Source organism: Poecile atricapillus, chromosome 6, assembly GCF_030490865.1.
Source record: "Poecile atricapillus isolate bPoeAtr1 chromosome 6, bPoeAtr1.hap1, whole genome shotgun sequence".
Classification (NCBI taxonomy): Eukaryota; Metazoa; Chordata; class Aves; order Passeriformes; family Paridae; genus Poecile; species Poecile atricapillus.
The window spans coordinates 30,087,096-30,208,991 of record NC_081254.1 but is presented as its reverse complement, the minus strand read 5'-3'; the positions used below and the strand labels follow the sequence as shown (position 1 = coordinate 30,208,991).

The following is a 121,896-nucleotide window of genomic DNA, read 5'->3' as shown; positions in this document are numbered from 1 at the left end:
TTTTAAAAAATGAAAATGCATCTGTTTATATACTGATATTAGTTACTTTGAAAGGCCTTAAGTGTTTCCAGGACTTTGTGCCACTGCTCTTCAGATTAGAGACTCTATTTTTGGAACACCAGTTGCTGACAGTACATTGTGCCAGTACATTGTCAGCATTCAGTAAAAGTAGCAATAATAAGTTAAGCAGAACTGCATATCTCAATAGAGATGAATAGGAGGCTCTCTAAGCATACCCAGAAGGTTTAGACAGAAATTATTTTGATGGAATTGTTTGCAATTTATAGAAAAGGGAAGTGCTCAGCAGTATCCCAGGACTGCTGCAGGTAGTGGGGCAGATGCATGGATGGCTAAGTAGACTTTTACTCAGATTGAGATGACTCTTAGCTGTGTCCCAGGGTTATGGAGCCCTGCAGCTGGAAGTATTATGATTTGGTGAGATGTAAATCTTAAATCCTGACCATTTGTAGCTGGTAGAATTTAATAGCTTCTTTTGTTCAGAGCAGACTTCACAACCCTAATAGCTTGCTTGAATCCTAATATCAGACATTCCTTATCATTTTTTGGTGAAGGAATTTTTATATTCTGATCTATTCCAGTCTGCTCTTGGTGAACACTGTTAAATAGCTGCTTTGTTCATTCAATTCAAAAGTAAATGGTTCTTTTCTGAAGTTTTTTCTGTAGGAGATAGAAGTTTGGATTCGTACCCATCATGTTTAGAACTCTTTGAGATAAGAGGCTCTGCCTCTTTCACAGTGCATCCTCCTACACCTGGAGATGGAGTGACAGGTGGATGAAAGAAGGAGATATGAGAAAAGAGTGTGCTCTGCTCTGCTGATGTAATATACAAGGTGAAACTGAGCTGGCATGGAGAAAAAAAAATTAATGACTTTTTCTGGCAGTGAATTTCTACATCCACCCAAGGGCCAGGAAGTTTCATACCCATCTCTGGCCTGTTTCTCTGGTGGTACCTCCTTCTGCTATGAGGCTGCTCCTAAATACACAATACTCCCCCGTGAGGTCACTTGTTTATCAGGGTGAGGAGAAACTAATGGTAAATTACTGCTGCTGTATGTACTTTTCATCCTGGGCTTAGGACAGCAAAACTGAAATACAAAATGATCAGGCTCTAACATTCACATGGATGTGATTTGTTTCTGTGAGTTCATTCTTCTATTTAGAGAAAGATATTGCTACCCTCCCTTCTGCACTGACACAGTTGCCAAAATAACCGCTCTTACTAACTGGCAGCTTTAAAAGCCAGCCTGCAGCTGACTTTGAAACAGAAGGTCAGCAAAGGGAGCAACAGACTTCAATTCAGAGCTTTAATGGGAGCCATTGACCACAGCAAAAGGCCTTGACTGGAGTGTCTAGAGTGTGCTTTGCACAGGCCAAAAAGTCACTTTCATATTCTTTGAACCTTTTGTATAAACCTATATATTTTTCACTCTGTGGATTTCAAGATGAATGTGCAGCCGTGTGCTAGATGTGGCTATGGGGTTTACCCTGCTGAGAAGATTAACTGTATAGATCAGGTCAGTTCTCTTTCTTTATCATTTTGGACTATAATAAATGTACAGATTGGCACTTTTAACACTGTGCAAATCTCTCAGTTCCAAAAGTTCTTTGCTCGTAACTGGGTTCAGAACTGAAATGAATTAATCACATGTATATATTTGAAGAAAAAAATAGTCAAATTCCTTAAATGGATGGTAAGAATCAATAGTGAGATTTTAAACTTAGCAGAATAATAATAATGAAATACAAATCATGTCTGTTTGGTTTCTGTTTTGTGGCATTTCCAGACATGGCATAAAGCCTGTTTTCACTGTGAAGTATGCAAGATGATGTTAACAGTAAACAACTTTGTTAGCCATGAGAAAAAGCCTTACTGTCAAGCGTAAGTGTATTTCCTTTTTTCCTTCTTTTATTTATTTTTTTTTTTTTAATTTTTTTAAGCAAAGGTTTACTTTGCCTAGTCTTTTTAACATAATGGAAGATCACTGTTTGAACTCAGTCTGTCCCATGTGTGATGTGAAATTAGGTATTGTCGGTGCCTTAATGCATATCTTTGGATTTACATGAATCACAAGTAATGGGAAACTCTTTTTACCATGCATAAATCTTCTTCATTTGGCCAGTGTGCTAAAATATACCAAATTAAGTTCCATTTTAGTATTGTGGGAAGGAAATAAAGACAAACACAAATTTTAGTGTTTTCCAAATCAGTGGTTAAGAGTTAACAAGGTTGAGCTAATCATAAGGAAAATGTATAAAATGCAGATTTTGGAGCTGGTTTGTTCTAGGAAGTTTTTATTATAATGATCAATTCCTGTCAAATTTGTCAGCAGAAAAAGGAGAGATGACAGTTGTTTTTTATTCTATTATTCTCTTTTGTTATTAGAAACACAGCATTGATATGATGATCATTAAAATTAATTTTGCTCTAGGCACCTACTCCCTACAATAATAACTTGAGTGTAATCTAAGATCTTTGTGTGAGTGGGGGAAAAGTTGTGTATAGAGGGGCGGAGGCTGATATTGTGTTTTTGAGTGCTTGAAGAGAACCTTTCTGGTGGGCTGTTTGGTACATCCCTAATATCCTTTTACACTTTCCATTTTCTAGGCACAATCCAAAAAACAATGCATTCGCGAGTGTATTTGAAACACCGCTAAATATGAATGCAAAAAAACTGTCGGAAGTGGTAAGTGAGGTAAGAAGCTTGAGGGTTAAATGTGTTTGTTCCACATTTTGACAACATACTTATGGCTCTTGTTTTGTAAGTATAAATATGTGTTTTTTACTTACCTTCTTGAGTTCTTTTAGATCAGTAAGATCTCAGCTGCATTTGAATCATAATTTTTTTCAATATTATTAATCATGTGAAGGAAATCTTAGATCTGGATTTGCTTTTGCTCTCAGAAGGAAAAAGTGATTGGAGCTCCTCACCTGTATATCTGATAATCTATACAGAAGCACAGTTCGCCTAAACTGCACAGAGCTGTGTAAACTTAGTGACTAAGCAGGGTTGCACAGCCTCTGGAAGCAATAACAACTCGCTTTGTGATCTCATCAGAACCCGCTGCCAAACAACAGATAAATTATAACTAGGTGGGACGCAGGCAGAATTTCCCTTTTTACCTTGTGGAGTGTTCCCGCCGGACCCGAGGCGGGGGAGCGCCGGTTCGGGGGAGATTTGCAGGGTTTTGAGGGAGCTTTTTTGGGGATGGAGGCGCCTCCACCCTGCGGGCGCTGCGCTTCCGAGTGCGGCCGCCAGGGGCGCTGGGGGGCCGCCGTCACGGCCAGCGCCGCCCCGGGATGTCCCGCAGCGCTTCCCTGCGGACACAGCACCTTCAAACCCGCACTTCCAAAAACCTGGGGAAATAAAAAATACAAGGAACGACCAATAATCGACGGCTATCTCACTTCTCTGCGTAATGCTGTGTTTTTGAACGTCGCGTCTTTCTACGCTCTAAAATAACATTACTCATTGTGAATTATTTCACAGGCGAAGCAGTGTGTTCTGGTGTGATTAGCCATCACTAAAATTAACAAAGGCGGTTGTATTTAATAGATTATGGCATGCTAAATTCATTCTGATGTCCTGTATTAGCTGCAAAAGCTTGATGCACATGAATATCCTTTGTCAGACACTGTATCATTTATCATTTTGTACAGCATTCTTATGCCTCAGTTTTTGCAGTATCATGGGCTGTAACAATTTCAGCAATGACTGTCTCACTTATTTTAAACTGTGTGTGACGGATGTGCTCAGGAATGAGTTTGGTATTACTGCAGGTTCTATTTCTGGTTTAGGCAGTGATATGAGACTGATACTTCCAGTGCATGTGAGTACACAAACCAGAGAAATTTTAGCTCAAAGATCACTTTCCCTTATTTTATACACCTTAAACACCTTCTGCCCTTTTCAATCACATCATGAAGTTCTGTTCCAGAGAGAAAGTTGCTAAGGGTAGTAAAGAAGCTGATTCTGCAGTACCTGCTTAAAGGAAGTACTTCTGTAAGTTTTGAGAGCAGGAAAATCTTTCACTAGTAAACATATAAAATAACAATAACTCGGGAAAGTTTCACTTGCTGCTATGGAGGTCTGTTGTTTTTATATTTAAGTTTATTTCTGATGCAGAAAATAGAATGTTTCTTCAATCCCAACATGATATTCTCACATAAGTCTTACATTGAGACATCAGCTAGAATGCAGAGATAAAAATTAGGTCTCTCTATACAGAATTTCTGTATTAGCAGGCAAATCAATCAGCTCTCTGCACCTCTGTGCTTAATTTTTAAATGGGAATAATGGTACATGTGTTCAGTGACATTTCTGTCCAGTCAGGTTAAACTTCCTACTCTGAGTTTTTACATCTGAAGAGTGAGTTCTATAACAGAGCTGTGATTTCAGTTGGATTTCTACATGCTATCATGATAAAAGTGGCAGTAGGAACATAATGATCCAGGACTAAATATAGTAGTCATTTACATATGCACAGTTAGGATATGACACTGTGCAGGGAAATAGGAGAGTAGAATATTGTTCATTGGTAATAGTTTTTTCATCTAATGCATTGACACATCCTGCTTAAAATTTCTTAGGGATTTCAATGCTCATAGATTATTTTCCCCAAAGTATTATCTAAAGATCAAATTATTCTTTCAGAATGTCATTTCAGGTTTCAGGTGTAATATGCTTTACATATTTCCTTTATAGTTGTGCAGGTCCTGTTCTGTCAGAAATCTTAGGTAGAGCTGGGTGTGGACTAGAAAGCAGAGGTTTGGCCTTAGGGCTAAATGCAATCATCACCTTTTTTTGTCTCCCCTCTTATTCTTCTCCAAAGGGGGCGTGTGTCAGTAAGTACTAGCAAACTACTAAAATGAGTATTTTTTTATCTTTTTTTTCTTTTAGATAAAATATCGAGAAGAGAGTGAACAATTCAAATCAGTCTTTCAGTGGGATGCAAGGTCCAGAGAAATTGAAAGTGTCTATAAAGCCCAGCAACTGGCTACCCAGGTATGAAATATCCCTCGAGTCTCCAAGCCAGCAGCCTGCAGGACAGCAAGGACTGGCCCTGGCTGTCCTGATTGTTAGGGGTTTAATCACCACAATTCAATGATAAAAAAACCCCTTTGCTTCTTATTTGGCTAAACTTTTCAAGGTGAAATAGCTCAATTATAGCTTAAGAGAGAGGAATCAGAAGGTGAGGAAGGAAGAGTGTGTCTAGAGTCAGCTGTTGGGGCTGCTGCATGTACAGCCATACTCTATGTGTCTTCTCTCTACTGGCACTGGAGCTTCACAGCAGGTGATCTGATTCCCAGGGGGTGTTGTTTGAGTTTCACTCCAGGATCCTAGATCCTGTCGTCTTGATGTCAGTTCTTGCTATACAAGTTCTGCCTTGGCACTCTGAAGGGATGTGGAATGTAGGCCTTGTGCTGTACAATTTCACTTCCACAGCACTGTATGTTTCTTTCTTTTTTTTTTTTCCTGTCAGATCAGCTGTTTGAGTGTTAAAACCAGGGTGAAGATAGGTAGTTATTTAGTTCTTGTTTTGTAGAATGCTTACTATGCTGCCTATGAGGAAGGAAAATCATGGTACCCAGGAACAATCCCAGATCCTGAGATGGTCAAGATAACACAGGCACAGAAGGCTCTGAGTGATGTAAGTGGAGTGATATTTGGCTTTATTTTCATGGTCTATCATATTCTGAAGACTTACAAATGCATCAAAGTCAGTCCTTGGTAAAATGTCACCTCCAGCTTTTGCAGGAGGAATTTCTGGAGGGTCTGCCTACACTCTTATCCTTGTTAAGATTTTGCCAAAGCAGAGACTGACATGTTTATTTCTGTCAACAACAATACTTAGCCATGTAAGTGATTAAAGTAACTTAAGAGTTCTATTGCCATCATACATTTATGTATTTATGTAGCTCAGAATCACTTCAAGTGCTGACCAAACTGAGGTGATCTGATCCAGCAGGAAGTGCTCTTTCTCTCAGTAGAGCAGAACTCACGATGGAAAATATGTCATATTTTCCACATACCAGACATTTCATTGGCTGAATTTCCATGACTGATGAAAATCACCTCTGAACTATGGCTGTATCCATGCAATGGGTTAGTGACCGAATCAATATAGGCAATTAACTGTGGATAATTGAGAGGAATGAGAAATGTTTTCTGTTGTATGTAGGAAATAGTTGTAACCAGCAAACTTATAAAGTGTAAGTCCTTTAATTTGTTTATTTTTAAATAAAATGATAAATACCTTTAAGAATCACATTAAACTACGGTGGATTCTTCTCTAATGAGCAAATCCATCTTCTAGTTTCAATATACAGAAGACTATGAGCCACGAAGAGGCAAAGGCAGCTTCCCTGCTATGATCACTCCAGGTTATCAGGTTGCTAAGAGAGCCACACAACTAAGCAGTAATGTAAGTCACACAGGGTTTTTACTTATATTTTACGCCTCTGAATTTGTAGAATCCTGGGTTCAGGCCATTCACTTGAGATGTTAGATTCTATGGTGAATATTTGTTTTTCTCACTGTTACAAAGTGAGAAAATGTTAACATGATGCAGAAAACAGGGTTAATAAACTACTTGGCCTGGGAAGACAATTATATAGAATACATTACAATGTAGATATTTCCTGGAAAATGTAGCAACTTTTGCCATAATTTATCACAGCCTGAAAAAGATTGTGACTTGCTCTGAAGTGTTCTTTAATTCATTACCTTTGCTTTCACATTATGGCTCTATTAATCTAATTATTTACATTTGACATTTTTCACTTTAGTATTTGAAATCAAATAGCTGTAATATTGAAATTAATTCATATGCAAGCTACTTTAAATTTATGCACAGAAAATTGATTATTTATTAAAGGAACAATTTACATGAAAAAGATAAGTAAAAATAAATCCCATAAAAATTATTTTAAAGTATTGCATTGCCTTCTGCAGATACTATCTACATTGTCACTGCAGTGTGATCTTGGGACATTAATGACTATTCTCATGGTATTTTAATCAAATGGCTCCCATAAATCAATTGAAAATTTGAATATCTGGGTCCATTTCTGTCTGTTTCTGTATTCACTTTAAGAAAATTGGGCCTTGAATGTATGGTAGCTTGACTGTGGAGAGTGGAGAGTGTCATGACTGCTGTTGCTCTTTCTCCCTTCAAGCCTTCTGATAAGAAATATACTTTTGCTGCTTATTGTTTGTAATATGGATATATATGTTTTCCTCTTCAGGTGGAATATAAGCGTGGACATGAAGAGAGAGTTTCAAAGTTCACCTCTGTTGTAGACACTCCAGAGATACTTCATGCAAAGGCTGGAGCACATCTTGCAAGTGATGTAAGTAAACAGAACAGATTGATCTGTTTTTGGCTCTGCAAGTGGTTCCTAGGGTATTTATAAATTACTTGAAGATATGAACACAAAGAAAAACAACAAAAAAAAATATTTTAAAGGCAGACTCCTTTTACCATTGAGCATTTAATTCTCTCAGTTACAAAGATCACATTTGATTTGAGGCCATTTTAAGCTATCAGAACAGAAGCTGAGGAACCAATCTGTTCCATACCCAGGAAGTGGCTGCTATGCAAAGTAAGGTATGAAACTGCCTGACTAATGTAAATAGAGCAGGCATCTTGCAGACACCTTAAGTACTTTCTTTAAACAACCCTTTTCATCCTACACCCTGAACAAAACAAAGGGGCCATGCAGAAGATGTGTGATTGTGTAGTTAAAGACCAAATTGCAAAGATTCAGACTCTGTGGTTCATCTTCCTTTCGGCAGATGACAGCCATCGAACGCCTGACTTTGCAACTTTAAAGATTGATTTTGTGTGCAATCAAGATACATTTGCTCTAATTGCTCCTGAACTGTCTTGAATTTTTACAGTTGAAATACACAGAAGACTTTGAAGAACGGAAGGGAAAAGGCAGCTTTCCTGCTATGATCACTCCAGCTTATCAAATAGCCAAGAGAGCAAATGAATTAGCCAGTGATGTAAGTGTCTAAAGCAAAGTCTCTTTTGGGGAAGAAAATATTAAACTATCACACAAATTTTGAATGAAAACATACTGGCAGAAATTCCATGAGCATGGCATACTGATTTTTACTGGCTTTCTTTTCCTTTCTAAACATAACAAAATCACAACACCCCTGTACTCTTTAATAAACACCATAAAAGGACATCAGTATTCTTTCAAAGTGTACAGTTAATTGTGCTTTTTTATTGGAAACTGAAAGAAAAGCTCTTTTTGTTGGAGAAGATAACATATGGAAGAACATATAACTCAAAGGAACTGAATTTAAAACATTGTTAAGAGTCAATGAGGAAAATTAGAGATCTGTAATTTTGAAGGTAAAAGCAACTGACTCTAAAACAATTACATGTCTTTGTTTGCCTTTGATCTGTGGAAAACCCTTCACTTTTGTCAGCAAACACACATGGTGATTAAAGGGCAGCATCAGGTTACAGGCATTGTTTTGACTTAAGTAAATGTAGTGCAAATCTTGGTCTAAACTTGAAGGTTGATTGCCTAAAATTCCCTTTATCACTGAAGATAAAGCATCTTTCAGAAACAAACCCATTTATTGATGGGGTTCAGATGACCCTGTGGTAAAAGTGTGCTCTGTGGTAACTGTGAATTTGAATTACAATCAGTCCTACTTTTTTAAACTGCTGGAGCACTGGGTATTAGCCACTGTCAAGCAGGTGGTGCTGAACACACTGAACCAAGGGTCTGGGTTGAAATGGCAAGTCCCATGTTCCTAGTGCATTATTAAAAATACACCACTAGCTCTGTTTTTATATTGTCAAGCAGGCATATTTGACTTGTGCAGGTTGGTGGCAGTGGGAATTTTGACAATCCTTTATTGACAACATGTGCATGTCATTGGTTGTTATTTATTGTGCAGCATCTGTGTACCAGACTAAACTCACCCGGATTATTCGTTTCCTTTTTCCTGTTAGGTAAAGTATCATCAAAGATATGAAAAGGAGATCAAGGGAAAAGCCAGCCATACAGCTGGAACAGATGTTGCTTTTGCAAGAGAAAATGTAGATCAATATGGACAGGTATGCAACATCCAAGAGATAGCCATGCTGATGTTGATCATTACTGCAGCTGATTGCTCAAGGCTTTAGAAACTGGTGACACCTATTTTCACTTTGTTTTCCTGTGTGAAAAAACAAGGTCTCAAGGGAAAGGATGGTGTGCAAACAGCACTGTGCTCCTAAAGTGTCATGTATCTGTCACTGGCACCTAAAGATGCGACTACAGGGTGGCTGCACTGTCACTGCATGATCCTTATGGTGGGGCCATTCCTAAAGACTGACCTTGGCAAATTTTATCTGTGTGCATGTATGCACTCTACATTTCTATTGTGGTGTTATGTGTCACACTGAAATGTGCTTACTCAAGGAAATATTCCCATTCCATGAATAAGGAAATTCAGTCAGAAGAAATATGAAAGGGCTGTGAAGTGGTAGAAAGTTGGCAGATAGCTAGGTGCCTTTTTATGGTGGGTATTTTAACAAATCTTAGGAGCTTTGCAGCTCTAAATATGTGTTAGCAGCACTGAATCTCTCAGATACACAATCTCTTGGATTTCACCTCTTCTACAAAAGGGGTATTATAAGCCTGACAAGCTGTAGTTCTGTGTTTGTGGAACCAAATAGGCTTTAGTTCTGTTTGGTCAGTGGCATTAATTTTGCTTATGTTTAATTTTTTAGGGAATACAATTGATTTTGTGGTCACCCAAAATGCACCCAAAGTTATAGTCTGTTTAGGTTAGGGAGATAGCACAGATAAATACAACTGAATGCATCTAAATGGAATTTGAAAGGAATTGAACAGTGTTGCTGCATAAAGAAAACTCTATGGTTAATCTCAGGGGTACTGCTCCTAAGTAGCTCCATATCCTTTGGAGAAATGAAGGAACAGGAGCTGTATTTTCCTAAAACCTTTGGTATTTTACTTTTCTTCACTTCTTCTGTCCAAATCTACATTTAGTATTCTGTGGAAAGCAAACCATCCTTGAAGAATATGAGTTTAGAATTGTAGCAATGAAGCCTTCAATTAGTTCTGTCTTTTGAACTACTACAAGTTTTAATAGGAATAAACAAATAAAATGAATTTGAAAAAGTGCTAATTACATTTTCAAGCATTAGAATGCTTCTGTTTTAGAATTAATTTAAGTTTTCTTTCTTTGAAAGTACCTTTGAAACTTCAGTCATGGACTTCAAATTCAATTTAAGTTTTAATCTTTATAGATTGGATACTGATATTAGTAGTCAAATAACACAGAGTCACTGAAATTAATGGATCTTTCTGAGTAAATTGTGACTTAACATGGGTAAAGGGATTAGATTTCTAACTGTTGAGATCATCAACAATGAATTGAGTGTGCATCAGACAGATATATTTAGATATAGATATAGATATATATATGCACATTTATATATATAACATGAGAAAATTTACAGAATCTTACTGTAAAATTCCTGTGGTGAACATCTGTTTTGTTCATGTTTAAAAACCTTAAGAGTGGCTAAAATAGTTTTCCAAAACTTTGAATATATGCAAAATATTAGAAATTATATTAAAATGTATTTAAGAGGGAAGCAAAAAACAAGCTAGTCTGGAGAATTCAAACCCTTTAATGACATTTTAAGAAAATAACTAAGCTGATTAATCAACTATATTTTTTCTTTTCTATGCCTATTTATAGAACAATTTAATGCCATTGTAACTATGGCATCACATTGTTCACAGACTTGTGGCATGACCTATTTTAAAACATGACATTGACAATGTACAAAATGGCCTACAGTGGATGGTTTTGCATTGAGAACACACAAAAGAGATATCCCAGATATTTGTAGACCTATCTGTACTCTCCATGGCATTCTTGACATGCATTCTATTCATGGCACATTCTATTTTCACTCAAACTGCCTCTTTACTACAAAAGATTTACAAAATATTGCAGAGAAGACGCATTACACTTTATCTCACTTGTTTGTGTTCTTGTTTGTACTCCATTTCCCCCTGAGTTTTTGTCATAGAAGGCTTTGGGAGGATTATTGTCCATTACAATTAAAAAAAAAAAACTCCAGTACTTTGCTGTTAAACAATCTAAATGGCTTTCAAATTGTCAAATATTTACACATGACCTTATCTGTAGATGGATTTAAGTGTGTTACTTCCACAACAATTTGTTTTTGGTTTTTAATCAGACAGATGGAATTTTGTGATTTTTTTCACTAAGGAGTTTGGTATTTTGGTATCTAGGTGTCTCTGCTAGATTTATTAATCCCTCTTCAAAATATATCACTGCACTGGAGAACAATTATTTTTGGTCAGTTATGATGTGAAAAATTACCATGGAAAGATCAAACAGTTTCTGTAACACCACAAAGTTAACGTTAAACTTATTAACTTTAAGCAAGTCTCCTGGCTAACCAAACCATTAGCTATTTTTATAATATTCCAGGGGAACATGTATTGACAAACACAGAGGAAGCAGTTATCATCTCTGTAAGAGATGAGGTGTGATCAGAAGGGTATATGTCATTGTACACTTGAATGTCATCTTGACCACAGCTAACAGCTACCTAAATTTCTCTTGGAATGCAGGTAGCTTCAGAGGCGTAGGTAATTTAACAGGTCAATTTATTCTTACATTTCAGTCATTTTTTTCATTTTTAAAAAAATAAATTATTGAATTCATGAAACTCCCTATCAACAACGATTGTCAGGCTTTGTAAAATAACCCATGGCCCTACCTGCTCATGTGTGATGAGTAAACACTCTGAATTTTCTTCAGGGATATATGGATGAGTTTGAGGAACGCAGAGGGAAAGGAAGCTTTCCTGCTATGATCACTCCAGCTTATCAAAATGCCAAGAAAGCAAATGAATTGGCAAGTGATGTAAGTACGAAATCTGAATCAATACAATTCATAAACAATTAAAACCAGCAGTTTGTCAGAGCAGTGCCTGAGAGGAGAATGCTAAAACTGCACTTGAGAAGTAAACAAAAGTGACATTTCTCTGCATTACTGGGAACTGGATGGCTCAGGGGATTAATAATATCCATTAATAGAAGGGGGCACAGCTTCAACTTGCATGAGGGAGGAGATGGATGTAGCAACTAATGGGGATCCCTACTGTTAGGTTAACCCTCCTGGCAAATCTGCACCTGTATTATTAATGAAACCTTCAACTGCCTTAATCATCCTGTGGACTACTGTGGTATTCCCAGTAGTGAATAAATGGAGGATGAATGAACTGTACTGGTTTTGATATTTTGATGTATCACGCCTCTAGCACAAAGCAAGTCATATGGAGGAAGTGAAGCATAAAGTATGACACTGTCACTTCACAGAAGTGAGCTTATTTCTGGGATGTGATTTTTGGTGTTGGGTGGTAAACGAAAGAACTGGCAAAGAGGTGGTGATGTGTGATTCCTGCATCCAGCCCATCCATTAGAGGGCCTCATCCCTGCTTGGGGAGACCATTTCTGGCAGTGACAAAAAATGGGTCAGTCTGTAAGTCAGTACCCTGTGGCTGCTCCGAAGGGTTCCTGTGAGTGACAACTTTTGTAGTGTGGACACCTGTCCCCGATGGGGCTGTCTGAGCTGATGAGCTCAGTCTGTCTTCTGGAGAGCTAACAGATGGTTGAGTCTTTCAGCTTGTATTAGTCTGGACTAGACATGAGCAATAAACTGGAGTGAAAGGATCAGTCATGTTCTGTTACCTGAGCTTATCATTGAGAGAATATAAAACACCTCGAATCCTCTGTGACCAATCCCAGTTTGATGACAAACTCAGTGGTCCCCTGTTTAAACATGAAATATTTAACCTTTCCAGATAAAGATCACAGTTTCATAGGTTTTGAAAATGTTAATGGTCAGTGGTTTCTTCATTAATTTATAATACATAGAGTGAAGAGGAGGATTGGTTCATGGCGGTAACATTTGCACACTGCAAAAAGATATTATCCTGACTCATGGAGCCAGTCTAAATAGTAAGGATGAAAAGGTGCACATCTATTTTATAATTCTCCCTACTTCTTTTCAGATAAAATACAAGAAAGATCTTTCCAAGATGAAAGGTGCAGCTCACTTTCACTCCCTAACAGCTGAAGACAACTTGGTCCTTAAACAAGCCCAAAGTGTTAACAAGCTTGTCAGTGAGGTAAGGGCTTGAATCAATCTCTTAACAAGTTTGGGAGCAGCTCATACAAACATTTGTGTTTGATGAGTAAGGACTGCAAGTTAAAAAAAAGCTGTTGTTCTTACTGCATTGTACATAAAAAAAATCATCTGTGTGTAGCACAGCAACTGGAGAGAAAAGCTCAAGAGCAGATCTTCAGGTGCTGCATTCTGGCCCTTCCAATCATCTGTATGAAAGTGTGGGAAATTAACCCCAGGAGAGTGATTCTAGTTCTGACCACATGGAGAATTGAATCCTGGAAAAAACCTACCCCAAACCTGAATTGTACTTTTAGTATGATATTACGGTATAATGCTTTAGGATGAATTGGAGACCTTACAGTGTCTCAAAGGGTATTCTAATAATCAAAAAATAAGAACAGAGACAAAATTTATACCTGGTTCTACATAAACCATAAAATACATGGCTGGTTATACAGATTTCTGTTTTCTTCCACTATGTTAAAGACTACGAGTCACTGATAATTGATTCTTTTTCTGCTTGGTAAGGGAAGATTGCAAGAGAATTCTCAGTAGATTCTGAATTATTAATTTATTTATAGTGTCATATCAGCTATAAAACTATTAATAAATGTGAGTTTCTACAACTTCCCCATGGCAGTTTCAAAACTTATACTCTTGAGATGTCAAAGTATAAAACCTTCAATAATGAAAAACCCCTGGAAGTAGGGCTGGAAGGGGCCTCCTGGGCCAACGATTCCTGGCTCCTGCTGGTTTGACACAGCATCGTATAATCCTCCTATTCCAATTTCTAGCCTACATTTATTCCTGTCCACTTTATTACCACTGTGTTGTGTGCTAGTGTTGCCCTTTAGTTTAAAAAGTTCTTCTCCCTGCATGGTTACTTTTCAAGAGGTTTACAAATACATCATTTTTCTTTCTCTCTGCCTTTGATTTCCTCGACTAAGCAAGCTGAGTTCCTCTCATCTCTCAGTCTTTCACTGCAGCTGTTACAGGCTGAGTACATGTTCCTTAAACAGGAATGACTGTAAGAGTGCAAAAGCTCTTGCTGAGGTCTTGCTGGAATCTGGTGCACCTTTGTACATGTTCATTTGCTCCACACCCACCTTAGGTGTCTTTCTGTACACCTTCTTTGTATATCATTGTTTTCTTAATAGTTTTTCTCCTGACACTGTCCTGCATACTTTGCAGAGGATGAAACTGTGTTTCTTTTTTCTATAAAATAAGAACTGAGTATATGAAAATTCTCTTCATATTAATTTTCATCATATGCCATCTGATGAAAACCAATTATCAGAATCTCTGAACAGTGGGTCTGCCTAGTAAAAAGTGTGTGAAGGAACTTAATAGACCACATTAAGGGTTTACCATAGCTTCCCATTGTGCATTTTTGTCACTAAGGTGGAGTACAAGAAGGATCTTGGGAACAACAAAGGCTACAGCATGAATTACTGTGACACTCCACAATTCAAGAATATGAGCAAGATCTCAAAATTCACCAGTGATGTAAGTTTTCAGTTCTTTGTGTGTAGCTGCTGGAATCACAGGTCACTGTGTGTATGCTTCAGATAAATGTGTGCTGGTAATGTGATAATAACTGATTTTAGCCTGTTTTTGTACAACATTTTTCCTAGTGTGTCCTGATGTATACCTCTGGGGCTCATTTTATTTAGGGTTACCAAAAGAACCATTAAGGTATTTGGAAGAGAGGTTACTTACCATGGACTGCTGATCTAGAGAAGTCAGTTATTGCTCTTGTTTGTCATGATTATTATTTATTTTATTGTGCATGTCCATTTCCTTACTAGTTAGGCAGAAGATACTTCACCAGAGTTCATGCTAGAGAGGAACATAGTTACAGTGCAAAAATAATTAGTGTTAATAACTTTACTTCTTGTTTCTCATGAAATAAAATTTTATTTCATACTGCCTCTTACCATTCTCTGAAATCCCAGAGGAGTAAATATTTTGCCATACAGTAGAGATGGTGGAATGATCAACTTTTCTTGTCAAATCCCCCACTCTGGGGTTGGTGCACCAAAGATGCACCAAAACAATCCAATTTTGTTAATTTTTGAATGCCCGAATATTGTCTCCCTGAGACTTTGTTCTAGTATTTATTTCTGATAAAATGCAGATGTATCTTCTTTTTGTGGCACTCAGATGATATGAAGAGCAAGTAAATGATATCTTATAGAGCAAGAAACTCATGGAGAGTTTTAGCTTTTATTTTTTAAAGTACCAAGGCTGACGTGGCCTAAGGAGTTCCTGTATTAGGGCAACACTAGTAGACCAGAGCTATAACAATTTGTGTCTCTGCTGTAAAACATGGAAACTCTGAAAAGCTGAAACTTTAGAAGAAAAGTTGAATATATTTTCTCAGAGTATTTTTGTTTGTTTGTTTGTTTTGTTTTTGTACAGCTTAAATACAAGGAAACCTACCAGAATGAGATGAAGGGTCACTATGTGGGTATTGGCATGGACAAGAGGATGCTCCATGCCATGAAAGTTGGCAGCTTGGCAAGCAATGTGAGTCCCTTTTAATCACACTTGTGTGGTTGTTGCCTCCTTGTCTTTCAGTTTTTCCAGAATTAAGTTGACAGAAATCTTTAGATCATACTGTATGGGGGATCTGATGGATAGATGTGTTGAGAAGAGGGGAAATTCTGGAAACCCTTTTGTAATGTTTTATGGCTCACAGTGTAAGCTGTTACATGGCTGTTTTATGGCCCACTGTGGAAGAAGTTAAAATAAGAAATTTCAGTGATCTGGCAACATACTGAGATCCTTCAGTTTTCTTTGACATCAGTAGGATGCTGAAGGTTGTTTGCCACCACCCCCAGGGTCAGACCTTTGCTGAAAAAAACAGTCCTTAATGAAGATTTCTGGATTCCAATTTAATTTACTGGGTTAGTCAAGAAGCTATTTCATTACATACCATTCCTTCAAGTACATTATTTACAAATCTGTAAGAAGCTTGAGAACTAAGCAGAAAGATAAAAGAGATGTGTCATAGGTGGAAGTTAAGTTAATGCTCCCACTGTTGGCATTGGATTAATTGAGAAGCTGAAAAAGAATCAATTAGTGGCTAAACTATGCAAATAATTTCATTTTCTTTGTCACTCATGACATTGAACTTACTTTGTTTCTTGTATTTAATATTAATATTATTGTTTCTCCTTTCCTCTTGACTGATAATTATTCAAACAAATGACAGCTGAAAAAAAAAAAAGAATGATTTTTTTTGTTCTCCTTGTGTTTCAGATAGCCTATAAGTCTGATTACAAACATGATGGTGTTGACTACAATTACCCAGCTACTCTCACTCCTTCATACCAGACAACAAGGAAGTTGGTCCCTTTGAAAGATGTAAATAATTTTATGTTTTTGTTTTTGTTTCTTTTCCCCTATGACTTGCATAGCTCATCATCTCTCTGTAGGAGAGATTGTGATAGATTGCATGTGTCAAATGATGATTTAATGGAAGGACCAACCAGCCATTGCTAACCAAGCTAAAGCAAAAAAGTGCAGTGTCAAGAGATCTCAGAGCAGTAAGAAGGGCTGCCACCTCCTGCTGCTGGCTTCAGTTCAGCACAGATTGTAGAGTGATGTGAAATCAGTGACTTCTGCCCTAGCCCAGCTCTGTGCTGCATAAGCCCCACCATCCTGGGGCAGCTTCAACAGCAGCAAAAGCACTGACAGACTGAAAGGACAGGGGGGCTAAAGCAGCCTTTGTGAATCCTTTGTGAAGTTCCTGAGGACACGGAATGTGAAGCTCCTTGGAGGGGAGCTGGTTGGTCACATAACCGTGCCAAGGAGGAGCCCCTGTGCCTGGGCTTGAGTTACTGCTGGAGCAGTGTGAGGAGCTTTGTGTACTGCTGTGGCTGTGTGTGTCCTTCAGAGAAACGAAGGATGGCAGCCTGTACAGCTCATGATGCTTTCATCTCTCACAGGCATTAAAAGCTTGACTGATCTCCTCTACCCTGTGACTCAGTTAGGAGCACAGTCACCAGGCATTGCTTGTAAAATCACCAGGAGGAGGGCAGCAGCCCTGCAGGGCATTTCTGACTTCCTAAAGTTTATACACCCTGTCTTTACGCTGAAATTGCAATAAACCAGCAGCAATATACATTAGAGAGATCATTAATATTATGTGAGATTTATCTGGGTTTAAACACCTCTTCCAAGACAAGAATGGCAGCATGAAGAGCTAGAATTGGGAACCCTGGTGTTTTTGAGGAAGTATTTGACACACTTCAGCTCTAAGATGAACTATTGCCTCTATAGCAGTAATTTCAGCTTTGCCTTTGTAAAAGCTGAAAACAGTATAATTCAGTGTTTGATTGCTTACTCATGCTCTTAAAGAGTTTAAGGTAAGCATAAATTCATGTCCAAAATGTAAAAAACATTTCAGCAATTCCAGTGGCTTTACAACTGATAGTCAGCATCAGGGTTTGAAACACATAATTCCACTGGCCACAGAGACTCTGTTGCACCAGTCCTGATCTAGGATTTTGAATTAGTCCCAGGACTGGTGTGCTCCCAAATAACCAACATGCCTACTCAGAACTCTTTTTGGAATACAACTCCCTCATATACTAAGAAATCACAAGTAGCAATAAATACACAGTTAAAAAGAAATGATCCCTTTCCATGGAATTAAAATTCTCTCTGTCTCTGAGGAAGCAAATGCACTGTTTTAAGTACTTTGATCACTTTGGACCTGTGAGATAATTCAGGCCTTTTTTCCTAGCTTTTATCATTCTGGCAAAATGAGGAAGTTTATATGAGGATATGGGAGATAAGAAGGTTTGCATTGAAATAGTTTCAGTAACTCAAAGTCTCTAGAAATATGCTCCACTTTACTGGAAAGAAGTGTTCTTAAGAAACTAGTTTTAAGCAATGTGATTCGCAATGCTTGCAAAGTGGTGATTAACTACAGTGAATATTAATGAGGGCCTACAGAGAATAATAATTGTGTTTTGTAGTATAGCAATGAGTACTTTTGCAGCAACAGGTTTGAAAGGAATCTTCATATTTTTTTTTTTTTATCATGCATGATTTGGGGCTTGAACATATTTATTTAATAACGTATTTTTTTTTTGCTACCATATTAATGTGTTAGTAATTTAGTAGGCTCCAGTCCTCTTCATGGATGACATTAAAATGACTTTTTTTTGGCACTATAAGTACGTATTTTTCTTTTTTTAACATCCTCACAAAACTCTGACCACACAGGGAAATTCTGTGGTTAATTTATTACATTAGAACTCAGTAAACACCAAGTATAAGAGAGTTCATTTGTGTCAGTGGTACACTGGACAAACCTCTTCATAGACAGTTACAATAATTCTTGTCTGATAAAGATAAAAATGGACAAAGTGATGGTTAAGAATATGAGTTTTATAGCAATGATTTGGGGGATTTTATAGCAATGATTTGGGGGATTTTATAGCAGTGATTTGCTTCTGTTGCTGCACCTTTGTAAGAATTTGTGGGTTTGACCGGAAAGGATAATAAGTGAAATAATTTTCAGAGTGGAATAAAAACTGTGACCTCAGACAGGGAAGTTTTCAGAGCACTAACTCAGATCTCATCCAAGAGATCCTGGAATTTTTCCTCAGCTCTATTTATTATGGTTTAAGTAATATTTTATCCAGATTATTAGTTATCAAAACTTCATCTATTCAATCTCTCATCTTCCAGTTTGACCATTTCTTCCTCTACTATTTTTTTTTCTTATTATTTTAAATTAGGTAAACTACAGGCAAAGCATAGACAAGCTGAAGTACAGCTCTGTTGCCAGCACACCACAAATTGCTCAAGCCAAAATAAATGCACAGCAGCTCAGTGATGTAAGTTCTGCCACTTTTATTTACTAGAGTGATGAGATAATTTTATTTCACAGCATTTGTAGCCTTATCTGTTTTATTCTTGATAGTTCTTCAGCAGATTCATAGCCAAACCAAGAATACATATTGAATGAAATCACTTTCAAAAATGTGGCGAGCATACCAGTAGATCTAATACTGTGTCCACTTTTAAGATTTGTATCAGTGTGCTTTTTTAAGAAATTATTTTCTGTGTATTTATTAAGGGAAGGTTTAAATTATATCTTTTGGGTTTAAAGATAATCAGTACCTCCTTTATTTATAGAATAAATTTCTACTTCCTAGTGTTTAAGTTAGCCTTATTGCCTTCATACTTGCATCACAAATTCTTATGTGTATTTATAATTTATGGCAACAATAACCTGAAATTTAACAGCAGTCAATTAGTCTAATGGTTATATTTTTACTAAATTAAAAATAACTGAATTTCTTGCTAACCTTTTCAACACATGCAGTTGAACTACCGAGCCCAGTATGAGAAGACAAAAACAAATTTCACTCTACCTCAGGATGTACCACTGTTAGTGAAAGCAAAAGCCAATGCTGAGTTATACAGCGAGGTAAGTCAAGCCTTGAGGAAATTCTGGCATTCATGATGCTGTTTTTAGACTGAAATTAATATAAAGATGATGGCACTCTTTCTGGAAGCATTTAGCATTTATCATTTGTCTTTGTACTAAACAACATGAATTATGATATCCAGAATAGGCAGGGATCCAATTTCAAGGACAGTGAAACCCTAGACATTTTTTTCCAAGATATTTTCACATGATCTGAATTTCTTTAAATCAGTAAATCAGTATTCACTCCACAAAACTAACTGCTTCTGAGGTGACATTTTAATGAAGCACCAACATTTGCACAGCTCTAGTAATTCAAAGTCCAGTGAAGTCATTTGGAAAGAAACAATGACTTCAGCCAACATGGATCAAGCCCACTGTTGCTCCATTCCTGGCAGGATTCCTGGCAATAAATAGTGATTTATTTCGAGTCTTGTGGGTTAAAACCAAGTGCTTGCAGGAAAAGTTGAATTTCTATGTAATTTTTAGAGTATTTTTCAGGCCTCCATTGTCATAGATAGTTTTGGAGGAAAAAGAACCCAAGACAAGGGCAAAATGAGGAAAATACTTCCAGATATTACTGGTGTGACTTTTATTTTTTAACCAGTTTCACGATTTTTCGTGGTGTTCAGTTGTCATTACTGCAAGTTTTTTGTGTCTTGTGTTCTTCCCCTAAGTTTTATTTAAGTTGCATTGGCAAAGTGTTGTGGAGGAACATTCTTTGTGACTACAACTTTGTAGATGTCAGGATGCATGCTCTTTGTTAGATATTGGTAAAATATAAACATGTAAAAAGCCAAATCCAGAAACTCGGGTTTCCTGAAAACCCCATGCAAGGTATGGATGAAGGCATAGCTGATCTTGCTTTAATGGAATTTCAAGTGGAATATTGAAAAACAGCTTAAAAAAAATATTACTTTAAGTTCCACTAACTTTCAGGAGTTAAATATGTGTTTCTCATGTGTTCCATCAGTGTTTGTGAGATAGTGAGTTCATGGGTGTGCTTTTGAAGACAATCTCCTGATCATAGGGGCTGCTTCACTGACCTCTGCTTCACACTGTGGGCTGGTCTCAGAGCACACCAGCTGGATTCCTTTTGAACGCTCTCCAGGAGCTCATGTAAAGAGCTGCAGCTTCAAATTCAGTGCATGGGACTTGACTGATATAATTTGGATGGAAAAGAAAAATCCTGAAATGAGTGGTGTGTTGTCTGGTTCTTAGCACTAACTGTTCTGCCTAAAGATCAGCTCCTATAGATCTGTATTATTTGCATAGGTAGACATAACCAGAGGCAATTTTGAAAAACCCTCCCTCCTGCATATCTGTCTGAAATTGAGAATTATTGATGGATGTTCTGGGACATTACGTGCTTGTGAACTCCAAGAATAAAATTTTGACTCAATGCTAGACAATTAATTAGCTGAAAAAGACAATGAACTATGACTTAAGAAGGTCCCAGTTTGTGGACTGAGCATATTTATGCTTCTGTTTTTCTCTGAGTCATTTCCATGTTTGTTTGAAAATCCTGTGTGTTTATGTGTTAGTGACATGTTGCTGTCTTTCCTTCCTCAGATTAAGTACAAAGAAGGCTGGGAGAAGAGTAAGGGCCGGGGCTTTGAAATAAAACTTGATTCTCTGCCTTTACTTGCTGCCAAAGCTTCAAGAGATCTTGCCAGTGATGTATGTTACATTTAGTTACCTGGGAATTACTCTTTGTATGAGTAGCTATAGCACAGGGAAATAAAGCATAGCTCACTTCATCTGGATTTTTAAATCCTGCATTTGGCTGTCCAACTTTCTCAGTGGCTAATGAAGAGTTGGAAACTTTCTCAGATTCTGCTGTGATATTTCACTCTCCAAAAATTATTTTTTTAAAAATCATGTGTACAGGGTGAAGCAAAATTTACACAATAAACCCATAGTGAAATTCAGTGTTTTAAATTGTTTATAGCCTCAAAAATAGTATTATCATCTACTACAAAGAGAATGCATATTTCTTTAGTCTGCTTCCTTAACATAAACACATGTATATAAAAAAAATTCCAAACAAAATCTTTATAAACAACTTATATCAAGATTTTTAACCTGTGGAGATGCAGAAAAAGGAGACACTTTTTCTGCAGCTGGAAAGTATTCAGCAGTGGTAGGGATTCTAAAATCCCACCTCATTAAAAAATTCAAGCCTTGAATTCCTTGCTTGGATTGATTTCTTATCTTTGCCTTTAACAGCCAGATAATTTAACTAATCAGAAGAATTAAAGTTTATAAGCATATTCACCTCAGAGGGCTGAGCCTTAAAGAATGAGGTTAAAGACCTCGTAAATGAGACTGACCTTGCATCTTTGTAATTTCTAAGAAAATCTGGGAAATTTGAAGTGACAATGAGAGAATCAGACTGAGCTCTTCTAAATTTTGACCATCCAAATCACCAGTGAAAAACATATTGCTTATCCCATAGGTAATTGAAAATAATCTTAGATTTACACTTTTTTTTCAACAGATTAAATATAAAGAAGAATATGAAAGAACAAAAGGAAAAACAACTGAAACCAAGGATTCAAGACTTTTGCACTCTCTGAAGGTGGCCAAGATGAGTAGTGAGGTAAATTATTTCTCTTATTCAAAAGGTGGTTTTCATAATTAGGAAACTTTCAGCAACATTATGTGATCTACCACTGTTACTGCTCTCACTGTAAGGAATTCTTGGAAGCATTTAACAAAATTAGCTTCCTTCACCATCTGTTAATCTGCAATGATTGCACAGCAGGGGATTTTGGGCAACGGTGTCCTTATTTTGGGTCAGGAAAATAACATCCTGTTAAAACCTCAATATGAATAAAAGATCATCATATTAAAACCTCAGTACAAACACTTCGACACAGAGCTTTCAAATCTGTAAGGGTATGTTTAAAAGTGAGGTGAACTGTAATAGGAAAATGTTTCTAGAATCTAGAAAATTTACCTTGCTATCTGTTTTGTCCCTTATAGGACCTGATTTCTACACGTGCTTGGGGGGTTTTTTGCCAAATCTGTATAAGGACCCAAACAAAAGGGGTGACTTAAGATAGCTTTGAAATATCTGACACAATCTTTTAAAATCCTCTTTCTAGATTGCCTACAAAAAAGGTTTTGAGGAGAGCAAGGCCAATTTCCACCTGCCCATGGATATGATAAATCTGAGGCATGCTAAGAAGGCTCAGGCACTTGCCAGTGACTTGGATTATAGAACCAGACTCCATGAGTACACAGTGCTCCCAGAAGATATGAAGACCAAGTGGGCAAAGAAGGCCTATGATCTCCAGAGTGATGTAAGATGATGTACACCCAGCTTAACCATTAAAAACAGTACAAGAGATTATAACTTTTTCTATTTAATGTTAATTCTTGTTTCATATGAACGCTGATTGTACTATGGCTTTTTAAAATGTCTTTGCAATGCCTTTGAAACTGGAAAGGGTGCACATGCTCACTTGCAAACATTATCCTTGTGTTCCCTGTGCCAATAAATGTAATTTTCCTCTTCAGCTCCAATATAGGGCAGACCTGACATGGATGAAAGGAGCTGGATGTATCACAGAAGGAAGTCTTAATATACAACAAGCCAAAAAAGTAGGAGATTTAGTCAGTGAGGTAAGCAAAGTTCTGGGGCTTCTGTCTCTTGTTTGTTCAAAGGTTCATTTACACTTATTCATTCCATTACATTGTGTGGAATAGGTAAGGGATTCATAACAAGGAATATCTGAGAAATGGAAAAACTGATGGGCATAATTTAGTTATTCTAGAGTTTAGAAGATCCTGGGTTAGAGATTAAAATTATGTTTTCACTTTGTATAATTATAAAAATAATCTATGAGGTAGAAATCTCTGTAGTTGTGCTTCCACCTCTTTTTGTTCTCCTGTCCATTTTGCAGATCAGCATTGAATTTCCATTTTCATGTGCTGCATGATGTACAAAGAGGCTTTAAGGAGCAGTATTTAAAAATTAGATATTTGTTAGCCATAGTTGAAAATTTCCTTGCTCCTTGGCAAGTAGGAGCTGTGACTTTACTGGCAGCTTCAGCTTTTCCTGCTTTTTATTGCTTTTGCTTTATTAATTCATGGCTTTGCACTGCCATTAACCTTATGGAAGTGAACTTTCTCAGCTTCTTAGCTATGGTTGAGCAGTCTCACTAGTGCTAGGAAAACTAGAGAACATAAAGAATAAATTGGGGGAAGTCTGACAAGAAGGATAAAATCCCACTTAGTTCTGGAAGGAGGAACAGAAGCCAGTTAGTTACTGGCGATCACACTCTCTGACACTTTGGGTCTCTGACACCCTCTCACTACTCTTACAAAGGGGAGAAAATACATCTCAGAAACAAAAGAAGAGCAGCTACCTCAGATCTGGTGTCTTGCTACAGGTGGAGTGACATCTGCTTGTGAGGTGTGCTGTAGCAATAATCACTTCCACAAATATTTAATCCATAATGATCTGCCTTTTCATTCCAGTGCTGTGCAAGGCCACGAGATGGCTGACAGTCACTTAAACTGGAGACTGGTGGATATTATTTTAGAGATCTCTGTTGCCATACAAAGCCTGGTGTTTTGTCATTTCTTTGCAGGATGTCACTACATTGTGTTCCATGCAATGTGACAAAACATGCTGTTTTTAATCTGCCTCCCTCCCTTCCAGGTTTCTAAAATAAAGCGATGAGCACCTCTTTGAAGTGCTGCGTGCTTTTTTAACTTCTATTTTGTGTTCCCCTAGCAGAGACACAGTGTAAACTGATCTGTTCACCCATCAGTTCAAACAGAAGAATTTCTCTCCTGAAATGCCAGATAATGGAAAAAATGCATTTCCACAATTTCTAGGTGGAATGCCCCACTTCATGACCGTACTGGTAGAATAAGAATTCAATTAAAGTGTACAAGAAGTGTTTGCTTGGTCTCCCCTGTCATACTGAGGTCCTGAAACAGAGTCCTGCATTCCTTGTACTATCTCAAAGAAAGAAAGAAAGGATGCTTAGCTTGCTCTCAAATGAGTGGTGCAATAGGCTGAGGCAAAGACAATAATTTAAAATAGGCCTGTCCTAAAGCCTTATTAAGTCAATTAAAGTTTTCCATTCACTTTGGTGTGTTTCAGATGTAAAACAAAATGTAAAATGGAATGAAACTATGGACAGTCTTATTTACCAAACTAAAAAATATTAGTCTCTATGCACATTTGTCCATTCAAATGGATTTTATGTAAGTACTGGCACCAGAGGATGAATGAAGAACAATACCTTTTCCCATATCTGAGACTTGAACCTTGTGGAGGCCTCTAATAACTGCTCATCCCAGAAAGGATTAACTGCAATGTCTATGCCTAGGTCTACTTTGAAAAGAGGAAGATTTTGAGAGGATGGGGAAGATTTTGAATTCAAGTTAATTTTCAGGACTCTGAAATTGCTTTCTCTAGTTTAATTATCATCTTAATAATTTAAAAATATCTCAGTAACATATGTTCAGTGATTTGAACCACCCATGAATGTGCTTGAGAAGTCTCTTGTAAGGAAATGAGATAATAACACATACTGTGTGGCTTATCAGCTCTCTTGGGTCCTAACCTAAGTCACACCCAGGTTGTGAACACCACTTGCTGCTTGGTGTGCAACCTAGGTCCTGTAAGATATGTAGACAGCACATCTGGCACCAAAGATATCCATGCCTGCAATATCAGCAACAATGCATTTGGCACACAGCTGTGCACTGCCCTCACCTCAAAATATCGGCAGTGGGCAGTACTTGGAAGCTAATCTTGTTGATACCTGTGTTAAAACTGTCTTGGGAATTTACAGGGCTCTTTTGGCTCTATCACTCATGTATTTTTTAAAAGTAATACATTTTTGGGGGAGGGCAAGTACTGTAGAAAATTTTGTGTAACTTGCTTTAATTTGCTGTAGAAAAAGTACAGGCAGAAGGCTGATGCTCTGAAGTTCACCAGTGTGGCTGACAGTTCTCAGATCAAGCATGCCAAGAAAAGCCAGGAACTTCAAAGTGATGTGAGTCCTTGACTGAATTTGTCTCTTTGCAAACAGCTTAGGCATAATGTGGTCATTCCTGACATATGTACACCAGTGTGATGGTAAAAGAGCCCACAGTCATGAAGACTTTCTATACATGAAGTTTCTTCAAATTCATTCTAACAGGTTTTATTTGTTTATTTGATTAATTTTCTCCCTGAATTCTTTGAACTAGAATAACAGCAACAAAAATCAAACACCATTGGGAATGGGCTCCTGACTCTTGTTAGTTGTCTGTTGTGTGCTGGACAAACTGCCTTTCTGTGTGTGCTGAAATCAGAACAGTAACCATAGATTTAGAGCTTTATAGTAGGGACTTCTTTTTCTGTGGGATGTAAGAAATGTAACACTTTGTGAAATGAGGCATATTTTCATAGTTTTTGAACAGCTCCTCCAAGAACTTCATGGGCTAAAACAGAGCAGTTAATTTCTCTGCTGTCGTAGCCCTGGGATATAAAATGGGGATGATTTCTACTTGGATCATAAAAGGTCCTTGATGTTTTCATTCAAAGTTGTAATGTTAGTCCTCACTGGAGTATTGTGTCAGCAATTACATTTAGGTCACAAATGTTCTCTGAAGATTCACTTGCTTAGTGTTCTTCATTTCATGCCTACAATTCTCTATGTCCTATTAAAGACTTTCATTCTACCCAAGAAGTAGATGCCGTTTAACATTGGGTGAAATATATTCTTGCATGCATTTTGTATAGAGTATGAATTGTTGCCAGCTTTATAGCTAGGTAAGTAGCTAATTTTGGGAAATAAAATCAAAGTATCCTGATATATGTGCTGTTTCACTGCTTCCTTGAAATTTAACCATGAGCAGTTTCATCAACCTCCCTCTATAAGCCAGTTTTTACCTCCCTATTTAACACAAAAGTTCAGGATGCTAAAGAATAATTTTCCCAAATAAGTTAACCCTTACTAATCCTTGAATATTTGGGGTGTTTTAACCAGTATTCCTTCAACATTAAATATGGACTACTGCTTGTTGACCCTGCTTTGCTTTCTGTGGACAGGTTGCCTACAGGTCAGGGAAAGAGCAGTTTCTTCATCAGTACACCATCAGCAAAGATGACCCTGTCTTCATGCTGGCCAAAGCAAATGCTGCCAATATCAGTGAGGTACTGTGTCATTCCCTCACTTCTGTGAATAGTTACAGCTGCTGTGAAATACTTTTTCTGTAGGTAAAGGTTATGTTCCTTCTCAGAGAATGTCCTCATGTTTTAGATATAAATACTTGAAATTTAATTCCATGCTCTTAATAAATCGTAGTCACATCTGCTGTTCTGAAGACTTGCCACTTCTAGAGTTTGAAGCTGTGCATTTTTCACATGCTTCCAGGTGAGTGGCACACTGACAATTTCACTGGAACCAGTGAGATATTGGGGTTTCAGTAACCACAGTGTCCACAGTTAAAGGGTGTAAAGGAAGAAACCAGGAGCTGATCTGTAGCCATGTGGCTTCTGGGCATGGAATGTAGAAGGGACTCATTAATTGAGAGCTTTCACTGTGACTATAGAACAAATAGAATGGATTGATAGTAATAAAGAAACGGTGCTGTTGTCTTCTCTTTAGAAACTCTACAGGAGTAGCTGGGAGAAGCAGAAGGAAAAAGGATTTGTGCTTCGTTTGGATGCTTTGTCATTCCTGACAGCTAAGGCAAAGAGGGATCTGGCAAGTGATGTGAGTATGGACTCCATCAGCCTTCTTTTTCTTAGGACAGCTGACAGCCCAGGTTGCTGCTAGTGTTGGGGATGTGTCACATATGTTTCAGTGCCCTGAGCCATCCTCACTCGATTCATGCTAAGGAGCAATGGAGGAGTTGTCTGGGTGATTGGCATTCTGTAATTAGACAGAGGGTTTGCTCTGAGCAACTCAGAACTTTTCCCCACATGCTGACTGTGTTTTCCTATTCTCACTTTGACCTGAGGGTGAATTTTAGAACTCAAAATGAAATGGAAATCTCCTGTGAAACATTGTAACTTAATACATCTATGCCTGGCCAGAAAATTCCTGAAAGAACCTTCTGACCTCCATGCCTGAAGAATGTTGTTTTTGCTAGAGAGAACCAAAAAGAAAATATTTCTTGCAGGTTTTTGTAAACATATTATTATCAAGAAAGGACTTATTCTTTATAGACACTAATTTCTAAGGCATTCCAGTTCTCTTTTGCAAACGATCTTCTTACTTGCTTGTACTGAGGACCCAGCATGCCACACCACTGACAGACCATTGCTTTACTCCCAGTAGAGTTTTCAGTTTGGCAGCTTAAATCTTTTACTCTTGGTCTGTTTTCTTCTTCACAGGTTAAATATAAGGAAGGTTATGAGAAGATGAAGGGTAAGCTCATTGGAGTAAAAGCTGTGGAGGAAGATTCGCAGATGGCTCATTCCCTGCAGATGTCAAAGTTGCAGAGTGATGTGGAGTACAAGAAAGCCTTTGAGGGCACAAAGAGTCAGTTCCAGATCCCCATGGACATGGTTAACCTTGTTCATGCCAAAAAGGCTCAGAATCTGGCCACAGATATAGGATACAAGACATCTCTCCATCAGTACACAGCCCTGCCTACTGACAGGAGGGTGGCATGGGCCAAGTGGGCCTACGGATTGCAAAGTGATGTAAGTCCAGAGCTTCAATTATTTCAATACCCTCACATCCAGCCCTTTTCCAGCCCCACTTAGGGCTGACTTTCTTCAGACATTTATGCTTGTAATGCCATGACATCTTTATGCACCTAATTTTTCAGCTATTAAACAGTGAATATTACCAGTAAATATTAACCACTTATTTCCTCAAGAGATATATTTAAGTTGTGCAGTGTTTTTGAGGAGGGTTATAACTCCTCATACAGGCATGGCTTCTTCAAAGCCTACTTCAAATGCTAATAAAACACTAGGATTCCTATATGATGTACATTTATTTTTGCTTCCTAATGTGCAGGGAGGTTAAATAATGTACAGTGCTAAAATTGGTGATAAAATTCCATATGGAGACCACATGTTCAGCTGTAACCATCAGATGAACAGTCTGATACTGTAAACAGTTAAGTTAGACTTTCCATTCTGAGACTGTAAGTCTGAACTTTTCAAGGAAACTGAGATAGAAATGTGTGCAGGCCCTGTTGAAGTATGGCTGCTGAAACTTTTGTGACATCTCTGAGAAACCTGAGTTACAGCCAAGCATTTGAAATTCAGTACTCTTGCTAGGACAGATTTTGTGAGGAAAGCAAGAAGTGCTCCTGTACTCTTCTTCCTTAAAGACAAATGGAAAACCAAACAAAACAAAACACTTTCTCTCCAGTAAAACAAAAGGGTATGGCTTGGGAAATGCTAAGTATCATTTTCTTTTTATTGCAAGTCATGGATGATCTTTTAAGGAGTGTTCTGTATACAATAAAACTGAAGTTATAGTAAAAATTGCAAATATCAGTAAGGTGTAGACCACTTTTTAAAATTACCTTGCAAGGCATATTGCACAAGTGCTGGTGAATCCTTATACTTCTATTTCATTCTGTATTTTTTTAGTTTTCCTTGCAACTATGCAATAGTGAATAAAACAAAAGCAGGCGCTAATTTGACTTCATTGTTGTTCCAGAGATGTCTGAATCCTTTAATGACATTTTAAGTGTATGAACACCAACAATAGGACATTTTCTTTCCTTTGTCAGAACCGATACAGAGCAGATTTGAACTGGATGAAAGGAGCTGGATGGATAGCCACTGGGTCATTAAATGTGGAACAGGCTAAGAAGGCAGGAGAACTCATTAGTGAGGTGAGATTTCATGACAGCATGTAACAGAATTTGCTGCATAATGCGTGCAAAATGTCTGTATAAAATTAAAATAATTTCCACTCAAAGGGGAAAGAAAAAGGCATACCACATGAAAGCCCTCAAAACCAGGGATAGGACTGGTAATTAGAGGGAAACCAGATACCAAACACATACCAGTAGGAGTCCATATAGCCTTTGCAAAAACAAAGTAGGTGACAAATGATATTATGAATAATAATGGCAATCAAACAGTGCTCAATTGCTACCCACTAGCCTACCTTTTTAATGAAGCAAAACAGGAGAGATGATGAAAAGATGGAGCCATTGGACCCAGAACTTTCTTTTGTAACAGATACACGTTTCCTTCTTGCTCATTTTTCATATATATTCATGCTAGTTATTGACATTCATATAGATATCTGTCTGTAGCTATCTATCAGCCCAAGCAGTTTTCATCCTTATTTCTCCCTATAACCAGTATCACTTAGAGGAGAAGGCAGACTCTAGAATACTTTGTGCCTGTCCCATGAGGCCTTCAAACGAAGTTCTGGTGGAAATGGTTAAAAGGTGCACAGTATTCTGTTTCTGTTATTTCAGAGGTAGTCCTGCTGGCCAAATCTGTTGTAAGAGATTGAATCCTGTGATTTTTCAATGAGTATGATGCAGGAATCATGTGTCCATTCAGTCTGCGGTGTCTCAGAGAAGTACAGTCATCCTTGCACAACTGACTGCTAACAGTTTCTTTCCCCATGTAATCATCCATTGTGAAGAAGGATGATTTTTGAGACACAATAAATGAGATCCTCAGCTAGTGTCAAGCAAGGTAGCTTTATAAAAACTGGTACAGTAATGCCATCTGGAATACTAACTGTGAATCTGTATAGGTATTCCATTTGGATGTTAAAGTAGTGAGAATAGCTGAGTAGAAATTTGACCCCCTAGATTGTTCATCTCAACCTTTTTGTGAGTACTAAGTAATGCTGGGTTTCTATGAGCCTTGTCCTTTCTTCCATATAGTGACTAGTCCTTCTAATACTGCTGCAAAACAATTGCCAGCATACAATCTCTAGCTGTTGTATGCAGAGGTGTTCTGGTCAACTCTGCTTTGTCTCCAAATCTGATTAAGACAAGGCATAAACCACTTTTGTTCCCTGTTAAACTCAGTAAGATTGCTCATTTTTAAGATATTATTTTTGGAAACCAAAACATTACTTATAAGCTTATAATGCTTTAAAGTGCTTATGTTTTATATTGGTATTTTTAGTCTTTGAAGGGTCAAGATGTTGCTTCAGATAAAATTCTGTGGGTTGCAGCTCAGTTTAAAGGAAAATGACATGACATGAGTTTTTCTCAGGCATTTGGAAAATTTAGTATGTGGTATTTGGAGAAGTGGTAAGGATATTGATGGATTTAAGACAACTCTTGCAGGAATGGAAGCTTTTAGTAACCTGGCCAAATGGAAAAAGTGTAATTTTTCCATTGAAATGGCTACACTTTAATTATGTATATATAACAAGACCAAGAAGATTTCAGAAGCTACTATGAGTCCTTAACAGCAAGAAAAATTAGTATAATTTTCTAGAAGATATGCCATAAAAATTAGGTACAGTTTCAAGGACTGCACAGATTTGCTGCAGGTTTAAGGAGGTAACCTAAACCCCTAAACAATAAGTTAAATAGTTGCCATTTTTAACACACAATTGTCTATTATTTCTTGCTTAAAGGAACTATAAATTAAAAATAGAATCAGTCATACTCTATTTGAAGTAATGTAGAAATGATTTTAAAATCCTGAGTTCTGGAGTATTTAGGTAAGCAGAACCTGATTTTGAAATATTTTTCCTATATTTAAAGATTAATATTAATTGGCAAAAGGTTATTGTTAAATTGAAACAAATATTAATCTGAAAGTACCTAGGACATAAAGATGAGGAAAGAGGAATAATAATTATGTTCACAAATTCACTCTAATCTCCAGCAACCTATGATTTTTCTCTTTCAAATAGCATGAAAGAGCAGCACAAAATTCACAGCTTTGATCTTTTTCTGCTCAACAGAAGAAGTACCGTCAGCATCCATATGCTTTGAAGTTTACCAGTATTAAAGACACTCCTGAGATGATCCAGGCTAGAATTAGTTATAACCAGGCTGTGGATGTAAGTTATAATGTATATACATTATGATTATAAGAGTGGTATCCTCTTTGAACGACCTGATTGAAGCACTGGCTTTCTCTCTCTTTCTTTCTCTGAGATTATCCTTGGAAACTGTGAAACTTCTGTATTCTGGTGTGGTGCATCCCACAAAGAGAATGTTTCTAACTTAGACTGGGAAGACATCCCACAGAAGTGAATGGGATTTTCGTACAGAAAGAATTCTGTCCCATTTATTTTCAGAAGGAAAATTTAGGACTAAGACTGACCTTTGACCTTTAAAGAATTTTGGCCTTTTGATATTCATTAAGGAAGAACATGTTTGGGGTTCTTTCCTCTTTTCAAACAGATCTTTCAAATTTCAGTTTCTGCATATTCTTTGGAAACAAAATATAAGGCAGAATGACAAGGAAGGAAAAATAAATTATTTCAAGCTGTCATCCTGCTGAGAGAGAAATCCAGGAGGGGAAACCTTAAAGGGAAGAATTGAGTCTGTTTGGTGTTTAAACATGTTTATTTTTAATAGAAGAGCGATTTAAAAATATTGTAGACTTAACTGGGATAATACAGAAGTGAATAATAAGCAAAAGTCACTCAAAAAAGACAAGTTTCAAACATGAGAGGATGTTTTATTGTGAAAATAGATATTTTTAAAGTGAAGGAGAAGATGAAAGACTTTGTGTAAAACACATGCTATTGTAATACTTTTGGTGTCTGTGCCTTTGGTTTAATTAATAAGATCCAAAAGGCTTACATCTCAGGCAGGATAAATATAAGTCATTTTGTTTCACTGAGCCACAGTCAAAATCAGTCTGGTGCTCTACTTCTTCACACATGGAGTTCTCATTAATTTTCCTCTTAGAGAGCTGCAATACAAGTGGGCCCAGCTGCTAAAGAAGTGTCAGACAGGTGAAATGGAGGGGTCCATTCTAATCTAGAGGGTCTTGGACTCTCCTGAAGAAATAATAGCCTGGGAAAGGCAAGTCAGGTGCTCCAGACATGGGTCATCTCTAAGGCCAAAAACAAGTGTGTGTCTGTTCCCATCTAAAGTTATGGTGTCCATGTAAGAAAAAAACCAGGCTAGCAAAGAAAAATAATATGGAAAGGAGAACTCTGCATGGCCATTACAGAGGAAGTTCCAGTTCCAGTTAATTGCACAGAACTCCTCTTACCTCTCTGCAGACATCTGAAAGTTATCTGGTCCTGGGCCAGCTCTGTGTTCTTCCTCCAAGGGTTGTTGTGAGTGGCACACACAGGCACCTCTTCTGTGATGGGATAAATCACCTTCTGAGGTGTTTAAATCTCTTCCCATTGACAATTGAGAACCCCTTTGCGTCTAACTCTGGACATAAATTTGGAGTAATTGCAAAGATAATTACCATCCCATTTATCTGCTAAAATTGAACACCTTTGGAGGAGTGTTTGGGGATCTTCAGCTCCCTGTATTTTTCAAAGTGGATTTTCAAAGTGTTAGTGGGCTAACATTACTACTGTCACCACTAATGAGTAGTGGGCTACTCATCGCTGCACACCCTCAATCACTACTGTTTATTTTTCTTCTCCCTGCTCACATATGTTAGAAGCTTTATCAAATTAATATTCAAATATCTGAATTTTCATATACATTGATTTACACACTCAAAACTTCAAGGAGCTCTTCTCTAGCATACTCTAGATGATAAGTGTATCAGACTCCCAAAGGCTTTTGAATCCATTTTGACTGATACAATTACCTGTATTTATTAATGCCTCTGCTGCTTTTCTGTAGTGTTTGCTTTCCATAAACTTAATTGTTAATGTTTTTGTTTGAACTAATGATTGAACATTTAGAGAGTACTTGTTACTGAAATTTGTCTCTGTTTGCAGAGGCTGTACAAGGAGCATGGAGAGAGTATAAAGCATCAGTATACACCAACGACAGATCTTCCTGAAATCCTTCAGGCCAAATTAAATGCTATGAATATCAGTGAGGTATAAACCTGACCTTTAATATTTTAAAGGAAAGTGGAAATGTTGATAGTGCTTCGCTATTTGTTCTAAACAGGAAATCATACTGTCTTTTCTTTCCCCAGTATATCATCATTCTATGGTCTAAATATTTCTGAAGTAATGTGGGAAACCAAACTTCTTATCCAACATTAGAATGTTCTCACCTACATTAGAAAATGAACAAGCAAATAGTCTTTTATAATGGACATTTGTCTTGCAGTAATTCCTGTTGTGCATTGCCAGTTTCATTTGTGTTTGCCCTCTGCCTCAGAACAGAATGAAACTCATGTGGAAACATTTCTAGGGTCTCAATAATGCTGTGATGTCAACCCTCTGAACAGCAACTCTTCTTTATTTCTGTCCCATATTTCCTAGGCTCGTTACAAGGAGTCCTGGAGAAGGATGAAGGATGGTGGCTATCAGCTGAAACTGGATGCCATCCCCTTCCAAGCAGCAAAGGCTTCGGGTGCAATCATAAGTGATGTACGTGAACGTACTGCTGATATTGTCCGGTGGGGCATGTCAGTCACTCCAGGCTGTATCTGCCCTGCTGAGTGGCTCTTGATGGAAACAGCATGTCCAGCCAGCTCTGCATCTGGGACACATCTGGCCTCGGACTAGCTAGTGGTGCTTTTGGAGGTGCAGCCACAGTGAGGGGTTATTGGCAAATAAACAAAAACAGGTTTGTGAATGCAAAGATGAGCAGTTTACCTGCTGCAGTGACTGGACAGTCACAGGGATTGCAGTCGGGTGAGGTCTTCCTAGAACCCACTAAAGCTTCATTCAGATTTATTTTCACACAGAATATTGTCAGAATTTACTGTATTATGAAAACACTCTCATTCAGATTTTAACAACTGGACTAATAATTCTCTTTACTCCTATTCACATTTCTTTTCCTACTTCCTTTTTAGCACAAATATAAGGAGGCTTTTCAGAAAATGAAAGGGCAGATGGCTGGCTCGTGTGGCCTGGATGGTGACATTCGTATTGCTCATTCAGTCCATGCAACATCTCTGCAGAGTGATGTAAGTACAACAAGGAAAAAGATGGCATTCTTGAATTGATTTCCTAATGGAGCAGTTCATCAAGGAAGATGCATTTAGCTGTGGACTAGCTGTGGAATAGCCTACTTATTTAAAACTTAGGGCTTTCTGTCCCACTTTCCAGATATTTTAATATAAACGTGATATCCTTGCCATTCGTCTACGTTATTTACAGTAACATTAATTTGACTGTAAAAGAAGCCTGTGTTCTAGCACACTCCCCTGCTTCATACCACTGCTGCCTATCACAGAATATTTTACTCTGTGAAAGCACCACTCAGAGGCAGGTATAATTGAGGATTAGCACTGGTCTTTGTACAGAAGTAAATTAAATTAGTTATTCAGTGTTTATTTTCAATTTATTGTTTTTCTGAAAGACCAAAGGATGAATGAGTTTATGGAATTTCAAGTTGGACTTTTTTGGCTGGGAAAAGACCAGGTTCCCACCTGGTCTTGACATGTGCTAAGAATCACATCATTTGTTATTTCCTTATAAGAATTGTAATTTTTCCGTGCATTTTGAAGACTGTGGTTTGATCCAGAAAGAAGTGAAATATAAAAGAGTGTGTTCATGGTTCTCAGAAGTGCTGGTCTTGTAGTGATGGCAGGCTCAGACAAATAGGTAATAGAAAGTGTCTGAAGAATTCATACACCTGTCAGGTTACTCTAAGTCATTTGATGACCACCAATAACTGTGGATGTTCATTATCCCAATGAACAGCCTCAACATATCAAATTTGTATAATCTGATTGAGAAATGTGAAAACTGAAAAAGATTTCTGCACCTTTCTTCTCCTGGATAGAGACAAGAAGTGGAAAAAAAACAACCCAGCACTAAATATTAGTCTAAAATTATGAAACTAAACTGGCCAAATCAACAAATACTTTGACTCGAGAGTTTGTTCTAATTCTAATATAAATAAGGCTGCTTGCATGTTTTACTCAGGCAGCAGCTGCTTCTTTGTGTGGCACTTTCTAAAAATGAAGCGAATTAGGACTTCTCTTGCCAGTTTGTTGAATTTTATAGATTCAATGTATCAAGTTTTAAGAAGAAACTAACTAATCTCATCTTAATTCAACATAATATAGATGGCTACTTTTTGATGATGAACACGCTGCCACATATTCTAATTATAATTATTGATCTTTCACAGTATGGTTAAACAAGTTAGGGAACTTGTTTTAAAAAGAATAATTTATACTGCAAAATGGAAGAAATACGAGGAACGTCTCTTCTGATCAAAACCTGAATTTTAATTATTTTGCTGTGATATCTATGTGATCTGTTTCTCATTTGATAGGTGAAATACAAGCAAGGTTTTGAGGACACAAAGTCTCACTTCCACCTGCCACTGGATATGATACAGTTGGTCCATGCCAGGAAAGCCCAGTCGCTGGTGAGTGAGCAGGAATACAGGCAGCTGCTCCACCAGTACACGGCTTTGACTGACGATGTGAGGCTGCGCTGCGCCAAGAACGCCCACAAACTGCAGAGTGAGGTAATTGCAAATTGGAATTGGTAATTGCAAAATGTCCAGGGATATTTCTCTGCTGGCTCTGGTGCAAGACAGCTCTGCTCCAGCTCGTGGCAGCTGGCAGCATGTGATTGAGCAGCAGCTGAGGAATAAACAATGGCTGTTCCCCCTTGACTGCATGGAATGAGACATTTATCTTACTGGGCAGTGGAGCAATGTGTTGACCATGCTACACCAGAGATAAAGTCTAGTAGTCTTTGATGATTGGGTAGGGAAGCGTTTGCAAGTGAGGATGATTGGTAAAAATACTCTTTTTAAGGTCTTTCTGAAATGAAAACCCTTTACCAACTGGTATTTACAACTTGGTTTGGATCTGGGTGAAATTTCATGTGTACTCTCACAAGAGAGATTTGATTTGTAAGACACTTATAAACTCCAGCCCAAGATGTAGCCACTTAAATTCTAAGGATAAGCTTAACTCCCTACCTGGTCTTGAGTAAAATTAACTAAATAATGCTTTACAAATCTGTAGGCAGAGCCTTGAGCAAAGGGCTTTTCGTAGATCACACTGCCCCTGCAGAGCTCAGGAGGGGCTGTATCTTAAAAACATACCTGGCCACAAAATGCTACTGTATATCACCTTAACACTTTCAGCCAACTGACTCAGAGGCGACAGACTGTGCCCAAACTAGTGCAACATCAGATGCCAGTTGTGTTGCCTTAATTTGGGTGAAACACACATAATCAGAGATTCTAAGGCAGGTTTCCATCCATTCTACTCCTCATCCTTCTCATTATCAAATGAAATAATATTGTTATAATCTGTTCATCAGGAACCTATTGGTAATTTTTGAAAAATTAATATTTTCAGGGAGTCACTGCTAGGTGTGGTGGTCTGGAAAATGTTTTAATGAAGTATATGCAGTGGTTCAGTGCTACTTTTTGTTAGTGTTCTTTGCTTATATTATGACCATTCAGAACTGTTAAAAATCAAGGCTAATTTGTTTGCAGTTTATCTTACTTAAAAGAGAAAGGATGTTCTTAAATACTGGTCTTATTTAATGTATATTTATAAATCAATAAGATCTACCTGTGGTTTATGTATTATATATGAAGAAAATTCATGTACCTAGAAAAGGTTTTCCTGAGGTTACAAATGAAGATGGAAGGTGAAGCAGGATTTGGTGTTCATGAGCCTTGGCAGTCCTCAGAATCCTGCATCAGTGCTCTAGATCTGTTAGGGCTGTATTCACACAGACACATCTCTAAACACAAGATCTTAGGGCAATGTGTACAAACTCTCTGTGGTAGATACTAATTTTAATGGATTTATTGTATATTTTTGGGTGAATAAATATAGGGCATCTCAAATGCAAACTTGTAATTACTTCTGCTTGGTTTTCCTTAGAATTTATATCGGTCTGACATGAACTTTATGCGAGGCGTTGGATGTATTACCCCAGGGGCCCTGGAGATTGAAGGAAAGAAGAAAGCTTCTGAACTCATCAGCGAGGTAACAAAAGAGGGTTTTGATTTCTCCACTATGAACAAGAGTTTGCCAGATGTCTTTCTATTAGACTGGGCTGGCAAAGTGACTCACTGGATAATGCCAGACTCCCTCCCCTTGCGTTTGATCATTCCACTCGTGTCCTAACTGCAGATGGGTGAACCTGATGGACTTTTAGGCTTTGCAAACTTTGTTAACTTATTTTTCAAATCTTTTCTCCAGTGTTCCAGACCCAGGAGGTGGTTATTTTATGTTATTTATTTAGGAATTTGAATGGGCTTTTTCAAATAAAAATAAAGCTGTGCCTATCTGTAATAAGTACCTTGTACTATTTCTCCAAATATAGAATGAGCTGTGCAGTGCCCAGAATATTACAGGGTCCTCATCTCTACTACTTTACAGTCAGTCTGTTTTTCTTCTGCTGTTTTTGTGTGCTATTGTTTTTTTGTTCTCTCTGTAACTGGACTTTCATTTCATCTGTCATGTTCTCTTTGTACAGTCTCTCCTAGTTTCAAATCTTGCATCTTTTGCCCATATTCACATAGATGTGAAATAAGGAAAAGTAGGAGTTGTGTTCTAGGGAACAAATCCCTGCTTGCAGTGTTCTCATAGTTATTTTATTAACAATTCAGACATGAGGACACAGGCCAGGTGAAATCTTTTTTTTCCTCACGAAAAAAATCCAGTGGGTTTGTGCAGCTCCTTCTCTCTCTGGACTGCATTGCCTTTGCTGTAATTCCACTACCCTGGGTTAATGACACCAAGGGATGAAATAACCTCATTACTGTTTTCAGCATATTCAGCACAGCAGCGTCTTTCACGTCTTATTCCTTATTTACTTTTCATTTCCCCTGTGAGACTAGAATGCACCTAACTCAGAATAGCAAAAGGTAAATTAGTCTAAGGATTCATAGACAAACTAGAGTTTTAAGCACAAGAAGCAGTACTAGACCAGTGGAACTGGAAAAAATCCCTTATTTGACAAGGCAATTTACTTATTCTGCTCATTTTTCTTTGTGTGTGAACTCAGAGTAAATATCGTCAGCAGCCACATTCCTTCAAGTACACATCGGTGACAGACTCTCCTGGCCTCCTTCATGCAAAATTCAGCAATATGATTGCTAATGAGGTAGGCTCTCCTAACGTGAATCAGAAAATACGCTTTTCAAAATGCAGCAAGCTGGGGATGGAGAGCTGGGAAAGAGACAACACCGTTCTGAAAGCAAAATGCATCAAAAAAAGTGAAAGCATCACTGATTTGTGCTTTTTCAAAGTTAGATATTTTTTTTTTCTGTTTCCAAACATTTAATACCATGTTAAATTCAATTTCTTTCAACAAGCTCACATAGTATCCATACAACATAGTTCCATTATAAAGTTTTTTGCATGAAAAGGACCCAAAATTCAGGACTGTGGGGTGTTCTAGAGGGAGCTCATTTGCATAGTATGGTTCACCTTTGAGGGCTTCCCAAAGAGCCTTTCTTTTTTTAGAAAAACACCCACTTTTCTAAGTTCTTAAAACAAGACACAACCTATAAAAATATTATCAAAATAATATATAACAACCTGAAGAAAATATTCAAGCTAGAAAATACACCCAGTCTACCAGAAATACTTGCCTTTTTATTTCACACACATTCATGATGCCCTTGACATTCTTAGGTCTACTTTTGCCCTACTGAGAATGTAGCAATGCAAGGCTGAGAATGTAGTGGTTTGGGCATCATCATATATTTATAAAAATTAGTGTAAATGTCCTTCATGCCCAGCAAAAGCCCCACATCTTTATGTCCAGAAAAAAACTTTGCAATTTCACTGATCTACTCAGCTGTTTTCAATGATGGCTGACTACAGTTGTCACAATCATTAACAACTTAAGTACTGCTGTTGTATAATGGAAACAAGAGAGAAAATGAATTTCAGTTGTCTCTTTGATCTCTTTCCTAGCGCCTGTATAAAGCAGCAGGAGAGGACAGTCGGCATCACTACACACCAACGCTGGGCCTGCCAGAGTTTACACGGGCAAGAATAAATGCAGCCAACCTCAGTGATGTAAGAATTTGCTCTGTATTTCTTGCAACATATTTCAGATGCAGGATGAATTGTGCAGTGGCAAGGAAGAAGGATAAGCAGAGGAAATTTGAAGTCTATTCTATTTATGCTTTCCCCTATTTGATTATAATGATATTTATCTCCATTAGCATACATACAGTTGTGAGTAAATTAAATCTACATAAAGAACGAGACATGTTTTGTCTGAGTTAGTAGGATTTCCCAAAGATAATTTAAAAAAAAAATCCTTTGATTATAAAGAATGAGACTGTAACACAGAATAACAAATGAAAGATGGTTCCTTTGTTTGTTCCTTTGTGCATTTAAAAGTAAAGCAGCAGTCTACATGTGCCTTTCCTACTTTAGGCAAAATACAGAGAATCTTGGCATAATCTACGTGCTCAAGGCTACAAGCTGACAATGGAAGCACTCCCGTTCCAGACTGCCAGGGCCTCCAGAGAAATTGCCAGTGATGTGAGTTGAATGATTCAACCTCCCTTCTTGCCTAATTTCTGTTAACTTCATGTAAAACAATGTCTAAAGCAGATTTTACTGAATTAAAGCAACTCCATAACCATGTGAGACAAGTGTGAGACAGAATATATTACTTATGAATGAGATTCTTTGTGTGAATTAGGAAAAAAAAAGAAGAGGAAGAATCGCTGCTAATCGGGAACCAAGCCAGGTTAAACATCTCCCAGTGGGAAATAGCAAATGAATTAAAGTATTTGCAAACAGAAAAAGCAGGGATTCTGCTCTTTTTCAGGCTTTTGGCTCCTCATATTACAAAGTGCCCACTAAGTCTGTCCACTCTGTTTTGGGCTGACTTTTGGAAGTGTTTAGTGTTTCCAAATTGAAATGAAGTTAGAAAAAGCTGAAGGTTCTTTGAATCTCCAAAAATCAGGAGTTAACTGATTAGGAACTCCTAATCTCCTAGTCGGGTTAGGAAGTGAAAATCAGTGCAAATTCCTGAAAATATGTATCCCCTGAACTTCTAAAATAGAGAAAACAAGTCATCTTATTCTTATAAATCTACCATCATTTGGATTGTTGTATATATGGTAACCATTTCTCAGAAAGCCTAAGTTCATCCCTCCTTCACAAGATTTTTAATAAATTCTAGGAAGGTGGAAAAAGTCTTCATTTTGTGTAGTATTTAGTTGCATACTTCATCTCTAATGTGATAAAATATGAATATATTTCACATGTGTTTGTTTAATGAAGCAACCATTTCTAGTTATAATTTATAATATATACTTAACCATATTTTGCAGAGTACTTTTGGTTACAGCTTCAGATCTTCTCTAGAGGGTACAAATCCATAATAGAATTACATCCACTTACAACAAATCTGAATTTGGCCCTTCATCTTGGAAGCACTTTATAAACATTAGATGCTGTAATTTAATCCCTGCAACTCTCTTGTGTGGTAGATAAGTGTTATTATCCCATTTCAACTACATTATGAACTCTTCAGGGCCCAGGCCTTCCCTTTAAAGTTCTAAGCACCCTGTTGATGCTGTATAAATAAGCATTATCCTCATCATCACTATTTTACAGAGAGGATAAATGCAAGATCACAGGGAGAGTCATAGTCCCAGCTAAGAGGAGAATGAGGAATTGCTGGTTCTTATTCTTTCCAGGAAAACTGAATTTACTCTTTAAAATAGCTGGGTGGCATTTGTAAATCTGAAGGCTACAGAGTGCACAGTGTTCTGCTTTTGTACAGATTTTTTTCTTCTGTCTTTTATTTGTTTCTCTCACATTCACATTCCTAGTGACGGGAATAAAATTCTCAGAGAGATAATAAAATACATTATTTGAGGCTGAACATGATCAATGTTTTAGGCATACTCAGAAAATGCAATGAGATGCACTTAACTTAAATGTTGCAGCTCCTGTGGTATTCAAATTTGACAGCAATGAGATATTCAAACAACTGTTTTCTAGTGCTGCATACCTTGACTGGTTTTACAGAAAACATAGATGTTTCAGTAATTTATCTTAAGTTAGTTATCTGGAGTAGCTGGTCTAAATTTGGCACATTTTCACTTTTACCCTTTTTCTAAAATTTTTAGTACCAATATAAACACAATTTTGTGATGGAGAGAGGAAAATGCATTGGTGCCAGAAGTGTTCTGGATGACGCCAGGTTGCTGCACTGCTTGCATGCTGCCAAATTACAGAGTGAACAAGAGTATAAGAAGGGATCCCAAGACGTGTGGTCTCAGTTTCATCTGCCCATGGACATGGTCAATCTTGTCCATGCCAGGAAAGCCCAGGCCTTAGCGAGTGACCAAGACTACAGAAAGAGACTCCATGAATTTACAGCACTCCCGGAAGACATGAAGATGAAGTGGGCCAAAAGAGCCCACATGCTACAGAGTGAGGTAAAATCTTTCTTTTGGAAGATTACCAGCATGTGCTCCTGAGCCTGCCTAGAGAGGGACGGGATAGGATGTGAGGGAGAACCTCAGTGCTTGGCTCTTGCCTTTAGAACCCCCAAGTCAGGAGTCCAGACAAATGGTGATGAAGGTTTTGCCTGATACTGCCTAGTAATGTACAGCACACGAGTTAGTTGGTTGTCACGTCCTTTTAACATAGAGGGGAGAACAAAAGTGAAAAATGGATGATTGGATTAAAGTCACACAGTGAGATACCATGACTCTGAAGTGAAGTCAGGATTGTTGGGATTGCAGGCACTTTTCTGACTTTCACTTTTTATTGGGTCTGCCTGATTTTCTTTAATAGATTAGGAAGCAAAAGCAAGCCTTTAATGTGAGTAAAGAAAGAGTAATGTGTCCTCCTAGAAATGGGGTTAACGAGGAACCATGAACCAGATAAAATAATTAGTATTCCTGACTTGAACTCACCTCATAAAATTATTTCAAAAGAGGTTTTTTTACGCCCAGTACAAACAGGTTATTACTTGCTGCTTTGAGTCATACTAATTCACTCGTGGGGCCTTCTCTTGTAACTTGCATATGATACATTATTTAATTCCTGGTGGAACGAACAAATGCAAACAGTTTGGCTTTACGATCTGATATGTGCATGGCAAATGAAAAACCTCAAAATGTGAATATGAACCAGGGAGTTTTTAAAAAAACCTTAATAGCTGTGGATACAAAACCGATAGTTAACAATTTAAATTTTTAACAGCATCGCTATAAATCAGACCTGAACTTCATGAAAGGAGTTGGGTGGATGGCTCTGAGATCTCCGCAGATAGAAAGTGTAAAGAAGGCTGGAGAGCTCATCAGTGAGGTAACTGATAAATCTTTCATGGGATAGCAAGTCTGTAGGAATTGTTTACCATCAAGGCTCCTCGTTACATGACACTTACGAATGTAGCTTATCATTTCCTTTTGATGTGGGAGCCTGTTTATACAAGGTGTAAGTTACCAAGAAGCAGTACAGGAGACGCAAGTCCACTGTGTGACACCTGCTGAATATTTTCCATTCCAAATGAAACACAAGAGTATAAGCAAAACATGTAGCAATAAATAAATGCAGGAAACTCCATTATGAAATTCTAAGCAGGTGGTTATGGAAGTTGTATAGAAAGATACAGCACTGACAACCACACTGAAGGGGCATTTGCCTGCTCAATATCATGCATTAATGGAGAAAAATTATGAGCTGTCAAAAGTGTAGTGTTCAAAAGCTTTTTGCATGTGAATTTTTAGTGGGAAGTCCTTTGCGCATACACACACATAGACACACACACACAAAAGTTTGGTGCCTGATACAAAGGCATCCCCAAGTCCCTAGCTGAAAGAGCAACTGAGACTAAAGCAGAACAGCGGCTTCAGGAAAAGTGTCTTTTATGTTTTACCCCAGTTATCACACTCTTGGAATTGTCATATATCATTAACAGAAACATCTTGTGGTTTTTTTTTTTCCTTTGTTTGTTTTTGCTGCCTCCTGCCCCTCTCAGATAAACTACCGTCAAAAGCCAGAAAGTCTGAAGTTCACTGCTGTGGTTGACTCTCCAAGTTTGATTCATGCCAAAAAGAGCTACCTCCAGTGCAATGATGTAAGTTTCATTCTAATGTATAACTGATCTTAACTTTTGCTGTACCATAATGCAGAAAAGAGTTGATCTTGACATTGCTTCCAGTATCATCTGCATTCAATGACTTTTGGCCCCACAGAGACTGTACAAGGCTGGAGTTTCTGAAGGCAGGCACAGGTACACCCTGCCTCCTGATCATCCTGATTTTATCCGAGCCCGCCAGAATGCGCTTTACATCAGTGATGTAAGTAAATCTTCTCCTTTGGGGAGCTGACTTGGTAAACTTGTTTGGGAATAAAAGTTTTCATGTATGTAGAAGCCAAGTTCTCTGAGCCTGACCAAAACTAAAAGAAGCCAGAGGAAGTGAACAGCCAACAGGTTGCTAAGTTTGGGCTGGAGGAATCGGGAAAAGTCTGATAATTTTCCTTTGGAGCATTCATTGAATTTTCTAGGGCAGTAAGCTATTATTAAGGATTTCAAACCTTCATTATAGATATGATTAGTTACAAATTAAAATCTTTTTGGTTTTGTTTGGGTGAGGGAGGAGGGAGAGTCCTGTTTCCTAGACTATATATTCTACCTTTCTGAAGCTGCAACACTGTGTTGAACTGATCCCTTAGGCATAGTTGTCATCAATCTCGATGTAACTGAATCAGTGAATGGAATTTGTTTAAAGAGAATTTGTTCCCACATTATCTCACATAGAGGAACTCAGTCTATTCCTAATGTCCTGTTTGCTGAATAAATAGCTGTTCTCTTTACCTGTAGGGTCAGAATGACTTTAGTTTGTAAGGAGCTTTGAGATAGGTGAAAGAAACAAGTAGAAATTATATTTTTGAAGTAATAGAGGAAAATGTAAAAAGGCAAATATTGTGTACGAGCGCTGCACACAAATGAAAGGTCAGCCTTGTTAGCAGAGTGTACAGTGATGCTTAGATTGCTTCTGCCCTGGCTGGCTTGCAGGATTTCTGGCATCTCAGTTTACTTTCAAATTTATCACCACCTAGCACTACATTCACCAGTGAAACAGAAGATTATCTTAAAATGTGGAGTGGATTTTGTGCTTCTTTTTGTATGGTCACAAACCCCAGAAGGGATGAATCAAAGACTTACAAAAAGCAAATGAATAAAATCAGAAAGGGACAGCCAAAAGGGTCGGCTAAGATACCATGTCTATGTAGTAGGACCTGCAGACTGGAAGCTATTTTAAGAAAGCTACTAATGGAGGAAGAACCAAATCTAGAGCAATTTCTCTTCAGGATGTAAATGTGATTCACATCCTCAAAGTCACATTAAATATGTTAGAACCGGCTGTTATTCCACATGAGTTAATGAAGCCACATGTGGCTGGGGATAGAGACGAGGATCATTTGAAAAGCTTGAAATAACTGGTATTGAAATTATGATGCCAGGAAACCCAAGACACTGTGAGTGGATGCATCAAAAGAGAGAATAAGGGCAATATCAATGCAATATTGATGTGACTGATGCATCACAGTTTCTAATAGAAATTAAATCACATCAAAAACAACCACATTCAAGTACAAAAGGAAACCCTGGTGGCACTTTTCAGATGAGGCATTTTATCATTATGGTGAATAGAAAAGAAGTTGAAGTGCTATAGAACTGGATCAAAACCTTGGAGATGGTACTGATGACTCTTGATACAAATAAGCCCAGTAGGATAAAACATTTATTATTGTAGTTATGGGACTGCGTTTAAGAAACTGCAGGGGGAAATGACTGTTTTGTTCTTTTCTTTTCAACACAGAAATTGTATAAAACATCTTGGGAACAGTCAAGGGCATCTGGCTATGATTTTAGGATTGACGCCATCCCATTCCAGACAGCAAAGGCTTCAAGAGAGATTGCTAGTGATGTAAGAATTGCTCTGTTTCAAACACTTCTCAACACTCTTCCCATGCCACCCCATCCTGTAAAAATGGGTGAAGTCTGACATGCGTGAACTTTGTTCTGGTGTGGAAAATCGGTGATCCAATGAAACAAAGTGCTGGTTAAGTGCAAAGATTTCCTACTAAAGGCTACCATTAATAATGTCCAATACCAGGCTGTTCTGTCTTATGTCCCAAGAGTTTTTCTTGGGAAGAAGACATATTATGATTTAATCAAATAAAATAGGCACTAGACTATGAATAGTTAAAGCATGGTCTAGGATAAAGTGGGTTATCTTTGAACAAAGAAGACCACAGCTGGCAAGAAAGCTAAAGATGGAGGAGCTTCATTGGTTGAGCTGTGTATTGTGTGTACCCAAGAGTGCAACAGTAGGGGGATCTCTGATTACTTTTGAGAGATGAGCATTTTGGGCCCCCTAAGTCTTTGCACTTCTTTAAAAATGAGCACAAAGGTAATTCTTCTAAAGTGTCTTGTTAGATTAGGAGATGTCGTTTGATATCAAACAAACCCTTGGTCTTTGTGCACTACAGGAAACATGATTGATAGCCAGGAGAGGATAAGTTATTTCATAACAGAATTTGAAGGTAATTTGAATGTGAAAATGAGATTTTCCTCTGCACTTCCTGCAGTACAAATACAGAGAAGCCTTCCTGAGAGACAGAGGCCAGCAGATTGGATTCCTCAGTGCAAATGATGATCCCAAAATCAGACATGTCCTCAGAGTGGGGAAACTCCAGAGCGACCTCCAGTACAGGAGTGATTATGCCCTAAACATGGCACAGTTCCAGAGTCACCTCAACCAGCCAGGATTCCTCCATGCCAAGAGAAGCCAGCAGCTTGCAAGCAATGTTAACTACAGGCAGCCCTTGCACCAATACACTTGTGACCCTGAGCAGCTAAATGTGAAACACGCAAAGCAGGCCTACGAGCTGCAGAGTGATGTAAGTGTGGCTGAGCATCACGGTCCTTCTCAGGCCTGGGGGCTATCTGTGCAATTTCCTTTGCAAACCTTACCTGCCAACAAAATTACCTTGAAAGAACCACAGTCTGCTTGCTAAAAATGAATAATTTGTTTATTATTGACTCTGCTGCTCCTTTATAGGTTCTCTCTTGAATATCCAGGTCATGTGAATTGGTTAGAGCTCAACAAAATAATACATCCTGGTGCATGTTTCATTCTCTCAGGTAAAATACAAATCTGACTTGAACTGGCTCAGAGGCATTGGCTGGACTCCCCCAGGTTCCCACAAAGTTGAAATGGCAAGAAGAGCTGCTGAGCTGGCATACCTTCGGGAAATGGGATTGCTGCGTGCTTCTGCTCAGTACAGACCTGTAAGTAGAGTAAACCATTCTTCTCACAAATCCCAACAGCTCTGCTCCTGACCTGCACACATCCTGTATAATACTTTTGAATGCTCCCTGGAGTCTACAGTTCTCCCTATTATCTGAACAGGATATGTGTGCTTCCTTCATGAAACTTTGTGCCTTAGTGTACATCTGAATTTGAAGGAACCATTGAAGGGTATTCACCAGCATCAGCAGTGTCATGTCAGGATGTGTTTTCCCCAACTTGTGGATGATGTCAGATCTCCAAGTGTCCCAGTACCTCTGAGGAAAGCAGAAGCAGAGGTAGAAGGGACTCCCCATGCAACTCCCATTCCCCTTTCCTAATTTCATCAGGATCCACGTGTTGCCATGTAATTCCATGTTGCCATGTAATCTCCACTGAGAGCCGTATTGACAGGCTGAGTGTAGGCTCCTAACAGCTCAGTATGTGCTGTGGAATGCTTTCTGCAAAGGGGAAATGCTCCAGCCTCCTCTGGCTCTGTCCAGCTCAAGGTTAAATATATTTCAAGCAGGGACTTTCCAGGCTTTCTTTCTGCCTGCCTCCACAGGAATGAGTCCCAGTCTACAGCCCCTCTGCACAAGAGAGCAAAAGTCCATGCAGGAATCTCATAGCCCTTACAGTTAAGAAGAATTCAGCCACATTAAAAGAGAAGCACTTCACTTCAAATACTTTGATCATTTAATTGTTAACTTTGGTAAGAAGTCAAGCAATAATCCAGACCAAGAGGAACAGTACATGTCCATGATTTACATTCCCATCTGAAGTTACTCAGGAAATAAGTGAAAACTATGGTTGAGTAAGGGAGGCAATGGGAACTATAGGTAATAACTTCTTCAGTAAAAGATGTGATAATGGTCCCAGGGAAACCTACAGGTGTGCAATCCATGTGCAATTCAGGTGTTTGCTGTTTGTTTTTTATTTAGGGTTCAAAATAGAAACTAGGATTTGAGCACATTTAGTCCTTTGGTATGTGAGGTATCTAACTTACATGAACAGGTCCATTTTTGCACTTCTCCACAGCAGAAATTCATTCAATGCAGAACAGTGCTCTAGATTTTCCTCATTATTTTTGCCAGCTGTGTAATTTTGAATATGAAAATGTTGTTATAGAATAATAGTTAAAACCCTCCCCATCCACTGGCTGGTTTCACAATCTTTTCGGGTATGATTTTACAGGACCAGTTGGAGACAGAAGGATCTCAGCAAGTCGGAGTCAACCCTGATGCTTCAGAAATTCTGCAAGTCAAGAGAAGGCAAATGCAGCTCTACCAGAAGTAAACAGAAACATGACATAGCATAAATAGATTTTCACCTTGTCCTGCAAATTCTGTAGCTTTTCCAGTTTTCTGGAAAACATAATAGATGGCATTTAAGAATTTTTGTTTTAACAAGCAACCAAAACATTGCAATTTATAACTGATCATTTTATTTTTGTGTGGATACTTTGTGATTTACCACTGAATATATTACAGATTCTGCTATTTATTTAAAGCTGTAAATGAAATTAGTACTAGACGACTGGCAGGCTCAGCTTTGTACTACAGATGGTAGAATATGAAATAATTTGTAATGAATAAATCAGGTGACTCTTATTCCATGTTTAAATTTTTGGAGATTTTTATGTTCCTGGAATATTGGCACCATTGACCTAAGAGAGTACAAAAGCACAATTCAGGTGGCTTAAGAGATGGACGAGTCAAAGGCTAGTGGGAGAAAAGTTATCACTGACTTGCCAAAGGCAGGTCTTCTAGCAGACATCAGGGAATCTTCTAGACTATCAGAACATTCTAGACTATTCCGGTCACAATTAGTTCTTCAGTTTTTTTCAAACCTTCCAAAGTGAAAAATCAGAATTGCTCTTTGCAATAGGGGGAACTATTGACAGATTAGGTAGCTGCTTAGAGAAGGTTGTAAACCCTGGAATTCAAGTGAGAGTGACATTGCTATTTTAAGAAATTGACTCTTCAAAAGCAAGTCTATTCTTTAGATCCTGATTTACTACCAATCCCTTGTTTTTCAAATTTCTGTGCAGAATCATTGGGCAAAGTTAACTCAATCTGACAGGTACATCTTATGAGAACTCAAATTATCCAATGGCTTTAGACAGATTTTTTTAGCAGCTTTTAGTCCTACTATGTATGTCTCACTGGTTAAGCACATATAAACCATTGTAGATCTGGAGCATAACATGTAATTATTCTCTAGTCAGGAATAAAGTGGATAATTCTAGTACTGAAGATTTGCTTGGTTTTTCAATCTGACATGCATCACTAATGAAATTTGTAGTTATTTATGCACAAAGGGGCTTTTAAAAATAATTATCCTGCCTGATCCTCCCTCCTCAGGAAATTCCAATTGCTGCACTCTTGTAAACTCAGCCACATGGTAATTCTTATGTGTGTGAAAAATGGTACTGGCTTTAAGAGCACAAATCAATAGCTTTGAGGTGTCAGGGTCCAATGAGTGCAGAAAAAACTCCTTAGACAGGAGTGTGAGGGGAAGAGGAAATGTCTGGCAGCAGCTGAGCTGGGAGAATTTTCATGGCTTGAAAAGGAGATCTAGAAACATGGTATCAGGGCCTTTGACTTGTTTGGGGAAGAAATGGAGTATCTTTGCTTTCTGATCTGTTTAGCTACAAAATGTGGGCTTATTTCAAAGCCCACATCAGAAAAACTCACTGACATTCTAGCTAACACTCTTAAGGCTATTTTCAAGATGGTGATGAAGGATGCCCCATGTAGGCCATAGGAAAATATCAGTAATATTTTTGGTCAGAGATGAGGCATTTAGAGTATTAATAAAAATAGTAAAACTCTCAGTCTTACCATTTGTCATTCCAAAGCTCTCTCCTAATGACGTGACCTTGATGAAGACTGAATTACATCTTTAATCCAACGGGCGAATTTTGTCACCTGGGTATAAACTCCTGGCTTGTTTTTTAACCCACATCCATCACCCCAGCTCACAAGGCCATATGTGTAGTAGGAGCCATTTTCTACACATGTCAGTGGGCCTCCAGAGTCTCCCTGATGAAGGAAAACACAAATGTTCAAAGTATGAATCAAAATAGCAACTAAGGTCAGAATGCTTCTCTCTCATTACAAGACTTTGAAGCTATAATGATGTTTTTCCCCTAACAGATGTACCATGAGATGCTGCTTAGCCCCTAAGTGGACTTACAGTTCTGTGACCAAATGATACCAAACTTTTTGGATGTAAGTTTTCTTTTTTTTTTCCAGTCTGTGACATAAATCTGACAAGGTCACATGAAATTTCTGAGTTCTGAAAGGAATTTAGAGTCTGAACTCAGAAAGATAAAGATGTGACCCCTGGCATAAATGAAAACTTAAGCTGTCTCTCACTCCTCAAAATAGTCTTATTCTGAGTTGCTTGGTCTCATTTTTTTTTGTTTTTTTTATGATATATTATTGAAAAATATGATTTACTGTGGTAATTTTCACCTTAGGAAGTGTTGTTCAAACTGTTTCCTTTCAACAGTATAAGTATAAACTTGTTTCACATTTTTGTTAGCTGTAATGAAAAGAAACATCAATACTGATTCCCTGCAAGTGTTAGGTCTGGTAGTGAAAATCAGATTTGAATTGTCACTCAAGGCAGAGGCCATGAAAAAACTGAGGAAAAAAAGAGCGAGTGTTCAGGTTACTATGACAAACTGCCTCAGAAGCCAAGCTTTCCAGGCTGGTCTCTTGATTCCACAGATCTGCCTGTGGGTGACAGTGGCAATATCAGCTCTAAGGATGTACTCAAAGTGTACTGCAGAAAGGCTGTTGAAATACACTGAAGTGAGAGCAGATACATATGCAGCACATTGCCAAAGCTCTGCACAGCCTGATTCTTTAAACATAAAAATTAGCGTTCAAATACAGAAAAGGTAACAGACAGACCTCACAAGAATCAATTCCGGGCTTCCGAAGTTTTCCTGCACAAAACATGCTATCATCCAGTGTGTTATCATGTAGTTTGGGTTCATTGCATTTCCTCTGCGAAATCAACTTGACATTGGCGTCTAACAGCTGATGGGACTGGTCATCTATGGGATGTGCACCAAAAAAATGGAGTCACTTTCTTCCCATCCCTGTTACATACTGTCTTCAAAATATGATCTTGCTTTGCAGACAGATGGGATGGGGGAAGAGCAGGGGGGATGCAAGTGCTAGCCTGGGAAGGAAAGAACTATCTGGCTGAAATGATAAGTTTCCAATGATTTGGATCTGAAGTTTCACTCAGGACAGAGTTGTTGCCCGAATAAAAGTGAAGTCACGTGTTCAGAATTTGGTTCCAATCAGCTCTCTCTGTGTAATCCTGCTTTTCCAAGGTGCTGGTTGTCTGCAGTTCCCAGAGGTCCCCATGGGACTTTGAGCTGCTCAGCACTTCCCAGACTGATACTATTAGATGCTTTAACATGCAAGCTAATGAAACAGATGAAAACTGAAAAATCATACAATATTTAAGGGCAATGATTAATTACAGTGAATCTAAAGACATAACTTGACATCTAAAGGCAATACCCTTAGTTTCAAAGTACTACATCTGTAGATAATTAAAGGTGGTTTATAAGTTTGGTTCTGCTTGAGTTTCAGGAAATATTCCATTTCTGCAGTGATTTCCTGAAATGCTAATAATAGTTCTGCTCAAAGGAGGAGCCATCGAGTTTGAACACGTAGAGGGTACTTGATATTCTTTGTTGGGAGGAAAAACCCATAAAATCCCCCTTAGCCTTTTTAAGGGAGACTTTTTATTTGGAAATTTCAAGAAAACGTCCATGAAATTCTGTTGGTGCATTCTGATCAAATGAACACACTTGTCTTATGGACTTCAGTGGGAGTTATAGCATAAGGGAGAATTCAGTCCCGTGCATCATATCAGGCTGTATCAGTCACAAAGCACCAGGACACCTACTGCAGCCTCAGTGACAGGTTTTCCTTCTGCTTTACAGCAACACATCAAACAGAACATGAGAAAATGCATTTTGCAGAAAATCGCCATTATCTTTTTTAAGCATAATAATTTCTCCCCTTAGGATTTACCATGGGCAAGAAAGGTTTTTGGATAGAGCTGGTTGAACTTGAAAAGCTTGGGATTTTTTTTTATTTTTCAGTACATCTGAAGGTCCAGATGCTGCTTCTGAAATGCTTTATCTGACCCAATGGGCTGGAAAATCATGTGAAAATTCCTGTCTTTCTTGGTCCTGTCTTGAAACACACAAGCTATACAATAGCCTCTCTTGATACTTCCTTGCTTCTGCAACTGGCTTCACATGAAACCATGACATGGAGGGTCAGATGGCTGGCAAAAAAAGGCATCAGACATCTTACCAGAACTCTGACAGGTTTGGTTGGTTTAGGAGCTAGAGATTTCTGCTAATGAGTAATTTGCATGGCTTGTTCTAGCTGACCTTATTTTTTAATTCCATGTCTTGGTTTCACTAGTGCCTAAGTCCTCATTTGGGTCTGGCAATGACTACTGAAAGTAGCAGCCCACCTTGCCACTGGAGTACCCACCAAAACCCAGTTAGCTCACAAATACCTGTCTCTGTCTGGCCCCATCCAGAAATGAAGCAGGAAGTCCCAGCAGGAAGGAAGAAGTCAGGGACACATGCTATTTTCACATACTTTGTTTCCACTGCACAGTAACCATCAACAGGCTGCAGTTTAAGTAGTGCTGGAGAGGAGATAAACAATAACAAAAAGTATTTGGAGCTAGTTTTGATCCCTAACCATTGTTAGCAGTATGTGTGCAACCCCATGCAAAGCTGCATAAAACCAACATTCCATTTTCCCCACCGTGCTGGATCTGTTCCCATTGTTTGACTCCTCCTGAGCAGTGATTTCTGCCCGTCCATCACAATTTACATCCCAAGATTCAAATGGGTCTAGATCACAATTTGGCTGGATTATTTCCAGAGCATAGTCTCAATGAGAATTTTACATTGACTTTAGTGGGGGAGAGGCACTTCAAACAACAAAGGTTAGAGGTGAGCCACGTGAGTATCAAATGAAGGATTTACCAATATCATTGTATAGGACACCACCCTTCTCTCTGTATTCACCATGTAAAATTATTTGCACTGCATCAAATATTTGCTCATGATGCTCTTTCTTCTTGAGGTTTTGCTTTCCAAGGGCTACTTGGATCTTAGTTTCTGGGTTTCTGGGAAAAAAAAAAAAAAAGACATTAATATACTGACATTTTTTTATCAGTGGTGGTGAAAACCTGCACTTTTAGTAACAAGAAGTCAAGATATTTCTTCCTGTCATAAAACTTGTCCAGAAGATTTCCTAAAATCATTATAGGAAGGCTTAGACAGGAATGCAGTGGTGCTGGAAAATACATGTGCTCTTAACTTGTAGCAATCATGAAATAAAGTGATTTAAAGCTGCATGTACATGATTTTCTTTGCATTTTAGGGCAGAGTAGCAGTGTGCACACAGTCTATTACTGTGGCAGTGATGATGAGTGGCAGCTCATGTAGCCATGGGAATAGAGCTGCTTGCCATTTTCTGAGAATATTTAAAATCATCTGTGTTGAAATTATTCCCAGTGTGTAATTTCCCTGTTTCCTAGGGTGGTGGTTTCCAACTGATTCAATCCAATTGTTGGAGGAAATGTAATATTCTAAGCTAGCTGACACAGAAAAAAACTAAAGCTAAGAGGATATTTTGACTGTTTTGAAGAACTTAATTCTGATGTAATATGTGATGTTGTTTATGGCATCCCAATATCCCCTGAGTTTTTCATAGAGTTCTTTTACATATTCCAAAATCTTGCTACTTTCCTCCTTTTTTCCTCTCACACAACTTCTTTAGCTCATTTTATTAGAGTGGAGCCTAAGTTTGTCATTTCAGCAAGCATCATTTTCAAGTATATAAACAGTTTTATGTATGTGTTCATTTCTTTTTCAGTCCACATATATATTTTCCTTTCAATTTGATTCCTGGCAGTCATTTTGATTGCAAATAATTTCGATACCAAGCTGCCTTTACTAACCATCCTGATTTTTATACATTTATCTACCCTAATGATAAGACATGCACCTACTCAAGGCAGTGTGCAGCAGTAAGAACCCAGCACGATTTAATTAGCACTCCACCACAGAAATGTTCATTTCCATTTGGAGTCTGTCTCTGTAGAGATGCCATCCAGGGATGTTTTCCAGCTGTAGCCTTGGATCCACCATAGATCTTCTTGACTGTCCTACGAACTTCAGGCTGTCCACATGTTTGGAATATTTCAGGGGGGTCTGTAGGGGGCTCTGTTGGGGTCTCTTCAGCTGCATTGGAAGAGACAGCAGATGTATAATGCAGAGTTAATATCAGACTGGAAGAGTTAAGAAACAGGGAGTCACCTGCTGCTCTAGACAGCCTACAGGCTGTCAAATCACTTGCTTCTAATTCTTTACCTGAGCAGGGTGAAACATCACAATATTCCCACTCTATTTCCTGATTTTTTCTGATGTAGCACCAGGGTCTTTCATCCTCATCAGGATTCCTGAGGGGAACAGTTGAGAGAATTAGCAAGTGGGAATGGGGAAATCTCCATGAAACCAGTGGAGAAGCTGAGGATTCTTAGAGAGAAGCCACATGCTCCCATATAGGAGATGAACTTCCAAAGATAATATTTTATAAGACTTGACAAAGAAGATGCCTGAGCAAGGAATAAAATACTGCCATATTACTATTCCCATACCTATCTTTGCCATAAGAAAAAAGTGTGATTGGTTCAAAACAAAGAGGGCAGCCTCTGGAAGCCTCACATCAGCGTGGTTAGAGAAGACATCTGTAACATTCTGGTGCTTTATGGGCAGGCAGTGTTTAGAAAGATGTGAGATCTTAAGACCATCAGTTTCTCAAATTGATACAGACCTCTACAGTTGCTTCTTCAAAATATTACCTGCAAAAGTTGTGATCACCAATGCCGTATGAGTCAGCATCCTCCATAAAGGCATTAAAAGGTTGGTCCAAGAGATGGTGGGAATTCCAGTGCAGGCAGGTCCTGCCATTTTCTGCTTGGTTCACTCTTCCTCTATATGTAGAGGAGTCCTCTTCATAACAATCATATGGTCCTGTAGAAAAACAATGCTCATATGAAAATGACTTTTGTGTTGCTCCTTGCTCAAAGTGGTTCCTCTTTCAAATACAGAAAAAGGACTCTTCCTTACCCTACATTTATGTTATGGAGGATCAGAAGAACCTACTGGGCCAAGTAGTTATGTTCTTTATTGTACACAGGCCAGAAATTAATGTTCAAACATCTGTCCACCTTCTAGACTGATTGATTTCAAATTCCAACCATCAGAAGCAGTCCCCTCAGCCTGGGGAGTCACAGGCAACAGGGCAGGCATCTTTACTACATCAGATTTTGAATGTTTAAGGTAAACTCAACATTTCTTCCCTTTGTGACACGTGTGACCTCTGGGAAATGTACACACACTTATTATATACCAGTGAGACCTTGCAAAAGCACACTTAGGAAACAGCAAGATGGGAACTGCTTCAAGTCCCTCTTCCAGCAGTGGCTGCAGAAGTCAGCCTCTTCCTCTCACCCTCTCTCCAAGGAGGCTGGTGTCCCGGTGTAGTCAGGCTCTTGGAGCAGTGACAGAAAGTCACCCAGGATGCTACAGGAATAGCACCAGGTAGTCTGGCTGCAGGGGGAAGCCAGCCCTTGGCTGTCTGGAGGTTCACCCCTCCCTCTGCAGGGCTGAGACGTACCAATCTCGCAGAATCTCCCTCTGAACTGTTCAGGGCACTTGCAGGTGAATTTTGATCTGTGTCTGTTTCGTATGCAGGTGCCTCCATTTTTGCAAGGGTTTGGACTGCACTGTTTGGATGCTGTCAATGTGGAAAACACAGAAGAGCCTTGTCAATGTGCTGATCACTACACAGCCACTTGCATGCCCGGTGGAAACTGGGGAGACCTCCCACTCAGCCTGTTGGCTTTGAATTCTCATGAAATCTTGTAAAATGCGTATCTTTGGGGGTTTTGCCAGTGACTGAACCACTTGATTTGTGCCACCCTGTAAATCAAGCGTAACTCATCACTGTCCAGGCCCATGGTTGAGAGCTGCAGCATGTCTAGGGCAGGATCACCCTCTGCAGTGGGTGATTTCCCACTGCAGACTGGCCATGGTGCTGTCCTCACCCAATTTGTGCCTAGCTGAGTGCTCACCATGCTGGCAGGAGGGTCTCTTGTAGGGAGGCTTGCAGCTGCACTTGAAATAGGGTGGGGTTAATATAATCAGGCAGTCACCAAAGTGGCAGTTCTTCTCCAGACACATGTCCTTCACTGTAGAAAATACACATAAAGTACATCATCAGCATTTGTGTGTGCATAAGAGGGCCCTTGCAGGGGTCATGGGCAGATGCATTCCGTTGACACTCCAAGGGCACTTTCATTTGGCAGATGTGGACTTGGGATCACACTTCTTGTTCACAGTATCTATGGCAAAAAAATCTGTGGTACCAATGAGCATCTCCCCACTGCCCACCTTGCAGGGCACTCTCTGCACTCTTGAAATTTATTTTACTGGATACTCTTTGGGCAGACTTTGGCCTGGATGATGTCTTAAGAACTATGGACATGACTGCTGTGTCAAGTGCTGTCAGAACACTCAGCTCAGCAAACAGTGGGTTTATAAAGTTGCAACAGTAGCCAAAATAAGGAGTGTAGCAAAAGAGCCATTACCTTTTTCACATGTAGCCCCACCATATGGCGCAGGGCAGTGACAGCTGAAATCACTTCCTTTGGCCTCACATGTACCACCATTCTTGCAGGGGTTGGAGAAGCATGAGTCTGCAGAGGTAAGGATGAATATCTTTCAGTCTCTCAACCTTCATCACCTGCTTTTTCTTCTTGCATTTTGTGGTTGCAGGAGTCTGTCTTCCTGGGCACAGCATCCTGTGTAACAATTGCTAGGCTTATGCAGCTCAGCACCCACAGGAGTGGTATGAGTTGCTGCAGAGTTTATTCCAAGCTGAAGTGGCTCATAGCTTTGGGTCTAGAGATCCTCTACTCCCCTTGCCCTGTTACAGAGTTGTAATGAGGTGAGTCTCTCCCTTTGAACAGAGATAGATTTGCCTCTGTGGCATTGCCTTTCTTTGGCTGTCTGCCATCATGCACTAAATCTTCAGTGATGTGGATTTGGAATTGTCCTGTTTGGAACACAGCATTAAATCTCCCCTGGAAAAGCCATCCACTACCATTAGACTCTACCATACCCCTGGGTGGCTGTTGCCTCAAGGGAGCTGACACCTGCTGAAAGTCATTCATGTGCTGCTCCTTACACTGTGCTCAACATCTCCACTGCAGTCCGGGCTGCCAGGAGCAATTGGTACTGGAGACAGCCAAAAGTCAGCTCTGCTTGCTTTGTACCAGGGGATAACTCAGGAAGGTTACAGGCAACTTCCCTGCCCTTCCTTTTGAGTCCCCTGGGCAATCTCAAGGATTCTTTCCTGTTCTCCTGAAGTTTGGCAAAACAAAAAAAGAAAAGGAAATAAAACCCCTGCACCTGATAAAAGAAGAAAAAAAATAAAAAAGAAACCTGCTCTACATTTGGTTCCTAGCATAAATACAGAACATATATCCCATGAAAAACAGCAATTACGTCTTACAGTGTCTATAGACAAATAAGCCTGTGCTTTTTTTTGTAGTAGCAATCAGAAATGTTCTGCATGATCAGAATCCATCCTGTGAAACCTGGAGATAAAACACAGGATCCTTACAAGAGAAATACAAAGAAGAACACTGCAAATGATCCTCCTAACTCATTCCTTTGATGCAGGCATTTTGAGAGCAGGCTGGCAGCCAGGCCTGCCACGCTCATGCTTCAAGCACAGGGTTGGGATTTTACCCCTTCCTTGCCTTTCTGCCCACCCCTGAGAGGTACCTTTCATGATATCGTAGTCCCCTAAAGATGTCTCTAACCAGCTAAGTTCCTCCGAGAGCTCCTGCTGGAGGTTGGCGTCCTGCTCTGGTTCTAAATAGTAGTAGTTCTCATAATCATCAGCTTCATCTGCAGGGAAGGGCGAGAAGAGAGTAAAAGAACAGAGGAATTAAAACCGGAAGGAGACAAGTTATGAAAGAAGTTATTCCTGAGATGGACAGTACATTTCCCTTTCAGTTCATTTGGGATGTCAGTGGGTTTTAGGGACCATCTTGAGGATCAAAGATGCTGTTCAACTCTTCCTTGGCATAGGCAGAGCTCACCTAGTGCTCAGCATGGCCACCCTGAGCACAGCTGGCCCCAATGGTGCATCCCCTCAAGGATGGCACTGGAGCTCTGGCTGCCCAGCTGACTCCTGTAGGGACAGCCAGGATGTCCCAGAGGGGATGCAGGCCAGGACTCCCCAGCAAAAGGCATAAGGAACCCCCCAGACAGGGTAGATGCTGAGGCTGGTACCAGCACAAAAAGAGATTTAGGTTTCTATAGGAAGAAGGGATTGTCTTTGTCCAGCAGCTTTGCTGACCACCGCCACCACTGCTGCAGGATGAGGCAGGGCCCTCCACAGCACAGGGGCCTCACAGTGTGCAGGGACACAGAATCCCACCTCGAGAGCAATTGTGGGGAACAGAGGCACCTGCAGGACTTTGTGACTTCTCACCCACACAACAGCCTTGGAGGAGCGAGGGCCTGGCCCTGCAGACACGTGCTGAGGAGCCCAGGCCTGCCTGTGCCAGCCCGCGGCCCACAGGAGCCAGCGTCCTCACGGAGCCCGCAGGGAGCGTGGCTTCCCCAGCCATGCCAGGGGTTGTTTGGTTAAAGTGGACTGGCAGCTCCTTGCACAGGTACAACTCTTGCCAGTGGAAGCCACTCCAGTGTTTCAAAGACAAACTATGGTAATGAGCAAAGCTAAGCTATGTACAGAGACATTTTATAAAGTTCTCCTCTAGGGCTGGGCCGATGGCCCCATGGATAACGCTCTGCCTTGAACTGATTATCGACTGCATTATCTTAGTTTTCTCTCCTCATTCATTCACTTGCAGCCTTTATCTTTATTCTTTCTTTGCTTCTGAAAAAAGAAAGAAATTCCACGTTTGTACAATGGGTGTTTTATATTTCATATTAAAATAGAACCGTCTTTTTTTCCTTTTTTTTTCTACATGCCAACTGTAGTTTCTCACCAAAAAAAAAAAAAAAAAAAAAAAATAGAGTAAAGTTTCACCTCATTTATTGCTATGTCAAGTCAAGACTCCTTTTCCTCAGCTCATTATTTCCACAGGAGCCGAGTCTTGACTATGTGCAAGTGTTGCAGAAGTGTACGCCTTGCTGAGGAACAGAAGGATCTTGCTGAAAGATAAGGACATTGTCTACACTGAACAAAATTAAATTTAATGTGATGTAGTTAAGGAAGAAAAACAAAAAGGAAGTTTTGCCTGAAATACAGCCTCCAAGTTCACTTTGTTGGAGAGGAGATTTTGCAAATGACTTGAGGTTGAACTGACTGAAGTAGTCCGACTTTGTATCCCCTGTTTATTTTCAGAATCCTAGAGGAGCATGCTGGTTTTTATTCCACAGATACTCTCTGAAGGATAGGGTATTCCTTTTTATGGAAAAATATACCTGCTAAAAGTTATGAAGGTTGAACAGGGAAGTGACGGCGAAGAAAGGCGGACTACAAATATGCCAACATGCTTTACAGAGGCTGGTGAGGATTCTTCTGAATCAACAGAGGAAAAATAAGTGCCCTGAATGAGTGCAAATAGCCAAGCCATTGTGGAATCATCTACTCTGGTTTTTAAACAGACTGCTTAGTGTGTGCTGTTAAAAATGATGCTACTGTCACTTGATTTTTATTTGGCATGATTTCTCAGCAACAGATTAATCATTTATTAAGAACACTTACATAATTACTTGACATGTTATGAACTATTTTTAAGTTCAGCTCTTCTGCAAACAAGATGGCCAAGAGGTATTTTGCATTTTGCAAGCCATGCTTCTGGTGGCTCTGAGAGGTTTGGGGGCACAATCTCCCATGTGCACCCATGGGGCAGTTTTGGGGAGGCTATAGCACACCTGAGGCCAGTTTGGTGCCCAGCAGCCCTCAAAGAGGGCAACTTCAGGTAGCCAGGGCTGAGGTAAAGCAGGAAATCCTGAGAAATTACCTCAAGGGCTGGCAATTACCATTTCAAGAGATTTAATTGCCAAGGCATGGAGTTAAGTGTGCATGTGGAAAGGGCTCAGAAGACATCAGCAAACCCTACTGGGTACCCTGTCCCCCATGTGGATATGGGAGACAGGAAGCTGAGGTTACTGGCCAGGAGACCAGCCAAGGTGATGTAAGAGTGCAACAGATCTGAGAAATGACCAGTGTCCCTGCTTTCCCCATTCATTCCCTCTTCATGAAACTGAGAAACAGATACAGCTCCTACAGGTCACATGAGTGATGTTTCCCGTCTCCCAGCTATTCCATGTCATCTCCAGCTTCATGAAGCAGTGAAAAACAAAGACCAGAAAACCCTCACTGGGGCATATGATATCAAACTAAAAGATGTCTTCTTATTTATCACTGTTTTGACACTAAATAACTATTTGGCTTCCACATCTCTTATTTAAGAAGTGCTCCCATTCCCATTTTTTTAATTATTCATAACAAGGCATAGGTTTAGTAAAGCAAAAACAACACTTTTTTATCTGAGCACATAATTAAAGCACAAAGTCTGATACACTGGTTGATTTAAACATATTACTAAATCAGAGTGTTCGTTCTTTGTAAGTGCTGGAAAACCTTAACATGCTTAAAAAAAGCAGTGATCTGACATTTGTCACTGAAATGTGACTATTACATGAAATTAAATTAGACATCCTGCATGCAAATTTTCAAAGAATAACTTTCCCCTGTGTAGTACAAAAAATCCCCCCATAATTGATAGACAGAGATTGACTTTTAAAGCTTCAAATCAGCTTTGAGGTCTGGGTGATCTTTTAAACTGCGCAAGCTTTCATCTGCAGTTTTTCACATTGCCAAGAGCTGTCAATCAAGCAATGGATTTCTGATCAATATCCCCTTGTTCATTAGCTTACACTGGCTCTCTGTTACGGAGAGAACAGATACCCCAATGCCGACAGTCACACTGTTTTCAAAACCTTTCCTGGATCAAGTGATGACTAATGTTCCAAGTGGGAAAGTGATGCATTAGGATGCCATCGGGTGACCTGAATTGCGAGGTAACTTTGTTGGACTGCAGTTGTCAAGATGAGTGATGTGCAGAGTTAAAGCCTATTGCCAACACACATCAAGAGTGCCAGAAAGTACCCAGCATTTATTCAAGCTCTCTGAACCTCTGGAGACTGACTGAAATCTGGCCTAATTTAAGCAAGATGAGTTTTCTTACCACCCCCCTAAATACTTTTTGTCCCCAGCTCTGAGATTATTGCAGTGTTATTTTTATGAGGCTGAAATCCTGACAGTATTTTAAATAATGAGATATTCCCCATTTACTTCTGCAGAGATGAGACCTCACAGTATTTCCTCCCTTCCAAGCGGGCTGTGGCTGGGAGTAGCTGCAGCTTCAGAAGGAAGGGAGACCAGCTAACAACAAAGCCAGAAAGCCTTTCAAATAGTTTTGTGGCTGTTACTTAAAAGCAGTTTTGCAGCACTTTTTTCCTCAGAGGGATGGATGCGGGGTGAAGGGGAATCGTGATGGCTGAAGAAGTGGAGACTTTAAGGGGGATGGGGAGTAGGAGATTATAGGAACAGTGGAGGGACAGATGTAAAGACCATGTACCATAAGGCAGGAAATGAATTAAGAAATTGTGAAAGGGGGAAGCCATCAAAAGGCAGATCAACCAGTTTGCCCACCAGCACAAGGCTGTGTAAACAGGTGTGTAAACCCTGAATCGAGTGTAAGACTGTGGCCAAATATTGGCAGAACCCAAATACTGAGCTCAGACACAAAAATGATTTTGAAATTTGTTTTCTACACACATGTCATTAGGGCAGCAATATTGATTTGGGCACTGCTGTATGAGCGACAAGATTTCTGGTTTGACCCGAAAGCCCAAATACCACTGGAATGAACAGGAAACCAGGTGACTAATGAGTTCATACTAAAATCCACCTTATTCTTTTGCAGGAAAATGAGCAAAATTATTGCAATATTTCATTAGATACACATTATAAATTCAGGTCTAAGAGTCATTGAAATCAAGAAAAGAAAGAGCAGGGCTTACCTGCAAAACTACTAAACATCAATAAAACCATAATCTTCTACATGGACCATGTAGGCAGTGAAAGGAATACAAATCCTTACACATCCTACACATCCTCACACAATATTCATCACAGCTTTTCCCTTATCAACATTTTAATGTGACACAGCCTTTAACAATTTTTTACTTGCATGGACTTGTTTTTGAATCTTCTAGCACTTGGAACAAAGCTTTGCAGATATAAGTTCTACAGTTTAGTTGCATGGTGCAAGGGAAAATCTGCCTTCATTTATTTGACCTCCAGTTTTCATTCCCAGCTGGGCTCTTTGTTTATCCTTCTGTGAGGTTTGCAGCCCAGCACCATGACCTCTCCTCCAGACCATGGCCCACTGTGTCACCCATGGGTCCCCAAAGCACATGGAGGCAGAGAGTGGCAGAAAAGTCCTGGTTTGGGACAGAATTGAGAGTTCCAGGTGTGGTCCAGGAGAACCCTGTGATCAGATTTACATCGGTACTGCTGCTGCACCTCTGGTTTTGGCTCCAGTGTGTCAGACACATTCCTGCTGGGACATGATGCAGTGCTGTCTCCTGCACTGACACAGCACACATGGAGGTCCAAAAGCACTCACCACATTACTTGTCCAAACTCAGACTTTCTACTATATCATAGGCCATAGTTTAAACTCAGCAAGGTTCTCCATGAAGTTAATATAATTCAGCACAAATTAATTCAGTTAACTAATTCAGTTAACTAATTTAATTTATTCATTAACTAATTCAGCAACAATGAAGTACATTGCCAGTCTTTCAGTTTTATGGCAGGCAGAAGCTGAAATGAAGAAACTGAAACCACTTACCTTTCATCATGTTGGCCCAGAAGGAAAAATGGGAGGCCTGCATGAGATAATAAAGGTCAGAGAGTCATTTTCTGGCAAAAACAAAAGCCAGCACAGAGCTTTGCTTACAGTACAAAGATTCTGTTTGCCCCTAGTGCTGGACATCCAGATAAGCTCCCACTTTGGAACTAACTAACCTAGATTTTAAGAGCTCTTTGAAAAGAGAACAAATTGTCAACAGCCCATGGAAGCAGTCTGGATTTTCCAAGCATACAGCCTAAGTTGCTAGGCTGGTCTGATTTGGGGAAAACCTGATGTGAATGAGTTGCCTCTTTGTTTATAGGTGATGGCACGCTGGCTATTTGTCCAGCTTCTCAGAGATGCTGACAGAGGCCACGTTCCAGCTGGCTGCCAAAGCCAGAGGCTGGGAGATGCACAGCAGAGTGCAGCATGGCCCAGAACTTTGCACCTGGTGCACCCAGTGGAACCTGGACCCTTGAGCTGGAAGACTGTTAACAATCTTTGGATGTAGGAGAATATTTCTGGCACTCCCCAGGAGGAAATGCCATGTGTCCCACCTCCAACGTGGGGCTCCAGCCTTTCCTGTTTGGCTCATGATCAAGGGCAAGCAACAAAAGGGAACAGAGGCAGACGGAAAACAGCTCTTATCCTTTGAAGAGTGTGAGCGAGGTTTGTCTGAAAGGGAAGGCACTGACTCTACACCAGGGCGCATCCCCAGTGTGACAATTTCTGTTTGCTTTCCCTCTTGCTCTAAATCCCAGCTGAGGACAGGATTACCCGCCTGCAGTGAGGATACACATGCTAACAGTGGGTGTAAAGGAGATTTGAAGCTGCTATTCTTCATCCCTCACATAATTTAGGGAATAAAATGTATTTCCAAACAATTTAACACACATAGTAAAGACAGCATATATACACACGCAATTATTATGTGCACCTATGCATTGCTACAGATACAATTAACTGTAAATATATGCCCTGTTTACTCACACATTATATATAGAAGAAAGACATTCTCAGATAACGCTGGTTGAGACTAAGAACAAATGAATCAGAAGCAATGAATAAGAAACAGGACAAAATAAAAAGCACAGAATTCACATTTGTGAATATTATCTGGAATATATAAATGAGCTTTTGCTTCAGGCATGTTTGCGTCCCTCTTGTGTTTGAGCCAGGGAGAACAGACACTCCAGTTCTCCCCTTCCCCACTGACTTTAATGAGAGCAATGTCCCCTGAACCGCTCAGCAGAGCCCTTTCCCAGGTGCATTTGAGTGAGCCACACACATACAGAACTAAATCCTTTGCAGCTGGAAGGACACACATCCTCACACAATTGCCCCTCCTGAATGAGTGCGGAGATGATGGTAAATGAGAAGGCTGTAAAAGCTCTGTCCTTGGTGTATATGTTTCTTGAGTGCAGGTACAGCATTCGTCAGATCCTTTGCCAGACCCCAACAGAGACTATATAAAGCAAAGGTCTAATTGCTCCATTTACAATTAGTGGTAGTGTTCATCCATAAACACAGACCAAAACATTCCCTGCAAATGTACTCCTTTCTTTTGGAGAAACAGATTAAACAAAGAACAAGGAAGCAGCACTGAGAGCAGGATGATGCAAGAAACATTTCATCTCACTCTCCAGCTCTCTGTGCTGCCCTTTTGTGGTGTTTGCCTTATGGGGCTGGAAAGGGTTTGGGTCTGAAAGGTTTGACTTAGTGGGTTTGCCCCTGCACTTGGGGCAGCCCTTGGCACCCCAGGGAATGCCAGAGGGTTTCAGCCCAGACTGAGGTGCACCAGGCTGTTCTGTACCTCAGTTTCCCCAGCTGTAGGGTGGAGATGACAGTCTCACAATGCTCATACCCCAAGGAAACAGGAAAGATGAGAGATACAGCATTGTGCTACCTTACTTTCTCTCCCAGGTTATCAAACTGCCGCTCTGTCCAAACATGAGTAGAGCTGACCACAAAAAGGCAGGTACCCTAAACTCCCTCTTGCAATAAAGCGATGCCCTCAGCAATGTGCAGGTCTACAGTATCATCCTTCAGATCAGGCAATGGCATCGTGGCTGGTGAGTGAGCCCCGGATTTTGATTCCTGCTTTTGGATGAAAGCCTCTGTCTGCTGCCACAGTATAAGTATTACTGGGAACAAAAGCTTCTGGAGCACCCAGCATAGAGAGCCCAGGAGTTAAACACAATCTTTACCGTAAGGCTCCTGTATCTCCTTTTGTGCTGCAGCTCTCCCTCGTGTGCCTGTCACAAGCTGCAGCAGCAGAACCACAGGGGACAAAACCTCTGGCAGAGCTGACTTCTCAGCATGGAGGGTTTTCTCCTCTGCCCTGAGGTCCCCTAGACTACTCACCAGACCACACTGGTTTTGAAGCATTTTCACCCCTGCTAGGAAGCAGAGGGCCAAATTTTAGCTTTTTGACTCATGGTATGAAGCTTTCCATGGCGGTGTGCAGCAGAGGAGGAAGAGCTCACTCCTTCCCTCCTGTGTGCTGGAGCTCCCCCGTCATCCCTTCCAGGAGAGGATGCGGGATGCAGGATGCTGGATGCGGGATGCGGGATGCAGGATGCTGGATGTTAGACATGGGTACAGAAGAAGGATATCAGGAGGGGTGCAGAGGGTGGGGGTCCAGGAGGGGGCTGCAGGAGGGAGCGCAGGCAGGGGCAGGGGAGGCAGGGCCTCCCGCCTGCAGTGCCGTATTGCTCGTGGCCAGCAGAGGAGGATCTTGTCCTTCCGACGAGGTGCAACACTGAGCCCAACGAGGAGCAGGATTTGAACAAAAGGAAGGGGGGCGGGGGGAGAAGAAATTAGGCTGTGGGGCTGGTTTCACCAAACGGTCTCCTTGCTGCAGCTCGACACCGATACTTTGTGTGCTCTCTCACAAGGGAATAAAATCACTGGATTCTGTTCATAGCAGTTCTGCAGCGATGAGGGACAGAGCTGGAAGAATTTGCAGAGGGCAATCTTAAATTTTATTACTTCAGGCTCATAAAAAAGAAACCCTGCCAAATAAAAGATAAAAGAAAAAAGAAAATAAAAGCTAGGAGGGACATTCTACATGGGTACCAGTGCACCACTGACTATGGAGCCAACTACATCTATAGGGCTCCTAGAAAAAAATTATCAAATTCAAAATATCCTAATTTCACCTGACCTTAGTTGTCTTTTGTCACTGTAATGATTAGCGCTTCACTAAAACTTAATTCCTCCAAAGAACCTTCAAAATTTTGCTAAATATATTTTGTACTGATATTAAACATTGCAGATACATGATGCACTCAATTTTTCCATTTCAACTCCTTCAGAAAGAGAGACTAATGAAATGTAATAGATTTCAAACAGGAATGACAGAACCACGAGCTTTCTTTATCTCAGGATGGAATCCTATGGCTCTTTATCAGACAAAAATGTCCAGTTAATCTGTAGCAATTCTTTCTGAATAAACCCAGGAAGATCTGACCCCAGATTCAAGGGAAATTATTTACAACTGCCATGGGCATTTGCAACTGATCCGTTTATTGTGTCTTGGGTACATTTCTACCTCTTACTACAATAAAAATGAATCACTAAAACACAAAAGCAGGTGGAGAAAGAGAGCAAAAAGGTGACAGCCCGGGTTTATGTTGTGAATTTACATGTGTGCAAAACAGACTTCCAGAGAAAACAGTGTAATTACTCAAGCTTGCATGACGGAGTAGCAGGAAAGATGAAAATTAGCTCTATAGATACACACACACCGCAACAAAGCACCACAGGAATTCCAGTATTAAATTGTATTGGTAGGAATTGGCTTATTCACTCAAGTGCATTAAGTCCTGCAAATTCTCCTGCAACTTGACGCGGCCTCTGCAGTAGAAAAACAAAGAGTATGCTTTCATTTGTTCATCTGTACAGTTACAGCTTTGCAGCCAAGGAGGAGGTGGGATGGGGTTGAACTGGAGAATGAAGATGGATATTTGATCAACTTCCATCCACAAGTGACACAAGCCATGAAGGAGCCATGAGGGCAGACACAGCTACTGCCTTCTCGTAGTGAACCCCTTGATCCTGCTGACAGCTCTCAGTAGGAACCTTTGTCTGGGCTGCTTGCCAAAGGAGGAGGGAATCGACAGTTCTGATGCTCTTACAATCGGCCAGATTTTTGCCTGCAACCATCTTGGGTAGTGACAGTCTTTGAACTTCAAGGGAAAGTGGCTTTTCCAGCAATGACATTGTGTTTCTCAGCCAAGGCCATGGTTGCAGTATAATGAAAGAAGGGCATATTATCATCTGGAGCACACATGCAACACATGTTGTGTTTTTAGCCTGGGAAAACACTGTCTGAAAGGATTCCACCAAAACCTCTGAGTTCTTCACTTCTCTGCTGACAAGACGTCTCCTGTCTCCACACTGAACTGCAATTTGTGCACCAGAGTAAATGATGTTTTCCTTATCAACCAGTCCCAGAGTACCCAGAGAAGTTCACACTTAAAATCTTTATTTTGCTGATTATTTAGTGGTGAACCTTTTCCATGGTAGCTCCTGATACAAAACCCACAGGGATCCAGGAAAAAAGCAAGATCCTTCAGAGGTACTGCTGAGACCAGCTTGGTCCTCTGCTCAGGAGTTACCTGCTCCTGTTTTCTAAGAAATCAAAGTTTCCAAATTAATCTTTGCTCTGTAAGAGGTGGCCTGGCAGCAGTTGGATGCTTTTAAAGCTCACTGGTGGCTGAAATGCACTCATGCTCCCAGGTGGAAAATGGGGTCAGCCTTGGATGCCGCAGCACAGGGAAGGTACAAAATGCGTTTCAGGCTGCCAGAGCCATCTAGTCACACTAACACGAGTGCCTGTGCTATCAAACACTCCTGTAGCCAGTACTGGGAATGCAGGTTATACTGCTAGACTTAAAGCTTATGCAAAGTCATTAAGTCCCTTTAGTTACAGGGGATATCAACCTGCACGCTGCAGGGCATAAGCTGATTGCCTTCGGGGGTCAGTGAGGAACGCTTCCCTCTCTGAGAGCACGGTGCAAAATTAGCTGGGGGCGCTCCCAGGGCTTTGTTGCTTTCCTGCTGCATCAGGCAAATTTAGGCGAGCACTGTGGCAGGGCATTACACCTGATGGGCCACAAATCCAGGCGGGCTTGGCAGCATTTGCTTCTCTTCGCAGCGATCGGTGCGCAGCACAGCAGAGCGTGAAGCCCCAGTGTGCGTGGTGCAACCCTGCGGTGATGGTGAGGGAGCAGAAGTGGGAGTTTACAACAGCAATGGATCCATTGGGGTGGAGAAAAAGACGTCAGACAGAGGCGACTTTGGTACACCCTAAAATGTTGGACTCCAAGCACCTGAGGCAAGGAAGGACCTGAACTGATGGCAACAGTATCCTACTTTCTGTGGGCCAAGAGGGAGATAGGCCCTTATGACAAGGGTTTCTTTTTTGCAATTGTTTGATTTTAATGTGATACTTTTATCCTTCCCTTTCCATTACTAAGTGCACTTGGTTACTGGATTGGGCAAGGCTTTCCATTACAACTAAGTGGACATCAATTTTCTAAAGTTCCAAATTATTCAGTGAAGAGCCACCTCTGCTACCCTGACCCTTGCAATTCTTCCTCCCTGCTGCTGGGGAAGTTGAGTTTGCAGTGATATCTGATACAAAGAAAAGGCCTGATCTGAACACCTGTAGATTTAAAAATAACTTTTTTTTCCTGCGAACACGTGCTGAATCACTTTAGAGCACTGTTAGGTGGGAGCTGCAGCCTGGTGTACGGGAAGGGCTGTGACAGCACTGGAATGTTGCGGGATCCAACTTTCTATTGTCCTGTTCCAGATTTCTCTAGCCCAACTCAGCACAACATTTAAGCATATCATTTAAATCTGAGTGCATTCCAGAAAATCTACTTCAGTGCAAGTCTGGATAACTGAGGATACACAGCTCAGTTGCAGCAGTGTTCTTTGGCTTTCTCTTTGACTAATTAAAGAATATTTAGCAATTCCTTGATGGCAGGCACATTTCTACTACAGTATCTTGCTAAGCAGAAGTGAAATGGAAAGTGGGGGAAAAGAAACCCAACCCAAAAGGACCTGCCATGTCTGAAGACAATCTTTGGTGCAGTTGTTCACATATGCTAAAGGACCAAATTCAGTGCTCACTGTGCAGCTTGATGCCTTTTAGGGAAATAGCTTGGATTCATGCAGATGGAATCAGTTTCTTTTCAGGTAGTATGAAAGAACTGAATGAAAATTTTTGTCTTAGGGTTCTGCTCCAAACCTGCCAAATCTCTGAATGTCCAAGTATTTTCTTGTTCTATTGTGACTGACTCAGCATGAACTACTGCTTAAACCCATGTTTAACTTCTGCTATATTTCACCAATCACCAACAAAAACATTCAAATAAAAATTATGAAGATCATTAGTTCTAGAAAAGGATGAAAATAGGAATTTAAGGCTGTTTTCTGTGGTTTCAGCAAAATGCAGCATCTATTATTCTTCATGCAAACTATTTCAGTTCAATGCCTTCTTCAGGACAAATCATTAAGACAAAAATATCATCTCATAGCTTGTTTGTCATGCAATGGTCACATCATGGCAACTCATTCCCCTCTTTTTTTTTTTTCTGGGATCCATGCCAAGTGCTAAGCCAGAAAACCTTGTTATATTAATTATGAAGAAAAAGCATGTTTTATTAAAAACTAGCCTGCTGAATATTCTGTCGTGCTGCTTTTCAGTGACAGCAGAATTGCTTTTGCATTTTAGCAATGTTAATGAATTTTCAGGGGTGGAGGGAGATGTACTCTACATTTTCCATAGCAATTTTTAAAGCAAAGTCAGATTAGGACTGTTAAAGCATTGAATCAATCTAACACTTAGGACTAGTTAGAAAAAAAATCTGGGCAAGACTTCATGTTGTCTAAGACTGGCCCCACATCTTCCTAACTGAGCATGAATTAACACTGCCAGATTCATGATGAGCTTATTTGTACTAGATGGTGGTCCCACAAAGTCTGTAAAACTGACATTTAAGTACCCTAGAGCTGATGCCCTCAGTAAGATGCTACCTGTACTACTGGATCAATTGTGACATAGCTCCTAATACACTATTAATAATTACTCTGTTGGGTTGTGAAAATCACTTATCTCATATTCTAGACTTCTTAAAAAAATCTATGCCCCACTAAACCCCCTCACTATATATTTTTCCCAAATAATTCAATTTAAATAGGACAACATCTGAATTTTTGCAATGCATGTCAGTAAATATGAACCTGCACACGTAGGAAAAGTCACTAAGAAAGCAGATGTTTAAAAGAACTTCAGATTCCTTCATGAGAATGTCTACTTGATTGCTTGGAAGAACAAAAGAAATTTTTTTAAAACTGACTTTTAACTTTCCTTTGATTGCAAGTCATTCTTCCAGTCTTCTTTAAAGAGGAGATGAATAGATGTAGGAAAGTATATCAAGCTCTGCCAGAGCACAGCTCTGGTCACCCCTAGCTGTGTTGAATATTTTGCCATTAACCTTCCTCCCACATTAGCGACAACCATAATTCAGTCATTCAAAACATGTGGGTGGGGAAATTTTTACCTTTTACAGAACAGTTTGCAGAACTGCCAAGGCAGGGCCTACCTGACCTGTTTAATCTGATATTTAGTCCCTTCAGAATGAAGACTGGAAATTAGGAAGAAAGTATTTATAGTGAGGGTGGTGAATCATGGGCACAGGTTGCCCAGGGAGATGGTGGATGCCCCATCCATGGAAATACACATGGCCAGGCTGCATGGAGCTCTGAGCAACCTGGTCTAGTGGAAGATGTCCCTGTCCATGGCAAAGAGGATGATCTTTAAGGTGCCTTACAACCCAAAACATTCTATGTTTTTAAGATGAGTTGTCCATGCTGCAGCCCAGGGTTTTGGGGCATTTCTTGGTGCCCAGGGCTAGGAGAAGGACCATGCTCCCCACCACAGACTACTGGGAGTGCTGTGGTCACTCAGTGTACCCAGAAGAACCATTCCTTGACTCTGTAGATCTCTGCTTCAAAAAAACCCCATGAGGCTTCCCTCTTATGTTGCATTAACTTGGTCACCTCAGTGGCTTGAAATATAGATATGGCAGAGCTGGCACATGGAAAGAAAAAGGAGAATAACAACATACTCACGCCCAAACATGTAGTTCCTAGGAGAATAACCAGTGGAAGAACCTGAAGAGTCAAAGCAATGTTAACCATCCTTGTTTTTTTCTTGAAATTTGCTTTTTCTTCTTGCCTATGTATTTTCAGACAAGCCACAATCTTTTGAGGTCAAGCTAATTCAGTGCAAATAATTAACCGTGCTTCAAATATTGTTTAATGTTCAACAGATTGCCTTGATCAAATAAATGCATCCTATCCAGATAATCACTGCATTGACCATTGGCAAATGTTTCAAATCAGTAAGTAACAAGGATAGGAACAGTATAAATTAACAACAAAAACAAGCATTTACTTTGTATTAGAATTACCTTTCAACTATTATTTTAAATTGAAAAAACCCTATTAATCATACTTACTTCTCTCCCACCTGAAAAACAGTAAGATCATTACATACTATATGATTTTTTAAAGTATCAAAGTATGTTATTTGATTATTTTCTAAATCTCAGACATGAATTAGAGTTCACATTCTCAAGCTTTTTTCCACTAATGTGAGAACCAGGATTTATTTTTTTTTTAATAAAGAATCTAAATTCTTGAGTTACCTCTATTCTCCCGAGGCTGAAGCATTTGTAACAACAGTAGCAACTCAGGAAATCAGAATATTTCTGCAAGAATAAACACTCTCTGTTGAGGAAATGCTGACAAACTTTCTCTTAACAGATATTGTTTGTGCTGCATGTTACAAGAACAAATGAAGTGACCATTCTGTCTCTGAAACAGTTTAGAACCTGCAAAGGATAAAGGTGTTAGAAATAGTGTCCACATGTTGAAATTTGAGGAAGAAAACAGTGAAGTCCCAAGGGCTTTAAAATTTCCAATCCTGAATGTGCTTTTGTGGTGGAAAAGACTGTTGTGAGTACTTGATATGCAGTGATAGGTGCTGAAATTTAGATGCCAGAGAACCTTGTTTCTGGTGATTCCTTACTCTGGAGCACGAACATTCCTAAAGGAGATTTCATACACCAAAAAATACACAAAGAATTTTGGTATCCTGACTATTCCACATGTACATACCTTAAGCAGGTGTCTACAAGTAACATGTGTTTGAGACAATATGTTGGTGGCCAGCCATAAATACAAGTTTCTGAAATTCCAGATTCTTTAACTAGTTAGGAAGACAGCAAGATAAAAGGAGTTAGATAACACACGACTTTATGTAATGTGTTCTTGAGTAAGCTGATTTGCACTGAATTTTAATAGAGCCCTGATTCATCAAATCTCAAACAGAATTAAGGTATGGACTGGATCCTAATAACATCATGCTTTATATCCATGAAAGATAAATTAAAGGATGCAAAACTGCTATTGACAAACATTGATTATATGTACTTTGATGGACTTTGAAGTTGTGCCAGATGCGTCTTGTCAGCCTCCGAAGTTTTCTTTTAAATCTCATTGCATAAGGCTTTTACTTTTTAATTATTTTTTCCCCCAGCCTCTTTGATCAAGAAAAAATGTAGATCATATTTGTGTGATGCTATTTCCTATGCATTTTATTTAGATATGCCCTTGTGCACAGCTCATGATATGTAAAAAAATTTTACATGGCACCTAGTGATCTTACCCTGCTATCCTGGGTGCTATTTAATACTTAATTGACCTTCTCAAGCTGCTGAGTGAAATTGTGCCATGTGCACAGAGCTAGCACAATGCTCATGGTCCTTTTATACCACAAAAATCTATATAATACAATGCAAGATACAATGCTGGTGTAGTGCAGGACTTAAATATAGGTGTTCTTGTTTTTTTGGGAATTGACTATTCCCTACATCTCCAAGCTCATCCTAGTGATTATGGTTTGCACATCGGACATGAAGTATTTCTCCATGACAATTTAGGTGTCTTCCAACAATAAACATGGAGGAAAAGAAAAAGATAAAAACCATCAAATCCTTTTAAATTGAGAATGAATAGATGAAAACAAATGTTTGGAGTACTGGATCAGGACTGTGGTGGGCGGGGGTTTTCTGCATCACTGTCGATACTGCCTTGAACAAATCATTTCTCTAAATACTCCTTCATTCCCATTACAAGAGTGTGGTTAGTAACTTCTCAATTTTGACTATGTTCTGTCTGTTTAGATCATAAACTCTTCTAGCTCACTATTTTTTCCTGTATTAATGAGCAGCTCCAGGCAAAAGGCATGCCCTGTCCTAGCTGTGATGTCTGCTATAAAGGAAGGAAAAAATAACCTAAAAGACTGTAGTCTCAAATGATTTATTTGGAATTAGTACTGATTATTATACTTTCTAATGCTTGAGCAGCTTTGGTTGCCAAAATAAACAGCAGAAACATTACTTTGTCTTTTTTTTTCCCCTAAAATGGGAATTTCTACTGAAAAAATATTACTCTTGGATATTTTTCTGCCACTGTACAGATCACTTGAATTCTGATCCTGGAAAGCATTTCAAACCCTTCCTGGCTGATAACTCTTCTCCATTCTCCAACACAAATGAATATTCTGTGCTGGATCTACCTCTATGTGTCTGGTGTACATGGATTATCATGCTGTTAGACACACCAACTGCAGAACTAGTTATTAACACCAGAATAAACAAATCACCACAGCTGTGAGAGGAGACAAAATTCCAAAGATAAAAGCAAGATGAAAACATCTACAATGGGAATCTAACAAAAGCAGAAGTTCTAGAAACACTTACTGGCATCAGCCCACAGGAGCACAAGCCAGGCCCTTCAAGGGTAAGAACATCTCTCTTCAGAGTCAACAGCAATGCCATGGAATATGCATGGATGCTTTGACTTTGGTCTTTTACACTGCTACCATTTTGTGGTTTTCTTTAATTAACCTAATAGCTCAAAAGCCCTACATATGTTCATGCTTACTATTTACTGTTCCTTCTATTTCCATTAAATGCAAGCCCTTTTCAAACTGCAAATGAAAATGAGAAAGCAGAAGCCCTATTATTCCTCTTTTTACAGAAGGACTGGAATTGAGAGTATGGGGAATTGGCTTTTCTTATAAAATCTGGAAAGTGGAGGAGGGGTATTCTCTATGAGAAATTCATCTTGGTGCAGAAAGCCAGCATGAGGTCTAGACATCCCTTAAATCAACATTTAAAGTGTTGTGGTTGCTTCATAATTCTCTCTAGCAGCACATTCCCAGTGATGGTTTCAATTCTTGAGCTCAGATCAAAAGCACAGTTAAAAATTTCAAGACAATCAAACAAACAAAAATCAGAGTGAGTGCAGGCAGCAGAAAGTTCTGTTGGACATGCAAGAGGGCTCTTCCCGCATCCATCCTGCTGTAACCCAGAAGTAATTCATCAAAGGCTTTATGCTAGCTCAAAGCTGGTGCAAAAAGCTGAGCTGGTTGGAGAGAGAGAGACAATCCCACCCCAGGGATGCACACCAGGACCAGCTGCCTCTCTCTGACACTGGTTTGGTACCAAACTTTTCCTCTGAAGCTGCATAAACACCACCTTGAAGAACAACCTGCCACGGTGGAGCTTTGTCCACATGCTCAAAGATTGACAGACACCCGACTAAAAGATTTCCTATCCACTTCTGGCCTCTTGGGTGTTCTTTTAAATCTTTCCTAGAACAGCTCCAGATATTCTTGTTAGCTGTGCTGCTTTCTGAGCCCATTTCTGTGTCTTGGAGCTGCCTGCTAAAAGCATTAAAATTGTAAAGTGGTGGATGAAGGAAGACAGTTTTGCTTTCAAGCTGGAAAACATGCATCAAAGCCCCTGTAGTAAATTTACAGAGTATTAAAAACAAACAAAATCTGACCGTAGGGTAACATCATTTTAGGAAAGATGCGATGGCCTACCTCAAAGTCTGCATTTAATGTGCACAGCACTCACTTAACCTGCCTAGGCTGTAAATCCCAAGGGCCAAATTCTGTCCAACCATCCTAAAAAAAAGAGATATTTTTAGACTGCAAAGGTAGAGCTAATATAGTCTCTCTGCTCCAGTTACCAAGCACCTCCTCCACAGGCCCCATTGGTCGTTCTCCGGGTGAAGTAGAGAGCAGGAATGTTAATCCAAAGGAACTTGTACAAGCAAAAAGCATAATAAAATAGGACCCCCATGCATGCTATTTTGCATGCATTTAGAGGCAATCACAAATTAAACCTGAGTTTTCAAAAAACCCAAGTCATGCTTGCAATTTACATCATTAAATAACAATTACTGAAAATTTTTTAATTTTTTTTTTTTCCCATTTGCTGTATTGTTGTTACTTTAAAGAGGAGTCACACATTTTTCATGAGTCACCATTTGTTTTCAGGAAAGGAATCCAACAGGCAATCATACAGTCATACACATAATAAATATCTGTGAATTCTTTGGCAGAATAATTTAATATGCTGTTCAATGAATTGTCTGAATGACTGAAACAACAGAGACAAGTAACTTCAGGTGCAAAGATGCACAAGTGTTATGAGCACAGCTACGCAGTTCTGACAGAGGCAAAGAATTTTCCATAAGAATTGATATTTAATTCTCCTAAAATGTTTAGATTTCCTTGTGCAGCACACTAAATAAGTATATGAAACAGATTTTAAATTTTTATGTATTGTTTAATGGTCATTAGTGCATATTTATGGTTATAGTGCAGATTATTCATCTGAATGGCCAGCTGAAAAGTTGTACCTGGTGGTAGACCCTGCCTTAGCTTCTTGTTCTCCTTGTGAGTAGCCTTATGTCCTGTTTATCTTGGTTTCATGTTCAACTTGGCTGGCCTGCTGTGATAAGCAGGGCCAATTTGGTTGAGCATAAAGATGATGATTAATTTCAAGCTCAGCTTCCCCAAGTTACAATTCCTCTTTTTGTTCCCTCATCTCAGATCTATACTTTGACCTGGATTTTTTTTCTGAAAAGCTATTTTTTTCTGTAGACACTGATCCAGTATTCAAGCTCATTTTTAACATAGTTGGAGTCAAGCAAGTTATTTTTTTTTAATTTAAGATTCTGAATCTTGTAACAGAAAAACAGAAACAGCACAGCATGGTTTGCACTTTTCTCTGGGCGGCAACCACAAGTAAAACTGATCATGGTTTTTATCAGACTTTCTCAGATGAGTAAGTTGTCTCTTGAGCAGCAATGCTAAATGTGAGCACCAGATCAATAACTGCAGGGGTAATAGTTTATAAGTTAGTCACTGGAATTGTGAGCAGATCCTAAGGGATTTTATGTCCTGTTTCCACTTAATTCCTCCTTACCTTACTCTGAAAGCTTCAACCACTGTTCTTCACCCTAGTTCACTGCATTCAGCACAGTTTGCCTGCTTCCCTCTGGTCCTCTTCAATCAGCCTTTTCTTGGCCAAGCAGCTACCAAATATCTTTTTTTTACCTTTTCCAATCTCCAATTTCTGTTCTCATTGCAACCAAACCTTGAAGGCTTTACAGATAAGCTGACGGACGGTACGAAGAACCAGACCCAGTGAAAGTGATGGGAGCAAGATATTTGCAGCCCAGTGGGTCTCTGTGCCCACACCACCAGCACAACCTTCAAAGGGCCAGACAGGGAATGGACAGACTCAGCACCATGAAAAATCAGTCTGGGGTTCATAGAGGGAAATGCAGACAGTGCCCAGTGAGGCTTCTCTTGGTAACAGCCAACAACTGTATCAGCTCACTGGAAAGTTGCCGTGGTTTTCTCACTTCAGACTCTTAAACCAAAAGCTGAGAATTTTTAAGGTCAAGAAATTCTTATATGAGCCTACCTTGACAATGTTTTGTGATAGCAGCTGTCAATTTCCTCCTTTCCTAACCCTTGGTAATAACATGAATATCCTGGTTGACAATCTTCCTGTAATGCATCATAGTCTTCCAGAAAGAAGCAGGCAAGAGTCACTACGTTCTTAAGAAATGCTTCACAAGAAGGATATCAGTGAATTCTTTTGGTTGTTGTTAAAAAGACATTTTTGAGAAAAAGATGATATTTTGTGTGTAAAGCAGCACTTTTCATACAGTAGGTTTAGACAGGACCCTGAGTTTTCACTGCAAATTTTGAATGTAGAGGTGCTGGTATGGGTGGCAGCACATATCAGTACTTACATTAAAAGAAATTATACTGATGTTATAATAATTCCTAAACCAGGTGTTGAAAAACTGAATAATTTATTGTTAAAACTAATGCAAATATGCTCCAAAGTGAAACGGATTCCTGAACAGCCTGATCTCAGCCCTTTAGTGACATGTTGAAGACAGCAAAGCAATAGGGTTACATTATTTTAGTCTGTGGTCTGCTATAACAGTACATGATTTTTAAAAACTGTATTTTTTTCTCCTTTCCCCTTTACCATGGTGCCTCCCTAGCAGGAAGGTTTCTCCTCACTGACATCCTCACTTGTGTACCTGAGTGGGACCACAAAAACCAAAGCAAACAACTCCCTTGAGAGAAGGGTCTTCACCACCATGTACAAGATGCTTTGGAAAAGAATGCTTCAGGAAGGAGAAGAAGCTGGAAAACCCATTTTCCCTGGCCACTGAAGCTGGTCCTGAAAAGGTGTTTCCATGGGGGAGCTGCCCAGCTCCTGACATTGCATCAGCAAGGGAGTCTGACAGACAGACACTGCACATAAATCCCCTTTGCTCTGAATATTTTTGGGTCCATCCTTCCAGAAACCTGCCCATATACTGGGTGCTCAAGTAAATTCCAGTGGAAGGAAAAAGCATGTCTGAAGTTACCCTTTCCCCTTCCTTCTTTACCCTTCCCTTCCAAAGAAGATGTGGCCCCTCCACGGCCCATATTTCCAAACTTTTTGATTCTTTGAGTGATTTTCATACTCTGAAACAGCATCATTGAATTTTGCTTAGTTAAGGCAAGACGGCTCATGTCAGAAAATGTTTGCTAGATTGGGTCTCATTTTGTAACATTTCCCCTCAAAGGATGATTCAATGATGCATCTTAGAATCAGATTCCAGAGAGAGAACTAAAAGAAACATCAATAAAAAAAAGAAACTGTGAGGAAACTAAATATAGAACAGGCCAATATGAATTAAACAACATCCTAGAAATCTTCACACAATAATTGATTTGCTCATTTGTACTTCTTTCTATTCTTTAATCTTTCAGCAGGGCTTCAATCCTCCCCCCATTGCTTTTTTAATATTCTCTGTTCATCTGTTGTCTACAATATTGTTTCTGATCTCTCTCATCCCATCAATCATCTATAAAAAGAGACTAGTCCACACACTCTGGTCTCCAATCCTAATGACTGTAAAGAACTAATCACCTAAACTGAGTGATGTTCATTGTTGTAAGTGTCTCTTTGATTTATTAAACATCTCTGTATAAATTCCTGCATGTTTTGCAAGTTGTTTCCTAGAACCTGTATGAAGGCACTTTGAAATCCTAAAACTGTCTGCTTATGGGGTTTCTGGTTCACCTAATAAATGGATTCCAGTCATGAAAAATGAGCTTTTACTTAACTGAAAGGACCACTCAATTCCAAATTCAGGTCAGAGCCTCAGTTTGAGCCTCCCCTGAATATACAGCAAACTTACAAAGGCCGCTCATATACACTTTATATTAATTTGAAAATACTGCGTGGATTGCTTTGGGGTGTCCGCCTGCTGATGGAGAGCCATAGACACTATGGAAATACTCCTAATGATGGCATTTTCCATAGCTGTCACTTTCACATGCTGCTGCAAGCTCTTCTTGAGCAAGTGGACTTCCAATCTGATTAATTAAAGCTTAAGAGCCGAATATGTTCACAACCTGTCCTTGTCAAAGCAGTGTTCTCAGCATTGCACCATCAGTGTGCGGCCATCCCGTGCAGTGACAGGGTGGGATTCCAGCTCTGAATCAGGGATTTTTTGACCACACATTGATGGTGAAGCCACTCAATGCCCACCAAGGGATCTGGGTGTCCCCAAGGTTGGGGATTCTCGAAAGGGTGCAAGATCCAGGTTTTGAGAACTGCCTCCCCATCTAGCCTGGTCTCACTTGAAAGGAAAAGATTTACTAAGGACAGAGCAGAATTCAACACGAGCAAGGTGTGTCTGAAGATTGAGTGAGGCTTTTGAAAGAACTCAACATGAGGTTCTCATGAGCTAATTGCCAAAAATGGGAACTAGATAAAGCATTAAATGGGCACAGCTGTTGGTAGAACCACACTCAGCAAGCAACACTCAAAACAGAGGACCAGTTCCACCAAAAAACCCTCTCTGTGCTTTTCATGCTTTTTCACCAGCACCTTAGGGTGCAGGACTAGAAAGAAAAGGTATAAAGTGTTTGAATGAGGCCATTCTGGAAAAGATTCTTTGCCAATGAGAAATCCACTCCCCTTTCTCATGCTGGATTTGCACAGAATATCGAGTCACTGCTAAAAATAAATGCAGACTCCTTAATGTTCACCCCAGTCTTTACAGCAGTCCCTGGCTAATGAACCAGCCACTGCTACAGGCGCGTGAGTTTCATGCATTGATTGCCTTAGTGCCTCATACTAAGTAAAAAGGACGTTAATAATCTTATTATTACAGAAACATCATGGAAACTCATAAATATAGATTCAACAGTTAACATCACAAATCTCTGAAAACCCTTTTTTCAGCACAGTATGGGCAGAGTAATGCTGTCAGGAAGAATAAGGGGGGAAAAAGTATATATAAATTATTCTATAGATTTGCCCAATTTTTATGTTTACAAAATGGGCACTAATGCCTTGCAGATTTTGTTTTTCTGTAGCTACCAACAAAACAACCTCCTACAGCCCTCTGGTAAGGGTGCATTGAGCCAGGCTGGTAAATCTTGCTTTGGTATATGTTCCTCATATAGTTTTCCTTTTCACTGTCAGGTTAGCAGATTGAGTGTTACTCTTAGAAAGAGATTTTGTTTCCTTACATTCCATTTAGCATGCCAAATTTATTTTCTGCCTGTATCTCAGGATCTCAAGTAAACATCAGTGTTTTGTGATTGCAGTTGTCACCTGGAGTATCCACAGAAAGTGATTAACTTCCCCAAAAGTGCCCAGGCTCAGAAAGGGCTGCAATATAAAAACACAGCAGAAGAGGGGTCTTTTCTCTTTATTTTTTTAAAAAGGAAATGTGAAAATTATATTTGGGGGAAAAAATTATTTTCTTTCACCAAGTAACTAAAAAACAAATATAGATAAAGGAGATTTAGATTTCTGTTCAAGCAAATATTCAAGGACCTGATTAGTGAAGTTTATAATGTTCCCATTATCTGTACTATTATATATATATATATATATATATATATATATATATATGTATGTATGTATAGTTGCTGTAAAAAGATATTTCTATTAATATTAGTTGAGAGCAGTCCATTACGCTGTAACAAGAACATAAATAAATAATAGCCATCTGCAACACTGGTGTCAGCATCTTTATCACAGGTGCTGATTTGGGCTAGATGATTTCCAAACTCTCGGGAAGGAGAGATTAATTTCTATTCTGAGAAGCTCCCATGCAGGGGACCATCACACAAATGGACAGAGATTAGGGACAACCGAAAATTTCCACCTGTGTGAACTCCCTGCACCACAGAAAAGCTTGCAGGGAGAAATGTTTTCAAAGAGCTTCAAAAGTAAAGCACAGGCAGGGAAGGGGCTTTGGATTGTGAGGAAAAGATCAGCAACAGGAGAGCTGAAAGCTCACAAAAAATTTAGCCCCCAAGCAAGTTTAAGCAAAATGTTTGCTTAGAGTCATATCCGACCATTCTGCAGTTGGATCACTGAAACTAATATCATATCCTTAAAATATTTACTGATGATGGACTTTGTCTACAAATTTAGTAGCAATACTTTCACTGAGAAATGATCTGTGATTTTTCTCTGTACAACAATACTGGCAGTTTCAAATCTATTATCTCAAAACCTACCTCAATCGTAAATGATTTTTTTTTCTCTAGTGTCAAACAAATGCTTTCCAAATCTCTGCAGGATAAAAACAGTGATGATTTAATGTGTTTTACAATCCACTGAGATTTAAATATGTCAGCTCACCTAGGAATGGATATTATATATTTTATATATATATATTGCAGTGGTTTGGGAGAAAATCCTACATCTTGAGGAAAAGAAACAAAGACCTTCTTTTTCTGATTTGTGTGTGTTTTTCTGGTTTTATTCTCTTTTCTTTTGTTTTTCCCAGAAAGATGGTTGCTGCTTGTGAGGCACCAAGCAGTAAAGAAGACTGAAAGCAGTTAGTCTTGGTGGAGGTGAACTGTACGGTTAGAGGGCAGAAAAGGAGGTCAGAGGTATATATGATCAATACAATATTGCACAGGAATTGCCACAGCGGACACCTCATGCCTACTTTGTGTGAGCACTTATAAATACCTGTCTGTATCACCAATCCCTGGCTCAGCTGAAAAAGGTTCTGTATCTTTGACGTGAGGCAAGAAGATCTCCATCCCCGCAGTTCTACTGAGATTACTCAGCTGTGAACAGATAACTCGATACAAAGAAGAGGAAGAAAAAGCAAGGAAAAAAGTAGAAGCAGACAATTTCATAGAGCCCAAACCAGACAAGACTCTCTCTGATGACCAAGGGAAAAGCTTTGATAAACGGTAGGGCAGCTCCTCAAATCCAGGTCTCTGAAAGTGGGGGTGGAACACTGCAGGAAATAATATGAGAGTCCCTGCTGTGGGAGTCAAGGGAGACAGGGAAAATAGTTCAGGTAATAAAAAAAATGTTAATATTACAAGAGTGGAATGCATCTGAGTATAATTCCAGACTTTTAAGTTCAGTTTTCAAATCTTGGGGAAAGAAAGAGGCAGCCTGCTGCCGTCTCACTAGTTTGTCACATTGGGTTTAAGGTGTGGAATAAATCAAAACTTTTTTCTTTTTTTTGGAATGTGGTACAGAGAAATGCATTAATAATACATGAAAAAATGTTCATCACGTTGGTGTGCATCAGTGGAAACACTATTTTAAAGAAACTATGAGCAACACATGAAAAGATTTGACCTAGGTTTCACTTCTGATGTGCCAGGGTGGGGGCAAGGTGAGCATTTCTCTTACCTACTGATGTGTTACATCTGTGACTTCCTACTTGGGTAGAGAACTTGGGTTCCCAAAGCAGGGACGATTTTTTTTTCCCTACAAGCAAGCAAGGAAGCTTAAATCCTCTGAGCCATCCCCTCTAAGTGCGTTCAAGAGGAACAGAGAGAGAAATAAAACAAAACCTCCCAGTTAGCTGGTAGCTGCCATGCCTTTTCTTCCTCTGCATGCTGAATGTTTGAATGTCTAAAGACTCTGATGTTTGCTGAGAACAGCAGTGGTATTTGTGCTCAGCTCGGCACTAGTGCAGACACAGGACACGTGCACATGCCTATATCCTGTGCCTTTCTAAATGCTTGTGATTTCCTTCCCTTTAGCTTCCAGATACACACTTAAAAAAAAAAATAAATTAAAAGTATACAATTTCTATTTATGGAAGAGCACAGCTGCAATAAATATTTGTTTCTAAGATAGCTGAATATATCAGCAATCACAGTATGGGAAAGATCAAAGAGAAGACAAGATAAACACAAAAATGTTATTTGTGATTTGGATTGTGGTAGTGCCCAAATGCTCCACACAAAAATGGGGCTTCCTGCAGTCAATGCTGTACAGGCAAAAAGTAGAATTTTCTTGTCCTCTGAATCACCAGCAGTCTCAATAAGCAAATTTAACCCAAGGGGGATGAAAATGGATTATTTCTGTTGGTGACCTCAGAGTGAGGAAATGCTCATTTTTCCAAGGCATCTCTGGTAAACTTGGTTTGCAAGAGCTGTGAGCATCCTCTCCTCATCTGGAGATGTGCTGATGAGAGATACCTGTGTTCCACCACCCCGATGGGGCTCTCTGTCCAAGAGGAAACCCTCTGGACCCCTTATGCTTCAGGAGTGCAAGAACTTTGGTTCCACCAGCTCTTCCATGAGCTCCCTATCCTCTCAGGGCTGGTCAAACATTGTCAGACCAGACAATTTCCTGCACTTAGTGGCCACTTGGTGGACAGAGAGAGTGAACAATGGATGTGACTGTGTTGCCCCACAGACATTCTTGCCCCACTCTCCAACACTTTCTGGAGGACACCTCAGCTGTGCCTGGACAAAAAGAGAGGGAAGGTGAGTGCTCTGCATCCTGCTCTGCATGCCCTGCCAGGAGATCCATCTGACAGCCATCACAGGGCTCTCTGTACGCATTTCATTCCTCTCCCAGCTCCTCAACCCAGATGTTCAGGTGAAGACTATGAGAAAGGGAGAATTTCCTACTCCAGCAGACAGTCTTTGCTCTCCCTATATATGCCTTCAGCCTGTTGTCACCATCTTAATTTGTAGTTTTGTGAACTACTTTTAACTTATATAATAGACTCCCACAATAGGAAAAGAGGCCCTAAGGAAAGAGAATAAAAGTTGTTACTTTGCTAAGACCTTGCCTGGCAAATTTCAACTCAAAAACCCCAGAGAATGCAGAAGAGATTAATGAAAATGCTGAGAGTCACCATAATAATTCCAACTACCAGCACCAGTGTCAGCAGGCTCAGCAGGGCCTGTCATTAGAAAGCCCCCTTTTAAATGGGTGTCCCTCCTATTAGTTAAATTATCTACACTGCGGCGAAGAATATTCCAAGGTGACAGAAATCGGAACAGTACAGGCTGCTAAAAATGAAAATCAGATAATTGCTCATAAATTACTTCTGGGGTCTTTCAAGATCTTTCGGTCTTGCTGACTGAAAGGCAAGTCATTTGGAATGCAATAATTAAAATAAAAGCTGCAACATACAGAAAATGTGGTTGGAAGGGAGATATTAAGCAATGTATTGTACCTGCATAAATTATCATCCGGTTTTTGATAGCATCCTGAGTTCACTCTTATTCTCCTTAAAAAGCAAGTAGAGATGAGAAGCTTGACATGGAGAGCACCTCTGGCTCTGGTCCCCAGTCTCTTCCCTGGATCTTCACACGTGTTCCAGCCAGGGGTAAAAAGGGTCTGGATATTATTGTCTTTTCTCACACTTTCTCCCCAGTGCTGTCTTGGTGTACTGCTCAGTGACACCCGTCCCGACACCGGGGACCATCAAACCTGCAAGGGCAGCCCAGCAGTCCTCAGATCCCCTCGTGACTCCAGCCCCTTCAGAGAATGGGCTGCTCACAGGGATTGAAGGAAAAACCCCAAATTTCCTTCCTTGGTATGGGACCTCAAGATTTAACCAGGAAATATTTTAAACAGGTGGCCTTTTCTCCTAATTTGCCACATCTGAGGGTAAAATTAATGTCACTTGGTGTTCAGCAGAGACATCTCTGTGTTAGTTTTTTTCAGTAGATTTAGATGAAAGTTGCTGAGAGACGGAAGGGGTGCTCTGATGAGCTGAAGGTCAAGACATTGTCACCTCTTCAGCTGTATTCTCTCTTCTTTTTCTGATCATCCCACACAGCTACCAACTGTTTGGAAGAGGATATCCAAGCCACTCCAGAAAATGTCTGTTAAAAATCCATTTGACACTCATTTACTGCTGACCATGTTTGGTCTAAAAACATTAAGAAACTATTTCACCCCTCTTGGCATTTATTGGACTACATGGAGATATTTTTTCAGACTTTACTTGTTGTTTTTTTTTTAAGCCAGACTGTATTTTGTTAGTTGCCCAGAGGATTTCATGCATGGGCTACTCTATAAATAAGACTTATTATTCCCCAGTGACAAATGCAATTTCTTTTTCAGAAGTTCCATAATAGCTCATGTGGGATAAACAGGAGTTTTCTGATAGAGTTAAATTTCACAATTAAAGATAACCAGTTTTTAAACCACCTTTTAATTGCTGAGGGCAACAAATCTTCTGCCCATGAGTTGCAGCTGGGTAGTGAGAATGGGATGACATCAGTCACCAACTGTGATGCTCTGTGGTTCCCCAGAGAACAAAATTTGGTTTCCCTAATCCAATTTATAGCTTGGAGGAGGTAGGGTAAGCTGTAAAATCTACCAGGCTAGCATAACAGGCTGGCACTGTTATCCTGATCTCAGTAAGGCCTAGGACTGTACAAGCAGCTGAAATTCCCTGTGGTGTTCAGGAACAGGCAGGACAAATTCTGCAGGACAACCACTGCAGCATGGACAACACAGTCTGTTTCCAGCAAGGAAAATACAGGATTTTTATCTTCAGGGCTCTTTGTTTGCACTTTTTGCCAAAAATAAATTAACCACATGTACATAGAACCAATGTACATATATTACAGGTATCCTTTCATGAATAAAGGATGCCAGGTCACCTAACCTCCATCCAAACGAGTGGTGCAGAAAGGGAGAGAGGAGAAGTGAAGGTAATTTGACATTATAGCAGGGAGGAGAGAGAGGCTTACGCATAACTGAATCATCCAACAACCCAATCTGGCAGCCAATAGCAAATATCACACAAATTCACGTGATTTTCATCAATTTGTCCTCTGCTAGAGCCCTAGCACTGCTGGAATGTTCTCTAGCTGGATCTCAGAGACATTTCACAGTGGAGCTGTCAGTCTCCTGCATTCCAGCATTGATCTCACTGCAAGGCTGGACCTCAGCACAAAGGAAAGGAAAGGGATGATTTTTCCAGTCACGACATCACTTCCCCACAAAAAATGCTTTGCCCCAGTCCCATCACCTAAACCTCCCTTAATGTCTGGTGGTTTAATACATGTTCAGAATTTCCATTACAGTGAGTTTTTACCATTCTTCCTGCTTTTTAGTCTCAGGAAATACTTTGCATAGGATTCAGGGCATGCAGGTGGGAGTGTTCCTGCAGCCTGACCTTTCTATAATCTGTAATTCTCAGTGGCCATGGTTTCACCTTCATCTGGAAACTTACAGGAAAAAAATCTCTTTTGGAACAATGAGAAAAAGGCTGATTAAATAACTGCCTATCATCTTCTGGGATAGTTATCCCTCAGTGAATGCCTGAAATCAGCAGTTAAGAACAAATACAGAGCTCACACTCCCATTTTCTGACTAGATCTCAGTGTTACACTGAAATGAAGCCAGTTATCCTGAGTGGCACCTGGGGCCAAAAGGCACTGTGGGTCTGGTGCTCAGAGGCACCACTGAGGTGTGTCTGCAGCACACCTCTCAGTCATGTTTAGGGGTCAGAGTTCCTGTGCTGAGGGGCCAGGGCTCCCAGCTGAATGCCCTGGGATGGGTTGTGTGCTGGCAGTGTGTAATATGCATGTGTGTGCAGCCCAGAGGAGATCAGATAGATTTGTAGGCAGGGGAACTCTGAAGTTTCCTTGCGTGGGCATCCCTTAGAGAGCAGATGGAGAACCGGCTGCAGAGCTGGTGCTTCATGAGTCTCCGTTCCTGCATTGCCAGTTTCATGTGCTCCTCTTACATTTCCCTGCTCCTTCACCACTCCGCTTCTATATACTTACTGTTGAAAAACATTTACATGAGAAATGTTCTAAAGGGAGAGAGGTTAGCAAAACTGTCAACTGGGCTAAAAATATTAAGCAAACCTTTTCCAGCCTCCATGAAGTAATAGATTTCTAATGCTGCTTACTCAGGACTTCTAGCAGGCTGCTGTACTCACAGGAGGGTGTTTTCTTTGCTTATTTTATGCATCAGTTTCACAAGAATATTTGTTTGCTTCTGTGGGTGAAAAATATGTATTCTCTGATGGAGATTACTTACCTCAAGGAAAAAATTAAATGTAAATCTTCAGCCTTGAGAACATTAACTTTTTGTGCCATTTAGCTAGGAAGTCACAAAATCATAGAATCATAAATACCATTACGGAAGGGGACATTAAGGACCTGGTCCAAACTTGCTTGGCAAAAGCACAGTCTAGACAACATGCCCCCAGCATCTTTCCAACTGAATCTTAAAGTGACCCAACATTGGAGAATCCAAATATAAAACCATACCTACTCTTGAGGAGTTTCTTCAAGCTGGAGCAGATACATCCTCCAAAAAAACTGTGAAAATGTGTTGACATTGATTGTAAACTCAAATCTTGATACCTGAACATGTATTAGATCAGGTCTGAGTGCTCCATTCAAGTGTCTTTTTTTGGTGGTAGACCTTGCTCTCTTTCTCCTTGGCCATAACTTTTTTTCTCCCAGCAAGAGCAGGATCTCTGCCTTTCCAGGCAAGCATCCAGCCACCTAAACCTGTCTGTCCCAGTAAAACTGGGACTGTTTGACAGCTCTCCTACAAGGTGTTCCTATGTTTTTTGATCTATACTGCCTCTGCCCAGCTGATCAGGGCTCACCCCTGAATGAACTGGACCATATTTTTGATGAGGAAACACAGAAGATAGAGGAATGGGTAGGCTGCTGTGCTGGCTGACAGAGGACAGAAGGAATAGAGGGAAGAGGGAGGGAGTCAAGCTGCCAGATGCAGCTGCAGCATGTGACATTGGGACAGACAGCATAGAGGGGACAAGTACACATGGATGGAGCAAATTATGCAGTTTGTTTACTCTGCAGTGATGAAAGAGAAAGGTCAGCTTCTACACACCCCGCCTCATAGGCTGGCATATATGATTCATATATATGTATTTAAAGTCTTCTATATCTCTCTGGCTCAGGCTGCCACTCATTTCTAGGCTTCTAACAAGCAGGCTTTTGAACAGCATTCACGCTCACTTTTTAAGTTTCGAAAGAAGCATCTCTGGCTGTAGAGGCTGCTGCTAATGAGAGATGAGGCAGAGTGAGGAGACAGCACTACTCCAGGTCGTCTCTGTGTTGTGCCATCCTGTGCTGTGTGAGCAGATGATAGCAATGCTATCATTGCTATCGTTGCTCTGGCTGCACCATATGGGTCAGAGTCTGTGTTAGCACACAAGTAACCATTAACCTGGCCTTTGCAACCGGCTTCCAAAAACATCTCTGAGCATTCACCTTTTGTTCTGACTATAACAGTTGCATTCAAGAAAATGTCAGTGAGCAACAAGATAGGGTTCACTAGGACAGGAGACACAGAAAGGAAAAATCATGGTAACACAGAACTGACCCCAGTCTGGGCAAATAAAGAAACTCCCTCTCGCTGCCTTGTCTGTGCAAAGGGAGCTGCCTTCCAACTCAGTCACAGCAAGGGGCTGCAGCCACAATGTCCCTCATCTCTTCCCACCACTGGGCACACACCTGGCATCTGTGTGGCAGGAACTGCAGGTTTTTCTGCTCTGCAGTGGGAACAACTACTGAAATGGGTGCTCAGCATCTCTTGTCACAAAGCAGACGAGTAGCTCCTCTCTCCACATCTTTAGACTCAATGCTAGAGGTACTTGAAATACTGAAGACTGAAAAGAAGATTTGTACTGAATGGTACCATTTAATGATTCACAAAATACAAGACTGAGAACTGTGTGTGCACACTTTTATATTAGTAACATAGCAGAGCTGCTTGACCAGATGTCCCAGTAGAAGTTTTGCCTGCTCCTGTGACCCCATCTGCTTCCCTCTGCCCTTTTCAAAGACCAGATACATTTCTTGTCTGGAAAAACTGGGAAAGTAGGCAGAAGTAGCAGCTACCTCCGTGAGCTACCTCAGTTCCTTTGATACATCCCACAGAAACATAGAGTCACAGTGCCTCTTCTCCTCCTTTTTTTTTCAAAAACACCTTTATAAGAAATTTCCCCACATTTGGAACGTCAGTTCAGTATCAGCAGAAGATAAAACCAGTGATTCAACAACATCTTAATGGTAGACTCCCACACCTTTGGAGGGCACCAGAGGAAAACCCCTACCCACACCTGGTATGGCTTTGATTTGCTGTGTCCCTGAAAATAAAAAGTCATGTCTACATAGTCTCACAGAGACACAAAAAATAGAAGAAGGAAATATGACTCTTGCTCAGTTAAATTGTTTTTAAAACCTACAAGTGCTCTCCACCAGCTGTTTCTTTCTCAGCACGAGGCTTCAGGGGCTGGGCAGAGCACTGCTTGGTGAAATGGATACACTAAACATTGAGCAAAAACCCTTCTCATTTACAGCTCTCCTACCTTCAGCAGAATTACATCAGGGATCTGTTCCATCTGTGGTACAGAGCTGTGCAATTCATACACCCTCCTCTGCCTTAGAATTCCCAAGCTGCACTGTATGAGCAAGGAAGCAATAAAAGACATGGTGCACAGACAAGGCTTACAGTCTGCACTCAAGCTCAGAAGCTGTAAAAAATGCCTAGCTGAAACAAAGATCTAAGTTCCACATCATTTATTTAACTTTCAAACATCATATCCTAGGTTTTACAGTGATGGGCACTATAGAAAACACAATGAGAAATAGATGGGTAATTACGGTGGGGGTTTTGACTTTTACCATCATCTAAAACTGTAGTAAAGTCAGAAGACACAGGTTTATGCTTCTTGAGATACATGTTTAAATCCAGTTTGTGTCATGAGTGATCTGAATGTAATGGTCACAGCTTGACTCCTAAGCAGTCTTAGATAAGTGACTGAGATTCAGAATTAGGCACAATTTTCTGTATCAGAGCACGTGTACTGCACAGTTCGGTACAAATCAGTGTGACTGGCAGCACACTCGGGACTAGGAGAGAACAAGAAACTTCATTTCTGAGAGAAAGTTGTGATGTGTGCGGGATGCTCCCTGGGCAGCTGCCCACAGCCCGGCTGCTCCCGAGCCTGCAGCCGAGCGCTGCGGTTTGACAGAGGCGCTGCTCCGCTTGGGAGGAAAGGAAGGGGCAGAAAGAAGCAGCTGGTGGGGGGGGGGAATGTTATGAGAACAAAACAGACATGAAAGATGTTTTAAATGGCACGTATGTATAGATCACAGGGGAACTTTGAAATGCTCGATGAAGTATTGAAGTAGCCATCACACAGTCCATAACCCCTGCCTGTTAAAGAAGCCCCACGCAGGCAGGTACGGCTCGGGCTGCAGCATCCTTTGATGTCCAGGTTGGCGGCAGAAACGTGAGTGACCGCGGGGCGAGGGACTGGAGCGAGGGACCGGACAGAGGCACCGGAGCGAGGGACCGGAGCGAGGGACCGGAGCGAGGGACCGGAGCGAGGGACCGGACGGAGTCACCGGACCGAGGGATCGGACCTAGGGAGCCGGGCCCGGAGCGGGCTCAGCGCCGAGCAATGCCGCCGGCTGCCTTTGGGCTGCCCTTGCTCCCGGGGAGGCCGTGCCCGGGTGGTCCTGGCCCGCAGGGGTGGCCCTGGCCCCGCAGGGGTGGCCCTGGCCCGCAGGGGTGGCCGGGGCACACGGACCGGCTCCCGGCCCAAGAGGCCGCCCCAAGGCCGCGATGTCCCCGGGGCTGGCGGGGGCTGCGGGCGCAGGGGGTGCCGGAGGTTCGGAGGCGGGGGAGCCCCTGGGACATGCCGGGGTGGCGGTGTCCCCGGCTGTCCCCGGCTGTCCCCGTGTCCCCGAGAGAGGGCCACGAGAGGGCACTGAAACACAAGCGGAGCGGCCCAGCGCGCTCGGCTCCTGCGCCGGGCGGGGGCTCCGGCGGCGCCGCCGCCTTCCCTCCCCTCACGGCTTTCCACAAAATTCCAGAACAAAGGATCAGCACGAGGATACCTCACAGCCGCGCCTTCCAAGTGCCCCTCACCGGCTCTGAAACACAGCCGGGGTGGGTAAATGCCCGGCCATGGAACGCTTCGTGCTCCGGGAGCTCGTAAGATGAAATGAGGCTTTCTGTTGCAGTTGTTTGTCAGGCTAAAATAATAATTGTATCGAAATTCATTTTCAATTAAACTGTTTGGTGCTCTCGGGGAATCTACACTGGCGTGTATGGAGTGCCCATCATTGCTGTATCGATGGGCTTCATCTGCACAATCAGTTAAGCTTAGTATATTTTAATTGAAATTATTTCAGTCTTTCAGCTGTTACTTCCCCCTTCAGATTATCATTCATATTATAGCTGCATTTCATTCTTATCCTATCCTGGGTGATTAAAAGAATTGTTCTGCCGTTATATTTAATGCTTCCCTCACTTCCACAATCACTTTTTATTATAAACTCTTGCTGTTATGAGGGAATTCGGTGCAAATCAGTTCACACCTTATTGTTAGCTAAAAACCAGATGTAAGAAACCCCAGCATTAAAAATATGCAGAAGCAAATGACTGTCATTCTTGATTACTGAAAATATGCCACTAAGATAATATAAAATATTTTAAAATGTAGCTGGAATATGCAAGATGTAAGCACTGAAATAATTTTAGCAAAAAATACCCCTAACATTTCCAGGAGACAACCAAAAATCAAAAAGGGAATGAAAAGAGAGTCTGTTACTGTCCTGTTTTTTACACAACACATTTCATTTTACTTCGTGTAAATTAAATTTCTTTTTAAATTTTTGTTGAGCATTCTTGCCTCATCTTACTGTGAGGAAAAAAAAAGGAAAAAGAAAACTAGGAGATTTACAGGTTTCTTGTATGAAAGTGAAAGGTTAAAATTGAAATTATTTAAGGAAGAGAGATCTTGATTTACCTTTCTCCAATAAACCAAAATATTAACTTAGTTAAAAATAATTTCTGCAGAGAGTTGTTCCAATTAATACTCTCTTAGGATTGCATTTTTTACTGAAACTCCTGAAAATGTGTTTTTTAGTCTCTATTTGATTTTTTTTTTTTTCTCTCACCTCACCAGTAAGGCAGTATTTTCAGTTTAAGTCTTGGTGCTGAAAGCTGCGATCCTGAACAGCCTGAATTCCCAACCTCTGTTAGAAACAAAAGTGGCAGAATGTAGAGAGAAGCTCAGAGAAAGGAATAGCTTGATTTTTCTTCAGTGGGAAGCATGACATAAGTGAGAAGAATTAGTGTGAGTACAGCTTTGGAGGACAGCAGTCCACATCCAGTGCTGACAAGGGAGAAGACTTAACCTAATGGTTTATTTCCACACCTCACAGCCACGAGCCTCAGTAACATCCACCACATTCCCCCTGAACCAGGCATTTATTTCAGTTTCTGACAGCTGAATTCTTACCAGTCATAACTGCATCATTCTGGCACTCAGTATAGACCTGCACCTTCCATCAGGAGCTGCAAGGTCCTGTTCAGATGTGCTGAGCAACCCATGGTCACCTGCTCAACTGGGTTAGAGGGAACTTTGCCATTGGTATGTTAACATTTAGACCCCAGGAGTTTTTATCTAAATCCAGATCATTTATGTGAGTCTGTCTATGCCAGTATGGTAAGGGGAGAAAGAACTTTGTCTGAGAATATGTAATGCCTGGTGATGGCTTCCTAAGGAAAAAACAGGTTTTCCTCTCTTGTGCTAAATTTCAGAAAGCTTGTACCTGGGGACACCTTTTAGTGGCTTATAGATAGGCTCCGGCAAATTTTTTATTGTGCTTCCAAACAACTGATTTGCATCCACATTGTGTCTCAAAATATAGAAGAAATAATTAAACAGATGGGGAAAGTACTTGCATATATCATAGCAGCATATATTCTATATGATTCTATTATATATCTGTATGTGTATGCATGCATGGAAATTCTGCATCCTGCAGAGTGGGAACAACTCGCTGGAAATGCACCCCAGTTTAGTCTTGTAAATTCCTGCTTGTGATGACTGAGGGGAGTACAAGACTCGTCTGGCCCCTGGGCAGATGACCGGTCTGTAGCACACTCTGTGTTTTCCAGCTTTAAATCTCCCATGGCCCATAAAGTCCTTACAAATATTTCCTATTGTTCCGTGCAGCATCTCGCGATGCAGGGAGAGCTGATCTCCTGAGCGATCCCCTCCCACCGGGCTGCCCAGAGGGGCAAACCTGACCTCAGCATCCCCATCTGCACTGGGACACACCCGGAGCGCTCTCCTGCCCGCTGGGAGCAAACGCCAGCCCAGCTCCAGACACACTCTCCTTCGGGGAGGGGGCAGAAAAATATCTTTTCAAATTCACAAGGAAAATTCGACTTCTTCCCCCATGTTCTTTCCTCCCCACTCTTTTAAATGTCAGACTCCTACATAGTTTCTTTGAAAGTTTGAACAGTTAGTTAGATCAGTCTGGAAGCAAAACAAACCATAGCACATTTCACCTTTTGGAGAACTTTCCAGGAAACAACATGCATTTCAGAGCGGTGACGATTCTGTGTTTAGCTCTCTGGGGTTGGGGTGTAGATCTAAAAATTCAAAACATTTTTTTGTACATCTGTGTTGAATCAGGGCTTACTTCTCATTAATGTGGCTGAATTTTTAATATTAAATTATTTTCTAAATTGGTCACTTGTATTTAGGGACATCAGATGGAAATCATCTGCTCTAACATTGTTCACTCTGCTTAAGATCCAAGTTGATGGGGTTGAAAGGTTTCTGATTTTTCCTTCAGCTGTGTTTTGCCTGAGGTACAGCCTGTGACAAGAGAGCATAGGCTCTTTGACCTACTCGTGGCAATTTCTTTCACTGCACATGAAAGAATTAGCATCACTGGGAGATGCTCGTACTGCTGCTCTTTCCCTGGTGCTTGATGGGAAGTTCATCTCCTCTCCCTCTCCTGCTTGTGGGAGGCTGGGTGCTGGAGCATCTCAGGCTGATGGTATATGAGGCACAGATGAGATAAGCTTCCCAGGCAATAAAGTGCTATGGGATATACTGGTCTGATTTTGAGCCCTGAGCTTTGAAGGGGAGTTTCTTTTGCTCTATCTTGCACTCAGAACTTAGCCAGAACAGTGAGATCACCACATAAGTACTGGCAAAAGTAGTGCAGTCACCCCCAGCACACTTTGTGAGGAGTCTGTAAGCAGCCAAACGCACCCAAACACAGGGCAAAAATAGAGGGAGACAGAGGAGAGAAACACGTTTGAGTCTTTACTGCACCTGGAAACAAGAGCAGCATGTGTTTCCCTGTCCTCCACTCCCCAGAGCAGCATCAGTCTGGAGCTGAGCTAGCAGTTAGTGGTCTACCAAAATCACCTCTGGTGAGCACTGGTTTTGTGTGTGTGTCATTACCCCGGCAGCATCAGCTACGAGGGTGCCTGACATTTTTGGGGTGCACAGGTGGACACTGTTGTGCTAAAGAAAGAGATCTAATGAGCAGCAGTGGATCTGAAGGGCCCAGATAATGATGCATGGCTGAGGCAGACAAGGCTGCTGGCTTGAACATCATACAGGCTGTGGGAAGTGCACAGCATGATGCTCCAAGCACGGTTTTCTGACTGCTAAATGTGGGTTAGCCTGTTTATACCATATCCAGAAACCAGCAGGATACTGTCCAGGCAGCAGGCAGGGCAGCAGGCTCACACAGTCCACACCAGGAAAGAGAGAGGACAGCAACTATGTCCAGGGGAGTGCACAGGGCAGAAAAAGGTCCTGCCTCCCTAGACAAGTGAAACCACTCAATTTATAGCTGAGGAGGGCTCGACAGTGGTTTGGATTCCCCAGGACTTGTCACTGAATGATGTGACTCCCATTCTCCTGGTTCAGAGCTGCCACAGCAGCTGGCTGGGAAAGCAGGGTGGGGCAACAGGAGCACCCTGCCCTTCTGTGGGACCTTCACAGCCAGGATGGTCCTGGCTGGACTTTATGACACTTTTTTTCAGATGTGCTAAAAAAAAAAAAAAATCTAAAAAACATCTAAACATCTAACTTTGTGTTTTATATATATATATATTTTTTTTTATTATTTTTTTTTTGAGGTGAATTGTGTTTATACCAAGTTTCAACAACTCAGTTTAGGGCTGGGCAGCTGAGGGCATAGGTGGGGGCTGGCAGCAGAGAGGCAGCATGCTTGAGGGAAAAGCTGCCTCCTGGCAGAACCACTTGCATTGCCTGGGATGGTGGGGTGGTGGGAGATGCATGGCAAATCACATCTGCACTACACTGGTGATCATGACATACCATCTCTGGCAGCTCTGTTTGCCTGGAGATGGCAGCTGAGTCCACCTCCACAGTATTTTCAGACAGTTTCTTGACTGCTGTTTGTATGCGCTGAGTTAATGAAGAATTTTAATATTTAATTTTTTTTTAAGCAATGCATCATAAGCCTTAACAACCTACAAAACATTGTGATTTCTCTATCTGGGGTCACTGGGTTTGCCCACCCCCTGTCAAACTTTATCCCCCATCATCATCCAGCAGCAAGAGGAACAGCCAAGGGCATCCTTTTTGTAGCCCCCAAGCCTGATTCTGTGACAGCCTAATATGTTGCCTTAACTCCTGGCTCTCCAACCAGAATCCCCTCAGCTCTGAATTAAAGAGATGACAGAAGCACTAAAAGGAAGGTTCCTTCCGTAACAGCTGTGACTTCAGAATAAGTGTTCTCTTCTCAATATTAGCAACACAGAAACTCTTGTTACGAAGCTCAACTCTGTGTACAGTCTGTGTATAACCTTTTAAACAGCTTTTGCTGTAAAACACAAGTCTGTGTTTGCTGTAACAGGAGCGTTTCATTCCTCACAGTAGAATAAAAGAGTTTGCTGAAAGAGAAAGGGCATTGCAAGTCCCTGCTTTGTGTTCTGAATTCTTTTCCAGCATCTTCCTTTTAATACATCGCAAAAGGGGGGAGAGAAAAAAACCACACATTTAAAAAAAAAAAAAAAGTGTTTTAGAGTGTTTTCCCAAGAAATATCACACGCTGAATTGAAACACCTTATCTACAAGGAGGTCCTGGTGGCAAGTGTAGAAGCAACACAGGAAAAAAATCAATACAGCCTGCAGAGATTAAAAACATACTGGAAAAACATAAGGAAAATGTAACAATTAATGCCAGTTGTACATATAATACGTGAAAACAAAGCGGAGAGGCATTAGTCTCTACACACAGATCTATTGGATAGGTAATGCTTTTATCTCAACTTGAAAATGGAAGCTTTATTAGACTGCTTCCCATCAGGAGGCATCATACCAAGTATAGTGTAAGGCTCTAACTAGCTGAAAGCCTCTTCCCCCACACCTTCCATCCCAATCACTTTACATACCCGTGAAATTCAAATGGCTCAACCTCAGGCTGAGGTGGTGTCAAACCAGGGTTCAGCTTTACCAGCCTGCATGAAAACACCCACTCCCCCTCCAGTGGAAGACAGGCAGCAGCTGACCAAGATGCCTTGCAATAGGTGGGAGACTTTTGTCTGCAATTTAAAAAGCCCTTCCATGATGTTTCAGCTAGAGATTGTCTTATCACTACATTGTATCATTCTGTAGCAGCTATTAATGTATGCCTGACTTAAATAAAATGTCCTACACAAGTTTCAGATGTGGGGGTGTTTTGTAATTAGTGTGCTCAGGCATAAAAATCAGGAAGATATTTAAGGTGTGGCTCAGATAAATGATTCCTCAAAACTCCCTCTAGCAGCTTTCCATTCATACAATAATTAGATCAAATATTATCATTTAACCCAGTGTCTTGAGTGTAAATCCCAAGAAAAGGCATTAAACAGCTCTTTCTCCTAATGTAAAAATACACGCCTAATGTTAAAATACACTTTGAAGTTTAAGTAGAATATTTGTATCCTCAGTTTCCTGGATCAGGAACAATAAAGAGGAATGTCCCCCTTCACATAACACTTACAATACAAATTTCACTAAAACTACACAAGTCTCACAGCAGGACTATAGATAAGGGTAAGCATCACATAGGTGACAATACTGGAAAAATACCACTTTAAGCTTCCTTCTGCTACCTTCACATTAAAATAAATCAAGGTTTACAAGTTTACTTTTAAACCCCAGAAACCATAAGTAAACTTATGGTTTACTCATCCCCTTTCTGACACCAGAGAGTAGGGAGGTAGGAACAGGGTCACACAGGTGTTGGTGGGTTGGACACCTGGTGCTACTTCAAGGCAGTAAAAGAGCTAAGCTGACTAAACCATCTGAGAATTCTCCCAGTGAAGGAACTTTAAGGACTATGAGACCAAAAAACATCCAGGCCTCTAGCTGATGTTTTGCACAATTTACATCCAAATACTCCCACCATACTCTCAGCATTGCAACGAGTTCAGCAACGTAGCAGCATCTTTAATGGAAGTCTGTGCTAGACAGACACAAACAGGAACAGGCAAAGAGAGAGGTTTCATGGAGTTGGGAGCTCTGTTTCACACAGATTTCATAAATGGCTCTTGGAGTTAAGCTTGCTTTTTGTGGCAGGGGCACCTCCTGCTTTGGCCAGGCTCCCATTTTAGCATCGTATAAATCCAAATGGATAAAGAACATACTTGGGCACTGGTGTTCCCACTGCAGACAGGCTGCTTGCCAGCATGGATAAACAAAAGTACTTTTCATTTATTAGTTACTAGTTTTCATTCAAACTCCCAGAGTGCCGATTCTTTTACTTTGGACCGCATCCCATGCTTCCACTGAAGCCAGTTTAAGATTCTCCTGACCACATTGAGAGCAGATTCATTTGGAAACCATTTGAAAGGCTCAGCTCTGCCATTCTCACACAAGAAGGTGTAAAGTGACTTCAACAGGTAACTCCTGAGAATGACTTTGCACAAGCCAAATTCTCAGGGTTTTAATGAGCCTTGGATAAGACCGATAGCTTTTTTTTTCAGTAATGCTGTCCACTCTCAGCAATAAGTAATAAACATTCCCAACACCCCATGAGGCAAGAAGCCAGAGCTGGGCCTACTTTAAGACATATAAACTGCAGAAAAGCTATTAAGGCTTCATAGCAAGCCAGTGATCCAGCCAATGCTTGGAGTACAGAAAGTCCTGGCTTTTAATGCACATATGAACCTGTTAGTGCTAAGGTTCAACTTTTTCCTGTCAGTCGTCTTGAGTGTTTACTAAATCCAGATGGCCTGAGGAAATAAATGAGATTAAAAAGAGTCTGTTTCATTCTCACACTTCCCAAAGCCCTCTGCAAAAGTATTGTGTTGCCACAGATAACACATGTACGCACAGGCAACGGTGCAGCTATTACAGATGTGCTGGGGGCTTCTTTTACCTTGTCCTCAGCAGAGTTTAAAAGCCTTTAACACTTCCACACCCGTAGAGAAAAGGAACATGACATTCTGCTTTTGTTCCTATTGACAAATGCTGCATATTCTCTGGTTTTTCAGAGAAGCTGTGACACATTTGCACTGGCGTCTCCACAAATCCTCGGTGGTGTTTCCAAAATGGGAAGGGTGGGGGAATCCAAACCTCTTTGGAAGATACAGGAAGGACACATATGGGACATGGGCTTTGTAGTGATGGAGAGGTGGCAAGTGGAAGCACTTGAGCTCTGAGAATCCCTACCCTCACCAGAGGCAAAAACCCCATGGGTTTGGTTAGTCTAGAACTAAAGAAAAAAGCAGAGAGAGCAAAATCTTTCACATATGAATGGCTGTGATGAAAGAGGAATGCGTGACAACCCTCTGTGATCCACAGAGGCATAAAGATATCTTGGTTCTGGGCTGCCAGGAGCAGCAGGAAGCTGTAGTGTGCCCTTGATGGAGCTGTTAGGGAAGATATCAGAAAGGATTTAGGAGCTGCTCAATCCCAGAAAGGATTTAGGAGTTGCTCAATCCCATCTCAGTGAAGAAGAAGGATTAAACAGGCTCCCAAGGCTGTGCCACAGAGGTTGTACAGGGGTGAAATGAGCCCAGCTGCCCTTTGTATGGGGTGCAGCAGTAGAGGTGAGGCTCTTTAGAGCCCCGGTCTGTAAAGCAACACCTGGCCATGCTCCACACTGGCCCACAGGAGACTGACACTCAGGTGTATGTCCTTCTGCAGAGAGCTGAGCACGCAGGACTGAGCACTGCTGTGCCTCAGGACATGGCAGAATGGGATGTATAAACACCAGGAAGGCACCCAGGGTGCTGGAAGTGTGAGGAAGAGGATGCATTCAAATAATTTCATCTCCCACACAGTGCTTGTGGGCCTGGGCTAGACAAGCTCATCTTTGTACGAAAGATTGGCGAAATCTTGATTTTTCACTTTTAATAACTACTCTTTACTAGTAAGTCCTTCTCAGATCTCCTTACCTATGGCTCTCATCCTTCTTCATTTTAATCTGATGAAACATTTCTCTTTGTGTAAGAAAAAAGCATCAGGTGGAGAGTTTCATAAGGATGAGAGGAGGGAATCGTGCTTGGGGTAAGGGGTTGTGGCTCGGGGAAGCCCAGATCACTGCTACCAGAGACTGGGATGGGTCTCCTGCTTGCTCCCCACTTCAGCTCTCTGCCTGCAAGTCAAAGATAACAGAGTTCTTTTCTTTCAGCCATTTATCTGGGAAGATTTGGGGTTACTACACATCCAGCAAGAGGTGGCCCAGGCCTCAGCGGAGATGCCGGCACTTTACCATTGTACAAACAATAGCACCTCTGAGAAGCAAGCCCTTGCTTTGTATATTTACTTCGTTTCTTGTTCAAGCTTTGTTAGGGAACCAAGGCACTTAGGCTGGTTACCAAAATAAAGAAGTGCTATAAAAAGAGATCAGCTCTTGCAAGGAAATCCAAGCTGCAGAAACATGAACAAAGATCTATTGAAAGGCAGTGTTAAATAAATACAAATTAATTTTGCATAGTTCCAAAGTCCTTCAGTCAATAAACGCCCATTCTCATTATTATTCAATAACATTTAGCTAATATATTTGGATTTGCAAGGCAAACATTTTCAAACATTTTTCTAAATTAGCACAAATCTTCTGCTTCGTCTTTTCTTCATCTACTGTCAGCGGAGCAAATAATCAGAGAACAAATAATACTCTGCTTATAAATTCCTCTTGCCAAAGACTCGACCTCTAGAGACTTGACTTCACATTTGCTTTTCTGTAGAATTTAACAAAATTAGTCAAGCGCGATTTGTTGCGTGTTTGTCTCTTTTCTAAAGCTCAGAAATGTCTAGCTCCGGTGATTAAAGGAAGAAGGGAGATTTTACTAATAATGTTTAAGTGGAAGGATATTAGAATGCAAGAAATATTTATTAACATCCACCTGTAGGTAAATGCTTATAAAATTTCATCTTCTGTCAAGGTTGAGGTCGTTCCCACTTAATGCCACAAAGTCAAAAAATAGGGAACAAATCCTCAGATTCCACTGCATCTTCCTGGCTGGGCTGTAGGTAGGGTAGGCCAAATATTAAATTCCATACCAGAATAATGCTCAAAGCACCTGCATGATACGGCCCTACCCTGAGGCACAGACGAGCCGAGATGATTATGTATTATCAAAAGCTCATCCTTTCCCCTCTTTCTCATTAGAGCCAGAGGAACGTACCCTGGCTGAACCATTTGCTGTGTTGGGTGCAAGAAGGAGGCATCTGCATTTCAATAGGGTACTTGTCAAGGCTGACAGCAGCTGGAGAGCTACTTGATATAACCTGTGTACTCCAGTTGCCACAGCCCTACAGTATGTCTCTTTTTACTGCCACTGCACTCTCTTGTCGTTTGGAGGCCTTGCAGCACATGAGTCCCCTCGTATGGCTCAAACACCTCAGGAAAGGAGGAGCAACGCAGACCATGGCCAGCTTCTTGAACATGGCTGTACCTTCATTTTTATGAATCAGGCTTTCTGGTCTTGAATGATAATAAATGGAGGATTTGGAGATCAAAGGTAATTTGATTTCTGAAAGAGAGCTGTGATCTGTGATAAACATGCTACCTGGGTTCGTTTCAAGTCAGCAGCATCAGGGAAGTTATACAGTTATTGCACTGTTGCTTCCCCTGTAAAAACAAGAAAAAGTCAGAAAGTGGCAGTCCTGCTGTGCTCACTTAGGAGGGGCTGTCCCAGCCATCACACAGTGGGAAAAGTCAGCAGAGCAATGAGGAGAGCATTTAGGGAGAATCCTGACTGTCAACATCCAACAAGAGTGGCAGACACTTAACAAGTGAAAGAACTATTTGGTTCAATGGAACAGAATATTTTTCTGTAGAAAATTCATACCTGTTACCTGTGTTCATGGTTCTATCAGGAACTGTGTATAATAATAAATATTACCCCCAAACCAACTAGACTGACATTTGCAACCATGCCAGCTCTAATGTGCCACATCTAACCCAAAAAAGATTCAGCCACTATTTTGGCATTTCCAAAAGATTAGATAACTGTGGAAGCAGTTAGCCTCTCTTTTTGTCAGCCTTTGACCTGGTGCTAAAAGGAGCTCCTGCTGAAGTATGCTGACACCCTGTATGAGTGAACCCTCTGAATTTCACTAGAACTGGAATCAGCACAATGGACAACACCACTGTTCGCCGTCAGATCAGAGCCCAGGGGGATCATATTCCTTTTGAAACTCTAAAATGCTTAATTCAAACCAGCATTAACACTTGCATTGGGTGAAACCAGGGTTTGTAAACAGCGTCCAAGCCAGTATCTACAGTCAGTTTCTCTCTGGATGATTGGAGCAGAACAGCTAATAAAATCTCCTCTGGAGGCTCATCCTAGGACCAATCACTTAGTACCAGCTGCCTCACTATGTCTTTCTTCATTTCAATTTCTTCCATTTTCCCATCTACTCATTTTATTTTCTTATGCCCTGCATTTCCTTCTACCTCTTCTTTTTGTGTTACTTTTCCATCACCACCTTTCGACATTCAGCTTATTGTCTTCCAGTTCCACTCAGGGAAAAATTAAAGTTCATGAACAACATGCCTACAGGCTCCTTCAAATATGGCTTATCTCAAGTGGTCCATTTACCCCTTGGCCATTTAGCAATACCTTCAGAAACACAGCAAGTACATTCTCTGAAAGATATATGAGGCAAGAATAGAGATACTGCCTGCTTAGTGCATGTGCACATTTATGGGCAGTAAACTCAACAGGGAAGGCTGCCCTGTAGGTAAGTTCACTAAGGCAGGGTAAACATGGCAATCAGCTTTGCTTTTTGCACTTTTTTCCTTCCTATGCCTGACTAATGTCCTTGGACTGCACAGCTTTTACACAATGCTGTCTATAGGTGACTGTTTCACCATTCTTCATTTGACATCCACCCTCCTTTCCTTACAAAAGAGTTCTTAGTTTCCAAAAATTTTACAAACAACTTCTCCCCTTCTCAAAATACATGGGGAAAAGAGATTTCTTGTTCTTTTCACTATGTAGTGCTGAGATGCTGAAGGGACAAACAGTTGGGATCAGCATTGCTCATGTTGTAACAACCAAAGAAATGTTTTTTTACACTTTGAGACAAGCATCGTTTTCTGAGAAGTCTTCTGCATTTAAGAGACAAACTTTGGAAGCAGCTGCTATTGTGCTATTCAGAGAAGTTCAGAGCTACACAATTATTGTAATCACTAAAGCCACCAATAAGTAAAAAAGAGTCTTCTGAAAAACAGAGCAAAAGACTCACTTGCACAGTGAAATTAGTCTTCCTGACACAAGTCAGAAGTCAAGACAGGTTTGTTGAACTCCATTTCACACCCTTCAAAGACATGAGTTCTTGGAGCAGTGCAGCTGGGCTTCCAGATACCCCAGCTTGTGTCATTCCCACGACCAGCAGTGTCCCTGCATGCTGGCACACCCAGGAACCCTGCTGGAAGGTGAAAAACAAATCTGGGAGGTGTACAGTAGCCTCCTTGATACTGGAAAAATTTATTTAAAAATAAGATAAGCAACAGGCATCTTATAATCATCCAGCAATCAAGTCCCTCATTGCATACAGGACTTTTTCAAACACATCTGGATGTCCCTGAGACACCACTGGTGGGCTCTCAGTCTCTCCTTGTGGAAGTCTGGGATTCAACAGCTGCCATGCTCTAAAACAAAGATGCAGGTTGGCCAAGAGTTGCCTTTTGCTGGGTTTTTCTGGGTTTGGTCTCCCAGCAAATCCATCAACTGTGCACACTCCCAGAAAGGGCAGCCCTGCAGAGAGCATCCTTTCTGGCATTCCCAGATCTACTGATGTTGAAACCATTGTGTGCTGCAACAGATGGAAACACACAACAACTCCTGGCTAAGAAGCACACCAGAACACTGATGAAATGTTCAAAAACCTTTCAATAGACTTCTGCAGCTGGATGCCTAATTCATATTAGTACTTTCAAAAACTTCACTCTGTGTTTCAGGTAAATTCAGAAGATATTGGATCTAGTTGTAATCAAAACCAAAACTTTGAAACTGGGCCTATTTCCACTGGCCTCAGCAGGACTTGGATCAGCCTGACATTTATGTTTGAGATAATGTATTTGAGAACCTGCACTAAGTGAGCCTGTTCTAAATATTACCTCAGTCATTATTTATTTGGAATTGTTGTGCTCCTGTAACTTCACTGAGCATTCATATATGACCAGAATAGCCACTCCTTTATGATTCCAGCTGTCCAACTCCTCATGGCAGGTAGAGGTACCTCTCAGCCAAGTGACAGCTGCAGATGATTCAGAAAGGATTGAACTGTTTTAAATATTTTTCTTTCAAGGATGAAAATCTTTTATCCACATTCTTCTAAACACAAGCCTTTTAGTTTGGGGTAGGATTTCTTTGTTTGTGGGGTATTTTAATTTTTTTTTTAATGTCACAATCGGCCTTTTCCTTCTTATGAAAAAGAATATTAGAAAAAAATCCAAGACAAAATAACCTGCTGCAAACTTTGCCATGAAAACCACCAGAGGCTTAGTCAGCTGCTCACAAGGAGTTAAACTTGCTGGGAGTAATTACTAAGCACTTTCCAAAATAAACATATAATAAAAATAAATAAATAAAAAGTTTGTCTGTCTTAATCTGTCTGTGTTATCACTATGTTTGCTCAGAAAGCTTCTGTAATTTTGATAATGTGAAAAATAATTTCTTTGTCCTTATGGACAAAAAACCTTTTTCAGCTCATTGTACACTGGAAAAATCTTGGCTGTAAGGTACTTTGTAATTTAGTTCTGATATACACCTTGGCTAACAGGTGTAATTAAAAACCCATTATAATCATCCAACAAGAAAATCAGAGCAGTCCCAAGAGGAGCTGAGCTGTGAGAGCCTCTATTTATAAAATCATATTTAATGTAGTCTTATCTCTACACTGAAAAAAACATCTGTTTAACATACTGTAAACAAAAATATTAATGTTCCCTGGCCTTTTTGTCAGAATGACTTATGACGGGATCTGCTGCACATGCAATTAAGGTGTAGCAGAGGAACTGCCTAATTTCTAAGGAAACAACTACAAAAACATTGTGTGTTTGCTCCTGGTTGATACTTTCAGCTCAGGAGTGAGAAAACAAGGACTGACACAGGAGGAGCTGGGAGGATTTAAGAGAGGCTTGGTCAACAATGTGCAGCCTCTTTGTTTTTATGTCTCAGCCCAGGCATAATAGAGGTGGCAACAATCTTTTTCCCTATGATTTTGTCTTCAGATTGCAGGAAAAATACATGTTGCCTCAAGTGTTAATGAGCTCAAATTAAAAATAAACCAAAGACAAAAAAAGTGCAAACCACCAGCAGCACCATAACAGAGTAATAAGCGTATTTGCATAATCCAGTCTCTCCCATGCATTTATAGATAACCACATCTTATATCCAGAGGATGAGTTGCAGTTTGTGCTACCACGAGGATAAAAATGGGAATATAAGCACTTTATGGTTTAAGAAGTTCAACTAAAATAACACAATGAGACCAACAGAAATTGGCCATCAACCATTGTCAGTGTCATTCTAGGAAGGTCAGTCATGAAGTCAAATCTTTTCCACTGCCCCTGTGAAATCAAATCCTCCACAAATACAGTGAATCTAAAACTGGTGGATAGACAGTAAGCTGAGTGCCAGGACCAGGATGGACATTGATGAGTGGTTCTGCACTCAGATGCTGCTCTCCCTGGGACCAGAACACCTCCAAACTACACCACAGCATGGCAAAACCCAAGGTGTTCCACTTAACAGTGGCAAACCCACCAGCATCAGCAGCTGTGCTGCATAGTAAGATTTCCTGGGAAGCTTCATGGACCAGTTTGAGATATCACACCTAAATTCTTGGGTGTATCAAAGCCCAAAATAAGGACAAAAGCTGGAAATGCTCAGAGCAGGTAGAGTCTGGAGCTCAGCACTGCCCATGCAGACACAGGTAGGGGTAGCTGGAGCTCTGCTGGGAACGTGGGCACCCTGAATCACCCACTGCCTCTTGCCAGCCTGGGCCAGCTTCCATCCAAACCTGGTATGTGGGCCTTCTTTCCATCCTGTGTGTACTTACTATAGTCCTCTTGCTTCATTTTTGTCCCTTTGTTAGTTCACAGAGTCCCATTGCAGATACTCTGCTAGAATAAATCAGCTTCTCTTGAGGGATAAGGCTCTATTTCTCTAGTTTATTGTGGCCAGGCTTTTATAAGGGTGGATGTTAAATGCATCAATAATTATGTTTTTGAGGAAACAGATAATTGCCTATAATTAAATGTTGATAAAGCACGTGATGCAGATGAGCAGCATCCCAAGAATCTGAGGAAATTAGATCAGAAAATTTTTCACAGCAAGGACAAGGATCTGAACCATCCTACACTGCCTGGTTTGTTTATTTCCACTTTTCACATGGAGAAAGCATCAGGTTGTCTGTATGTTTTCTACTTTATGGAGACAGGTTTTTATTTTTGCATGTATGTTAACATGCCAATATGCAAATTGGGAGCCTCATATGCAAAATCCAGAAGCAAACAATCAGATGGCGCTTCTGGTTTCTTCAGAAGTGGTGTATGTGTAAAGCACATAATTGCTTGCCTGGGCAAAAGGTGTCCTTGAACTCCAGGTTTCAAAGTCATGAAATGCTGTGATAAATTACTGGAATGAGAAAAAAAACCAGCACAGGCTGAGGTGGTAACATGCAGAGGTTCCCTGGAAAAATGTCCAACTCTCTCATTCCCCAAACCTGAAGGCAGTATGTGTTGTTGTGCTATCAAAGGTCTTCATAAACAAACTCTTGCTACGTGCACTCCAAGCCATGGCCGAAACTTTGTGAAGTCAGTGAATAATTTCTGACACACAAAATGGCAACAGGATCCTGTCCTGTGTGACAAGCCTGTTCTAATGGTCCCCTGTGCAGGCATGTGTGGTTAACTTGTTGTGAACTGCTGCAGAGGGTATCTTAATTCAGACAGAAGTGATTGATAATTATTGTTTCCAGAGGTATCATGGCTGAGCCACCTACAGCAGCAGAATTACCTGCTGTGTGTTCATTTCCAAGTAGATAGGTGGATAAATAGATGGTATGTGCTTGCTTGGGATTACATGATTATAGTTAACAGCAAAACATACCTGGTTAAGAGAAACCACAGGACAATCCAGTTTTCAAGTGCTGTTTTTCCTTTGAAAACACTTCCAAATGACTCCAGCTGCATAGCTGAGCCATTTCTCCACTCTTCTCAATAGCACAGTTGAGTAAAAAGGGAAGGATTTCCTCTGATGTTCACTTGAGCCAAAAAACCAAAACAACCTCAGAGCTGAATTTACCACTCTTCCATAACCACCACGTATCAGAAGGGACTGTCTGAGATCACAACCGACACACACAGAAATTAATTTGGTGTTGACACTTCACGGTGCTTTGAGATTGTAAATCAGAGGCTGCTTGGCAGGTAACAAACACCACCTTCCTTAAACACAAGGACACAGCAGCTGAGGAGACCTTTCTGTGTCATCAGGCACAGTCCCCCACTATCATGGATTGCAGCAGCTAATATCCCTGTTTCCTTAATAACCCTCATTATCACAGCAGCTGAGCATCTGGCAAAGTACACAACGCTGGCACTGTCTCCCCACAATGATCTGAGCCTGTGTGCGTGCTAAGAGGGAAGAGATATGATTTGTACATTTTGATAGACCTGTGAACTTCTGAAAACAGACAACAGTCACTTAGAGACCTATGGAAACCTGGGTAGGAAAGATCTTTGAAATATTTCTCAGACAAAAACAGATATAAAGCAAATTATTCTATCCCACTGTATACCTGGAAGGATCACATTATACTTAGGCAACACATTCCTTCCATGCAAAAGTTTAGTCCCAGACATTAAAAAGAACAAATAAATCTTTCTAGTTTTAAAAAGTCTATGTACTCAGCTTAGACAGGCACACAGCAGTGTCAAGTGAAGTGTGTGTTCCCTGTGATAATAAATCTCATAACGGAAATCAAAGCCAAGCTGAACTGCATGTTAGGCATTAAGTGTGTCCCAAACTGCTCATCTTGCTAAACCTTCACAATAAAAGCATATTACAGTCTCTATAATTACATGGTGCAATGATACCACAGGAGTAAAGCCTAAAGAAAGGCTTAATTTTCCAGGGCTTTGCAACAAGTGTGAATTGGTGTGGTGCTTAAAAGGCATTCACAGTCTGGACCCAAGCCTAGGTGCAAATAGGACTGCCATATGTGACACAGACCAGGCAAATTGTGTGAGTTCATGCTCAGAGGTGCCAAGTAAGCACCAGGAAGGGAAGCTCCCAAAGCTACCTAGATTTATTGGAGCTGCCTGTTGCTCCTATGGTGCTGTTTCTGACACATCTGAGCAGAGGCACCTGGAAAGGTTTGGAGATTTTCTGCACTGCTGCTCCTGACAAGCCATGAAACAGTGGCAGCTAAAAGGAGGAGACATCAAAAATGCAAACAGCACTTCTAATAGTAACCTCCATTCCTGTGGAGAAAGGTTGTCCGTGTTCAGCTGCTTCAGCACAAGGCAAGCCATCTCTTAGAGGGGCCCCTCTTTGCAGGGTCTGTAGAGGCACCCTGGGAGACCTTGGGTGAGATTCACAGCTTTCAGATTGTTAAAGTTTGGTTCAATCAGTCCTCTTGCTCAGCTTTTCCACTACCTTCTCATGGAACTTGTAACCCATGGGATGCTCCACTGTTGTGAAGTCAGTAGAAAATGATGAAATATCATCCAAAAGTTCATGGAACAAATTGTTTGGGAACAAGTGCAGCCAGAAGTACTAAAATGATAATTTCAATATCTGACTGAAAGAACATTCTGGGGATTATGACAACATTTAATTTTTCTTCTTTTGGTGACCTGAAATATTTCATTTTTACTCAAGCCACGCCAAAACCAAAAGAAAAATATATCAGTGTTATACTATGCTGAAATAAAATTACTTATTTAGATTCTGCAGAGAGAGCCAGCATTTAGAAGAAAAACAAATTTTATTTCAATCACTGATTTTGTAATACCATCACCTTCCCATTAAAACTATCTTCAGAATTCTCTGTCAAGCCCTATGACTGTGTGATATATTAGAGTTTTAGACAATTCTGCAGATTTTTACTTATATTCATGGATCAGATGTGTCCCTTGATCTGCTTCAGAGTTGTATCAGCAAGAAGGAAGTATTAGTAGTTATTCACAGACATGTAAGGCCCATAAGGGTCACATAAATAGCAGTGGGGAGTCAAGAGGTGGTGGTTCTCCTGCAAAACTCCATCCAGCACCAGGAACATGGTGATAGGTCAGTTCTGGGGTCCCCTGAGCCACGTGGGAGCTGCATCCAGGTGTCTGCACAGCCTCCTCACAAACTCCAGCTGGGCTGGAGAAACTACTCATTACAACATCTCTATAAATGCTTTTGTATAATAGGATGACCCTCCCTACAGACTTCCCTGATACACTCTTCCCTTACCCACTCTTCAGATGTTTTTGGCAAGCGCTAGTGAAAACAGACTCTTGAGGTGTGGGGTTAATTGTTCTCCCTTTTCTGTACACATAAATATTCTGCAGACTGGGAATTGCTATTTCCAGAAATACACAAATCAAGTAAAAGTTTCATATCCCCAACTCACAGATAATTTCAGAGCCTGAATCATCTGGTTTGCAGCAATTAAAACAAAGGGCACTTGTTCTAACGCATTGTTTTCACACTAGAAAGCCCAGTCTGCCTTCAGCTGTCTTTACCAACTAGGAATTCAAGAAGAAAGCAGCTATTAAAGTTTTCTCTACCCAGTTTAAATGTGGCACAACACACATTCCTGGCCAACTTTTCAGACTAAACATCTTAGTAAATTCTTCCTGACAATAGTTAGTGACAAGCATGTCAAAACCAACAAACTCAGTCACATACAAGGCTTATCAATAATTTAGGCTTTTCCCCCCACGAGAGACTGTGTGTTTTGCAATAATGAAATATATGATTTTAAAAATAAATAATAGGCTGTTGTCAGGCCGATTGTAGCTAGAAGTTATGAATTTGATTGATTGAACATTTGAGTTCATTCTCTCTAGCAAGATCAAAGCGAAGCTCTTCCATTTGCCCAAGGCCACTTGCAATTTATTTAGAGATTGTGTTCATATCCCAGCAGGTAGCAATATTGGACTGAGGTACACAGAAAATCAGCTCTTTGAGGTTTTTTCTGAGTCCAAGGGATGCAACAAATGAGATTTTTTTTAGTTCATTAAATCATTAACCACTTAATCACTAAAAACACAACATCAGTTGCATTTTCCCTTAGCTAGGTATAACAAGGAAGCAGTCATGGTATCAAAAACCTCTGTTTTAACACTGATGCCTTTGTCAAATATGACGAGTCTGTAGTTTTTATTTGTATGCCCATTTTCCCCCTCCCCCTTTTTGGTTTAATTATCATGGCAGAAGGAAATGACACCCAAAAGGGACAGGAATATGAATAGCAATGGCAAATCCTTTTAAGAGCAACATGGAAAATAACACACATGCATGAAAGCACACAGAATATGTTTGTATAGCAGATATTGCAAGCACCCTAGTGTGAAAGAGCTCCAAACAAATCAGCCCAGACTAACGTGAAACCTTCAGCCACCCTGAGACACAGCCAAGATCAGCTGGTTTTCCCCCTCCCCAGATAGCATTCACATGCTGACTACAGAGCTTTGCAAAAGTCTGGCCAAAAAAAGAATCATTCTTTAGCTGTCCTGTATTTGTCCTACACAAGATTTGGGGATTAGCAGCATTAAAAGGAGCAAAGCCCAGCCCAAAGCGAGCAGGGTCAGCGCGGGCGGCCGAGCAGCAGCTTGTTGGCAGCGATGCACTCACATGGAAACCAGCCCGGACCTGCTGGGGCTGCCAGCAGCAGCAAGCCTGCACAGACAGAAAGATAAGGATGAGCTGGGAGCAGGGAAGGAGAGATTCCAGGAGTGGGGTGAATGCACCTCAGAGCACAAGAGAGGGTTTGCAGTAGCATAGCAGGTCCATCTGGGCGAGCAGAGGCCAGGCAGAGGATGGACAGAACTGCATGGCCACGGTGCCTGGTTCCAGGTTGGAAAGCGTGCCACTCGTGGCTGTCACACCTTTTGCCAGTGGGCAAGACCTGTGTCTCCCAGTCAAGTGGATGAAAGACATCTCTTGGTCTGATGACAACTTGGATGAGGTGGAGATTCAAGGCTCTGGTTAAGTGCAGCTTCAAAGGGCTTTGTTTCCACTGGTGAAAGCTCGGCTTGGGAGCAGACCCAGCCAGGCACAGGTCATTGAGCAGCAGTGGCAGGGTCTTCTCCAGAGGGGCTGCCACTATCATGCTAAAAACCAAAGGCAGTGGGCATCTTGTACTTTCTCTGCAAGAGTGCTCCTTGGATCTCTGAACCCCAGCTAACAGAAGCAGAAACCAGGAATTACGGATCCAAGAGCTTTAAGAAAAATAAGAAATAAAAATTTAAAGATCTGCTTGTACAAGTTATTTCACAGTAAGAGCAGGGAACAGAACCACACAGTCTCAATCCTCCTGTTCCCAGTTCTCCTGCTCATTAAGGAGAATTAAGTTATTCCAGTTGTGGAAAAACACAATTAGAAGCACAATTAGACCCAGTAGTACTGGTTGCAGATGTGCTGCTCCATACTGGGGGAAAACATGGCACTGAGGGTTGTCAGGGGAAGGTGACAGCTCTCATCTGCCCATGTTATCTGAAAAAGAGAGATAGAAGGAAAAGCTGAGCAAACACAGCAGTGTCAGATGGGTTTCTCACATATAATACCTTCAGTCTAAGCATGGAGTTAAAGAATAAAGAGTCAGTGTTTTCTCAAAAAAAACTAAGCTTCATTGAATTTTCCCATAACAGAACAATACCATAAGAGGCCAACAGTCCAGTTAAGTAACTCTTCAAGACAGACATACAAGATATGTACCAAAGAATACACAGGCTGTACCCAAAGTACAGCTCTTTACAGTGATCTCCAGTCACTAGAGGGCATTTATGTCCATGAAGATGTCAGAGCCAATTTTTTCACCAAAGGTATGATTAGTTAATGAGGCTTGACTGCTCCTAGAGTTCAGCTAAACAGCTGAACATGATCATGGGTATGCAAACACATAAGCACAATTAGCAGAGTTCTTCACAGACTTTCAGAAATGTTGACAGCGAGTTACGAGATCAAGCCTGGTTAATTTTCTTTGTGGTACAGCCTGAAGGATAGAAAAAACAAAGTGCTCCAAGGTCCCAAGGTAGAATTAGTGAAGATTTGGGTCCCTCAGGATGGAAGGATAAGAGCAGAGATTCAATCTGCCTACAAAAATGATCTGAAAGACTGACCAGATTCTCCTTCAGAAACTGGAGAATAGAAATAGTATTTTGGATCTCAACAGGTACAAAATAGTCAGTCTGGGCATCTCCTCAGGTAGGAACTTAACCAGGAGCTTACATATATGTTTCATGGTGTCATGCCTTGGATATAAACGATTCCTGTATAAATCAGATTTTATTTAATAAGAAACTAGAAAGGTAAAGCTGCAGGTAAACTGAACCAAAGCTGAAGAACTGCCTTGAATACTTGAAAATTTTAATTCAGAGCCTAAGACACAGAACTGCAGGGATTATTTCAGAAAGTGAGCCTTAAGTTTGTGGGCAGAGCAGGTGTTATCCTTTCAAGAGAGGAAAACGATTAAGTTGGACTCACAGAAAGTGATGAAGTGGCTGAGAATATTGCTATGGAAGACTCCAGAATTTTTGCCTTTTGTGCTGGAGATACAATTGTTTAGGTTAACAGAAACATTAAAAAAAAAAAAAAGTTCAGAATATACCAGCAGTATTGAATCAGTGGTTTAAATCAGCTTTCACTTTTCTCAAACTTGGTCATCTGTTATTTGTTCAACCATGATGAAATATTCCATGTAAGGAGAAAAAAATTAACCACTGAATATCGGAGCAAATCTGAGTGAAAACCCTGTAACCTTCAAAATCACTTGCTAGTTCATGAACAAAATAATTAAAGTCTTGCTAATGACAAAGTATTAACATCACTGTAGCCCTGCTAGTCTAAAAATACAAGCAAGACAGAAGCAGTAAGGAAGAAGTTACCTTATATAAAGACAAATTTTTAGCCTCTCCTTGTAGCCCTTGCTTACATATACTTTGATAACTGTGGCTAGAGCGTTGAAGGTAAAATTCACCATTTGTTCAGGTGATGACAAAACATGAGATAGATTAACACCAATATTTCAGCTTTCACCAGCTTTCTAGCTGTTTTGCTCCCACAAATTCTGCCAAATAACTGACACAATGTGATCTTCCCCAAGTGGACATTTTTGCTCCCTCTCAATCCAGCTTTCTGTGCACCCATCCCATGGCCAAGACAAAGGAAGGAAAGTTTGGGGGTTTTTATTGTCTTCTGGAAAAAAAAAAAATCCAGTGCAGAGAAGAGAAGGTTTTACCATAATCTAAGAACACCTGAAACTACAGAAAAGCTGATCAGCATTCAGTGTCCGAGAAGGTGCAAGCAAGTGTAAAATAGAACTTAAATCAATGAGGCAGAACTTCAATCCAGGAAAAAAACTGCAGGCTTAAGGCCTGGTGAAAGTTCCTGTTTCCGAAGATAACTGAAAGTTTTGTAACTGAGGAAAAAAGAGAAAAAAGAAAGAAAAGTCACATTGCACATCAATGAGGGGGAAGAAAGTTCTGGTTATCTACATTGGCAGAGAAATGGTAATTAATGAAAATCACTCACATTCTCTGGCCACTGCCAGCAATGGTTGACAAGCTAAAATTGGCACATAATGACAGGCTGAAAAATGCTGCATGTGTTGGCAGCTCTTCCTTTTCCTCTTGGTATCCTCCAGCTGCAGAATTTATTTTTAGTTTGTTTAGAGATTTTGGATTCCTCCACAGATCTCTTGTTCTTGCTTTGGTACTACAGCATGGTGGGGTCCTAGCATAAGTTCCCAGGGATTTAAGAAAATAAAAAATAAAGCAGTTGTAGCTGTAGCAGGAGTTCTAATCCAGAGTAGCCATTTGTGTTTATCATGTGGCAGCAGCTGGACCTGTTTAAGCAGTCATCTTAAGCATGGTGAGAAAACTTGGAGCTGGCTCCACAAAGAAAATTGAGTCCTGGACCTGCAACTTCTAAATTCTTAACCATCTCATGAAGGCAGTAGTCCAGAGTTAGGCCTGAAGGGAACTGTAACCCCCTGAAAGCATGAGCCCCAAAATTCAGGGCTGAGATCATGAACCAGGGGCAAGCGCTAAGGAAAGATATGGGAGGTCTGTGCCTTATCAGTAAGATGCAGCCAGAATTTCAGAAGAATACTTCACTTGAGAACTACAGAAGCAAGAGCTTCTTACCAGGCTTCTTTACCCTCACCATCCTCAGACTCAGCATTTTTCCTATTCTTATCCCACATATCAGTGCGATTTGCTTTCCATGTCACACAGGAACTGAAGGCTCCTCCTAAGAACATATGCTGATGTGATAGTATGAAATTTCATTAATTGTTTCAAATCAGAGCCACAAACACAACATCCTTTAAGAAAGCTCTGTATGTGTAACAGAGCCAAAATTTACCCCTTAATATCCATAAAATGCCCTGGAACATTCAGATGTAAGGCTTTAGAGAAGTTGACAGAGTAGTAATTAAAGCTGACTGCTCCTATTTCTGCTGAAGACACCCTGACCTTCTGTTCAGGCATGGAAAAGCTGACAGTCAAAGCATACCTAGATGGGTGCTGTGCAGGCTGTGAAGCCACAGCAGAGCCCACAGTGGAATTCCAGGGTTTTCCCCTTGCACCACGTTGTGCAGTGGAAAGGAAAACCAGCCAGCACGCTTGTGCTGGAGACCTGAAAGGTCAGTGACAAATCACCATGTAGGGTACGGGTCCTGTCTCTCCACTTTTGTTTTGTTTTCCTGAGCACACTGAAAAGAAATCAGTGAACCTACAAATGTGCTGCTCTGACCTCTTACATTGTTCCCTTGGGCTCAGACAGCAGTGCTGCTATGAAGCAGCTCCAAGCTGGCATGGCATTGTGGCATTGACATGCAAATGAGCAAAGCCAATGGAATATCTTCCAGTCCTTATGAATGCTTGATTTTGATATTTTCCTCTTATTTTTTTTCGGTGTGGTTTTTTTTTTTATAGGTTTTATTTACTTTTTGATGCTTTCATAGTCTCCCAGAATAACTTAGATGTATTTCTGCTTCAACTGCTACTTGTTTTTTTCCCAGCAGACTTAGACCCTTAGTATGTGTTTGTTTATATATACATATAGATGTGTGTAAATTCAGCTTACTTTAGGAACAGGAATATTTTAAGCATTTCAACTACAAGTAAAAGCATATGATGATTCTTTGAAATTCCTCAGTGTAAAACAACTGCAGCTGCCCCTGTCTTGCTTTAAAATCATCAGAAAATCTGAGACCTAACACCCAGCAATGATTATTCAGCTTGCATGAACTGGCAGCTTGTGCACCATCCAGGAGCAAAAAAATAATACATTTCCCCCTTCCTCTTTTGGTTCATTAGGGATGAGCCAAAAACTCAACAAGTAAAACTTGACTGAAACTTTTACTGCAAAATTGTTCCAGAAATGTATTTTTTGCATAGTTTAATTTGGTTTAGATCCCCCAGAGTCAAAAGCAGCTCCCCTGACCCCTTCTAGCAGCTTTCTAAATGAAAAACACTGAAATCTTCGGGGGGCTTAACTCACAATAAAGGTACAGGGCAGGCTTTACCCAGTCTTCCAAGTGCTTAAATCCAAAGTTCTGGCTGATGCCTGAGAAGACACTGAAGCTGTGTGCACAGTTTACCTTGGAGATGTGCGTGGGGCAGCCGCACCTTTTGTGTACGGGCTACAGGAGGCTGGGAACACATTCATCTACTATGGCTGAGGCAAAAAAACTTGAGCATATTTTTTCCCCCTACATTAGACATCAGGGGACATTGTTAACAATGAAAGCAGTGGCAAAGCTCTTCTGCTCAAAGAGCTCACTGGTTTCAGACACCGTAGAGATGTAGGTTGCTGTAAAAGGTGCTGAATGCTGTTGTGTGCTGTTTCAAAGAGAAATGACATTTGTACCCTCCCAGATGCTTGCTGAGTGCCATTTCTACTTTCTTCTACCTATTCCTCCCCGAATTGTAACTTTTTTACATTTGTTTCAATTATCAAAAGTGAAACTTGACAAACACAGTAATGAACCCCAGGCCAGGTTTCTCATGTGATCTACCACTTTGTGCAAAGACAAGAAAGAATTTTTAGAATTTGACCAGCAAAAGGACCTCAATACTAAGACATGCATTTTAAGGTTTCTCTGCATGTTTTTGTTGGGTTTTTTGGTTTGTATTTTTTTTTTTTTAAATGTGTATAGCAATAGATATTAAAGCACTCAGAATAGCTGAAAATTCTAACATTGCTTAATAATAGCATTTATTTTAACATCCTTGGCTATATATAGGATCTTGAGGTTCATGTCCAGAGGGAGGGTTTGTTTTGTTTGAACCACAGAGCTGTGGTGCAGTGGTCCAGACAGTCCTAATTTTATTTAGCTTACAAAAAAACAGGAGACAAAGTGTTTACATCTCCAACTATCTCAATAAACCCATGGATTATTGCTAATACCAGACCTCTGTGAATCTCACCCCAGGCGCAGTATTGCCATTGATTACACTGAGGTTTTCAACAAGCTGCCAGCCCATGAATTCTCCAGAGGATGAGAACAGACAAAAATAAGTGGGTGGGGTGAAGAGGAAGGGGATGTTTCAATTCAGAGGATGCTCTACTAAGCATAAATTGGCTTGAAAGAACAGGAACATAAACAACACACCACCCTTGGCAATGAGCAAGTTAGCAAACAAAAATACCCCAGGACTTTTTGTAATGGTGCCTGATAAATACCAAAATGGTTCTAGATTTCATTTAAATGTTAAAACTGAATTTGGATCTGAAAACAAAGGATAAACATATTTCTTCTGACATTTAGTGATGCCTGATGACATGCAATTTCATTGCTTCTTCTTTATGATGTAATTTTTGTAAGTGATACCAGTTGTCATCAAACGTCATAAAAGCCAGACTTGCCTCAAGTCATCAATATTTATTGTTCTCTTCCAGCAGAGCCTGTTTCGAGTTTGGCGCGCATGGCTTTAATTGTTTAACGGAAGAGTTAAGCCCAGCCTTCCCTAGAATAAAACACCAGGCTGAGATGGATCTGCTGACATGATGCAATTGAGATCTTCAGGCAGCTGGTGCAGCAAATGCCCTTTAAAGGAAAAAAAAGTAAAAAGAGGGGAGAGATGGGGATCGAGCTGGATTAGTAACAAGATACAGAGCTGTTGGCTCCTGGGTCACTCATTCGAGTCGTCCCTGTGCTGGAGCAGCCACCACCTCCTGCCACTTCAGGGTCTCCACGGACCAGGGCCAGGTGTCCCCAGCATTCCACAAGGAAAAAATTAATGCCATGGTTCTCTGGAGAAGCCAGGAGAGAACACTGGCAAACAAACCTGCTCTGAAAGGTGAGTTTGAGACAGACCAGAGTCCCTGCTATGCTTGCCTTTTGTCAAGGAGACACATCCAGCAGTACCTGGAAAGAATTCTGCTCCTTCAGCCTCTATGCTGGGCATCAAATCCTGCATATTATGGGATCATGGGGAAAAAAAACCAACAAAAAATCCCCCAAATCCCACACCCTCTCTTCTCTACTGCTTGTTCTTCCAGTGTTGTCCAAACCTCACGTGTTATAGGAAATTGTGGCACATCCCTCAGAGGCACTGTGAAGGATGCTTATCTGGAGGGACATCTTAACCCATGGACACCCATTGTACCAGCCTCTCACAGACACATCCTGACTGTTCATCTCCTTTCAGGAGATTTCCAAGTCTCCATGCCCCTCTTCTTTTGTCAAAGGGAAGAAATTTAATTCCATGGGTGTTTCAGGTCTGACAGGAAGAAAAACTTTTGGCCATGTGCAGCCACTAAAGCACAAAAATGAACAGGAAAGTCCATTTAAAAGAGTAGGGGGCTGGAGCAGTGGAAGTTTGACAAGGAGAGTGATGAAACAAAGACAGAAAAGATGACATTTTTGGAAGAAGCACTGTAAGCTTGAGCCTCTCTAGAGAGCTGCATAAAATTCACTGGAGCAGCTGAAAGCAAGGAATAAAATTCACCTGACTTGTCAGGAGAACATTGCTTACAAAACCCTGATAATCTGGCTTTTAAAGCACACCAACTAACTCACTTATGTGGAGGCACTTCTGACTGCTTACCACATTTCCTTTAACTGGGTGGTATTTCTTTTTGGTTTGTTTTTTTGTTGGTGGTGGTTTTTTTGGTTTGGTTTGGTTTGGTTTATTTCATATTTTTTGTCCACACAGCTGGTAGAGGGAGCTTGTATAGCTTCAGTTCACATTTGTCTTTGTGAATATTTTATGCTACCACCTAGGATATCAGCACTAGATCACCAAACCTCAGCACAGCACAGGTGCTTTACAGCTCAGATATGCCTAGGATTAAACAGGCTAAAAATCTCATGCTAGAAAGAAAAGGAAGTTTAAATTTCCAGACTTACAGTTTTAATTGGCTTTCTAAGTCTCCTCACACATGGCATGAGGCAGACTGCATTTTGCTCAGAGTCCTGCAACACAGGGAGGTTTGGTCAGGATCTATTAAAACCTGTTTTCATCACATGCTTGACTTCCTTTAGCAGTGCTCTGAGACTCCATGGTTTTCTTTATTTGTTATTTTGCATTTATCAACCCTAGGTCCTTCATGCACATTCATTAAGGAGGTCTCACAGCATGCCTGTGAAGTGGGTTGCTACTTCTGCTCATTGCATTTCATATAGATGAAAACCAAGCTGAGCAACAGCTTTGTGTGCCTCCAAGGGAGGACATGGACATGGGGAGGACTCCAGCCCTTTAGAGGAGGCTTTTTGGAGAACATTCCCCTAGGTGCCACCTTCCTAACTGTGCCAGTGGAAAAGAATTAAACCCCTGTGTTGCTTACTGTTGCCTCTCCAGCTGTCTCTGCAGCTGTAAATCCCAGCAAGGGGCAGTGGAGCAGGTTGGTGACCTGACATGGGGACCACAGAGGGGGACGGCTGCCACCAGCCACCCACTGGAAGGGACATGAGGCTGAGCCAGGATGCCCATGTACCCACAGGCTGCAGGGCAGGCAGTGCCTGTCAGACATAACCAGCCTGCTGATTCTGCTGGTGCAGACACCTGCAGACACCTGCTTCCATCAGCACAGGCTGCTCTGAGCGTGGGGCAGGAAGCCCAGAATGCCAGAGAGTGGCAGAGGGTTGCCAGGCTGATTGCTTAAAGCATCAGAGGTGCTTGCCTGTCTCTACAGCTGCATTGACACCTCCTGGGGTTTTGGTAGCCAGCAGTGGTCTCTGCTACAGTCTCACAAAGGCTGCCAGCTCCAGGCAGGGAGCTCCAAGGCTCTGCTCCCTTAGCAAGATTCCCACATAGCAGGAGCAGCAGGACAGCCAAACCCCACAGAAGAAGGATAAAATATTAGGCCATGCACAGTACCTGGTATGGGGAACTCCCCTTCCTTGCCCAGTGTGAGGCCAGATCCCAGCTCAAGATCCAAGACCACCAGCTCAGGATACAACCTAGCGTGTTTTCAGCAAAGTCTGCACTGGGAAGTCCAAAACCCCAAAGCCATCGAGCCCAAAGTTTCTTACCCTCAGAAGAGATGCTCTTTGAAGCCTTCCTCCAGCAGCAGCTCAGCTTCCTTCCAGTCTCTCCCAAACACCTTCTCTGGAGCTGTACCACATCCTGTATGAAACCCCTGCCTGAGGATGTCACCCTGCTGCCTGGAGGTGCATCAGGAGATGGCCCAGGGGAACCTGCTGGCCATCAGGGTGGTCTTTGACCATTTCCATTGGTTTCATGCTATGTATGTTATGCTCCTTGGGAAAAAGTATCTCTCCCTATCTCTCCTTGTCCTGACTCTGTGGCAAGGGCTTGACTCCAAGAAATTTGCAGGAGTTGAGAACTGAGTGCAGTGGTGATACTCTCACTTTTTTGGGTTCTCAGCTATCATACAGAATTTGCTCATCTTGGAGCCTGGGAGCAATGAACTTGAATTTACTTTCAGAAACCATAAAATAGTTCTTCAATCTACTCTCACTTCCAAATTTTGAATTTTTGGTTTTTCTTTTTCTCTAGGGAATCCTGCTAGAGAAGGTAATGTAAAATACATATTTGTGTTCCTGACACATCAGGTCTTTTCTAACAGAGAAAGAAAGGACAGAGTAGAAAACACAGTCTTTTCTAGATCACCCAGTCCAGAAGGAATGGTACTTTTGTTACAAATTATTTTAATTTTGGCTGAATTTTTCAATTTTCTATTTCATTGCCAAACAGAATTTCTGCTCTCCTAGAGGGAGAAAAAATGGCTCTTTTCTGGTGCATAAGATTTTTGTTAATTTTCAAACTCTAGTGCAACTCAAGTTACCTTGGAGAATGTTTTTTTCCATGACACTGGAGGATAGACCATGAGAAATTACTTCATAAATGTCATGGAAGAGGCTGGATAAAGAGTTGTAAACATGCAGGATGTCCTTAAATGTAGGTTTGAATAAAAACATGAATTACAGGACCACATGAATACTGCCTGCTCTTTAATGCAATGTATGGATCTGTCCTAATGCCACTCTTCAGTCTAGTTCCCATTCAGTGCTTCCAGTGGTGAAAGGTCATTATGCAGATTTCTGGTACCTACTGAAGCATCATCCAGTAGAGGCAATATCTGGTGATCTGTCATTTGTTAAAAAGCTCTGGGAGTACTAACCTTTACAGAGTAGCACACTGAATTTTGCGTGAGTGTTATGTGCTGTGAAGATTAATAATGTAGGCCCCGGGAAACTGTGGAGCCCACAGGGAAGAATACAGAGGATGCTTTTAGTTGATGGTGGGAATCAATGTTTTCATAGGAGGCAGAGGAAGAAATGTAGGGAGAAATTATAAATATGCTCTGCACCCCCAACAGGTGTGCTCAGCCATTTGGAGTGAAGATGTATGGGAAATATTTGCTTTGTAAAAAAGAGAGAAAGAAAACTCACAACTCTTCAACAAAACACCTTCTGGTAGTAGAGGAAGAAACCTGTTTTCAAATAGATCTTACATCTCCTGAAGCAGTTTGTGAGCTGTCACCTGTTTGTGAAGAGACAGGTTGTCATATCCATGGGGAGCTGATGAAATGTCTTGGGATAATAAGTGGCCTTTACAAGAGCCTTTACTTAAAAAAAAATTAATTACCAATGTTAGTTTAACATTCCTTGCTTAAGAGTGCCTGGGTATCACCAAAGACAGTGGTGTTTAGTCAGGCTAAAGAGCTGCTCAAACCTGTGACTGGAGTACAGCACAAGGACGAGCAGCCAGCACGGGGCAGGCAGTGTGCTAAGAGCAAACAGCCCCTTCTGCTCCATGCCTGCAGTCTGGGGCTCAACAGGGACTTGCTAGTTCCTGATCCAGCAGTGCTTTTGAAACTGTGGGCTAATTCCCAGCTGAACACTGGAAAGTTTAGTTTGTATTTGCAGATGCTGGCTCCAAAAGGTAAACTGTGTGCCCTGGCTGTTTTAATGAAACAGACCTGTCTGTGTGCACGTAACCCTCCCAGATTCTTCAGAGCCTTTCAGCTCTTTGGATGGCGCTGGCTGAGTGCCAGAGCTCCACTGCCCAGCCAGCACGTGGCTGAACCCACAGCAGAGGCTGGAGCACCTCATGGTGCTGATAAAGCCAATTCTGCTGAAACACCCAGAATTTTGTCTTTATCCAAAACATCACTGAGCTGGGCCAAAAATACCATTAGCTATTTCCATCCTTATCCCTAAGGTTTGCACAATGGAAAAAGTGAAATGTGATGTTAAAAAAAAGGTTTGGGTTTTTTTTTCAGATGTACGATAATAATTTGTCTGGAAAAAACTCATTCTTCTTGTCATATCCATCTTCTGTTTTGAGGACTTGATCCTGCAGAGCTCCTGGCTCCTCCTCAAACTGCAAGAATTACATAATGAAATGGAAGGAAAAAAAAAATCTCAATTTTTCCTTAACCCCAAAGTCATTGATAATATACAGTTAGACATTCTCTTTGGAAAGACATGGCCCTGGAAAAGCACCAGATATGGGATTGGGAGCTCCAGTGCTGGCCTGGAAATGTTACTCTGTTCAAGTCAGGCAGAGTGTGTGGAAGTGAGGGCTGTCAAAAAGGATGCAGGACAGAGTTTGTAATATGAATCCAGGACTGTGTGGTTTGCCACTATTCGTTAATAATCTCCTTTGTTCCTTCACACAAAGGTGTGGAGCCTTGCAGCTGAGTACACTTTATGGCACTACCCACCTTGGACAAACAATACACAGTGTAGTGTTCCTGTAAACTCCTTGGCCAAATAATCACTGGGATTCTTGTCAGTGGTCTGAAGAGGGAGGGAAAGGTCATTCATGGAGAGAATTAGGAGCTACTGGCCTCCATGCAAATATTTCTTTCTTGTCCTTCCTTTGTCCTCTCTTATTTTACAACAATAAGACTGTTTTAGATGGGCAGGAAAGGAGTTGTTTGGGAATGGAGGTGCTGCATTTTGGTTTGTGGGCATTTTTTTGCTTGGTTGGTTGGTTGTTCTGTTGGTTTTTTTTAAGTGTATGTAATTTCACAATTAGCCTACAGCAAAAATTAGCCCTTCATGTAGATTCATACACACAAAAAATAGACTTTTTCCTGGGACTGCAGTAAACATTTTTAAAACAGACGTAGCCTGAGGTGACGCTATTCTTGTGTTTGTGTTTAGAAAGGAAAGGATAAAAAAATTGTGAAATGAATCATTCCTGAGTGGATTAAAACT

The 121,896-nt window shown here is 40.6% G+C and overlaps 2 protein-coding genes across 6 annotated transcripts; one reads left to right on the top strand and one right to left on the bottom strand.

Annotated features, from left to right (window-relative positions):
• The first annotated feature begins 1,274 nt into the window (after positions 1-1,274).
• Positions 1,275-49,238, top strand: NRAP (nebulin related anchoring protein). Of its 2 annotated transcripts, XM_058840988.1 has the most exons (42): positions 1,275-1,535; positions 1,806-1,900; positions 2,627-2,714; positions 4,920-5,024; positions 5,566-5,670; positions 6,337-6,444; positions 7,268-7,372; positions 7,923-8,030; positions 9,001-9,105; positions 11,859-11,963; positions 13,114-13,230; positions 14,631-14,735; positions 15,651-15,758; positions 16,494-16,598; positions 18,986-19,084; positions 19,576-19,680; positions 21,253-21,360; positions 22,181-22,282; positions 22,791-22,988; positions 23,206-23,310; positions 25,605-25,703; positions 26,744-26,848; positions 27,303-27,410; positions 28,034-28,345; positions 29,395-29,499; positions 31,557-31,655; positions 33,519-33,623; positions 34,017-34,124; positions 34,556-34,669; positions 35,989-36,186; positions 37,571-37,675; positions 38,700-38,798; positions 39,617-39,721; positions 40,088-40,195; positions 41,800-42,111; positions 42,884-42,988; positions 43,662-43,760; positions 43,879-43,983; positions 45,511-45,618; positions 46,283-46,594; positions 46,839-46,985; positions 48,178-49,238. In XM_058840988.1, exons 1-42 carry the CDS (start codon positions 1,464-1,466, stop codon positions 48,277-48,279), a joined length of 5,208 nt encoding a protein of 1,735 aa, XP_058696971.1. In that variant the 5' UTR covers positions 1,275-1,463; the 3' UTR covers positions 48,280-49,238. The 2 variants fall into 2 exon arrangements, with proteins under 2 accessions (XP_058696971.1, XP_058696972.1); XM_058840989.1 differs by lacking the exon at positions 31,557-31,655.
• HABP2 (hyaluronan binding protein 2) lies at positions 46,846-71,328 on the bottom strand. 4 transcript variants are annotated; one of them, XM_058840994.1, is made up of 14 exons: positions 71,173-71,328; positions 63,025-63,061; positions 57,905-58,030; positions 56,704-56,811; positions 56,188-56,304; positions 55,731-55,850; positions 54,913-55,084; positions 54,422-54,510; positions 54,061-54,292; positions 53,030-53,172; positions 52,549-52,683; positions 50,907-51,052; positions 49,827-50,027; positions 46,846-46,983 (listed from the first exon to the last, which is right to left on the bottom strand). In XM_058840994.1, the coding sequence occupies exons 1-13, from the start codon at positions 71,239-71,241 to the stop codon at positions 49,851-49,853; spliced, it is 1,671 nt and encodes a 556-aa protein (XP_058696977.1). In that variant the 5' UTR covers positions 71,242-71,328; the 3' UTR covers positions 46,846-46,983; positions 49,827-49,850. The 4 variants fall into 4 exon arrangements, with proteins under 4 accessions (XP_058696977.1, XP_058696976.1, XP_058696973.1 ...); XM_058840993.1 differs by lacking the exon at positions 46,846-46,983 and adding an exon at positions 48,157-48,266; XM_058840990.1 differs by lacking the exon at positions 46,846-46,983 and adding an exon at positions 48,157-48,237.
• Between the last annotated feature and the right edge of the window lie 50,568 nt (positions 71,329-121,896).

Coding starts and splice junctions, on each gene's coding strand:
- NRAP (XM_058840988.1), top strand. CDS start 1,464: ATGAATGTGCAGCCGTGTGCTAGATGTGGCTATGGGGTTTACCCTGCT. Junction 19,085..19,575: donor ATGCACAGCAGCTCAGTGAT/GTAAGTTCTGCC, acceptor CAACACATGCAG/TTGAACTACCGAGCCCAGTA. Junction 43,984..45,510: donor ATGCGCTTTACATCAGTGAT/GTAAGTAAATCT, acceptor TTTTCAACACAG/AAATTGTATAAAACATCTTG.
- HABP2 (XM_058840994.1), bottom strand. CDS start 71,241: ATGGTTAACATTGCTTTGACTCTTCAGGTTCTTCCACTGGTTATTCTC. Junction 52,684..53,029: donor TGTCCTATACAATGATATTG/GTAAATCCTTCA, acceptor TCTCCTCTCCAG/CACTACTTAAACTGCAGCCT. Junction 51,053..52,548: donor ATGGGGCCAGACAGAGACAG/GTATTTGTGAGC, acceptor CACATCCCATAG/ATGACCAGTCCCATCAGCTG.